This window comes from Ambystoma mexicanum, chromosome 14 (genome assembly GCF_040938575.1).
Source record: "Ambystoma mexicanum isolate Mex_15411 chromosome 14, UKY_AmexF1_1, whole genome shotgun sequence".
Classification (NCBI taxonomy): Eukaryota; Metazoa; Chordata; class Amphibia; order Caudata; family Ambystomatidae; genus Ambystoma; species Ambystoma mexicanum.
In genome coordinates this window covers 603347688-603491866 of record NC_090940.1, presented here as the reverse complement: position 1 = coordinate 603491866, position 144179 = coordinate 603347688, and the positions used below count along the sequence as shown (strand labels likewise).

The 144179-nt window shown below is 45.5% G+C and overlaps 1 protein-coding gene across 1 annotated transcript; it reads right to left on the bottom strand.

Annotated features, from left to right (window-relative positions):
• Positions 1-34819: 34819 nt before the first annotated feature.
• LOC138527005 (alpha-1-antitrypsin-like) lies at positions 34820-105225 on the bottom strand. The gene is made up of 7 exons (XM_069637986.1): positions 105176-105225; positions 102691-102759; positions 77939-78624; positions 68693-68963; positions 57114-57261; positions 37356-37580; positions 34820-35010 (listed from the first exon to the last, which is right to left on the bottom strand). The coding sequence occupies exons 3-6, from the start codon at positions 78600-78602 to the stop codon at positions 37392-37394; spliced, it is 1272 nt and encodes a 423-aa protein (XP_069494087.1). The 5' UTR covers positions 78603-78624; positions 102691-102759; positions 105176-105225; the 3' UTR covers positions 34820-35010; positions 37356-37391.
• Positions 105226-144179: the final 38954 nt, after the last annotated feature.

Sequence of the window (144179 nt, the reverse complement as noted above, 5' to 3'; positions counted from 1 at the left end):
CAGGCATCCAAGACCCCCTAAAATCCAGAAAATGTTGGTGGCCCAAAAACTGTGTCAGAGAGCTTTGAATGTCCCAAAAACATTTCCAACCTGAAAGCGGCATTAAACCGCATTCTAGACCACTGAAATTCCCAAAAATATTTTGGGCACGAAAAATGCATCCTACACCCCTGAAAGTTCAGCATATGTTAGCAGCCGAAAAAAGGCCTTAAAATGTATCTTAAGCCTGCAAAAATGTTGAAACCTTTGGAGGACCAAAAAAGGGGTTTACAGACATCCTAGACCCCTAAAGTCCAGAAAATGTTGGTGGCCCAAAAACTGAGCCATAGCGCTCTGAATGTCCCAAAAACATTTGCAGCCTGAAAGGGGCATTAACCCGCATTCTAGACCACAGAAATTCCCAAAAATATTTTGGGCACGAACAATGCACCCTACACCTCGGACAGTTTAGAATATGTTATCAGCCCAAAAAAGGCCTTAGAATGCATCTTAGGCCTGCAAAAATGTTGAAAACTTTGGAGGCCCAAAAAAGGGGTTTACAGGCATCGTAGACCTCCTAAAGTCCAGTAAATGTTGGTGGCCCAAAAACTGTGCCAGAGAGCTCTGAATGTCCCAAAAACATTTGCAGCCCGAAAGGGGCATTAACCCGCATCCTAGACCACTGAAATTCCCAAAAATATTTTGGGCACGAAAAATGCATCCTACACCCCTGAAAGTTCATAATATGTTAGCAGACCAAAAAAGGCCTTAAAATGCATGTTAGGCCTGCAAAAATGTTGAGAACTTTGGAGGCCAAAAAAGGGGTTTACAGGCATCCTAGACCCGCTAAAGTCCAGAAAACTTTGGTGGCCCAAAAACGGTGCCAGAGAGCTCTGAATGTCCCAAAAACATTTGCAACCAGAAAGGGGCATTAACCCGCATCCTATACCACTGAAATTCCCAAAAATATTTTGGGCATGAAAAATGCATCCTACACCCCTGAAAGTTCATAATATGTTAGCAGCCCAAAAAAGGCCTTAAAATGCATGTTAGGCCTGCAAAAATGTTGAAAACTTTGGAGGCCCAAAAAAGGGGTTTACAGGCATCCTAGACCCCCTAAAGTCCAGAAAATGTTGGTGGCCCAAAAACTGTGCCAGAGAGCTCTGAATGTCCCAAAAACATTTGCAGCCCGAAAGGGGCATTAACCCGCATCCTAGACCACTGAAATTCCCAAAAATATTTTGGGCACGAAAAATGCATCCTACACCCCTGAAAGTTCATAATATGTTAGCAGACCAAAAAAGGCCTTAAAATGCATGTTAGGCCTGCAAAAATGTTGAGAACTTTGGAGGCCAAAAAAGGGGGTTTACAGGCATCCTAGACCCCCTAAAGTCCAGAATATGTTGGTGGCCCAAAAACGGTGCCAGAGAGCTCTGAATGTCCCAAAAACATTTGCAACCAGAAAGGGGCATTAACCCGCATCCTATACCACTGAAATTCCCAAAAATATTTTGGGCATGAAAAATGCATCCTACACCCCTGAAAGTTCATAATATGTTAGCAGCCCAAAAAAGGCCTTAAAATGCATGTTAGGCCTGCAAAAATGTTGAACACTTTGGAGGCCCAAAAAAGGGGTTTACAGGCATCCTAGACCCCCTAAAGTCCAACAAATGTTGGTGGCCAAAAACTGTGCCAGAGAGCTCTGAATGTCCGAAAAACATTTGCAGCCCGAAAGGGGCATTAACCCGCATCATAGACCACTCAAATTCCCAAAAATATTTTGGGCACGAAAAAATGCATCCTACACCCCTGAAAGTTCAGAATATGTTGGCATCCCAAAAAAGGCCTTAAAATGCATTTTAGCCCTGCAAACATGTGGAGAACTTTGGAGGCCCAAAAAAGGGGTTTACAGGCATCCTAGACCCCCTAAAGTCCAGCAAATGTTGGTGGCCCCATTAACTGTGTCAGCGAGCTCTGAATGTCCCAAAAACATATGCAGCTTGAAAGGGGCATTAACCCGCATTCTAGACCACTGAAATTCCCAAAAATATTTTGGGCACGAAAAAAATGCATCCTACACCCCAGAAAGTTCAGAATATGTTGGCATCCCAAAAAAGTACTTAAAATGCCTCTTAGGCCTGCAAAAATGTTAAAAACTTTGGAGGACCAAAAAAGGGGTTTACAGGCATCCCAGACCACCTAAAGTCCAGCAAATGTTGGTGGCCAAAAACTGTGCCAGAGAGCTCTGAATGTCCGAAAAACATTTGCAGCCCGAAAGGGGCATTAACCCGCATCCTAGATCACTGAAATTCCCAAACATATTTTGGGCACGAAAAATGCATCCTACACCCCAGAAAGTTCAGAATATGTTAGCAGCCCAAAAAAGACCTTAAAATGCATCTTTGGCCTGTAAAAATATTGAAAACTTTAGAGACCCAAAACAAGTTTTTACAGGCATCCTAGACCCCCCTAAAGTCCAGAAAATGTTGGTGGCCCAAAAACTGAGCCACAGAGCTCTGAATGTCCCAAAAACATTTGCAGCCTGAAAGGGGAATTAATCCGCATTCTAGACCACTGAAATTCCCAAAAATATTTTGGGCACGAAAAATGCATCCTGCACCCCTGAAAGTTCAGAATATGTTAGCAGCCCAAAAAGACCTTAAAATGCATCTTAGCCCTGCAAAAATGTTGAAAACTTTGGATGCCCAAATAAGGGGTTTTCAGGCATCCTAGACCCCTAAAGTCCAGAGATTGTTGGTGGCCCAAAAACTGAGCCAGAGAGCTCTGAATGTCCCAAAAACATGTGCAGCCTGAAAGGGACATTAACCCGCATTCTAGACCACTGAAATTCCCAAAAATATTTTGGGCACGAAAAATGCATCCTACACACCTGAAAGTTCAGCATATGTTAGTAGCCGAAAAAAGGCCTTAAAATGCATCTTAAGCCTGCAAAAATGTTGAAAACTTTGGAGGCCCAAAAAAGGGGTTCACAGGCATCCTAGACCACCTAAAGTCTAGAAAATTTTGGTGGTCCAAAAACTGTGTCAGAGAGCTCTGAATGTCCCAAGAAACATGTGCAACCAGAAAGGGCATTAACCCGCATCCTAGACCACTGAAATTCCCAAAAATATTTTGGGCAAGAAAAATGCATCCTACACCCCTGAAAGTTCAGAATATGTTAGCAGCCCAAAAAAGGCCTTAAAATGCATCTTAGGCCTGCAAAAATGTTGAGAACTTTGGAGGCCCAAAAAAGGGGTTTACAGGCATCCTAGACCCCCTAAAGTCCAGAAAATGTTGATGGCCCAAAAACAGTGCCAGAGAGCTCTGAATGTCCCATACACATTTGCTTCCTGAAAGGGGCATTAACCCGCATCCTAGACCACTGAAATTCCAAAAAATATTTTGGGCACGAAAAATGCATTCTACACCCCTGAAAGTTCAGAATATGTTGGCATCCCAAAAAAAGGCCTTAAAATGCATCTTAAGCCTGCAAAAATGTTGAACACTTTGGAGGCCCAAAAAAGGGGTTTACAGGCATCCTAGACCCCCTAAAGTCCAGCAAATGTTGGTGGCCAAAAACTGTGCCAGAGAGCTCGGAATGGCCGAAAAACATTTGCAGCCCGAAAGGGGCATTAACCCGCATCATAGACCACTCAAATTCCCAAAAATATTTTGGGGCACGAAAAAATGCATCCTACACCCCTGAAAGTTCAGAATATGTTGGCATCCCAAAAAAGGCCTTAAAATGCATTTTAGCCCTGCAAAAATGTTGAGAACTTTGGAGGCCCAAAAAAGGGGTTTACAGGCATCCTAGACCCCCTAAAGTCCAGAAAATGTTGGTGGCCCAAAAACGGTGCCAGAGAGCTCTGAATGTCCCAAAAACATTTGCTTCCTGAAAGGGGCATTAACCCGCATCCCAGACCTCTGAAATTCCCAAAAATATTTTGGGCACGAAAAATGCATCCTACACCCCAGAAAGTTCAGAATATGTTAGCAGCCCAAAAAAGACCTTAAAATGCATCTTTGGCCTGCAATAATATTGAAAACTTTAGAGACCCAAAAAAAGGGTTTACAGGCATCCTAGACCCCCTAAAGTCCAGCAAATGTTGGTGGCCAAAAACTGTGCCAGAGAGCTCTGAATGTCCGAAAAACATTTGCAGCCCGAAAGGGGCATTAACCCACATCCTAGACCACTGAAATTCCTAAAAATATTTTGGGCACGAAAAATGCATCCTACACCCCAGAAAGTTCAGAATATGTTAGCAGCCCAAAAAAGACCTTAAAATGCATCTTTGGGCTGCAAAAATATTGAAAACTTTAGAGACCCAAAAAAAGGGTTTACAGGCATCCTAGACCCCCCTAAAGTCCAGAAAATGTTGGTGGCCCAGAAACTGAGCCACAGAGCTCTGAATGTCCCAAAAACATTTGCAGCCCGAAAGGGGCATTAACCCGCATCCTAGACCACTGAAATTCCCAAAAATATTTTGGGCACGAAAAATGCATCCTACACCCCAGAAAGTTCAGAATATGTTAGCAGCCCAAAAAAGACCTTAAAATGCATCTTTGGCCTGCAAAAATATTGAAAACTTTAGAGACCCAAAAAAAGGGTTTACAGGCATCCTAGACCCCCTAAAGTCCAGCAAATGTTGGTGGCCAAAAACTGTGCCAGAGAGCTCTGAATGTCCGAAAAACATTTGCAGCCCGAAAGGGGCATTAACCCGCATCCTAGACCACTGAAATTCCCAAAAATATTTTGGGCACGAAAAATGCATCCTACACCCCTGAAAGTTCAGAATATGTTAGCAGCCCAAAAAAGGCCTTAAAATGCATCTTAGGCCTGCAAACATGTTGAGAACTTTGGAGGCCCAAAAAAGGGGGTTACAGGCATCCTAGACCCCCTAAAGTCCAGAAAATGTTGGTGGCCCAAAAACGGTGCCAGAGAGCTCTGAATGTCCCAAAAACATTTGCTTCCTGAAAGGGGCATTAACCCGCATCCTAGACCACTGAAATTCCCAAAAATATTTTGGGCACGAAAAATGCATTCTACACCCCTGAAAGTTCAGAATATGTTGGCATCCCAAAAAAAGGCCTTAAAATGCATCTTAAGCCTGCAAAAATGTTGAACACTTTGGAGGCCCAAAAAAGGGGTTTACAGGCATCCTAGACCCCCTAAAGTCCAGCAAATTTTGGTGGCCAAAAACTGTGCCAGAGAGCTCGGAATGTCCGAAAAACATTTGCAGCCCGAAAGGGGCATTAACCCGCATCATAGACCACTCAAATTCCCAAAAATATTTTGGGGCACGAAAAAATGCATCCTACACCCCTGAAAGTTCAGAATATGTTGGCATCCCAAAAAAGGCCTTAAAATGCATTTTAGCCCTGCAAAAATGTTGAGAACTTTGGAGGCCCAAAAAAGGGGTTTACAGGCATCCTAGACCCCCTAAAGTCCAGAAAATGTTGGTGGCCCAAAAACGGTGCCAGAGAGCTCTGAATGTCCCAAAAACATTTGCTTCCTGAAAGGGGCATTAACCCGCATCCCAGACCTCTGAAATTCCCAAAAATATTTTGGGCACGAAAAATGCATCCTACACCCCAGAAAGTTCAGAATATGTTAGCAGCCCAAAAAAGACCTTAAAATGCATCTTTGGCCTGCAAAGATATTGAAAACTTTAGAGACCCAAAAAAAGGGTTTACAGGCATCCTAGACCCCCTAAAGTCCAGCAAATGTTGTTGGCCAAAAACTGTGCCAGAGAGCTCTGAATGTCCGAAAAACATTTGCAGCCCGAAAGGGGCATTAACCCGCATCCTAGACCACTGAAATTCCCAAAAATATTTTGGGCACGAAAAATGCATCCTACACCCCAGAAAATTCAGAATATGTTAGCAGCCCAAAAAAGACCTTAAAATGCATCTTTGGGCTGCAAAAATATTGAAAACTTTAGAGACCCAAAAAAAGGGTTTACAGGCATCCTAGACCCTCCTAAAGTCCAGAAAATGTTGGTGGCCCAAAAACTGTGCCAGAGAGCTCTGAATGTCCCAAAAACATTTGCAGCCTGAAAGGGGAATTAACCCGCATTCTAGACCACTGAAATTCCCAAAAATATTTTGGGCACGAAAAATGCATCCTGCACCCCTGACAGTTTAGAATATGTTATGAAATGGGAGAATGGGAGAAAAGACTCCCCCCAATCTCCTCGGGCCCCTGGCTTAGAGGATCGAGACCCAGACACCCGCCACGAGATGAATTTGCCTATCTATCAGATGACCAAATACCTTGGTACAGGAACATGCGGATGTGCCCACCAGCCTGCCCTGCTCAAGCCGACACCTGCGGCATGGATGAACTCGACTAAGCCCTTCAACAATAAGGAAACACATCATTAGAGATGCCATGACGACCTAGCCAACGGTCAAGACCACCCGTGCCACCATGCACACTGGACACCCCCACACCAATCCACACGAAGAACATACTCAGTGCTATGACGTAGGTGACGGACACACCCACTGACGCGCATCTTTGTTATTTTTTTTACATAGGTTCTCCGAAATGCAGAAACACAAGACACACAAAGCACTCGTTTACATGCTTGCTGGCGCTTCTCCCGACCCTTGCATTGTGATGAAAATACAACAAAGACATGATACTGCCTGTGAAGCAATGAAATGACCCAATGGACACCTACAGCGATGGGAATGGTCTGCTGTCAGTCATATGAGCAAATCCACGCATTGTCTGCACGAACACATAGTTACATATTGTTGCAAATGACAGGTACAACACGAGCTGGGAACAACGATGGTCCCAGGCTGGAGGGCTCGCGAGTGGACCAATCAGAACATGGGGCACTCATCACTGACGCCACTAACATTAGCCAATCATTAGGGGTCTTCGTGTAACCATTTTCAAGTATCTAATAGAAAGGACAACCCAAGTATACCACCTGACTGACCCTCAACCACTAACAGCGTTCTCTATATGTATGCTATACTAACCCTACCACTCGAGGAACCAATCCAGAGTGGCGATAGGTTTTTTGCTAACTTTCCCAGGTGACGCAAGTAGCGCGTCATACTGAGGCAAAAAGGGGCCTGTGAGCCCCACAAATTTCGAGAGTCTGGACGGACGCGTACGATCCTAGACCCATCCCTGCCGTTATTCAATAAACAGCAGAACCACCTTGCTTCTTTTGTGTGTCTCATCTAATTTTTGGGATACGCGGGAGGAGTTGGGGCCTCCCAGCCCGGAGGTCCGCGGAAGGCCCAGCCGACCCCGGGAGAAACTCCCCGACAAGTTGGAGGCACTGCTGAGATCTGTTTAAGATCTACTTTTTATTTTATTTTTCCGAGTGCTCTCGTTGCTAGGAGGCCCGGCGGCGCGGCCCCTTCTGCCGCTGCCCACTTTTTGAGGACTACAGGACCGTCGCGGAACTGCTAGAAAACCGGACAGCGCAATCCGGATATTGGCCCTCGGGAGCCAGTTGAGAAGTATCCCGCCCGCGGTTGGCAAGTGTCCAGACGTGGTCCAGACGAGGGGAGGTGGCGAGCTGCTTGGAGGGGTGCACGCGGTCGAGCGGCCCCGCATCAAGAGAACTTGGGGAGTATGCCACACCCAACAAGCAATGTGAAATTGTGAGGGAGGGGGGAGGAATGGAATAAGGGAGGTGGGAGGTGTTACCAAGGTGCGCGGCGATGATTTCATACATTAGTGTTGGCGGTGAAGTGAATGGTAGCTGGACAAGTGCAAGAGCAGTCCGCTACGCTATGAAGAAGAGTGGGCGTAGCACGAAAACATCACGTGCGGCCGCTCGTAGACACTGATTGGCCTAGGTCGCGACCACCTGTAAGGGTGTGTGTGTGTGTGTGTGCGGTTTCCTACGAATTGGCGATTATTGATCAATGAGTAGATGAGGATCCCTATTGATCGAGCAGAGAAACTCGATAGATAGATGACGTTTTCCTGTAGGCGGTAGCTAACTGGTTGCCTAATACAGAAGATAATTGGCTGGTTAAGCCCTCCTGTTGAGGGGCGTATCACATGCGAGGCGACGCAGCGCGCGCAGTCTGATTATATTATTGGTTACCTTGTTCCAGACGTGACAAGAGGACAGCTGTGGGGTTAACTGGGATAAATAGCAAAACTTATTTCGAGCTTTCTGAAATGTGAAAAAGAGCTTACCGGTAGTTTTGGAAGAGGTCGGTGACGTCACATGTAGGGCTTTCATAGGATACCTCGAGCACACAGCATTGTTGAAGAGTGGTGGGGAAGCGAATAGTGGTAAGGGAGTGGGCACGGAGGTCAACGGCAACGATTATATCGGGGCAAGGTGGAGAGGGGGACGTGACCGTGCACGGAGAACGCCGGCAAAGTCGAGTGGGGAAAGAGGAGGAGGGGTGAAGAAAAGTGGGACGGCTGTATAAGCACGTCACACAGGGCACGCAGCCGCAGGGGGCTACGTGTGCCTTGGCCGTAGGGGGCCGTAACGGTGTTAGGTGAGAGAGACAAGGACAGAAAAGAATACATAATTGCAATGTTATACTTGATTACTTTCTTTTAGCGGACGATCGCAAGTCCCCAAAACTACGGGGCCAGGTAAAACATCTGAAATTGTATAGAGTTCATTAGTAGCCAGGTAACCACTACTATATCAAGGGAGGCTAACAACACAGTGCTACCATGTCATACGGGATAGGATCGGGAGGGTGGGGGAACACCCTCACTACCCCGCTACAGCGTATATGTAAAACACTGTCACCCCATAGGGAGAAACTGATTAAATACAGCATAGAATGGACACAGGGGACGGACAACAAAATGACGACACCCTGGCCGGCTAACGGCAGTTTCGACCCATATGTCCAGCACTCACTACTGACCCATCTACATAACACATACAAGGGGAAGAAGTTGACGCACCATGTGGAGGTGTTTAACTTATGGAGGATGTTCCAGGGGTCTCGACCAGGACCGACCGGAATGTTCACTGTGGGGGAAACAAAGGAGGAGAAGAAGTTAAAGGAGGAAGAAGAGAATGGGGAAAAAGAGAGTGAAAGCACAAAGTGCACGGGGAAAGGACAAGAGGGAGGAGAAAAGCCTAGCAACGTAAATGAAACAGAAATAAAAAAATAACAGGCCGACGACATGCCCTTAGCGAAAGTAGTGAAAAAGGAGGAATGGGGGTTATATCCCATAACGGAACTATGAGAAGTAGTGAGACAACAATTAAGGGTGGCTGAGGGGTATTTGAACCCAGCATACAGCCCACCGCCATATACAGCTACAGGTGGCTACACGGGGGGGCGGCTACAAATACGGTAGGGTCAACTTATACAAAGATGCCAGCAGGGGAAGGGAAGACTAGCGAAGAACAAATTGCAGCCATAGGACACGACGAGTGGGTGGCTGCGCAGGTGTTATTAAAATTGCGAGGTTCATTAACAGGAGAAGAGAAGGAGGTAGTAAGAAAAATGAACGAGGACAATGAGAGTAAGAGCGAAATAAAAGGGGAAGGGGGAAAAGGAAGGAAGGGGAGCTGTTACGAGAAGAAGAGGAGATTTTGGAGGAACGATTAGCGGAGTTAAGGAATGAGCAAAACGCCCTGATCAAACAGCTTGAGAGGGAGGAAAGAGAGAGAAGAAGAGAAAGGAAAGAAAGTAAGAATGAGTTGGAAAAAATGAGGGAACGAACTGAAGAACGAAAGAGGGAAGCTGAAAGGGTGAAGGCAGCAGCAGAAAGGGTATCTCGAGCAGCACAGCGCGACAAGAAAAGGGAGGAAGAAGAGAAAGAAAAGGAAATGGAAATATGGAAGAGGAAAATACTATCAGAAACCACAAAGAAATACGAAGAAGGGAGGGTGATAGAAAGTATATTAGAACGGGAAAGAGAGAGATGGGAAAGGAGGAGAGAGGAAGAAAGGCTATTGGAAAAGAAGAGAAGTGAAGGAATGGAGGAATTAAAAAAGAAAAGAGAGGAAATAGGTGGAGAAATAGTAGAGAAAAAAGAAGGGGAAAGAGGAGATAGGAGAGGGGAGAGTGGAATAAGGAAATATGTACGCAGGGACACAGAAGTAGCAACAACATCAGCGCAAAGGGGAGCAATTGGTAAAGAAGAAATGGGAGGAACGGATTTAATAGATTTAAAAACAGTGATGATTCGGGGGAAAAAGACAGATTGGGGGTTGTCGCTCCTGGATGATTTTTGCAGCGAGGAAGAAGAAGGAATGGGGAGAGAAGAAAGAAACCGGGAAAGGGAAAGCTTAGATAAATTGTACATCACCCGGACCAACAGGGAATCACCATGGGCCTGCAGAAGGAAGGAAGAACTGGGGGAAAGTGAGGAAGAAGAGCAGGGAATGGCAGGAAGGCATACACGTGCAGCTACACCCTCATCATCCCGTCCAACATGTTCCACCACCCCGCACTCATCCCGTCCAATATGTCCACCTACACCAGCACCCGCCGCTCACGAACACACACCCTACGCTGGCAGGCTTAGAGATCTCCCTGGACGCTGGCAGGAAGAACAAACACACACGCCCACATCAAATAAAGGAAATGATAAAAGGAGGAGAAGAGATGGAGGGGAAACAGCTATGAGCGGGGGAAATATGGACATAGGAGACGATGTAGACGACACGGAAGAAGAGGAGGGGTATACGGACTCAACACCGCGACACCCGGGGGATCAGATAGGACACAACCTAATGCCACTTTTGGAGAAAGGAGGGGTTAGACCACAATACGTCCCTTGGAAGCATGCAGACAAGGAAAATATAAAGTGTAGGCTCCCATCACTAAGTGGAGGAGCGGGGAAATGGATATATGAGATGGAAAAACACACTGCAGGACAGAAACTGGCAGTAGGAGACGTGAAGGGCCTACTAATATCAATATTAGGGGATGCAGCAGATGACATCTGGAAGAGAGCGGGCTTCCCCGGGGTCACAATAACAAACACATCACACAACGGGGCACCATTTGCAAACTGCAGACATGCATTATGGCAAGCACTAAGGGTACAATACCCAGACACCTCAGACATAGGAGCAATTACATCGCGCAAGATGCGTGAGAACGAAGATCCTGTTGATTATATCCCGGAAATTCAAGAGAAGTGGCGTATGGAAACAAGAGAGCAGTGGGACAAGACACCAGCAATATTTTATGATATTCTAATACAAGGGCTCCCGGAGGCAGTGCAGAAACAATTGAAGAAAGTAGTGGGGATGGAAGCAAAGGCTTGGCCGGAAATACAACTGATGATAGTACATCATTGTAGGACGTGGCAAGAAAAGATGAAACAAAAGGAAGAAGTTAGGAAAGCGGAAGAGGCTAAATTAGTGCAGAAAAAACTGACTAAGTACACGATGGAAGGTGCACTAATAACTACACCTACAACAATGACACCAAACTCCACGCAAGTAGTGGCCGCACAAGATCCCTCCCAAATACAATCACCACAAATTATAGCACAACAGCTGCCACCACCACCACCATACATGGCTAATATGGGAGGAGGATACTCGACATCAGGAGCTGGATATTATAATTACAACAGGGGAAGGGGAGGAATGATGAGGGGGAGGGGATATGGCTATAACGCACAACAGCAAGGGGGAGGATTAAGAAGCTTCTACCCCACTGGGCAACCAGTATACCAGGACAATTCAGGAAGTTTCCCATGGCAGACCAGGGAACCACCTGTATGTTGGATTTGTGGATTGTTAGGACACATGTCACGCACATGTAGAATGAGACCCTCCACACCAGCGTGGGGGGAACAGGGACAACAAGGGCCTACAAGGGAACAGCAGGGTTACCAACAACAGCAGGGACTGCCACAGGGCAGCACGCAGCAACAGTTAGTAACACAACAACAGCCACAGACATATACACTACCGCAACAACAGGTAGCGATATCACAACAACACCAAGTGCAGCAAGTACAGCAGCCCACTCAAATACAGGACCATAAGGTAACCTCCACCAATACACAGCTACAGCAAACACAACTGGGAAGGGTGACTGTCCTGGGAAACAACCCTTACACAGGAAGTGGTCAATCATTATACCCACAATAGGACAGCCCACAGACGTCCTTGGTGTGTCCCATCCTGTCGGTAACACCTAATAGTGCGGAGGAACCACACATTGAGTTAACGATAGGTGACAAAAAATTATCATTCCTTGTTGATACTGGGGCAACCCGGTCTTGCATAAGGGAAGGTAAATTTAAGATGTCAGGTGAGGCCATGAACACCCAAGGATTCTCCCGGGCTAGGGGGTTGGTTCCCTTTACTGATAACATCTCCTTATCAATAGGGGATTATGACATGTCCGTCCCGCTCCTGTATTCAAGGGAGTCGCCAGTAAACATACTTGGGAGAGACATAATGAGCAGGTTGAATATGACAATCTCCTTCACAGAGGACGGCATAATTTATTCCACCCCAGGAATAAACATGCTCACTGCACGGCAAATTATGCAAGCATACTGTGGGCAGACAGTGACTCGGGCTCAGCCAGTAGATGGCAAACTTTTCCAGTACAGAACAGACATGGCATTCGCAAGGATGCCAGGAATAGAAGGGAAGATCTGGAGGAGGCCAGCAGCCTATTTGTTCAGACCTGAGACACCAGCCAATGAACCAGAAGGAAAGGTGATTTCAGTGAGCATCGAGAGCATTATAGCGACTGCTGATTATATCGCAGTACTTGCCCAAGACCGGGAAGGAAGAGCATGGAGGGCAGTGATAGCGCTGGCTGAGGGATGCAGGCTCACCCAGGTGTCCGATGAGGAGCTCTTTTCAGAAGACAAGGAAGAGGGTGAAATGGTATTTATGATGAGTGTAGATACATGGCTAAGAGTGACATTCAAGCAAGTGGCACAGAAAATTGCCATGGCACTTGAAGCACCCACATCTACCCCAGTTCCCTTTTACGAGGAAGATATGGCAAAAGTTCCAACATCACTGTGGACCACTAGTCCCTATGACGTGGGCTGCATAAAGAGTATCGGGGGAGTAAGAATAAAACTGAAAAAGGGTGCAATACTCCCTAGAGTGAAGCAATACCCACCATCAAAAGAGGCAGATGAGGGCATATATGAAACAATAACGGCCCTAATAAATAACAGCATACTGGTACCATCAGAATCACCATGTAACACAGCTGTGTACCCAGTGCGCAAAGCTAAAGGAGGGTCTTGGCGTTTCATCCAGGACCTCAGGCCCTTGAACAACATTGTGGAAGCAGAATACCCCATAGCAGCAAACCCGGCCACAATATTATGTGGAATTCCAGCAGAGGCCTCACGGTTTACAGTGATTGACCTCAAAAATGCCTTTTTCTCAATACCCCTGCACCCAGATTCACAAGACCTGACAAGCTTCACGTACAGAAACACAAAATGGAAACACACCAGGCTACCACAAGGGTACTGCGAGTCACCCTCAATTTTCAACAGAGTAATACAGATGGACTTGGGAAACGTTGAATTGGAAAGTACGGTGCTGCAATATGTTGACGACATAATAATTTGCAGCACAAGCGAGAAAAGGTGCAGGGAGGACTCATTGAAAATGCTGACAATATTGGCTGAAAAAGGTTACAAGGTAGACAAAGAAAAGTTACAGTACTGTCAGGAACAGGTATTATACATTGGTCAACTAATATCCCAACACAGAAGAAAGATTGCACCACAAAGAGCACAGGCTATATCAAACACGCCATTGCCACAAACAGTGAGGGAGCTGCAGCAGTTCCTGGGATTGTGCAACTACTGTAGAGCATGGGTTTTTGATTACAGCTCATACATAGGACCCCTACTTGAAGCATTGAGAGAAGCAAACAAAGGGGAGAAAAAATTGGGGTGGACAAGGGAAATGAAGGAAGCATTTGACGAGTTAAAAAACGCGATATCAACTGCTCCGGTACTGGCCACCCCAGATTATGAACGACAGTTCCTTATCTTTTCACATTGCGACTCAGCAGTAATGAAAGCAGTGTTGGCTCAGAAAACAAGCATGGGATACAAGCCAATAGCGTTATACAGTGGTCACTTGGACCCTGTTATGTTAGGTCATTTCCCTTGTGAACAAGGTCTTGCCGCAGCTGCCTTCGTGGTAGAGAAATCATCATCTATTACAATGGGGTGCCCAACCACACTATTCGTGGAGCATGCGCTATTTGCAATATTGAACAAGCCTAAGTCCACACTAACCACGCAGAGGGCGTCAGGTTATGAGATCATCTTATCTAGACCAGAACTATCTATTGTTAGATGCAGTACAGTTAACCCTGCAAGGTTTATAGCGGAAGTTATTGAGGAAGGTGATTAAGCTCACGACTGTACGCAGACTACTGAAATGTACTCATGTACTAGAAAAGTTGAAGAGGATGCGCTCAATGGAGGAGAGCTCTTGTTCATTGATGGGTAATCAACAATAGACCAGAGTGATGGATAAGGAGAACTGGGGCAGCAGTTGTAAAAATGACAGAAGGTTTGGTGTGTGTCCCGGTGAAATGTGTACAATTACCAGAGCATTATTCGGCTCAAGCAGCAGAATTGGTTGCACTGATCTTGGCGTTGAAGGAAAGCTTTGACAAAAGATTTTCTATATACTCTGGTAGCACATATGTCACATCAACTGTCCACTCAGGGTTGACAAAATGGCGGAGAAGGGGGTTTAGGAGAGCTGACGGCACCCCAGTGCAACATGCTCTCTTGTTAGCTGAATTAATTGAAGTAATCAGTAATCCCCAAGAACTAGCTTTGGTCAAATGTCCCGCACACACTAATGGAGAAGATCATATCTCAAAAGGGAATGAAGCAGCAGACGCACATGCCAAACATGCAACGTATTTTGGTGAAATATGGAACCCCCCAGAGTCAGAGAGAGGGAGAGGGAGGGGGATAGCTAAACAGATGTTGATGAAAGAAGGGTACACCCATCTCCCAGCCACACAGATAATGGAATTACAGGCGGCCACACCAATGGCAGAAAAGGAACTATGGGTAAAAAGAGGATGTACAATGTTGCCAACTGATGCACTATGGCGTCAGGGTAACACTGGAAAGATGGTCATGCCGTTGGCACTATTGAACACCGCCCTGGGCCAGCTCCATTACCCAGCTCATACAGGGAAGGAAGTTATTGCAGCACGAATCAGGGAAGTCTGGTTCTGCCCCGAGTTAAATTCTCATGTAACAAATTTTATCAGCAATTGCCTTACATGCCAACAGTTTACGGCCGGTCACACGCTGCAAGTGATAAAAGGTACTATACCCCAGCCAGAGGGACCCTTCCTGCACATTCATATTGATTATGTTGATATGATCAATGTATGTCAAGGAAATAGGTATATGATTGTAGTGGTATGCCCATTCTCCAGGTGGATTGAGGCAGGACCCTGCTCACATGCAGATGCTTTCAGAGCAGCTAAATTTCTAGTGAGGGAGGTTTTCCCCAGGTGGGGAGTGTGTGAAGTACTGCGGTCAGATAACGGCCCGCACTTCGCTAATGAAATGTTTCAGCACATCACGTCCTTACTGGGCATTAAGCATAAATTGGCGTGTGCATATCACCCGCAGGCCAACGGTATATGTGAACGCCTGAACGGCCTATTGAAGGAGGAAATAGCAAAGATACAGCAAACAACAAAGAAGAGTTGGTTGTATTGTCTTCCGCTAGCTCTATTTGAGCTAAGGAATAGGCCATCGTCTGACCACCACCTCACTCCTCATGAGGTGGTGACCGGACGTCAAATGCGCCTTCCTCTAACGCCTACATCAAGAGCATTCACAGATTATGAAAACACTGCAACTGTTCTTGGTGATGAAATGTACCAATATGTGTCTTCTTTGATTACTAGTGTAGGGTTTGTATCTCAACAGCTCGAGCGCACGCGGGGCGGGTCTAAGAGTTATCAACAAGAAGACGCCGATAAAGAATTGGAAAAGGAAGGACTCAGCAAAATTGCTAAAGGTGACCACGTGCTACTCCGCAACTTCAATAGAAAGTGGAACAGCCCACGCTTTACCGGTCCTCACTTTGTAGAGGAGGTATCTACGAGCGCGGTGAAGTTGCAGGATAAGCGTGCTTGGAATCACTTACACGACGTGAAGATCTACAAACTCCAGACCCGCCCTAGCGTTACCGACAGGGCCATTGGAAGAACAACGACAGCATCACCTACAGAGAAGGAGACGTCGACCACAGCTGACAACATTAGTGTCACTACACCCTATCACCCCCCAGAGTCCCCAGAGACAAGTACTGAAATAGACACTGGACACTTCCCCACAGCCCATCCCGTGGTTACGAGATCGAAAAGTAAACAGACTTCCGCCAGTTGAGCCCCAAATCCCCTGCCCACTAAGGTCACCCCCAGTTGAAGGACATTGTTCTGCGCACATACATATGTAAACACTTGTATGTTTTCTCTTTTTCTTCTCTCGCACATGCAGGTACCGTGTGTAATTGTACTGTTAAGAAAATAAGTAACTAACAGCGTACATTGCCCAGGAGTAGATGCTACCCGCAGACGATAACTACCCTGAAGCCCTATCACACCAATTTGTATATCATATAAGAAGGCCAAAGTACCTAAAAAGAAGGAGGGTACGTGTCTACTACACCGCATTTATTTTGGCCATAGAACAATCAATGCCCCATGTTCACCAGCACTTACCTGCTCTAAGAGATAGATCACTCAGGTTGGCGTGGGAGCAGCTCTTCGCCTGGGCACTGAACGACTACTTGATAGGGAGGGCTTGATAACGACAACTAACCATATTTACAAGCATATTGAGAATTTTCAGGCAGGCAACTTTAACGTCGCAAGAATAAGCTGCCGGACTGCAGCAAGGTAAGAACAAATGCCGGTGAGACTAGCTTTTGTAATAAAAATTATAGGAGTACTGGTCATTACTGGTCTATTGGCTGCCTCTGTATGGCAGAAAAGTTATGCTATCAATATTATGGCTGCACCCAAACCTAAGGTACCCCCTCCCACGGCTGCAACAGGAGTTACGTCAGGTGGTACTAGCAACCCTCCGCATAAGGGAAGTAGAGTTAAACGCAGCACATACTCAGATAATAAAGGTATTGATAATTACATAACAGATTCAGCACACGTATCGAACAACATGTGGTACCAACACATGACACAAATAGGTAAGCAGACAACAGAAGACAGCTGTTATGTCTGCTCATTGATCCTATACGCTATGTGTGCTTCCCGAACATTCGTCGCCACAGAAATAGAAGAGAAGACGGCACGATGTATAATATATTTGGCACTATTCCAAACGAGAGGGCGATTTCAAGGAACGGTGGTGAGAATGGTGTGGAAAACGCGAGACACATATCCATACGAAAACAATTTCCTCAAGTCATATTTGAGTTACCACAAGAGCAGTTTGCATGCTGAAGCGTTCAGGTACATGACAAGTGGCCCTGAAAAGGGAGAAACGAAGAAAGTAACACTGCAATACCTACCATGTGATTGGTACGCCACTGAAGTTCCTGATGCACAAGGCTGTTGGGAAAGACCACTGGTAACAATAACAGGGAAGGTATACATGAACAATGAATAGGACATAGGTGTAGTGGGTAGCAACATGGTAACAAGAGAAAATATTACCACCATAAAGGAACACAATGACATATGTTGGACGATATGGGGCAAGTACGTACCCATGCTGACATGGATGGAGAAGGATGAAGACCCAATGAGCATACTACCGCTGACCGCGCCCAAGTTATGCTACCAACACAGAGGAGATGTGGAGGTGGGATACAACACCAACTGTGCAAGCGTGTTAGAGTTACCAGAGGGGGGTGCAGGAACAGCAGTGTTAATGGATCACTACTGGGGCTGCGGAAATAAGGCATATCACACCCTGCTCCCGTTGTGGAATGGTATATGCACAATGGTACACATTAATGTACCATCACTAGTGGTGCCCCAAAAACATGTGAACATGGCCAACTTCCCCAAAATGGATGAAGGGAACAAAAGGAAGAAGAGATCAGTACAACAACAGAGGGGTTCGGACAACGACAACAACAACAATAATGTCCTGAATAGGAAAAAGAGACAAGGAGAACCTCTGACAGGAAACTACCTGTGGGGAAGGTCGGAAACAGCACTCACTTGTATCCCACCAGAACACAGATTATTTAGCAGAGCCGCAATGTTCTTCTCGTCAATAATACACCCTGGACTACAAGCTTATGGAAACGCTAAATGGCTCCAGATAACCCGATGGGAACTGATGATGACCATTAATTCAACAGTAAACGGATTCAACGCAATAAAAGAGGAACTACGAGCGGTGAGGATGGTAGCACTACAGAACAGATATGTATTGGATCTCCTTACAGTGATGGAGGGAGGAGTTTGCGCAAAGATAGGACAATCATGCTGCACATTTAACCCTGCTAACGATGCCGACAATGGTACACTCACCAAAGCAGTATCACAACTGGCCCAGATGCACTCCAAAATGATGGAAGAAAGTAAAGGAGTGAAGAAGGATGACAGCTGGTTTTCATTGTTATGGTCATGGATGCCAACATGGCTGTCGGACGGGCTGAAGATTATAGTTGGATGTATAATACCGGCTGGGGCTGCATTGATTATAATAAGGTTCTGGAAGGCCCGGAAGGCACGCACTACAGACAAAATGATCGAAATGGTTGGTATGCACCCCTTGATGCCAACTGATGATGACCAGCACACAGACACCATAATAAAGGAAAGAGAGAAACTGCGCAAACAGATCATCACCAACCACCTGGACCCACCATCCGTAAAGCTCGAAAACCCAAGAAACCCGCGGAGCTACATCGGGAGATGGGTATACTGCACACCGGGAGGAAGTTGTATATATATGTATTGGTCATTTGAGGACCATGTAAACCACTATGGACACCTGGGAGGAGTAACTAAAATATGGAGAGTAAGAGGAGATAAAGAAAAGGATATGTTTGTGGTCGACAAGTCGACCAGAGGGGGGACTGAAGTGGGAGAATGGGAGAAAAGACTCCCCCCAATCTCCTCGCGCCCCTGGCCTAGAGGATCGAGACCCAGACACCCGTCACGAGATGAATTTGCCTATCTACCAGACGACCAAATACCTTGGTACAGGAACATGCGGATGTGCCCACCAGCCTCCCCACCAGCCTGCCCTGCTCAAGCCGACACCTGCGGCATGGATGAACTCAACTAAGCCCTTCAACAATAAGGAAATACATCATTAGAGATGCCATGACGACCTAGCCAACTGTCAAGACCACCCGTGCCACCATGCACACTGGACACTCCCACACCAATCCACACGAAGAACATACTCAGTGCTATGACGTAGGTGAAGGACACACCCACTGACGTGCATCTTTGTTATTTTTTTTAACATAGGTTCTCTGAAATGCAGAAACGCAAGACGCACAAAGCACTCGTTTACATGCTTGCTGGCGCTTCTCTGACCCTTGCATTGTGATGAAAATACAACAAAGACATGATACTGCCTGTGAAGCAATGTGACACCGCAACTTAAGTGCTGTGCATTAAACATCCCCACCTATGCACCAGGCCCTAGTAGGCCGCAAGAAAGAGCCTCCATGAACACTGAGCAAGTAAGAGTACAATTGCTGACCCTGCAGAACGAGCCCAGCGAGAACTGATAGCCAAGGGAGCGATGTTGCAACTCGTATGCTACCATCCGACGCCAAGGTCACACCTGTAAGCAAAGCCAGACACGCAGAGGCAAATACAACGTTAAATGTGCAGAATTCTGCCTCAGCGACGGCCTCTCCTCACGTGACCAAGCCAAACCTGACAGGGTGCCAGACCCACGAGGGAGAAGTCGCCTGGGTCCCACGTCTGGGACACAGGCTGCAACAATGAAATGACCCAATGGACACCTACAGCGATGGGAATGGTCTGCTGTCAGTCATATGAGCAAATCCACGCATTGTCTGCACGAACACATAGTTACATATTGTTGCAAATGACAGGTACAACACGAGCTGGGAACAACGATGGTCCCAGGCTGGAGGGCTCGCGAGTGGACCAATCAGAACATGGGGCACTCATCACTGACGCCACTAACATTAGCCAATCATTAGGGGTCTTCGTGTAACAATTTTCAAGTATCTAATAGAAGGGACAACCCAAGTATACCACCTGACTGACCCTCAACCACTAACAGCGTTCTCTATACGTATGCTATACTAACCCTACCACTCGAGGAACCAATCCAGAGTGGCGATAGGTTTTTTGCTAACTTTCCCAGGTGACGCAAGTAGCGCGTCATACTGAGGCAAAAAGGGGCCTTTACACAATAATATACTTTTAAAAATAGGTGATTTTGCTCTTCATTCAGGAAAAAGCACATTTAACTTTTTCCTTTAAATTCGGTTTTCATCTGCAGCAAATACACATTTTAGTCTGCTCTAGTCCTTCCTTTGAGAGCTGGAATTGTTTGCAGCATCGATAAATGTATCAAGCATTTGTTTAGAGTCTTTCTCTGGACAGCTGATTCTTTAAATACTGTTGCAAAGAAATAGATGCCCCCCCCACCCCTCTCCCGCATGGAAAATGTAAAACAAAGTCCCTGGGTTGCTTTTTCAAAGATACCTTTGGTATGAGCTCTCATTCAAATGAGGCCCGCTCCCTCTGAGACTCAAGACTGATCCTGGGCATTGCAGGTCCTTTTTAATCACAGTGGTTCAGGAGGAATTGATGAAATTTGCACCAAACAGCACTTTGAAGGTTGAAAAGATGACATTTTAAAGCAGCATTTTAGGTTTACAGCAAGGTAATGCTGCTTCTTTCCTTTGCTCCATGTAAAATGTTGCAGAGCGCACTGGCACATTCCTGCAGTGAGTACTCTGTTTTACCCCACCTGACATGGGGTTGGTAGGGTAGTGTAGCCATTTTCTGGTTATTGCAAAACGCAGTTTAGGGATGTTGGTGCGCACAAGGGTCAGCATATCCATTTTGTGCTGTTTCCTGCACCAATGCAGTAAAGTGATGTAACACAGCTCAGCTGAGTGGGTCAGAATATCCCACAGTGGAAGGTTTTGAATTTGTACAGACGTCTGGAAAAAGTTAATTAAATATCTCCATTTGACAAGCCCTATGCATCACATAGACTAAACGATACAGCAAATTACACCAGCTCAATCCATCTCAACATTGTATCTCACCAAAGAATACTGACAGATTCCCTTGGCACAGGCAAACCAAGTGAAGACAGCCTTCTCTACACCTTTGTGACTTTAAACGTTTACTGTATTGCCACTCGGACTCCCTGGCACACCGGTCACCGTTCAATATATCATGGTGTCAATCTTGTAGCCTCAGTGCATGCTTGCAGGCGCATACCTGGAGAATTGTGTAATTTAAACTAAGACCTGGGGTACCCGCATGAGACATCTAAATGAAGTTTGTAAAATCCCACAGACTTCTAGTCTGAGAATGAATTACCGAAAAATAAATCCAGCTGTGTTCCTGGTGTAATATCAGCTTCCTTGGACTAGTGTCATGGTGCATGCTCCCAAAACCCTGAAACTGGTGAGCCCATCCCGAACTTTGGCTTCCTTGGGGTCTTCCCAGGCCCCAGCTGGGCTCACCTGGACTCAGTCATGGCGCCGCTGGCACCAGGCTCATGGTAGGTGCTAAATACATGGGCCATATACTTGGCTCTGAGAGGCTGAACCATTCAGTATAGGGTGTGGCTTGGGACTACTTTACCTGGAGGCAGGATACGGTTAAGGGGGACTATTTTCCTGGAACCACTTGCAAGGCTATTTAAACCGCACACTGCAAACTGAACACGCTTCGCGTTATTCTGCACTCCTGCAGCGGAACGCTCACCGTGTCAGCTCAGCTCTTGCTTCCCTTCTGCCGCGCCCATCCACAGTCTTCTTTCCATTGGCACCTGAGAAAAGAGAAGAACAGGAGTTAGAAACGCATTGAAGGCCTTACCTGCAGAACATCCTGATCTCGCCTTCTGCTTACCCATGGACCGCCACATCTGTAGAAGAGCAGAACTGAAGGGACCCTCTCGAGTAGTTACTCACCTGAATTCGGCCACCTCTAGGAACTCCATTGAGCAGTTCTTCATCATTCCAACATTGCACCGCATTTCAACCTGTCAAGCGGCTCTTCCATCTTCTTCCTGGAACTGCGCCACACCTGCCAGAACAGACAAAGCAGGTTAGTCGCACACAGCAAGGAAAGCTAAATACAGCGAACAATTAGCATGCCCCGCACAGTGCTATACTATTCCTGCTCATCATTGTCAGGCGAGTCATCCATTATCCGAAAGCCACTTAAAGCCACACCTAAAAGACAAGAACGAACATTAGATATCTCGAGCAGAAAGACTTAAGGCAGCTATTTCAAGGAGTTATTGGAATAGAGACTTACCTGCTTACTCCGGCCTTTCCACTTCAGCAATCTCCATCGGATCAGTGAAGTAACTAGATCCTGGAAAGACTGTGAAATCGCGCCCCTGCCAGAGTGTGCAGGACGGAGAGCTCACCCATTAAAAAACCAAGGTGAGCCAGAGGAAGAGAAGTGAAAATCGGAAGGAGGGGAAAACCAAAACCCGCTCCATTCAATTGGCTAATATCTTGTTTCGACTTGCAGACGAGCATCTCCTGAGGCAAGAACAAAGGGAAGACGCGAGCTAGCACCCTCAGTTAAGCAGAGCGAAACCAGTGCAGACATCATCCTTCGAACACGAGCACGCCCCCGTGGAGAGCAGGTGAGTGTAACAACTAGTTTGATAGCATAGACGGCGTATTGCCAACTTCTTCACACTACCATCCCCATTGACTTGCCAACTGGAGTCAAGAAGACTGAATCAACTTCAACGGACAACCAAAGAAGGAGATTGTAAGCCCTTGAACACAGTTCCCTTGCCACCCACCCCTCCTGATAAGGCCTGATTTTAAAAGCAATTATATTCTGCTTTCTGCCGCTAACCAGGTAGGTCATGGAGCATTCCTCTTCCAAGCTGAAAATGGGATTGAGCAGCTACTCTTCTTTAACTTGTTGGGGTTTAAACTGTATCCATCGGAACTCAACTAGGACACTATAGAGATAGACTGCTTAACCGCTCAGTGGCTGGTAGACAGCCCTAAATATTAACTCACAGGCAGGAGGTGTGTACGAGCGACTAACTACTCCCCTCTGGTTAGGCTGGCTAGAATTCAGAAAACAAAGGCTTGGTGTTATGACTGAACCTGAGTATGTTGACTTGACCTGAGTGTTTGCGGAGCTTGATTGATGTCAGTGGCTGAGTGACGTCATGGGTGGAATGTTGGATGAGTGAAATGTTGTCTGGTGTGAGTGTTCCACCCTAGGCAGTCGGAAACCCTGTAGCCATGGTGGTGGGTGCCAGTGGGCTTCCTCCCTGCTCCTGTCAACGGGCAACTGTTTTATGTAACTAAATAAAGTATGAAGTACTGTCTTACCTAAGCTACCTGAAGATCTTCCTATCATAACACTTGGCTTAGGTGTTTGTTTATGTGCCTCCCGTCGTACGCTCAGGAGGGTCAGTGACAAGCCAGAAGGATGCTTGAAGGAAATGGAGGAGGCATGCCACAAAGTTCCCTGCCAGACCTTCAGGGTCTGTGTGGAGGCTAATCGGAAGGCTTGGCCCGAGCATCCACTACGTGATTGGCTTTGGGGAGTGGTATGTGAAACATCCCTTGCCCCCCCCTCCCCTCCCACAGCACTCTGGGCTTGGTTAAGGGATGGTCACAATGGTTCTTCTCCTGGTATGAGCCCTTTAAAATGCACCTGAAGTATATTGTGAGAGTTTCCGTGGCTCACTTGTTGGCAGAGACACAGGAGGAAGAACGCAAGATTGCCAGACTATAGGGAAAGCATAACACCTCTTCCGGGGCCACAACGGCCTGCGGGTGTATCACAGTACCAGCGCCAGCCCGGCCATTGCTCCCGTTCAAGTTCTGTGAATGTATCTCAACATGCATAGGTGAAGAGAAAGGATCCAAGATGGCGAATGGCCTATCCAAAGCTCAGTCTGTGGGGCATGACAAGCAAGATTACCAGGGGAAACACCTGATGCCTCACCAGCTCACCAAATCTACGTGCACAGAAATCACCTGCCACAGCTGCAAACTATAGTATTGAGCTCAGCCCAGGGGGATGGTTCAAGTCCCTGTACAAATGTGGGGATGGTGAAGGCCCGCGTGGGTGATTGCAGTAGCAGAGTGGCAAGGTGGAGAAGGTGGAAGATGCAGGATAAAGAGGCGTGGGAGATCTCAGGGTGATATAATAGGATATTTATAATGCGCTTAATACCCAGATGTTTCTAAGCACGGACCGGAAGATCGGTCGTCTTGCTTCCAAGGCGAGCACGTTGCCCCTAAGCTATCCTCTTGAGAAAAGAGTCTCCCAAGGTGTAAGAGTTAGAACAGATGACGAGAGAAGAAAAGGAGCACGAGGTTGAGGGGAAAGATCTCAAGGTGCAGGAATTGGAGTAGGGGAAGAGAGAGATGTAGGTACAGGAGGAGGCGGGTCAGGGGTGATGGTTCAGGAGGAGGTGTGGAGAGACCTGTCGGTGGTGGAAATCTAGAACAAACGGGTATAGTCAGGGGAGGAGTAGAACATCTGGAGGCGACCAAAGAAGGCTGAAGAGAGTGAAGAAGAAGAGAGAACGTGGTGCCAGATCTGTTTTCCCTCATGGATGGCCTGTGAGTGTGTGGGATCACATGGGTGAGTGTGATAACATGTTAGCGTGTTTCCCCACCCCAACTTCTAGTAGTGCCAGTTGGGACTGGCCTGCCTGGGTGGTGGGCGCTAGCAGGGCTATCTACTAAAAGACTTACCTTGATTACTGTAACTAACACGGAATAAATAAGTAACTTCTGTGGAAACTTTCCTTGAGGAACACAAGTGTTCCTCAAGAAGCTGAATATTACACCGGCCATCAGTAGGTGGTGAGGTAATGTTTTGTTTTCCTGTCTAGAATTGTAGGTGCGTCAGCTGGTAAAGAGTGGCGGTGCACGTGCTCAGTTCCCAATTAAAAGAAATGTTAGGAGAATTTTAGATATAGAATTAACTGCCGGAATAATAGCTTTTGAAAGTAACCTCCCAGATGGGTTCCAGTGTTTGTCTCATCTCTTTTTTATTGATGATGAAAAGCTCTCTAAAATGCACTAACATTTATAAAAATTGAAAACCATATCTGCAGGTAACTTGTTCTCATTTTTATTTCCACCCTAGAGATGTCGTGATCACGCCTCCTAGCGTACCAGGAAGCGCGGAAGGTGGGTTGTACCTCATGGTATTGCCGGCCTTGCAAGCCTCCTGAGAAACAGAAGCCCGCCATATTTCCTCCGGTGCGTTTCACCTCAGGGATCCTTCACTGGACCCTTACTGGTGCCAGGGCCCACGTTAAGTCCCTCACTTCCCTCGTGCCTATAAGGTGGGCCCCGGGCCATTACCTGCCCGGTAAGTAATGGGTGCCATCAAGGGGGCTTGGTGCTTAAATAACTACTACCAGCAGACATCCCCTAGTTTGTGGGTGGCGTTGAACTTACATGGGTAGGGTATTTCTTTTTTAAAATAATGTGTATATGGTTTATTACAAACCTTTAAAAAGACTCCAAAAAAAAGATACACTTTAAACAACACATAAAACAACTTCACGTGATGGCCCTCCACAATCCTCAAAAGACAGACAGGCAAAATAAAAGATAATCTTTCGCAATAGTTCGCCGTCCGCCTTTACATTAGTGCGCCACCATAAGAGTCATTTTAGGTAAATGTCTAAACCACGGTTCCAGATGGACGGAACGATTGGAAGCTGTTAAATGTGTTTTTGCGGTTCCTGTACAATGTTCCTCGCTTGAGCTAGTGTTTTTACCATTGTGTCAAAAAAGAAGCTTAATGCAATGGTTAACCTTCTATCTGATTCGTCAAACATAGCTTTCCACCAATCTTGGGCGCTAAATGATTTTCTCAAAGCGACAAGACCTCCTAGATTAATAATTCTCTCTCCGCAGAGGGCTGTGCAAAAGAGGGTCAGATGCTTCAATGTTCCTTCTTGATGCTTACACAGCCTACAAGCAGACTTTACGCCAACAGCTTTGGACCATGTGCTTAGTCTCTCATGTGTATCAAACAAGTTCATTCCAAATTTTATGTACAAAATTCTTCGAAATTGATCCGGAAATGTTATGAGGTATCTTTGATATTGAGTGATTTCGCTTCACTTGGGACGTTCTTCATTATCCTGTGTTGTCGTCGCACAGTTTCTGTCATGCACCAATCCTGTTCCCATACTTTCTTTTTAACCAGATTGGTATTGGTCTGTAACATAAAAATGTCAGCATTTAAGTCCTTTAGAGTTTCATTGGCTCGATAGGCCCATAAGGACAATATGCCGTTTTTGTCTCGGCTTCCTGGATCATGTACCACTTGAAATTGTGGCAGAAAGGAATCTGCTGTCATTATGCGAAAAAAAAGTGCCAACATGTTCCAGCAAATACAAGCATTTATTGATATGAGGTTCAGTTCAAAGCGGATGCATGCAGTTGGAGTCCCCTTGGGTAGCCATAACATTTTTGACCAAAAGGTGTTCTCCAGGGTATCCCAAAGGGTGTGCGAGCATCCCAGGGCACACTCGGCACCGTAGATTATTGCAGGTACGGCCTTCTGTTTATAGAAATCAAGCACAGGTTTTAAGGAGTATTTACCATATTTTCTATTCAGAACTGATGCTTGAATTGCCAATTGCCTAAATCTACTTCTCACATTGTCCGCCCAGGGTGCGTCATTCAGATTTGCACTGATTATCATTCCCAAATATCTGGTGTGGAGTGAAATCATGAGTTCCTCATTTCCCAAATGCCATCTAAATGTTTTGATCGAACGTGCTCTACCCGTCCTCAAATTCTGTAATATGAGAATTTCCGATTTGTTGGTGTTAATGCATAGACCATTCTTGTTGACATATCCCTCAAGGGCATTCAATTTCAGTGGTTTTTCATTTAGCACAGGACAGTGTTCAGATATTTTCCTATGGAAGCGCCATGCCATAAAGACTGAGGGATTGATGCGCTAGAGATAGGCATTTATAGGTTATCAAAAATCATTTATGATGTATCCATGGCAACACTGGGCCAATAAGGTGGAATCAGATTCACTCGGAAGCTCCACCAATGAGATTCATGGAGCGAGCAACCATGATGAAATGCAAAGAAGTACATTGACATTTCAGAGATTAACTCTGTTCTTTTGGGACCAATCCAGGTCAATTCTCATATAATGAGCATGTTATAATGTCACGCGCGGGTACCCATCTCATGCCACTACTTAGGGTGTGGGCTTCAACTTGGTTTGGTCCAAAAGCTGCACTGAACTATTTGACATCTGGGTTTTCTGCATTGGTCCCATTTGCAAGGTATAGGTCCTACTGAATGTGTTTCCAAACTTGCCATGGCATCCCACATCGAAGGACCCTCTTTGTTCACTTACATTAAAGACAGCTGAAGAATCTAAGATATAGCTTCAATATCAGAGGTCTCTTACTCCGGTCCTTGAGAGGACCACCCACACCAGGTTTCCAATATGACCATTAACTATGTACATACATCTCATGATGATGCATTGTGCTTAAGGCATTTTTTGTGTGTGGCTATCCTGAATACCCAGAGGGAATCTGGCTCCTGCAGGCAGACTTGGAGTACTATGCTCTATTCATGGCCTGCAGATCAACACCCACTTCCCATACTAGGGTGTTTTCAATATCTGGAAAAGCTCTAAGTGCAGGGTTGTCCAATCCTGGGCCTCGAGGGCCGCAATCCTGACAGGTTTTTGGGCTATCCCTCATTAATATTCATGAGCAAACATGCGCATACATTTTGAATCATTGTATGCCAAATTGTCTCATGAATATTAATTAGGGATATCCTGAAAACCCGGCATGGATCCAGCCCTTGTGGCCTGAAGTTGGACAACCCTGCTCTAAGTAATCCAGTGATCTGCAAATAAATCCTTATTTACTGGGCAATTTGTTTCCTTGAAGAATTTGATTCGCCTCTTTTAATTGAAGAATATCTCTGTCATGATGCCTACCTCTAAGGAGCCAGGCCGGGCCCAGCAACCCCAGAGGCAGACATCATTCACTCCTGGGAAGTCTCAGCGGGCCCAAGTCGGGGCCCTTTGGACTCAGTCCTGGCGCCGCGCCAGGCTCATAGTGGACCCCAGTCCTGGCGCCTTAGGCGCCAGGCTCATAAAGGAGGATTTATGTGTAAGTGCTTGGGTGCACACTTACCTGATGCAGACCTTGCTGCTTCATCCAGGCCCTCTTGAGGCCTGGTTGGGACTACTTTACCTGTGGGACTACTTTCCACCCGGGTGTGGTCGGGGAAGGATACATACCAGATTGGTGGAAGGATACATACCAGGAACTTCTTCCAAAGCTATTTAAACCCCACCCGAACAGCCACACGTGCTTCGCATTGTTCTGCACCTAGCAGCTGGACGCTCACCGTGTCTGCTCCTGCATCCTGACTTCTGCCACGCCTGCCAGCACCCTGGATCACCTGCAAAGGGAGAAAGGAGGAGAATTGGAGAAGGAAAGACTTTACCTGCTAAATCTGCATCCCGGAATCATTTCACCGACGATCCTGAAAAGGAAGACATCATTTTAAAAGCATTTCACTACGATCGCTGCAGCGCTGCATTTTACTCACCTTTTCCAGGCGCCTCCATCTTCAGCGGCGATCATCCGGATTTCGCCACGTCCCGGCGCCTAGGGGAAAAAGACAAGAACAAAGGTGAGAGGGAGAAAAGGAATAAGGAAAGCTCAAGTTCCTGAAAACTTACCCGTTGGGTTTTTCCACTTCATTTCGGGTCCTGCCGCTTCCGGACCCCGGCCCCTAAGGGGAAAAAAGGCCAAGACATTGAATGAGCGAATGCAAAGACATTACCTGAGCGCTCATCCCGAACTTACCTGGCATTTACTGAAGCTGCACGTTTCACTTCGGGTCGGCGCCATATCTCCGGCATACCGAACCCCGGCCCCTATGGGGAAAAAGACATAAGAATTAAACGCTTGCTGCAACCAGACTACGAACATTATTAAGGCTTGAACTTTTGGACAGAACTTATACTGCGTCTTACCTGAACAGTCAAGCTTACCTGAACACTAATCCTCAATCCAGTGAAGTAACTGGGTTTCAACGCGCCCCTGCATCAGAAGCAGGATGGAGAGCTCTTCCTTCCAGATCCTAAGGTGAGGCTTCACAGGGGAACCGTGAAGTGGTATCGTGGAGGGTTGGAAGGGAGTGGGAGGCTTGAGCACCATTCCGTCAGTGGGTAACACTCCCTTTTCACGCACAGGAGGATATTCCTGCGAGCCTGAGAAGCTAGAGTTGATGGGCCCATCCTGTTCATCTTTGGAGTCCGGCGCCCCACCTTGAGGACCGAAGCCGCACCTCCATGGGAAACAGGTGAGCGTTACAATCTCCTTGTAATTGTACCTCTTCCTAACAACGAACAATTGGCCTAAAAGTAATCTAATCAAACACCTGCCAATATATCCTGTGCAAGCTTCTTAACTGGGCTGTGATTAGGGAATGTGGCGGGCGAATAGTAACCTAGCCCTTAACTTATCAACTAAACAAAAATAAAACATTGTTGGTGTAATCCTTTTAGAGTCCCTTACTATCCCAAATTCCCTTACTACCCCAAATTCCCTTACTAGCCCAAATTCCTTAATGTCAAACATTGACGTCATGAAAAGGATCATATGGACAACATTGCTCCCAACTCTCTGAGTCCCACATTCTCCAAAAAGTTATTGAGTGCAGTGAATGGCCATTACATTTGCAGACTCTGTCAGTGCTTGCAAAAGAAACTACAACCCAAAAGGCATTAGAGTGCAGGGAAGAAGAAACAGCATACATATATATGTACACCCTACTCTCTCCACTGACCTGGACTATGGTCCTGAGGGCGTTCAACCCACAGCTCTTTGAGATCATACCAATGGTATATAAGGCGCTATACAAATGCACTGTAACATAACATATGTAAACCACCGTCGAAAGCAATCCTGGGCATGCTTAAGTGTCCAAATATTGTGAAACAAGACAGTTTTTAGCTGTTTTTAAAACAAAATGGTTAATGTCTGATTTATCGCTTAGTGATTCAAGGGGCCAATTCGAGACGAAGGCACCTCGAACGGAAAGACTCTTTCCAGTAAGAGGTGATATAGTAAATCTAAGAGGTGGAATAAGGGTCACATTAGTTGACCTCAGAGATCTGTTCAGTTCCAGTTAAAATGATTTTAGCCCAATAGCAAGATGCTTGGGCGCAGTCTCAACGAGGCATTTGTCAGCCAAGGCGGCAATCTTACATGTCTTCGGTTTGAACGAGTAGGTAGTGCAGAATTGGAGGGGCATGAAGTGGATAAAGCTGGTATTTGTCCGCGTGGTCTCTGTATAAAAATATTGCCCCCATGTCGATGGCGTCGCATGACTGGAGATTGGCTCCAATGGTTGCCCGGTTATGTGGCTCGGGTGTGGATTGGTGAGTTAGACAGGGTGTGTTACAAACGGTGTATATAGTCACTTCCTCTTCTGACTACTGAGTATGTAAAGGTGATGCTGAGCGTTGTCACTTGGGAGCGGGACTGGTAGTGCCCTAGAATCCAGCATTAAGGAGCACGGCAAGCCTTAGCACTTCCTCTTCTGGGCATCTGGGCTGATTATCCTCCCCTCATTCATCTCAAAATTCAGCCTAAACCAATTCCTGTGCATCCAATATTTTACACTTGACAAAACCTTGTTTATAGGTCTGTTATTATTTGATATCATACACTGATTCCCCTGAGAACTTAATGGGGAGCGGGAGGGTAATATGCATAGCAGTGATATCTCAGAACAATGCCGTGCAGTAATCATGAGATGGTTATGTGAATAGATCAAAGAATAATGGAGACAGTGCTGAACCTTGGGGGACACCACAATGAAGTTGGATGGGACCTGAGGGCAAACCATCCAGGCTCATGCCGTTAAAGCAATTAACGAGAAAGGATTCAGACCACTTCTGGGCTTTACCAGACACCCCTGCCGCAGAACGAAATCTATGGCGAATGACCCACTGGCTGAGCGTGTCAAAGGAGGCGGAAAGATGCATCATGAGCAGGAGTAAGTCCGAGTGACTGCTCAAGGTCCATAGAAGTGCACCGCCACATGTATAGTTGCCATCTCAAGCTTCTGCTGATTGTCCCACGCTCCCAATTTGTCTCCAGAGGGGATAGGAGATTTGGAGTTTGTGGACCCAAACTATGGAATCTGCTCCCAATAGAGATCAGAGCTAGCCAGTCTTTGGCCCAGATTAGGAAGGCTTTAAAAACGCACTTGTTTAATTAGGCCTGTCCAGCTCTGGGATAGAATGTGTACATGATATGTGCAGTACCTCATTGAGGCTTTTTCTGATCCATCTGCGCCCGGATATAGTTAAGTCTGTCTTGGTGTGCGATATAAATAATCAAAATCAAATCTCAATGATCCCGTCAAGGTGTGAACCCTGGCTGCCGCGCACCCAGGAGACCGCGAGCCTCCACACATTGCATACTTCCAGCATCTTCCAGGATTGTAATTAGAAACAATGCATGGGCAATTGGCCTTTTAGTTGCAAGGTGGATCACCTAGGTCGAAGGTGTACTTTTTCATGTGGTGGCATAGTCCGGCACTGCTCTAGGAGTGATGGAGGGACACCTCATGTAACAGTAAGTCTTTGAAGCATTCCTTTATTATGTAGAAGGGGCAGGGTTTGGCCTTTTTATACAATCTCTCTAATTTCATCCTGAGTGACTGGGTGAAGGTGAAACGCTGAAGCATTATTACAGCCAGAGGCGTTGCTAGGGGGGCTCTGAGGGGGCTATAGGGCCGGGTCTTTTGGTTTCAGCCATGGATAGAAGCTCAGGGGTTACAACCAAAAGGGTTCGTTAGCCCCCAGTCCCGACAGTCCCATAATTAGCATAGCGCCAGATCGTTTCCAGACCTAGGAACACCCCTGATTACAACAAGATTGCTCTAATTCAGATGTGATTTTTGATTTATTTATTGACTTTTTTCTAGATCTATCCTTATTGTTATTGTTACTGTTATTTGGCATTTATATAGCGCTTTATATATCATTGGTATGATCTCAAAGCGCTTGTGGGTTGAACGCCCTCGGGGACCGTAGTCCAGGTTAGTGGAGAGAGTAGGGTATATAGGGTGCTTGAGTGCACTCAGTATGTGAGCAGCTAGTGTGAATTGCTTGATGGTAGCTGCAGCCTAGCATTAGGTGCGGTGGTAGTGAGAGATCAGTCGAATGTGTGCAGTCCGGTGGTTGGTCTCCGAGACTGCATTCTGGCGGCATAAGGCCAGTGTAGTGCGCATATGTGTGTAGCTAGGCCGATTTTGCGTGGGGTATAGCTGCGTTCATGCAGGATGTTGAGGTGCTCATGGAATATTGTTCGTATGTGAGCAACTAGGCCGATGATTTCACTTTCCTGGTGATTTTTACTTCAGAAAAGAGTGCATTTCCTGCAACCAATCAATCATAACAGGCTCACTTGGCATGGCCAACTTTTTCGACTAACTTCAATGTTTGAAAGAGATGTGTACTAGAATGTTCTGATCCCAATCTTTTTAGGTAATTTCAGTTTTTGTATTTTATCCAAAGCAGGAGCGCGGTTTGCTTCAACAGGGATGTATCCACGATAAAGGATTTGAAATCCTTTTTTTCTCTTTTAAATGGGGGGTGGGCACTTTTCTGTCCCCCTGTGAAAATGGGATGGAGGGGTCACAATCCGACTGCACAGTAAAGGGAGAGAGGGAATGGGTGTAGAAAAAGGGGCCGCTGAATAATGACCCACGTAATCAGTGTCGCAACCTGTTTACTTAAATGTCCTGCTGCCTAAATCTCTTTTTAATAAAGAAATGTTTCTTGGCCTGTGTAATTTCACCTTTGTTTTCTATCCTGAGCTCCTGTAAAAGTGATCTGTTAACCAGCCTTATGTCCTTGGCCATTTCTTTTCGGCCACTACCATTCCGCAAAGTGTTGGGTTGTACCATTGTTGGTGCAGTACCTCACCTATGGACTTGATCAATTATTTGGGGTGCAACCCTTATTCGTCATCCTTGATAACAGATGGTTACAGAGAGCAATTTGTCCATTAAGATCATGAACTTATCCGTAATCAGCTAGTCTAGTGAACGTCCATGAACGCGCGTAGGATCTAAATCCATGAAGGCAAACTCACTGGCTTCTGATTGGGTTTTGATCTCCTTAGCTTGAGTGTTCATTGGACAAGCGGCCCATAAATTAATGTCAACCAAAACCATACATTTGTTGACTGAAGCTGCCAATCTACCTATAATAAAAGGCCACATGTATGTTTGTCCGATGCATTGATGCGCACTAGAGACTGCCCAAACGCACATAGCTTCACCTGTTGTCACCGCTAGAGGTAGCTGGTGCCTTGGGATATATAGTGGTCCTATAATATTAAAGGCCAGATGTGCGTTTGTCCGATTCAGTCATGCACAGTAGAGACTGCCTGGACGCACGTAGCTTCACCTGTTGTCACCGCTAGAGGGAGCTGTTGCCTTAGAATATCTAGTGGTCCTATAATATTAAAGGTCAGATGTCTGTCTGCCCGATGCAGTCATGCGCAGTAGGGTCTGCCCGAAAGCACATAGCTTTGCCTGTTGTCACCACTAGGGGGAGCTGTTGTCTTGGGATGTGTAGTGGTCCTGCTGTGTCAATATTTTTTTCTATGAACATAAATTGCATGAAAATATATACCACATAAAATATTAACACTCTGAAATGTGCTTTCTTCGCACAGTTTGGCCCGTGTACACAGGCGTTCACACTAGTAGAAGATCATTTGTTTGCTTGGTGGATTCATTCTAGTTGGTATTTGGGGACTAGGGCCTCATTACGAGTTTGAATGTAAATCCGCCAATTTACTGCCATAATCGACTCCCGTTACCGTCACTCAGTCCTGTGGACTTACCATGGGATTACGAGTGGTGGCAGGGTGGTGCTAGTCGTCTTTTTGGAGTGGGGTATTTTTCTCAATTACTGGAGCAACCATTCCACTGCACTAATTTCACAGGCTAAACTCTTGTGGGGCAGTAATGTGACAGTAAAGGAATCACCTCCACTTTACCGCCACTTTACCGCCACACGGTCGTACTGGTGATGAGGCCCGTTCATGTGAATACAAAAGTGATAGCCTGTTAAAGCACAGTGTCTCACTGGTAGCAGTAGGGAAGGGTTTGGCTTAGCGAAGATTGCAGTAAAAATAGCAAAATGTGAAAAGTTGCAAAGTAGAATAAATATCTCAAAACATTAGTAAGCACTTTTTTTATGTTGGTGAAATGCCGCGGTGAGCGATCTCCTACTTCAGTTCTGCACTGGCCTGCGTGGAATTTCTGGAGCACCGCTATTGGTATTTGAACCATCCCTGATTTGGAAGGAGGCGAATTCAGCTGCATTTGGCAACTACGTCTGGATTTAGCACTAGCCCTTGGGTGGTAGCAGTGCGTGGTATAAATAAACAAAACATAACTAGCCTAACTCGAACTCACCCCGCACCCCCCCCAGGCAAAGACAAAAGCATGCAAGCATAGTGCTCAAAGTGCTGGTGCCTCCACTCAATCAAGCGCTTTGGAATCATACCAATTGTAAAAGGCACTATACAAATGCCCAATAACATAACATCAACATTTAGGACACAGAACATTCAGATTTTGTAAGGATGCAACAAGACATGGCCTTCAACACTGTGGCACTTCTTTTATTGCACTCATCAAATGGAAGAAAGCGCATGCGCGAGGTTGTGGGCAGTTTGAATGACTGTGGGGGCAGATGTCCTGCTTCAGTGAGAGCCCTGGCCTTCTCTCCCGAGTCCAGGGTCGATCCTGTGGGGTGTCCACATCCACTGGAGTACACAAGCACGGCCCCTTCCTGCAAACAGATATTAAAACGCGGTCAGATATGGACATATATTCGAACATTATGCCTCCCATGCCAGAGACACGAGCTCTGTATTCTGGGACTGGCAATCCGAGGTTTATAATGGGGAAATCCAGGACAACGAGTCCCTGGATGCAAAGTTAAAACCAGGACTGGACTACGTTCTCCCGAATGGAATGCGTGTATACATGAACCCTTGAAAAAGTGAGATTAAAAGAAGAGTACAAACTCAGGCTTAGGTTGTGAAGCAACAACGTGAATCTGTTGTAGAATCCATGAGTTAAAGCCACAGTCCTCCATGTCAGGAAAAGCATTCAGTCAACAATCACATAGGGCCTCTCTACGACTCCGGCAGTAGCCGTGCCGGTAAAAATAGCACGATGCCGTCGGAGTCGTGCTTTTCCATAGGACTCAATGGGAATGGGGAGGACGGATGCACCGGCGCTGTGTGCAACAGTGCCGGTGCGTCCGTTAAGGTCTGTGGGTGGGTGCAGTTCCGCCCGCCAGGTCAGACCTGGCGGCCGGGAGGGCATCTCGCCCGCAAACTTGTACTTTGCCATTCCGGGAAACAATGGTGCCAGTGAGCCTACCGACACCGTTATTACCGGACCGGCAATGTTATAATGAGGCCCATACACTTGAAAAGCGGCCATAGGCCATAGGTTTCTTTGTAATATTGTTTTGCGTCCAGGCACGTGGAGGCCATCATTACAGCTTCAGGTCTGGATGAGGGTGTAAAAAAAAGCATCCGAGCCTGCTTCCACCTTTTCCATGCGTTTTTACACCCTGTTTAAGCAATTGCCACTATCCCAGGCGTAGCCAGGATTGTCTAACAAGTGGGGCCTGAAGCTAATGTAGTTGGGCCCACAGCATTGACATTATCATCTGCTAATTCCCACACAGCACTGCTGAGTGGGGATTTACAGATTTTGGGTGGGTCTTGCCCACACAGGCCCTACCCTGTCTACGTCAGCGGGCCGCGGGCATCGAAGTGTTAGTGGGTATTGCACCCCTGCCAAAACGATTTAAAAAATGAAATCTGGGCTTATTTATCGGGAAGCATCATTACTTGGTGCAGGGGTCTGCAAACTTTAACTCTCCAGATGCTTTGCACTACAACTCCCATCAGCCCTAGGAAGCACAGTCAATGAGATCATGGAAGTCGTAGTCCAAAACCTCTGGATAACCAGTGGTTCCAGATCACTCCCTGGCATAGAGGGGGGTAGGGAAGGAGACGAGAGGATGAAAACTCTTAGGCAGGAGGCAAAAAATAAATGGCCAGTGCAGTCCAAGGCTTGGGGACATTTTTAGTGAAGAAACGGAAACAAGAGGTTGTAAAAGTCAGACATGGAACAGCCGGACAGACTGGAGTGACGGAACAGAGTTTACTAGTGCAGGCCAAGGAATCAAACAGTAATAATAATACTATTATGACATTACTGCGTGATATTTATTGATGCTAAAACCCTCTTGCAACTGCTACATATTCCTATGTTTATAAAAGATGGCTTGCATATTACACAAACCATAATAAGGTACGCAAACTAATATATAAATGTTTACATTCATTTGTATATTTCTTTGCGTACCTTATTATGGTTTGTGTACTTTTCAAGCTTTCTTTTTTAAACAGACATATGGAAAAGGTGTACTTTTCAGGCCACGCCCATCATGCAAGCCACGCCCCCAAATTAGGGCTCCCCATACAGTTCTCACCCCACTTAAAGCCCTGGCAACATGAATCAGGGATCTTGAATTGTGATCAGAATGTCAGTGTTGGCCATTACGAAGGAATTTTAAAGTATGCAAACATCAGTGGAGCTTCAAACATCAAAGAAGGTTTTTGAAATCCTGTTTTTTGGATGTTGGCCTTCAAGGTGCACTCCCACATGGCTCTGGTGAGTATGGCTCGACTGTTCTTAAGTTTTGGAGCTCAGGCCTGTACTAAAATATTGCTGATTAACAAAGAGAGTCCTGGGAGTCCCTCTGCCAGACATTAGTCTTGGTTACAAGAGACTTACCCAGAGTCTTTAGCTCACTATCTTTCACAGAGAAGAAATATCCTGGACATTGGGGCACGTGCTCGGTGTTGTGCTATGACTGCCTTGTGGCTGCCCTCTAGCCTTTGTGGGGGGGTCAGTGGGAAATGTAGCAAGGCCTGGGCCTTCCCTAATGGTTGGCTGTCTCTCTATGAATCATGGGACTGTGGAGGTGTAAATACATGTTGCATGTTCTAGAATGACAAAGATCAGAGTTAGGCGAAGAGTTGAGATCTGAGGAACTCGCATGGCGCAGTCCCAAATCACTTTCCCATCTCCTGTGATAACAATACTTACCAACAGTCATTGCTCATGACGCGGGTGCCCATGGCACTATTTTTCAAGTGGTTTGGTAACCTTCCCCACAAATAAAATGTAATTGTCATTTGTGGAAATGATTGTGAGGAACGGGTGGTTAGCCCTAAACTCCGGGAAAAGCGCCATCGGTACACCCTCAAAGAAAGTGGATGCGGCCGATTCCGTGCCTTCTTCGTTTACCTCGAGCACCGCCTTGTGGTCAGCCTGAGGGAACAGAAAGACAGCCTCGTTATACCAAAAAAAGAGGATTCTATGCTCCCCAATATGCGACGCAGTGCTACTGTCAACAAGCATGTCCACAGGCTGTCGCTAAGGCTTTTTCTCAAGTCAAGTGGCCTGATTACGTGTTTGGCGGTATTCCCCCTGAAAATACCATGGCATTCATTACGAGTTTGGTGGTGTGGGAAAAAAGTGGAGCTAATTCAGTTATCTCAATTTTTGGTACAAACCAAATTACAAGTGTTGGCCGAATTACCACTGGCGGAATTGCACCACCAAATTACACGTTTTGGCCGAATTACCACTGGTGGAATGAATGACTGAGTGGTAATTCCGCTGATTTTTTGAGGAAATGTGGAGGATGTACAATCCTCCACTTTTCCTCCAAGCATTGGTGGAATTACCACTTGTAATTCCACCCGTGGTAATTCCGCCATAAAGCCCCAATGGAGTCCTATGGACTCCAGAAAATTGGGATTTACACCACCTACCACCACTTGTAATCCCGTGGTAATTCCACAGGACCAAGTGGTAGTAACTGTAAATCCGTTTGGTGTTATCTCGGAGGATCTACCTCCGAAATACCACCAAACTCATAATGAGGCTCCATAACATGCAAAGACTGTTGCCGCATCAAGCAAGCATGTAGTAACATTAAGAGTCCACATGATTCTGAGTATTGCGGCTCCGTTAGATAGTCCCCATTTTTTCAGAGTCCACGGGGAAGCGAAATATAACCAATACCCTCATAACCAGTTACCTCCTCACAAAAGCAGGTGGAATTCAGGAGTTTCAGGTTTAAAACTCGGAATTTGGCACAGCCGTAAAACATGCAGTGTTTCCAAATACTGCATGTTTAACCATTACCGCCAAGCAGATAATCATGTGTGTGTGCGCACGTTAGTGGGTTGATGGATGAATGGGTCTGTGTGTGCATGTGTGTGAGGGGTTTATTGGTGGGTCAATGGTGTGTGTGCATGCTTGCCTGTATTTGTAGGTGAACAGAATGGGGGATGAGTCAAGTTTGTGTGAATGGGTTAATAAGTGGGTGGATGAATGGATGTGTGTGTGTGTGGATGAACAGGCGAGTGTGTAGTTTTAGGGCTGAATTGATGGATGGGTGACTGTGTTTGGATGCACGGATGGACAATACTCTTTTTAGCATCAACAGTTTAAAACCACATTAAAACACATTGGCAATTGCAATTCATACGTCTCATGGTTTCGGGAGGAGAGCTCAGGGGCAACATGCTCGCCTTGGAAGCAAAACGACACGGAGCAACACAGGTTTCGATCCCCGGGTCCGCGCTTAGAAACCGCTTGGTATTAAGCACGTGATAAATAACACATCATATCATGGACGCTGCAATCAGTGACATGGGTGTAGAGGAACTCAGTCATGGGAGCGACAGTGCTTGCACGTAGTGCCTTATAAAAGTCCAATAAACGTGCATGGAGCGGTTTCAGGAGAGCAGGGAGATGTGAGGTAAAAGGAACCGTGGGTAACGGGGTAACGGGCACAGTGACAATGGTTTGAGGCGCTGTACTACTTCCAGTGCCAGCCCAAGAGAGTGTGAAAGGCTCACCACGCTCTGCCATAGACCAAACAGAATGCAGGGTTCCCTGTGGAAGGTGTATTTCAGGGGTATCTCCGCTGCATGAGACGGCACCTGCACGGACGGTGAGAGTGGAGTCGACCCACTGTTTACACCCCCTTGGGCACACCCTCATCTACTAGGCATTCAGCAAACCCTGTACCAAGGACTCTGTTGAGGCACAGAGCTAGCCAACTAGCTTCAGAACAAGCAACCTCGAGGCCTACCGAACTGTGCTTTATCAGAGCATGTCTTCCGCTGTTTAAACAATCTGGGACAGTGTGGAATCCAGGCTCTAAGCATGAGTAGAAGCCTGCATTATATGTTCAGCTTTGCTCTTGTCTCAACTTCCAGCTGTCTAGCCTATCAACGAGCTTGGAGCAGCAGCTTTAAAAGTGCCTGTTAAGTCTGCATTCCATGCCTCCCATTGTGATGTGTACATGGGCACTGGTCAATGAGACATAACCAAGGTCTGTCATGGAAAGGACAAGGTACCCCCTACCCTTTGCAAGCTATAATAGTGTTATAGCCGTTAGCATTGGGCTCCAGTATGTGCTATGCTGCATTAAGCCTTGTTATAGGCCCTCGATTTCTGTCCAGGGCCACTAACTTGGTTGGAGGTCAGCTATCACACAGAAGAGCCCTCTAAATGCATCCGGCCGTAGCACATCAATAGAAATGCAACAGGGCCGTAGCGTAGCCGTTTATAAGGTTGGGTTTGGAGTGCACTTGCTAAAGACGTCACTGGGTCTGGGCATTGTCACAGAAAGTGCAGAATGTGTCCCTGGAAAAAATGATGGCTGCAAAGCCCTTGACGGTGGCAGAGGGCCAAAGCCTGGCATACACAACTGCTCTCTGTTAGACCCTGTAGTAATAATCTAAGGTTCTAAGCCAATCAGGATCTTGGGAGGTCCTAAAACCTCACGTAGATTAAATCTTTGGTGACACAAAGTTTGAAAGCATCAAAAACAGATTGGACACAGACTTGCTTGCATTCATGACATGACTTGGCCAATTTTGCCTCAAAGGTGAAGAGATTCCCTGGCCTGTGGTCTTCTGCGTGAGGGTATGGGTGGCGCAGCGTGATGACGTCGCAGGCGCGTAAAGAACGGCGGAAGCCGCATGCGCGGGACAACTCTCTGACATACGAAAGACGTTGGCGGTTTCTGAGGTGCCACATTCCTCTGTTCATTTTGAAGTGTTTGCGTGTGTACACAGTCGGGTTACGTTTTATTATTTTACAGAAATTAATTTGGTCACATTCTCCTAAACGGGAAGAGATGGTGGTGAAGGGGGCATACCTGCCTACATTTGAAAATAAAAAACCCTGAGATGTATGCCCCGCTGTGGGGACATCACACGATCGCGGGAGCGTGTTCTTGTGAGATCGCACATAACATGATCTCACGAGCCCACGCTCCGCGGGAAAACGTTCCCGCTTCAGAGCTGGCAGCCCGCCAGATGAAGCGGTCGCACCACAGCGCTTCTCCTGATGAGGAGCTGAGAAAGTGAGAACTTGTAGCAGCCGTACAGCACAGCTTCTAGGGTGTAACACCACAGCCACAGGAGGCTACATGGGGGCCCTAGAAGCTTACAGCGTGCCATCATAGTGCACACACTTCCCACAGTGATTCAACTGGGGAAGTCCTGAACTGAACTGAACTGAACTGTAAGTACGTGCTTGATTTGAGCTTGGACATTGAAGGGTCCACACCGGTTGTCATTCAATAAAGTCTGTTAGAACTCACTACAGCTTCCTGTCGTCCCTTAAGGCCACAACACCTGCCCAGACACAAAGGACTCCGCCCCTCTGCACACGGCCCCGCCCACCTGTCAAAAAGGTAAACTCGGTTGTTGTAGCCGTCATTACAAACACGTGTACAGTTTGCACTTTACAGTGTAATGCAATAAATGTGACTGTCCTAGGACATAACCACCAAAATTGCATAGGACGGACGAATGGCATTCGCCTTCCATAAAAGCAACACACGTAGAAAACCAAGAGAGGATATTTTCTTCAAATAGTGTTTTTAAAAACGTCAACATGTGTGCATGTTTTAAACTCCAAGAACCGTGCAAAGGTTTTCCCTGGAACTTACAGTACCGAAATGGGACATTTCCCCTTAGTTTGTTATTTTTCATGAGGATATATCGTGCAGTGGTGAGGTGTCCAGTCTGCATACCTGATGACTGGTTCAATCCCTGAGGTCGGCTTATTCATGAATTCAAAGAGGTCCTTCAATCTTTCTCATTTTAGCTGGGGGGGAGCCCACCCTCTGAAAAAAGTGGGTGGACTCCGTCTACCAACGTGTACCCTCAACTTGAGCCCTGGCAAACTGGCCAAAAAGAACGGAAGCTGAAAAAAATGGGTACTGCTTTCGATACGGTGACATTAATGATGACACCGGAATGAAAGGAGTATTCCCCGTTTTTTTGTTTTTTTGCTTCAGCTTTCATTCTTTTTGGCCAGTTTGCCTTATGTTTTAGTCGCCCTTCAATTTAGGGCGACTAAAACATAAGGCAAACTGGACAGAAAGAATGACAGTTTAAGCAATATAAACACGGTAATACTGCATTTGTGCCGTTTCCGGGTGCCATCTAATCCTCCATGCGATTGGCTGCAAAAGACCGATGCGGTAGCCAATCGGATGGAGGATTGGACGGGACCCGAAAACCTGGAGACTCCAGGGTTTTCCTGGAGAAATGGCGAAAAACCCGGAGTCTCCGGGGAAAACTCAGAGATTAGGCAGGTATGGAGGGAGGGTGTGGGGGTCGCAGGGATGGGGGGCATGTGGGATGGCTGGTGATGGTGTCCATGTTTAGTGACTGCAATTTAAGATTGGCACAATGTTTGTTTTGCAATATTACTTGCTTCCTGGAGAGTTTTAACAAATTCACATGGCCAATGATTTTGAAGCTCAGCTTCAGTGCTAATCTTCCTATCTATCCTTTCATGAAAATATTTTGTAACTTCTTTTTTCAACTCTCACCGTTTCAAACCTTGAAGCCTATAAGGCGCTTCGAGACACACTGGGTAGGGCCAGCGCTACACAACATCAAAATAAAATACAACAAATCAAGCCCTCCCCCTGTATCCTCTCCGTCATTCCCAAAGTTTCATGGCATTCGGATAATCTTTTCAAGAATGTCATGGGGTACTTTTAGCTGCGGCACATGCATGCCCTAATGCCATCCTACACAGTAATTCAATCTACCAGTTCATTTAATTTTGAGCTAGTTGAGTGAAGTGTATATTCAAGACAGGCTGAAAATGTGTTGGGGCCCATTTAAACATGATGGTGTGGGGCCCGCTTTCCTTAGAGCTGAAAAAAGTCATGGTAATTCAATCTACCAGTTCATTTAATTTTGAGCTAGTTGAGTGAAGTGTATATTCAGGACAGGCTGAAAATGTGTTGGGGCCCATTTAAACATGATGGTGTGGGGCCCGCTTTCCTTAGAGCTGAAAAAAGTCATGGGGTGCATACACTATAATGGAGCCAAAGAAATACAGCCAAGGGTTAATAGCCGCTGATTATCACGAGACGGCGAGCCAGCAGGGAGCTGAAACACTAAATGCCCACTGAAAAGCTATACAAACTTCTTGTCAGCAAGTGGCCGGTGTGGAGGAGTGATACGTATAACGAGAGGGAATCCCAAATAACACTATAGAGACTGTGAAATCCCTACCTTAAGTTTGGGAGTGGATAGAATATATATCAATAGATGGTAGAGAAATGTAACAACAGTTCATCTCGACTAATAATTAATAAGAAAATATCAATTTATTAAAAACAATATATTAAAAACAAAATTAAATTTTGACAAATACATATGCATTTCATGTGTTAAACAGAGTAAACGGTCCATTTTGGGACTACTAAACTTCTGAAGAACTAGTGAAGATCCTCGATTTTTTCTTAAAAGACTGCAGCCACTCTACAGATGAGGTAAAGCTTTTTTATCCCACCCTGGAAGCAGATATTATCGCTTATAGGTTACTCTCAATGCAGATAAAACTGAACTCATTTTCTTCCCTGCCAACACTCCCTCCTCCCTGCCCTCCTCCTTGCATTCTTTTTCCTCCTTCCCAACTCCCCTTCTCTCCTATGCTTGTAACCTGGGTCTGCACATTGACACCCACCTCTCTCTTTCTCATCACATTTCCCTCACTGCCAGATGTTGCCGTTTCCACCTCTACAACATCTGCAAAATTTGTCCTTTCCTAAACTTCCAATCTACTAAACTCCTCATCTCCCCCCTCCTCTTCTCCAGATTTTTCTACTGCTCTATTCTTCTCTTTGGACTCCCCTCTCTCCCCCCTCAAATCTGTCTACCACTCAGCCATTCGCTCCCTCTGCCTCCTCTCACCTCACAACTCCATCTCCTCTTCTCTTAACTCTCTAGGCTGGCTCCCATTCCACTCCCAACTCAAATTTAACTTCCTCTACCTAGTCCTCAAAGCCCTCTATGGTCTTACCCCTCTGTACCTCTCCTCCCTTCTCTCTTTCTATACTCCTTCTCGTTCTCTCCGTTCTGCAGATCTCTTCCTTCTTTCTACTCCATCCCCCGTTTCCGCTCCTTCCAACTTCTTGCTCCTTTCCACTGGAACCGCCTTCCTCTTCCCGTCCGCCCCATCACCTCCTATCCCTTATTTCGCACTTCTCTAAAATCCTATCTCTTCCACTCTCCCCCCTAGCACCATTTTTTTCCTCTCTCACCAACTAACCCACCTCCACCCTCTCCTCCTACCCTCTGTCCCTCTATTAGTACTTAGCCTCATCATAAATGGAAATTGTTCGTTGTACTGTTTTCTGGTTTAGATTCATTGTTAACTATTGCTTGTTGTATTAACTTGTTCCTCTTGTAAAGCTCTTTGGATTAAGGCGTTATATAAATTAAAATAAATACAAATACAAATACAAAAGCTCATACCTATTTTTATGGTTTGTCAACCGTCATCCTGATTTTGCGCAGTATTAATTACAAAGCAGGGAAGATCAACAAAGATCAGCCATAAAGTAACAGTGACCCTACATTTTTCTCCTGAAGATGGTTCCATACTACAGTAGTGAACTGAAACATGTCGAGAGCAAGATCTAGCTAATTGTTTTGGATTAGATCAGTATTTGTATCATATTTGGAATCAGCCACAGTTGAATAGTACATTCAAAACCTATCCTGAGGCTTTGATGATATATGCGTATAGCTGTAGACAACCTGCAACTCAACTACAGGAATCTTTGTCACTAGCACTTTATTTTTAGTGTTTTATGCTATGTTTAACACATGATATGCACATGTATTTGTCAAAATGTAATTTTGTTTTGAATGTATTGTTTTGAATAAATTGATATTTTCTTGATGAATTATTAGTCGAGATGAACTGTTGTCACATTTATCTACCTTCTATTGATATATATTGTGGAGGAGTGATAACAGTTCTGTATACCCGAAGGAAAGTGATGGCCGGAAGGGCTTCAGCAAACACAGCTTGTAAGGCGAGCCCTGCTAAGCACACATATTAAGCGCCTGAACGAAAATAATATATTGCTGTCTAACCAGATTGCTGACTGACAACATGGGGGCAGTAGCGGGGTGCCCCCTGAGGCTTGAGGTCCTTTTCAAGTGAAAGGCCCTAACGCAGCCTTTGAGTGTATCAGTGTCACTAAGATGAACAAGAGCTTAAGAACACCGGAATTAATAGTACATTTAGAGGGCATTATCATGAGTTAACGGCCAGAGCGAAGTGAGGGCATTTAAAGAGGGCCATAGGACATTACCACCTGTAATGGTCTGACAAAGGGGGCATTGTTGCTTTTAGGACATTTTAAACTATGAGGTTAAAATGTCCCTTTTGAAATTAGGAGAGAGACAAAGGACATCTAATGATTATGAAATGTTGGGATGAGTGACTTATTGCAGACATTATTGCCCAGTACCAGTCTTCAGTGGAACTGCCAACATTCCAGCGTTTGCATATTGTTCACAAACAACATGGACTACGTCAAAAGTAGCGAACCACCTTCTGCCTCACAGCACATTCACAGAGTGTCCCTTAATAAACCAATGCAGCGCTTCGCATCCTATAGCATATGCAGAGCAAACATTTTACAGTATTTGGAGAGCTGTAAAAAAGGCCTACTGATTCTGTCCATGTCTCAGTTGTGACAGTGACAATGGGGTTCAAATGGTGAGGGCAGCCGGGCCAGAGAACCCCTATTTGTTATGGTTCTTCATTACACGCCCTACCTTGCCCTCTGGTATTGGCAGCAATATCGTAGCACCGTTGATGGTCATCCACCATTGCTTCTGTCCCTCTCGAACAGTGGTCTCGCCACATGTTTCTGTCAACTCCAGAGGTTCCTCACTGATGACTAAGCTGGCTATGACTGATTGGAATTTTAGTCCAAAAAATCTGAGAGGCAGAGGTTGCAGACCACTTCTCTAGAGGTTTTTCCAACAGCCCTTCACCAGTTGTGTGTTTTCACAGCAACACAGCCCAGTCCTGACTGTTCAATTTCACAAGTGCCTTCAGGAATCCCAAGGTATCTTATTACTAGTGGTTTTCATAGACATTTGTAATATCGGTGGAAACACAATGCACCATTTCCTGTGATTCAACCTAACGAAAAAGTAGCAGGGCCTCCCCACTCTCTCCACTGTGTGGTGCTAGCTGAACCCGCACTGCCCATGCGCGAATGCATGCCCACGGCTGTCTATTTGGTGACGTATCAGGAAGTCTGTGCTTAATCTTCTGTGCGGAATTCACGACCACAGCATTTGCACTATAGTTTAAGGATTGGAGCACTCCTTTCTCAACATATATTATCACTACATGCTCTTTATGGAAAATATCAGCCATGCCCCCGCCTAACAATGTTGCTTTATATGTATATTACCCAGAAATGCTTCTTTAGATTCACCAGCGTGCAGACATTTATTTTGACTGTCATGGTAGTGGCATAGCTCTCAACCATTTGTGTTGCAATGGCGGGTGAAATCACCCGATTTTGTTTTTGGCGGGTGAGACGCCCATTGGAATGAATGGGCGTGCAGGAGGCTTGGCGGGTGAGTCAGCCTTTTACAAGGCGAGTGACACCCGCCAAAAGCGTGTGAGTTGAGAGCTATGGGTAGTGGCTCACATGTTATGCTTTTGCTATGTCATGTTATTTTGTGTGTTGTTATGTTATACTACGAAGCTGTTATACCATGCCCAGTGCTTTAACTTGGATTAGAAATTGAGGGGGGGGCTCTCGTTAGGGGGTGTGGCCTAAGTACTGGTGTGCTTAGGGCACACCCCCTATCGAGAGCCCCCCCTTCGCCTAAGGGGTGGGGGGGGCTAAAAGAAGCAGAGATGGGGCGCACTGGCATGATTACCTTTGAAGCTACCAGCCCCTCCTTTTAAGGGCGCACCAAATGTGTGACACCAGTGTGCTGCAGCTCACACCCAGCAGGCAGCCTTGTCATTCAAGGAGCCACGTGGTGAAATGCTTTACCACAGGCTCCTTGAATGAAAGTGCTGCCTGCTGCTGATGGCTCTGTACTCTGAAAGAGGAGGAGGGATGGACTGCTAAGCTCTCCTGTTGTTTGTTTCCGAGTAAATAGCCATCCGCAGCGTGAGGAGCCCAGGGGCTTCATGCTGGGCGATGGCTATTTACTCAGAAACAAAAGGAGGACTGGGCAGTCCAGCCCTCCTCCTGTTTCAGAGAACAGAGTGATCAGGCAGCCCGCACTGCAAAGTTGCACCTGCTGCTTGCAGGTGTCTGCACTTCGGTTTAGAAAAAAAGAAAAGGCCATACCTTTTCTTTTCATCTAATCCGAAGTGCTGACACCTGCAGGCGACTCGTGTGAAGCCGCTACACAGGCTGCCTCAGGTGTCAGCATGGCTGGGGCTTGTCGGGGGAGCGCTCCGGCAGAACCCTGGCTCGGGAGCCGAGCCCCGGCTAGCCCCAGCCCACTTAAAGCACTGGGTATACCATGTCTCATTCAATGGTGCAATTATATTCTCCCGGAGGCTGTCTCCGCCCATGTGATCCTCCCTCATATAGCCGCCCCCAGAGTCAGAATCGGGTAGTGGCTGCCCTCCCCTGGTCACAAGGGGAGAGGTCATCACTGGGAAAGGAGTGATGATACCATCAGATTCATCACAGTAGAAAAATGCTTAGGATAGGGAAAGTTAGGCATTTTCTTTATTGTTTTTGTAATAAAACATAAAAATGATGGAATTGAAACTTTAGAGAGTGCGGAATGGATGTCACTGGTAGTTTTGACAAAACAATCCGATGGGAGGGTAAGAATGTGAATAGATTTGAGGAATGGTAATGAATCTGTGGTGGCTGATTGTCCACCCTTACAGAATTTACAAGAAATGCTAGCATTATAAGGTGACGCCAAGGTATTCAGCACTTGAGATATGACGAGTGTGTATATCGAGTGAAGCTTCATCAGAATTTAAAACGACTGACAGCTTTCATAGCGCCTTATGACTTGTTTGAGTTTAAGCCAATGTCATTTAGTTTGGCAAGTGCCCCTTCAGTGTTTCAAAGAATTATCTATAATTTGTTCAGAGTGGTGGCATTCCAAAATTATATATTAATTTACGGGAAGAATGAGGAGCAGCGTGACAGGATTCTTAATGAAGTGTTGGCAATATTGGAAGATGGTGTAATGATTCTAACAGCAGAGAAATTTAAGTTTGGAGTGAAAGAGGTTGAGTACGTAGGACACAGTATTTCAGGAGAAGGTATGAAACCTAAACAAAATCATACCAATGTTATTCAAGGAGCACCTTCTCCTGTGAATGAGGAACAGCTGAGATAATTTCTCAGATTGACTGAATTTTATTTGAGATGTGTTTTCAGTTATTTGCACACAAAATAGAGCCCTTGAAAAAGTTATTAAGGAAGTGTTTTGTGTTTGAATGGTCAGAAGTAGAAGAAAAATGTTTCCAGGAAATAAAGGAGGATATAAAGTTGGCATTACCACTTAAGCGTTTTGAGAGTGGTAAAGGATGTGTGTTAGGAGTGGATGCAAGCAGTTATGGTTTGGGGGTAACCCTGTTGCAAAAGGATAAAGGTCAATTGCGAGTAGTTGCGCATGCATCAAGAACTTTAACAGGAAGTGAATGAAAGTATTCAGAAATAGAAAAAGAGGCTCTCGCCTGTACATGGGCAGTGCAGCATTTCAGAATGTTCTTGTGAGGAATGGAATTTATGATAAAAACAGACCACAAGCCCTTGATGCATGTCTTGACGCCAGATGGAGGCATGCATTTAGCAGCAAGATTGTGAAGACTGGTGACTAAACTACAAAGGTACAGGTTTAAGATAGAACACATACCAGGTAGGGACAATGTACTGGCGGATTGCCTGTCGGGCCTACTAAAGGGTGGAACAAATGATCTCAGTGAATCTGAAAGTGAGGCTGCTTGGATAGAAAGTGAGAAGCAAATAAGTACAGAAATCGGGTGACTATGAGAAAAAGTGATTTCAAGAGATGAGTGGCGTGAGGAAGGAAGGTTGAGGTTTTAAATCGAGGAGAATTGAGTTCTATGTGGAAGATTGTGGATTAAATTTGTGTTTAAGGTGAATGTGTACTGCAAGGGGAAGTGTTGATTCCTCCAAGGTCACGGAGGACAAGGCTAATTAGAGTCGCACATAAGGGGCATTTGGATATATCAACTACAAAGAGGAACATTTGAGCTGATTTTTGGTGGCCGAGTATGGATTCGGAAATAGAATATGTAGTGAAGTTGTGTGTGCTCTGATGAATCCTTTGGAGTCATCACTAATTCCCCGACAAGAGTCTCCACTCATGTGGCCACCTGATCCTGACCCTGGGGGTGGTATTATGAGGGAGGATCATGTGGGAGGAGACAACTGGGAAAGGTGGTGGCCCCATCAGGAGAGAAACGGTATTATTCACTTCATAATGAAGAAGACTTAATCATTCCTACATTTCTGAAGGCTTGTGGTTGCTATATAAGTCCATCCCAGTTTAAACCCCCAAAACCCCTTCGTTGAAATCACTCTAGGCAAAATATCATTCATACCTCATATACACATAACACTCCTTTAAAATCTCCTGTCTTTTATTATGTTTCCTTAAATAAAGGTCCTGAAAAATATCACATTGGAGGTTATAAAGATCCTGTAAACTCCAGCTCCCAGAAAGCCTCCAGTACTGAGATGAGGATGAGGAAGAAGGAGTTTATGCAGATCAAAAGAAACACACACATGCAGACTAGTTGTTTTTAGGAGGTCCGTTTGAGCTGGAAATTTAAAGATGGTGTCTGCTTTTCAAGAGAGGGGGCCGAGGAAGAAAGAAGCAGACCCGGAGACGAGAGAGGCAGAGCTGAAGAGGGACGCTGTGTGGAGAGGGACTGTGCTGGAGGAAGCAGACACCTCTATCCCGCCGCTCACAGGCATTACATACCTGTGTGGGACGAAAATGGTGGGGATGCTGCAGGCATGAAGAGAAAGCCGTCGGAAGACCGGCAGCGACAGGGAATTTACCGGGAGCACAGTGGTGCAGAAGGACAGCAGTCATGCATGCGGGTGAGCGTGGACTAGCCCGAGGAGCAGAAAGGAGGCCTGCTATGCAGGGGAGACTATCCCAAAGCGGGAACTTCACAGCAACGGTGAGCCACGGCCTGGGATCCCTTCAGTAAATTGGAGAGTCGGGCTATACCATTAGGCCTGGGAGCAATTAAGCAACTATTTTGAATACCAACCACGTGAAGTGAAAAGTCAGAATTTAAACAATTCCCCATACATGTAATGTCAAGGAGGGGAAAGTTGGAATAAGCATTACCCTAAGCAAATGAATAGTAAAGAAGATATAAAAAGGCAGCACTTGAACCAATCCCCATACATGTGATGCCAATGTGGGGAAGCTTGGAACAAGTAGTACCTCAAACCAATGAAGCAGAAACACAGTGAAGGAGTACAACTGTGTTGAATTAAAGAAAAGTGAACTCAAGAAGAAGTCCTGGTGAAAGGAACACACCAGATAGTGAACATTGAGATGCAGGATACCTGGCAGGAGAGTATACCAGGGTATCTGTATGATCCAGGGAGAAAAGATTCCTGGCAGGAGAGTATATCAGGAGATTCATTAAAGTTGTACAAAGAGTGGAAAGATTCCTGGCAGTTGAGTATACCAGGAGATCAATCAAAGCTATATGAAGAAACCTATTTTTTTGTTTTACAAAGTGTATGATAAAGAGGTACACTGCAGATACTGTTGCCATCTTAAAGGAATTATTGTTTGAAAGAGACACTTTGCCATGCTTCAGAAGCTATTATTTGAAAGAGACATTCTTTTTGCTATCCACAGAATTATTATTTAAAAGATACACTTTTGCTATCCTTAAGGATCTATTCTTTTGAAGTGACACCCTTACCATTCTTAAGGAACTGTTATTTGAAAGAGATACTTTTGCTGACCTTAAGGAGCTGTTTTTTGGAAGAGACACTATTGCTATCCTTAAAGAACTGTTATTTGAGTCACATTTGCCATCTTTAAAAGGCTATCGTTTACAAGAGACACTTTTTCCTATAATACTTAAATAATCCAGGGGAAAGGAGAGCACCCTCTGGATCCAAGGACTTCTCCTTGGAAAATACTATTTTTGTTAGATTTTTCTATTTGTCTTACTTTTTAAACACTTTTTTTGCCAAAAATAAGCCAGATACAATTCCTTGCACTTTTAGTGTGAGGGTCAGAGTAGTATGTTTTGGACAGAGGGACAGTTCATATGTTTGACGATGAGACACAGACTGATCTTTAGCTTTAGTTTTCTAGGTAGGTAAATTCTCTTTAAGGTAGGGACAGAAAGGCTTGTATCCAACCCTTTTCGTTTAATAAAGATGTCTGACATTGAAACCATTACAACTTTGTGTCCGCCTCTCATTTCTGACCCCTCACAGTGCTTTGTCAAAATAGTGACAAGGTGCTGGGAACAAGGTTGAGTCAGATGATTCCGGTTGATTTGCCAGCAGGCGGATGGAAGAAAATTGCCATAGACACAGCAGGATCATTTCAGGTGTTATCGGAAGATTGAAAATATCTGGTGAGTGTGATAGATTACTATTCTAAGTGACCAGCTGTTCAACCAATGAGAGAAGTGAATACCATGAATGTGATGAGTATTTGCTAATAAGGGAGCACCAGAGAAAATGGTGTCAGACAATGGAGTGCAATTTAAATCAAGAGAAATGGTGGAGTTTTTAAGAGAACATAACGTTGTACATATGTGTCCTTCTTTATGTCATTCGCAATCTAACGGAATGATTGAAAGATTTAACAGAAGATTAAAAGAACTGGTACAGATGTGCGTACAAAATAACTGGAACTTCAGGAGGGAGTCAGTGAGGTTTATTTGCTTCTTATCGTACTACGCTACACAGTGTAATTGATGTGACACCCTTCCGGCTAATGCGTGGAAGGTTGCTGTGCAACAGGTTGTGTCTGGGATGGGTTTGAGATGATGGAAGACAATACAAATGGAATGAGGAGATGCAGAGAGATTTTGCGAGTCAGAATGCAAGATAAACAGAGTGAATAGTAAAAGTATGCTGATGACAGACGAGGAGCAAGAAAGCTTGGCATACAATGAGGAAATCAGAGTGAAGTCCCACAAGGGTAAAGGAGTGCAGGGAAGCCTGTGTGCATTTGTAAAATGGGGATAGATGGAATAGCAACAGGATTACAATATGTTGCGGTGGAAGGCGTCTGAGTGAGGGTGGAATGAGTGGTTCATGGAAGGATCTGGTAGGAGACCAAAGAGTGAATGAACAGAGTAGTGTTCCGGTTAGCGATGAGAAACAAGTAGAATGACTCAGCACCAGGTAAGCACAAGATAAGGAGGAAATAGATGGGATCTCAAAGCAGAGAAAGAACAAGATCTGTGTTGAGGGGTCCGTCAATGAGGTACAAAGATTACGTACTGTATTAAAGAACTGTTTTCTTCAAAGTTGTAGTTAATGGAAAAAAAGAAGCTGTGTAACATCGATAGTTGACACAGGTCTTCCTGTGCACGAGACCTGCGTGAACATCAAACGTTCAGCGAATGACAGTTGGGGGAGCAGAGGGTCAACAGCCATTGTAAATGCCGGCCGCCTCTCTCCCCGTTCTTACTTTAAGTTTAAAAAAGTATGTGCCTAACTTTGATGTGTATTTTACTCACTGCCAGGGTGTCGCATTTCTTTCAGCTATCATTTTCATCTATCTTTTACGCTCTGTCACTTTCACACTTTCTTTTTTATTTTTCTTCCTTTTCCTTTCCCACCCATAAGCATCAAAGACTAGTTAGTTGGTTGTGTTTGTAAACAATACCTATTGCATCATCTTGTGAGCCTGAAAGTGTTTGTTCTTTTAGAGCGCCTGCACGTTTGAGTGGGGAGCAAGTCCTGGTGCCATATTCACAAGTCAACAGAGAGGGGTGAATTTGGAGGTTTTTTCTTAGCACATTTTCCATTGAGAGTAGAGGGTAATGTTTGCCAGGTAACTAATCCAACCACAAAAAAACTATACAGAACATACTCCCATCCACTAAACAAAAGAGGCGTACTAATGTTTCATTCCAGACCCTTATGCTATTGGATATTCACTCTAAGGGTAATACATTTAGCTTGGGTGGGATGCTGGGTGGAAAGAGTGATACGGCTTCAATAGCAGTCATAGGAACGTCTGATATGGTCATATTCAGGGGCTGGGGTACAGTTTATCTTCCTATGAGTTTGTTCAGTTTGTCCTATCTGCTAATTCATTAGCCACTAGATAATTGCATGGATGGCACATTCTGGTGGAAAATTGAACACAGTGCAACATGTCATTACTCAGTTAAATGAGGGAAAGCAAAGAGGGAAAAATTGAAGGAAAGAAAGTGGCAAAGGAGGCAGGGAGGTAGAAGAAATGGGAGAAGGAGTAAGAGGGTGGGGGGTAAGAGAGCAATAGAAAAGGAAAGAGAAAGATTAGTGGTACAAGAAGGAAAAAGAGGAGGCAAAGAAAGAAAGAAAAGTGGAAATAAGCAAAGCTAAAGAGAGTGAGATGTAAAGAAAAACGTAAATAAGAAGAGATCAAATCGAGAAAGAAAATATAATTAGAACGATATTCACAGAAAGAAAGCAGGCAAGAGAAATAAAGAAGGAAACAGAAAAAGAGAAGAATAAAAAGGTTTTGTATTTCTACTCCCGTTGCACCCACAAGATAGCCTTCTAATTCTACTCCTTCACTACTTATAACATCACCTGAGGTGTTTCTCAGTGATCAGCTCTGGCATCCATCCTCTTCAACGCTAAGATGGTCCCTTCCGCCAAGAGCCTCAACAGTGATGCCCTAGGTCAGGGGTCTGCAACCTGTGGCTCGCCTGATTTATTAACTAGAACTCTCATGACCCTGACTATTGACTATGCTTGCTAGGGCCGATGGGAGATGTAGCCCAAAACATCAGGCCTGCTAAAGGGTGCTTATCTCCGACCTATATGAAAACATTTGTGCCCACAATAACCATATTCGCCTCAAATCCAAGAGGCAACTGACACAATAGAGAAGGCCTCGCCGATGGTAGAGACCAGAGGTTGAGGTTCAGCTCACAGGACCGGACAACCCTGCTTCATTCAGTCATTCAGTTTAGTAGCCCATCCGAGTTTGGCCCAATCACACTTTCTTCCAAGAAGGTTCACGTTCTGTGAATCAAATACAATTTGGGACTTTTCTTGGAACTCTTATGTTCATTTTGTGACAGAAAGCTTCTTCTATAAAAGGAGTCAGCAATGTTTGGCTCTCCAGATGCTTTGGCCTATAACTCCAAATCAGCACTACCTAACAGTCAAAAGGCGAGGGGTCATGGGAGTCGTAGTCCAAACATTCTGAAGAGACACAGGTTGCAGAACCCTGTTCTGTTACCTGTTCCATCCTTGTCTGGCAATCTTCTCCTCCTGACTGCACCTTGCTGCCTATTGCTGTAGCCGTACTTCGCATACACCACTGCAATGGCATCTAGAGCACACTCCCAGGTAAGACTTGGGTACACAGCTAGGCAGGGGCGTTGCTAGGGGGGGGCTAAGGGGGCTATAGCCCCTGATCTTTTGGTTGTAGCCCCAGATAGAATCTCAGGAGCTACAGCCAAAATACTAGCTAGCCCCCAGTCCCAACAGTTCTGACATAAGGTTAGCCCCGGGTCTTTTCCAGACCTAGCAACTCCCTTGCAGCTAGGACAACCCCATTCAGGTTGCCCCACAATCACTCCTTCAGTTAACTTTTTGGGAGAGGATGTCAAGCCTGAAAATGTCACTGGACAATCACTCCTTGTTCTAGGAAAAAATAATTCCATACTGGCATTTGTGGGAAGAAACGACTTTGATAATAAAAAATATTTTTGCCCCTTGCCAGTTAGATTTATCTGGCCTTCTGCTTTGCTTTTTAACGCATAGAACAAAATGGAAGTAATCCCCGGGTCTGCAACCTTCCGCTCTCCAGATGTTTCAGACCACCACTCCCATCAGCTAGCAAAGTCAGTGGTGAGGAATCATGGGAGTTGTAGTCCAACACGGCTTGCTGTAGAACATGCATTTGTGCAGATCTCAGTCTGCCAACGGGATGAGAAGGGAGTAACTCTGGGAGATGTCCAAGAAAAAGAAAAATGCCATCAGCAGCTTCAAGAATTCCTCAGGGGGGCGACTACTGGAAGTCTTATATTAAAGCTTCTGCAATCAAGACCTTGACCTCCTGGCTCCTGTATTTTAGAAGTTGTGTGGCTTTTTCTGGACTTAAAAAAAGGGCTTAGCTGATACAATACTCACATTTGCGCTGATAAGATCGGGGCGTATCATCCCTGTGCTGGAATCCAGGCACTAGACTGCAATTAGAATCCGCATTAGCAAAGTCAGTGCTTTTGGTTTTTCTTTCGGCAGAAATATGGCCTCTTCTATATGATATGATATATGATATGGCATTTGTAACGCGCCTATAAACAAGCGTTTAAAGGCGCAACAAGGCAAGGAAGGGGGAACAGAGGGAGGACAGAGACAGCGATCTTACTAGGCCAAGTGACATAGAGATCGCGCAAGTGCAGGGGGGGGGGAGTGCCAGGGGGAAGGGCAGGGGGGCAGTGCTGTACATGGGATCAAAACAATAACAAGAAGTGTGGCCAGGAGGCGGCAAGTGCAAGGGTAAGTGCAGACAGAAGGGGTCCAAAAGTGCAATAGGGTGACTGTAGGGTTACAGGTACAGACCCAAGTGCAAGGGTTGCCGGGAGGCAGTGCAGGTGTGCAACTGGGCAGGTAGGGACCTGGGCCCGAAAATCAGAGGGTAGCCAGGTGACCAGTGCAGTATCAGATAGGAAATCAGCAGGGGAGAGGAAGAGAGAAGGCAGAAGGGAGGTCTTGAGGTGCTTCCGGAACCAGAGATGGTTCTCCTGGAGTTTCAGAGAGGCAGGGAGGCTGGTCCAGAGGGAGGCACCAGGCGAAGAAAGAGATCTACCACCAACTTGTTGCTTGGAGAAGCGACTGACCCTGAGGGAGTTGGTGTTGTAGGTGGTGCAAAGAGATTGAGTAGGAAGGTATTTACGAAGAGAGAGTTGGAGGTATTGAGGACCCAGGCCCCAGAAGGACTTGTGGACAATGCAGAGGGTCTTGAACTCAATCCTTGCAGCCACATGGAGACAATGCAGAGATTTCAGTGCTGGAGAGATACGATCCCTGGCCTTGAGGCCAAGGACAAGTCTTGCAGTCATGTTCTGGATGAGTTGCAGAGGGCAGAGAGTAGAAGCAGGCAGATTTAGAAAGAGGTTGTTGCAGTAGTCCATCATAGAGAGAACCAGAGCTCTAGAGACGGTGAGCTTCTGGGGGAAGGAGAGGAAAGGAAGAATACCTCTAACAAGGTGCAGTTGGTAGTTTGACTTCTTAGAGACATCAGAGATGTGAGGAGAAAAGGAGAGTGTGGAGTCGAAGATGACCCCATGGTTCTTAGCCTCACAGGTGGGAGCAGGAAGAGGGCCAAGAGAGGCCAGCCAGAGAGTGACAGGAAAGGAGGGTGCATGTGTGCAGATAAGGAGAATCTATGTCTTACTGGCATTAAGGCAGAGATCGTTGGCGGCACAACACTCCTGGGTAGTAGACAGACAACCAGAGATGAGAGAAGGAGAAGAGGTGGCAGAGAGGAGCCTAAAAACGAGCTGACTGTCATCCGCATAGCACTGAAAGTTGGAGCAGAGAGCGGCAATGCGGTGGGCGAGAGGTGCCAGGTATTGGTTGGACAGCCAGGGAGAAAGGTTAGACCCCTGGGAAACACCACACGTAGAGAGTGAGATAGAAGAAAGGAAGGACCCAAGTTGTACCCGGGAGGGTCGATCAGAGAGGAATGAGGTCCGCCAGGCCAAGACCTGATCAGTGATACCCAGGTCATCACGGAGACGATTGAGCAGGATGGCATGGTTGACCGTGTCAAAGGCAGAAGAGAGGAAGTGTAAGATGAGGACAGAGGGGAGATTAGAATCAGAGATTCTAATCAGAGAGTAGAATCTGTATGCTTACACGTTGTAAATACAACTAATACAATGTTTGTGTTGGTCTTTCATGATTTTTACAAAACAAAAGAATACCAGTATTTACTTACAGTCTTAAGCTTTTTTCAAAGCAAAGAGGGGGGGGCGGATAAGCCCCCCTACATACTTTGCTGCAGGGGTATGGGCTTGGCCGCTGCATTGCTTAGAAATCAAGCAGACGACTCTATGGTTCTGTGGGACGTTTTTGATTAAACCGGTAGCTACTTAATAGATGTAATTAACCTGTTCCCTTCCTGAGAAATGATTTATGATTTAGCAGGTGGAATTGTCTGTTCAAAATCACAGTAAAAGTATTTTGACAGCACCCCAATCCCCATGTGCTTTGTTGCTTTCCATGCCCTACTTTCATATTACCTTGTCCAGCTTGAGAGGTGGTCCTGCAGCAATGCCGGAGAGATTGGCACGGTGATCAAACACATCTGTGATACCCAATGCAATCATTGCCTCTTTCAGGTTCATGGAAGGTGAGATGGAAAACTTTGGAAGCCATAGTTCTACAAAGCTGTGGCAAAAGAAGAAAGCATACGTTTGAGTCAATATCTTTTTTTTCCCTTGGTAAACTCCCATTGGAAAATATGCAGAGATGTCTGGTATTCGGAGTACAGGTCTAAAACAGGGGTTTGCAGACTTTTAACTCGCCAGATATTTTGGACTACAACGTATAGCCCTTGCCAGCATACTCAATAGTGAGGGATCCTGGGAGTTGTAATGTGAAAAATGTGGGAAGCCGCAGGTTGCAGACCCCTGCTCCTTGATGTAAATTCCAGGATATGCTACAAGGCTGCACCTCCACCAGTGCCGGTGTGTAATTTCCTGTTGTATCAGGATGGATGCAATGATTTTTTGTTTTTTAGATTTAAAACATGTTTTAATATGATGACATGTTTATGCTCATTTTTTTTTAAACGTGTGCGCTATATTGCATGTCTGTGAGCTAGGTGATGCTGTGAGAATGTTGGGTGGAATGTAGCAACTGTGTTGATGGAGATTCCATGAGTGAATGTTGGCCAGGACTTTGTGAACTGGAAACATGCATACTCCCTGTGTTCCTATCTAGGCCTCAATCTGTAACTGAAGAATAATGTACATTTCCTGCTGTGTACTTACCGTCTCATGTCTGGTTCCTGAGTCCTTGCCCCCATGCTGATTACTTCCAAGGGTAATTAACCAGGATGTGCCTGCTATTGGCACAAGGGGGAGAGGCACTGCACAAACCCATTGGTTGGATCGCAGACTTGATTCACCAGTAAAAGCCCACTTTCCATTGTGTGCTGCCAGTGCCTTTCACCACTCTGACCATTTTTCGCTCATCTGCTTTCCTTCACCCACCTCACTCATCCCTACCTTGGCCACCCACACCCTACAGCCCACCGCACACACTTGCCACCCCCTTCTCCCTCATTCCACCTTTCTGTTGGCCACTGCTTAGTCCCTCTGCATCCCCTCCCTTCTCGCAAGATGGGTATCAGTAACATAGAAAATAGACTTGCTTCCTTTTCTTGGTTACACGGTGGCCATCTTTTCTATTTTTAAGGGAAAGCAGGCTTGCACTGTTGACACAGACTGTTTTTCCTTAAAAAATAAACTGGCACCTTGGAGGGATCCCAGGAGTGCTTGTTGCCTTAGGTATCTCACAGGTGGGTGGTCATGGTCGATATTGGCCATGTGCCCTTGCCAAGGCCTTAGTTCACTCAGACCCACAAGGGCCCGGCCTGGGCGGCAATTTCAGACAAGTCCACCCACAGACCATTTAATGATACATTAGATACCTGAAAGTACTACTCAGCCAATCAAGTGGTACAGAATGCGATCATTACCTGCAAGTGTGGACCCACATTATGAAGCATCTAGTGCTCGCTACACCTGTGGCCTCCACCCTTTCACTCACTGTGCCTCCTCAGTCCTTCCTCTCTGTCACCTTGCAGTCTCCATCTTTCCTTCTCCCTTGCCCGCATGCTCCAACTCCTCGCTCTCCTTACCTTGCTTGTCTGCTCCTTTCTGGCTCTGAGCCTCTTTTCGTTGATGCAGTAAATGTGGGCTTGTTTTCATGCAAATGCTGGTGTGACAGATTATTCCCTGCCCAACCATTGACATCCGCGCTCTGCCTGTGGCGTGTGTGAGAAACCTGAGGGTATCCTCACATCTGCTCCCCCGGGATCCTCTGGTCAGATGGCCAGGGACAGGCCATCACTCTTGGATCCCGACCTGGGGGCCGACAAGCGAGGGAGGATCACCTGACTGGAGGGTCCTTGGGAAGTGGAAAGAGGGTACCTGATGGCGAGACATGGGATCACCCCTTTCCTGACAGTAACCTACCCTCCCCTCCCTTAGCGTTTATCGGCTATTTTTATTCTTATTTCCTTGAGTCTTACAAAAACCACCTTAGTACTAAAAAGAAGAAATGGCCACTAGGAGTAATGCAGATTACCCACTGCAAAACCCACTTTGGTACTGTGATGAAGAAGCGAGGATCAGAGGCCTCATCAGAGTCAGGCAGGGCACTTTAATAGGTACAGGCAATGTCAGGTAATTAAGGGTAATTCGAATCACTTGCAGCCCATTTCTAATCAGGGAGTGTTTAAAATGTGGGAGCAGAAGAGAACGAGGAAGCAAGGGCAGGAGTATAAAATGTGGGAGCAGAAGAGAACGAGGAAGCAAGGGCAGGAGTAGGACTGTGAGCCGCAGGAGACTCGTAAGGAGAGGCAGCCGTGGTGGTCTAGGTGAAGCCAAGACGTGGGACCCAGAGGAGCTTGGCGCTGCATGTTCCCCGAGCCTGGGAACCTCTCAGGTGTGGAACTAGCAGCAGGAGCTGCTGGTGAATGCTGAGCCCATGTGTGAGAATGCCAGCGACGTAGGTGATGGTGAAAGCAAGAGCGAGAACGAGACAGAGAAGCTGCACACCAAGCAAGTGAGTCTCGCCTTTGTGAGCGTCCCTGCTTCCCAAGAGAGAGGAGGAAGCCGTGGGAGCCACAGAAATCTGCAACAAGGTAAGGGGAGTGTCAGAGAAACACTCCGAAGGACTGGAAGCAGCTGATGAACTCCAGTGACTAATGAGCTGTAGTGCACTACCGAAAAAGCATATATCAAAAGCTGAAGTGAATGGAAACAATCTGTTGAACGAACTAACAATGAATGAACATTTATTTAATACCGAACTAAGCCGAAGTAATACATAGAAAGCAATACAGCAACCTTTAAATAATGAGCCACCATTTACAAACCTGAGTGATGAATGTCAGAAGGGATCTGAGGCTTTGACCTTGAGGTTGAATGTGGCGAACAGGGCTAGTGAGTCCATGCTGTGACTCTTTACTGACTTTGACAAGAAGGGCTGAAGTAGCCCACGCAATTGAAATTGAATTGTGCTACTTTCTTGCCAAAGGATCACCTCAAGAAACATTTGCACTAGTAAACCATTGAACATCAGCTGGTGGAAGCCTATGGTTGCGTGACCTGTGATGGGTGGACCTTGTGGTCTGACAATTGCGCCTAGACCATTGGGTTTCCATGTGTCAACTTTGTTAACATCAAGATTCAAGTTGCAATCAAGGCAATTGGCTTCTGGTTGTGTGGCCTGTGATGGGTGGACGTGCAGTACGACAACTGTGTCTATGCCAGAAGCCACAAAAGGGTTTACAAGTGACGAGAGGTGTGAGGTTTTGGTGATACTAACCAAAGGAGGGGTCAAACAGACCCTTTGTTTTCTGAGAACTTGTGACACAACTATTGTGAGAGTGACTCTTGGCGAAGGGAACCCTGAGAGGTAATGTCTGGAGAATCTTTGTCTTGGGGAAGGGAGATATGAGACAACAGCGTTGTATGTACTTTGCTATTGCATTTGAACTTAGGGAAGGGAGACCCCTAAATCTTTGTTTTGATGTGAACTGTGATATTTAGGAATCTACGAAAAGGTAACTTCAATGCTGGTGTAGTCCTTGTTGAAAAGAAGCCATATTGGAACTGTGTTAAACTTCAATTGGAGAACTTTTAAATTCATGGAAATCTGAATTGACATTCTTTGAACATTTTGGTTTTGGAACACTGATTTTGGTTGAGAGCATTTCCCCATTAGTTTTGTTATAGTTGTGAGGACAGCATAGGGTTTTGACACAGAGTTTTGCTTTTGGTCTTGCTGACATAGGGCCTCATTACAATCCTGGCATTGGACTATGGTGCTATTAGCACCATGGTCCATGCTGGATTCCGCCATGGTGGATGGCGGATTTACCGCCCCATTCCAAGGTTGGCAGGGCGGTAAATCCCCATTCACCATGGCCCCTTCCCCATTCCCATTTTTGGCCCATAGGGCTCAATGGGAATGGGGAAGACGCTAATTACGGCACTGTAAATTACGGTGCCGTAATTAGCACCAAGGTCCCTTAGCATGTTGGACTTTAACGCCTGCAAAAAGCAGGCGTTAAAGTGTGAATCGGCCGTTAAGGGTTTAATGGCGCCGCAGCCTTTTACGGCGCCGTTAACCCCTTAACACCAGGGTTGTAATGAGGCCCATAGACTTTCCTTAGTTCATTTAGGCTGGGAAATCCTGCCATAGTATAGAGTTAGTTAGGCGTTACACCGCCCTGAATTTTAATGAAGTTGTTGAAACTACAGTTACGTTGTGTGTGTCATCTCTCTTGGTACCATGGCTGTCTGACACGCGCCGACCACCTAGTACCTGGTTTTACCACCCCCTTCCACCCAAAATCTAAACCTGTCTTTGCCTTTAGCGAGTGCCAATATCTATAATGCCTTCTCTGGTGGAACATTACCAGAGGGTAAGTCTTTCTGCAGACGTTATTATCCCATATTGGTGTTTTTGCTCTCATTGCCTAGTTTTCTGGAGCTCTGTGAGTATTGCAGTCAGGGTCTATGCCTGAATTTAGAAACGATATCAAACACTGCTCAACATGGCCAAATTAAAGTGAACTTGAGCCATCAAAGCACAAGTAAGGCCAGTTAAGCACAATGTGTGCTTTCTAACAATTCTAAAATTGATTCTGGACATGGTGACAATAGGCCAAGCTACCAACGTTGGGACTGAAGTGCTAATGGGTCTGATTATGAATCATCGTAGTCTTTGGACCTTTGACCTCTGAAGAATAAAAGGCTTAGACATCACTCTGAGAAGGCCCCATTTTGGGACCTGTGTTGTGGTAGATAGATTTGTTTCCAAATAGGAGAGAAATACTTACAATATGTGCAACATATTAACATCACAACTGGATGCAATATTGTTACAATGTTGCAGTTTGCACATATTGAGAATATTTAATAGAGGGTTGTTAAATATTATTGTTAATGTTACTTTGTGTCTAACATGATACATTTTAAATCTGCATACATGTAGCAACATCAAATTGTATGAATATAATATGAGAACACAGTATGCAACTTAGTACAATGAAATTTAAAGCACAGACGTTTCATATATAGAAAGACTTTTGAATGGGAAATCCTTTTCGCTAGGTTTTAGCACACTACATGAAAATAATACGTGCACACATTTTTGTTTGAGCTGGTTGGCCGAGGGAGGGGTATTGGTTGGCAAGGAGACAGCTGAAACTGCACGGGGGTGTCTATTTTGGCCATAAATAGAATGACAAGCACAGGTCCAGGGTTTTTTCCGCCTGGAAAAATTGTTAAGCAGTGGCAGAGAAGCGTCGGCCACCTGGTACTGTCAATCTGGGGGAAGTGGCAAAATTTGTAACCGGATGTCTGGAAGCGAAGAACGGCCGCTGGCCTGTAATAAGGTTAAATGGAGTGGCAAGGAAAAAATTATAAAAGGAACAGAGGCCACATGAAGTGAATTGATAGTTGCATGCAATGCAAAGGTGAGAGAAATAAATGCCAAAAAGAAATATCTAGCGTGTCGGAGTGCATGGAGAAATTATTTCAGTGCCTGATCAAAGGAGTTTCTTTATGAGCTCTCCAGAGCCTCGTACAAAAGCGTCCATACGTAAACCATGCATGCCAGATTTAGCATTGCAGGTCTATGATCAAGTAGAAAGCTGTACTAAATATGTATGTCTTGGGGGAAGAAACCCTAGAAGAGGGTTGGGCTTGAATCTGCAATGTCATGAAAATTGTATATTCAAGTGAGTTGTGCTGTAGTGAAAGGCAGCCAATGGAATTGTGGGGATTAGATTTCCTTGTATAGGGCCACACCATTTGTGTTTTGGGTAATGACATGTAAGGGAACACAAGGGACCTGCGGGAGTGGGAAATGTGTATATATATATATATATATATATATATATATATATATATATATATATATGTGGTGAAAAAAAGAGGAGAGGGGCGCACTCCAGTTCCCTGCACAGTAAACCTTCTCAGCCACAGGTGTTCTCCTCCGACCGGTTTCTGTGCCAATACACGTCATCAGGGAGGCTGTCTTAACTTGCAGCTCACAGCAAGTGCAGGTGTTACCACTTAGTGAGGATTCTGCTGCAAGGACTTCTGGTAGCTGTAGTCATCAGGTTTGCAAGGAAAAGACTCACACCCAATCCCACAGTGGGGAAAGGGGGGGAGTAGCCTACAGTGAGGCACTCCAAAGTTGGGCATAAATTACCCCGGTGCAGCACCCTATTAGATTTCTGAAGATTCCACCCTTCAGAAAACTTACAAATGTGGTGAAAAAAAGAGGAGAGGGGCGCACTCCAGTTCCCTGCACAGTAAACCTTCTCAGCCACAGGTGTTCTCCTCCGACCGGTTTCTGTGCCAATACACGTCATCAGGGAGGCTGTCTTAACTTGCAGCTCACAGCAAGTGCAGGTGTTACCACTTAGTGAGGATTCTGCTGCAAGGACTTCTGGTAGCTGTAGTCATCAGGTTTGCAAGGAAAAGACTCACACCCAATCCCACAGTGGGGAAAGGGGGGGAGTAGCCTACAGTGAGGCACTCCAAAGTTGGGCATAAATTACCCCGGTGCAGCACCCTATTAGATTTCTGAAGATTCCACCCTTCAGAAAACTTACAAATGTGGTGAAAAAAAGAGGAGAGGGGCGCACTCCAGTTCCCTGCACAGTAAACCTTCTCAGCCACAGGTGTTCTCCTCCGACCGGTTTCTGTGCCAATACACGTCATCAGGGAGGCCTCTCCTCTTTTTTTCACCACATTTGTAAGTTTTCTGAAGGGTGGAATCTTCAGAAATCTAATAGGGTGCTGCACCGGGGTAATTTATGCCCAACTTTGGAGTGCCTCACTGTAGGCTACTCCCCCCCTTTCCCCACTGTGGGATTGGGTGTGAGTCTTTTCCTTGCAAACCTGATGACTACAGCTACCAGAAGTCCTTGCAGCAGAATCCTCACTAAGTGGTAACACCTGCACTTGCTGTGAGCTGCAAGTTAAGACAGCCTCCCTGATGACGTGTATTGGCACAGAAACCGGTCGGAGGAGAACACCTGTGGCTGAGAAGGTTTACTGTGCAGGGAACTGGAGTGCGCCCCTCTCCTCTTTTTTTCACCACATTTGTAAGTTTTCTGAAGGGTGGAATCTTCAGAAATCTAATAGGGTGCTGCACCGGGGTAATTTATGCCCAACTTTGGAGTGCCTCACTGTAGGCTACTCCCCCCCTTTCCCCACTGTGGGATTGGGTGTGAGTCTTTTCCTTGCAAACCTGATGACTACAGCTACCAGAAGTCCTTGCAGCAGAATCCTCACTAAGTGGTAACACCTGCACTTGCTGTGAGCTGCAAGTTAAGACAGCCTCCCTGATGACGTGTATTGGCACAGAAACCGGTCGGAGGAGAACACCTGTGGCTGAGAAGGTTTACTGTGCAGGGAACTGGAGTGCGCCCCTCTCCTCTTTTTTTCACCACATTTGTAAGTTTTCTGAAGGGTGGAATCTTCAGAAATCTAATAGGGTGCTGCACCGGGGTAATTTATGCCCAACTTTGGAGTGCCTCACTGTAGGCTACTCCCCCCCTTTCCCCACTGTGGGATTGGGTGTGTCTTTTCCTTGCAAACCTGATGACTACAGCTACCAGAAGTCCTTGCAGCAGAATCCTCACTAAGTGGTAACACCTGCACTTGCTGTGAGCTGCAAGTTAAGACAGCCTCCCTGATGACGTGTATTGGCACAGAAACCGGTCGGAGGAGAACACCTGTGGCTGAGAAGGTTTACTGTGCAGGGAACTGGAGTGCGCCCCTCTCCTCTTTTTTTCACCACATTTGTAAGTTTTCTGAAGGGTGGAATCTTCAGAAATCTAATAGGGTGCTGCACCGGGGTAATTTATGCCCAACTTTGGAGTGCCTCACTGTAGGCTACTCCCCCCCCTTTCCCCACTGTGGGATTGGGTGTGAGTCTTTTCCTTGCAAACCTGATGACTACAGCTACCAGAAGTCCTTGCAGCAGAATCCTCACTAAGTGGTAACACCTGCACTTGCTGTGAGCTGCAAGTTAAGACAGCCTCCCTGATGACGTGTATTGGCACAGAAACCGGTCGGAGGAGAACACCTGTGGCTGAGAAGGTTTACTGTGCAGGGAACTGGAGTGCGCCCCTCTCCTCTTTTTTTCACCACATTTGTAAGTTTTCTGAAGGGTGGAATCTTCAGAAATCTAATAGGGTGCTGCACCGGGGTAATTTATGCCCAACTTTGGAGTGCCTCACTGTAGGCTACTCCCCCCCTTTCCCCACTGTGGGATTGGGTGTGAGTCTTTTCCTTGCAAACCTGATGACTACAGCTACCAGAAGTCCTTGCAGCAGAATCCTCACTAAGTGGTAACACCTGCACTTGCTGTGAGCTGCAAGTTAAGACAGCCTCCCTGATGACGTGTATTGGCACAGAAACCGGTCGGAGGAGAACACCTGTGGCTGAGAAGGTTTACTGTGCAGGGAACTGGAGTGCGCCCCTCTCCTCTTTTTTTCACCACATTTGTAAGTTTTCTGAAGGGTGGAATCTTCAGAAATCTAATAGGGTGCTGCACCGGGGTAATTTATGCCCAACTTTGGAGTGCCTCACTGTAGGCTACTCCCCCCCTTTCCCCACTGTGGGATTGGGTGTGAGTCTTTTCCTTGCAAACCTGATGACTACAGCTACCAGAAGTCCTTGCAGCAGAATCCTCACTAAGTGGTAACACCTGCACTTGCTGTGAGCTGCAAGTTAAGACAGCCTCCCTGATGACGTGTATTGGCACAGAAACCGGTCGGAGGAGAACACCTGTGGCTGAGAAGGTTTACTGTGCAGGGAACTGGAGTGCGCCCCTCTCCTCTTTTTTTCACCACATTTGTAAGTTTTCTGAAGGGTGGAATCTTCAGAAATCTAATAGGGTGCTGCACCGGGGTAATTTATGCCCAACTTTGGAGTGCCTCACTGTAGGCTACTCCCCCCCTTTCCCCACTGTGGGATTGGGTGTGAGTCTTTTCCTTGCAAACCTGATGACTACAGCTACCAGAAGTCCTTGCAGCAGAATCCTCACTAAGTGGTAACACCTGCACTTGCTGTGAGCTGCAAGTTAAGACAGCCTCCCTGATGACGTGTATTGGCACAGAAACCGGTCGGAGGAGAACACCTGTGGCTGAGAAGGTTTACTGTGCAGGGAACTGGAGTGCGCCCCTCTCCTCTTTTTTTCACCACATTTGTAAGTTTTCTGAAGGGTGGAATCTTCAGAAATCTAATAGGGTGCTGCACCGGGGTAATTTATGCCCAACTTTGGAGTGCCTCACTGTAGGCTACTCCCCCCCTTTCCCCACTGTGGGATTGGGTGTGAGTCTTTTCCTTGCAAACCTGATGACTACAGCTACCAGAAGTCCTTGCAGCAGAATCCTCACTAAGTGGTAACACCTGCACTTGCTGTGAGCTGCAAGTTAAGACAGCCTCCCTGATGACGTGTATTGGCACAGAAACCGGTCGGAGGAGAACACCTGTGGCTGAGAAGGTTTACTGTGCAGGGAACTGGAGTGCGCCCCTCTCCTCTTTTTTTCACCACATTTGTAAGTTTTCTGAAGGGTGGAATCTTCAGAAATCTAATAGGGTGCTGCACCGGGGTAATTTATGCCCAACTTTGGAGTGCCTCACTGTAGGCTACTCCCCCCCTTTCCCCACTGTGGGATTGGGTGTGAGTCTTTTCCTTGCAAACCTGATGACTACAGCTACCAGAAGTCCTTGCAGCAGAATCCTCACTAAGTGGTAACACCTGCACTTGCTGTGAGCTGCAAGTTAAGACAGCCTCCCTGATGACGTGTATTGGCACAGAAACCGGTCGGAGGAGAACACCTGTGGCTGAGAAGGTTTACTGTGCAGGGAACTGGAGTGCGCCCCTCTCCTCTTTTTTTCACTATATATATATATATATATATATAATACTGTATCTGTTCTGTGGTTGGAGAGAGACTCTGGTTAGTTCCACTTCAAGGAGTTGTGTAGCCTCTCTCCCAGCAGCCGTTGTGAAAATAAACTTGGTTTAATGACAACGTGCATCGCGCTTTATTTTAAGAAGTAGGATGTTTTGGAGTGCAGAGATATGAGGTCAACCCTTAAACCTGTCACCCGCAGATCACACGCACATTTCTGAAAAGGGTTATCAGCCCTCAAAGCTAACCTACCAACATTCACAATGTATACCAGTCTCTTATTTGGGATCTTGAAGAATACGTACAAATTTCTGATGGGCACCTATGGGCAAGAGCCCCTCCATGATCCTCGAGAATGAAACTGAAAGCGCATTATGGGTCGGCGGGTCAACCAAGATGTTGTCTGTCTGTACCTTCTTTCCATTGAAAGTTGTATATCACCTTCTTGAGACTCCTTCTATTTGAAAATGTAAGGCTAGTCTGGGAACGTAGCGTGGGAACGGGCGCCTAACCTTCCCAAGGGAAAAACTCAACTCAAGGTGTACTCAGTCACATTCCACATCATATTCCAGAAAGTCATTATTCATAATAAATCTACGGTTTCTCAAGTCATGGATTTGGGGCCAATGGCGAGTGGTCTTTAATTCCATCCAGGTCCTCCTTTCATTTATCTTAAGGGATTCCTGCATGCAGTAATCATCATAACTGCATGCATGAATCTCAGGGTCCTGGCATAAGAAAGGGTTTAGCACCCTCAGAGTGCATGCAATATTTCCAAAGAGTTAAACATTTATGGGTTGACCATTTATTTTAAACAAAATTAATTTCCATCCATTTTTGAGGATATAAATGTTTTGGGTAGGGTCTTGGCTGACACCATGATTTTACCATGTGAAATAATGAACAGAAGGGGCAGCAGCAACCTTTTTTTGTATTGAAAAGAGAGTGACAGACAAGATGGGAAGCTGAGGTGGCACCTTTTTCACCAGTGGTGGGCAGTCTCCGGTGGAATTGTGTTCCTTAAATTGAAGGGAAGCATCAGCACATGACTTCACTTTCCAAATATGAAGGAAGATCTTTAGGCTACATTATGAAAAGTGTGCGGATCCACACAGTGATTATACATGTTTAAATGTTTTGCTTATTATAGCATACATGTACCATGTGATCGTATTGTGAATAACGTCAATCCACTGAATTATTGTCAGCATTCTTAAGTCCCAGTACCGCAAAATGCATCATACCAAGATATGCTTCCTTCATTTTTAAGTCCACTTGTGTGTCTTTCAGTAAATTCTCAGTTTAGCACATGTTGGTAATTAGACTCCCTTGCTCCCTGTTAGCTTGCAGATGACATGAAGACATATTTTCAGACTGTGGACAATCACCTACACAGTAAACCCTTACATCCATGAAAGGGATGCATGACTTAATTTGAGTTTATCTACATGTCATTAGTATCATTTACACAGCATTTATCCTGAGGATAATGTTGATGCGATCTCTTGGGTTCTGGACTGATTCTGCCATCGGGAAAGAAAATAAAGGGTGCCTGGCAAGGTCCTGATATGCCCAGGTGGGTACATATATTGATAACACAAATAATCAGGATGCGAGATCCTCTGCCATCGACATTACCTCTCTTTTGATTGTTTCTTCCATCTTGTGAAGGTTTCCTCTGACAATGCATCCTCCACCACTTTCATTTTGCCAGGTTGGGGCAAAACAATCATCATGGACGCATCTCCCATGTACGGCAGTTGGATCACACTGCATGGCAGCACCGTATCAAATAATACTTGGTGCACTTTAGTTTGGGTCATCATGGGAACCCTGACCGTGGTGCCATCATCCTGAGTGAAATTCTGGGTTGTGGTGGACCTTGATTGGAAGGGACGCTGCCATTTCCCTAAAAAGACAAAAGTTAAATATGACGGGAGATTTGTAAATTCAATGGTATACCTGTTCTGATATAGAAGCCATATATTTTATTGGTCTCCACCTGGATCATCAGGATCTTTGTGCCAGAGCTTCTTTGGCCCATCACAGACATGATAGACATTAGTCATTTCTGATGATGGCTATGTCCTCTGACACAGTTGGGTTATCTGGATAGCATTGCTAAATGAGACATGAATTGTTTTGGACTGCTATCACATGAAAAATGAATTGAGTCTCAAAGGTATAAGCATCTATTAGTTTCCAGTATGAATCCCTTTTCGTGGGGCAGGCAAAGCCATGGACTGCTGCAATGGAATTCAATATGTATGTGCAACCTAGCAGTGTGTTATCAAAGTGCTATTTTTATGGCACATGGGCTTATAAGGACTGCTATGATGGGTGTAAGGGTGCAGAAGTAAGACTCTGACAGAGAGGGGTCATAGTGTTTGCTATAATCGTTTATTCAAAGGTAAAAAGGAAAGGAACACCCTATCTCATCCTAACTCTAAGAGAGGGTTCCCTGCCTCAACTGAAATAACTAGCGTCAGAATGTCCAAAGCAAAAGTCTCAATGTCCAGTGTCAAAATCCTAACTCTGTCCCTTACACAGTAAAGTAACTAAATAAAGGAGATGTCTTCTTGGGCCAGAGGAATGACTCCCTTCCCGTAGACAAAAAGGCAGTTCTTGTCTTGGAAAGACTTTCTCAATGTGGTTTCAGCCAGTCATTAGCTTTGGGGGAAGTGTCTCGCTTTCCCCAGCCTTCCTTAGGCTTACAACATAGTTCCTTGGGGTCCCAGATCGTGTTTGGCAGCTTTGGCTTCCTCTCACCAGACACTGCACTGAAGAAGAACGGCCTGGATGCTCTCTCAAAGCTGTAGTGGGTCCCTAACCCTGGTGTGCAGTTCTGGTTAACCTCTACCAGATATTGCGACATAGACGTGTTGCCTGGATGCACTTTCCAAGCTGTAGTGGGTCACTGACCCTGGTGTGCAGACCTGGTTGCCTGTCACCAGGTACTGCGACGAAGAAGAATTGCTCAGATGCACTTCCCTAAGATGTAGTAGGTCCTTGAGCCTTTTGTGCAGACCTGGTTACCTCTCACCAGATACTGCAGTGAAAAAGATGAGTTTGGATGCCTCTCCAAACTATTGTGGGTCCCCGGATCTGGTTGGCAGACCTGGTTCACTAACCTGCCAGATCTTTCCTTCTTTTATGTTAGACAGTCTTGCCTTTCATGTAGTCTTTCTCTTGGGTCCCAGACCCTTGTTAAATTATTGCCTTCACTTTTCTTTGATTCAAGCAGTCTCGGTTCCCAGACATGGTAGGTACAGCCAGACCCAGCCTTTTCTGGGTCTGCTCTCTTGGACCTCCCAGCAAGCGCCTGCCATCCCAAACCTCTCTCTGGGGCTCACCAGCATTTTCTTGGCAGCGTCTGATCTCCTTTTCTCTTGGTTGGGTGCTGCTACTGTTCTCGTGGCTCGGCTCAGCATGATACTCGGGCAGCAGCCCTCTGGCGTTCCCGCTTCCCTCACCAGTGGGAAGTGCTCCATCCATCTTCTCGTCTCGGAGTCCCCACCACGGAGCTCTCACAAACACATTTACCAGTGAGTTACCGTCCTGTCCTTCTCTGCTTCTCCTGTTTTGGTCCGCCTGGAGATTGCTGAAGCTCCAGGTCTTCACTAATCCCATAGGGGGTTTCCCTCCCTATGAGATCCACGTGCTCAGTGCCACCCCCACGGCCAAACCTTTCAAGATCTGCAAGGAGCTGGCCAATCCTGCTCCAGTCTCCACCTCTCCTGTTCCCTCCCAGACACTTTGTACAGCTCTGGCATCTCATTTCACCACCAGAACTCAGGACATCCTGTTCACTCTCTCCTCTTTCTCTACCTGCTCTCCCTCTCCCTCTATCATTCCAGGCCCCTCTCTGTCCGTATCTCCTCTTGCTTTCTCCTGCTTCTCACTGTTCACTCCCGCTGAGGTTTCTAGATAAATCCAGTCTATGAAAGTCTTGTCAAAGCAGGTGCTCCCATGCTCTTGCAGAACCATCAAGGACCACATTGACACCCTTGCTCCAGCCTGGCTGATTTCTGCGATCACTCTTTTGCCACGGGAACCTTCCCATCCCCCCCCTTAAGCACTCCCTTGTGCACCCCCTCCTTAAGGAGCACTCTGCCGATCCTTCCTCTCCAGCAAACTATCGCCCGATCTCCATCACTCCTTTCCTGTGCAAACTCCTGGAAAAGCTGGCCATCTCCCAGCTTAATCTACATACTGAATCTGTTGGTTGTCTCCATGACCACCAGTCTGGCTTCAGAGCTGCCAGAAGCAAGGAAACTGCTCTCCTGAACACCCGTGAAGCTCTCTAATCTAGACTCTAACCTTCCTTCTGTCCTCATTCTCCTCTCTGCTTTGGACACGGTCAACCACGCCATCCTGTTCAATCATCTCCATGACAACTTGGGTATCTCTGGTCAGACCCTTGCCTAGTTAACCTCCTTTCTCTCAGATCGACCCTTGCAGGTCCAACTTGGGTCTTTCCTCACTTCTATCTCTCTCTCTCTCTCTCTCTACATGTGGTGTCCCTCAAGGGTCTAACCTCTCTCCCTGGCTCTTTAACCTCTACCTGGCACCTCTGGCCCACCACATCTCTACCTTCTGTTCTAACTTTCAGTGTTATGCAAATGACACCCAGCTCCCCTTCAGGCTCCCCTTAGCCTCCTCTGCTCCTCCTCTCATACCTGACTGTCTGTCCGCAATTCAGAAATGGTGTGCTTCCAGTGATGTCTGCCTTAATGCCAGTAAGACCAAGATCCTACTCATTGGGACACCTCTCCCGCCTTCCCTCTCTCACTCTGGCCGCCCACCCTGGGCCCTCTACCTGCACCTTCCTATGAGGCTAAGAACGTTGGTGTCATCTTCGACTCCACCCTCTCCTTCTCTCCCCACTTCTCTGACATCTCTAAGAAGTCACACTATTAGCTGCACCTCCTCAGAGGTATTCTTCCTTTTCTCACTTTCCCCCAGTAGCGCACCGACTCCAGAGCCTTGGTGCTCTCTAGGCTGGACTACTGCAACAGCCTCTTTCTAAATCCGCCTGCCTCTAGTCTTTGCCCTTTACAACTAATCCAGAACAGGACTGCAAGACTTATCCTTGGCCTCAAGCCCCGTGATCGTATCACTCCAGCTCTGAAATCTCTTCACTGACTCCCTGTGGCTGCAAGGATCAAGTTCAAGACCCTCTGCATCGTCCACAATGCTTTCTTGGGCAGGGTACCACACTACATCCATCTTTCTCTTCCTAAGCATCTACCTTCTCGAGCCCTATGGTCATCCACCTGCAACTCTCTGAGGGTCAGATGCTTCTCCAGGAAGAGAGTGGGGGGTAGATCTCTGTCCTCGGCTGGGTTCTCCCTCTGGAACAGCCTCCCTGCTTCTTTCAAACTTGAGCAGGACCACCTAAGTTTCAGGAATCATCTCAAGACCTTCCTTTTCGCTTCTGTTTTCTCTCTCCCACTCCATTGCTGATGACCCTGTCAGCTGCACTTACTGGTTACCTGACCACCCACTGAACTTATGGGACCAGTTGACCTTGCACTGCCTCCGGGCCTCCCAACCACTGTATCTTCAACCCTACAGTCCCCTGACTGCCTGCACTTATCAGCCACCTCCCTGGCAGCACTAATGAGTTCCTTTGCACTCTCCCCTCTCCCTCCTCCGCCCCGGCACTTGCACCATCTGAATGACACAAGGCCTAGTAAGATTGTTGTTTTGTACCCCTTCTCTTCCCTTCCTTGTCTTGTCGCTCCTAGAAACACTTGTGTACAGGCGTGTTATAAATGACTTATCATATCATATAACCTTGGGTAGCGGCTTCACCTCCCTGGCCTCATCGAAAGGGCATCCACCCCCCACCCCAGGGAAAAAGTGACGACATCTATAGATTTATGGAATTTAATCTTGAATTCATTAGCAGTGTAATAGGGTGCTTTATCGATGTGCTATCAATGAGTTTCATGGGATGTGGACTACTATGAACTGCTAGATGGAACTGAGTCTTGAATTCATGAGCAGACTTGTAGAGTGCCATCAATTGGTTTTCATGGGGTTGTTGGAATATTACAAGCACAGGGGTGAAGGCGTGTTCCCAAAGTTACATAGTATTGAAGGTTTTTTTTACAAAGAAAAGGTAACAATTAAGAGTAACTTGAAACATAGTAAAGTTCATATAGTTATTAAATCAGGCAAATGGTCATCAACCTTTGCCCCTCTAGAAGTTTTGGGCTGCAACTCCGAGAAGCTTTAGCCAGCAAATTTAAAGATATGTAATCTTGGGAGTTGTTGCAAAGATCTAAAGAGCCAAAGGTTGCAGAAACCTAGATTAGGGTTACGTTGAGGTAAGTGCCACATCAGAGCTCCCAAAGCAGGATGGTGCGATGGGTAGTGTTGTCAAGCTCTGATCTGGTACAGGCGAGCTGAATTGGTGGCACCTTGTTGTGATCATCAGTCTGAGTGAACTGGGACTCTTTCCATGTTGCAGTACCAAGCTTTGCTGTTGCCAAGAAACCTGTTTGGATTCATGATTTCTCCCTGGCTACGTGTGTTATGATATGATATGATAGGTTATTTATAACGCGCTTAATACCCAGAGGTTTCTAAGTGCGGACCCGGGGATCGAAACTGTGGAGCTTTGTGTCGTCTTGCTTTCAAGGTGAGCACGTTGCCCCTGAGCTATCCTCCAGAGACTGTTGCCAATTCTCTCTCAAAACAAAACACCAGTCACTAGTAGTGTGCTACCTTTTGTTTTCTACCCACTTTTGCAAAGGACACCACACTCGTATCCCCCTTTTTAATATGGCCACAAATATTTACCGTCCTTTTTTGTTACTACTGGTGTATTTATTGAGCATAGAATTTAGCTCCAGGAAGCAGCAGTGCTTTACAATCATAGGGGGAAGAACACGGTGTGGGAAGCAGAGAAACCCGGAAGTGGGGAGCTAACAACAGGGGGGTTTCCCCATGTAATATATTCTTTCTGGACAGTTTTCCTATCAATGACTCATTGGGCTACACCATTAGTCTTTTTGACATACACGGTAAAAGTTTGAAGCAGGTTTTTGCATCAGCTTTTCCATACCAAAGGATTTTATAGTTTTTGGCAGGTGGAGCTGGGAAATAGAAATGGTTACCTTTCTGCCTGACTACCCACTCTGCCTGCCGAAAAGTAATGCATAAACCGCAGCATCTGATTTAGGTGTAGGCTGTAAGGCATATTATTCCTACCAAATCCACCAGCTTTCTAGGGCCTCATCCTCATGAATGCTATTACTGCCGTATTTACCACTCCGCGCAATCTCGAGATGGGCAGAAAGTGGGAGCTTTACCTCCAGCTTTTTGCTGGAGGTAAAAAACACCCCTTTCCCCCCGTTTTCAGCGCTATTAGCGCAGCGCTAATTGCACCAAGCAACCACCATTGGGTGGTGCCAATGGGAATGGAGATTTACCTCCCCACCGCAACTCATCCAGCACGCATTGCGCCGGACCGAGTTGTTGTAGCGCTAATAACGTTGGGCGGTATCCCAGCGCAATTACTGGCCAACTCAGGATGAGGCCGTAGTAACTTATTTCCATAGAAAACCATTGTAAACGTTTCCCACCTTGTGGACGTGGTGGGGGGGCATTTACATTTATTCACAACATGCTGGGCAAAGAATGTGGGTGCACACTCGTCCACGTGTCTGGGGATGCTGTTGGTACTCTTGTTCAGAGGAGAATTGCCTAGCATTTCGGTGCTGGACTGCCCCAGGGCAGGACAAATACTGATATATTTGGAATATTTCTTCTCTGTGAGAGATAGTGAGCTAAAGACTCTGGGTAAGTCTCTTCTAACCAGGACTAATGTCTTCCAGGGACTTCCAGGACCCCCTTGTTAATTTGTATATTCAAGTAACTTTGGGTCTCACCCTAAGTTACTAGGGGAATCCAGACGTGGACCCCTTGCTCACTACTCTGAGAGAGGCAAAGCTGCTCCCTACTAATGAGGTCCTACCAGACCAAAACACGTGTCTGGGGATGCTGTTGGTACGCTTGTTCAGAGGAGAATTGCTTAGCATTTCAGTGCTGGAATGCCCCAAGGCAGGACAAAGACTGATATGTTTGGGATATTTCTTCTCTGTGAGAGATAGTGAGCTAAAGACTCTGGATAAGTCTCATGTAAATGCAAGTAACTTTCGGTCTCACTCTAAGTTACTAGGGGAATCCAGACGTGGACCCCTTGCTCACTACTCTTAGAGAGGCACAGCTCCTCCCTACTGATGAGGTCCAACCAGACCGAAACACATGTCTGGGGATGCTGTTGGTACTCTTGTTCAGAGGAGAATTGCCTAGCATTTCGGTGCTGGACTGCCTCAGGGCAGGACAAAGACTGATATGTTTGGAATATTTCTTCTCTGTGAGAGATAGTGAGCTAAAGACTCTGGGTAAGTCTCTCGTAACCAGGACTGATGTCTGGCAGAGGGACACCCAGAACCCCCCCTTGTTAATTTGCACACTCGTCCCTCCAGATCCTCATGCATCTTTTGCACGTCATAGTGCAAACTACAGCGCGTACATGTGCACAGATTAGCATGTCCCTGTCTGCAATGAGCGCCTTTATCAAAATGGCCTCTGTAGTGTCTTCACTGACGTTTAAATTGTTACATTCTGTGTGATGTAATGTAATAAGCAATGTGTATTCTTTCATTCTGGAGCATGCCCTGTTCTATACGCTGTGGACCGTGCACCTTGCTTTTGATGTCCTAGGCTCGCCCTCTCTATTGTTCAGCTTTAAAAAATATATATTTTTACTCGTCAAAAGTAAGTCGCAGGAGACTCATCAAATGGTACATATCAACATGAACTTCTGAACAATTAATGCATTTTAGCAAATGAATAATCTGATTTATCAGGTCACCAAGATCTCACCAATAATAAACATAAAAGAAAGGAAAAATAGAGGAAAAAAGGAGACATGGAGAAAAAAAACATATTACATGTACCGCACAGTTATCAACATTGGTTACATAGAGAAAACATTAACCATATGTTTCAAGAAATGATCCCCAAATATCTGTACATTTCTTGGTGTTCCCAGGCTGCTTGTAAATTGCCCTCTCATAGGTGGATATGGTTAAAAATGCATCCACCCAGTCATCAATACAAAATGAGGTCACTGACTTCCATGCCCTTAGGATAATTTTCTTTGCCACCATACAAGGACGTCGGCACCCATGTTCTCTTGGCACCTGCTGTAATAGCGGGCAAAGCCCATGGCAGTGATGTAAAGCCACGACTAAAAAGTACAATTAATAATAATAATTTAATTCCAAGAAAAATGTAGTTTAAGATTTTTAAAAAAAAGAGAAAAACGAAGTTGTGATTCTTATTCATCAAGTATATTCATATATGGTTTAAAAGGCGGGACGATTAGTTGACTTGGTTTCAACATAACTTGGAATTGAAACATCTTGGGCCTCATTACGACCCTGGCGGTAGGGGGTTAACGGGGCCGGAAGAGCTGCCGGCTCCTTTAACCCGCTACCGCCTCATTACGAGGTCTGCTCTTGGGACCCGCTACGGATGCCTGGTAAAAACAGGCAACCTTAGCGGGTCCCGCGAGCAGTCCAGGATGCTAAAAACGGGCTGGTCATTAACATCATTCCCATTCCCATTGAGCCCTATGGGGGCTGAAATGGAAATGGGGATAGTACCGGGTCCGGGTTCCTTGAATGGGGAAATACCGGGCCCTCCAAGGTCGGAATGGCCGGGTATTTCCCCATTCAGGGAACCCGGACCCAGGACCCGGAATGGGGGTAGCCATGCCGCAAAAAGCGGCATGGGTACCTCCAGGGTCGTAATGAGGCCCCTTGTGTTGTTCTTTAGTATTAAGACTCGTGTTCTCTGAGTGAAGTAGCTCTCCTGAAGAATAACCTCCCATAGAACCCAATCGAGGCCAATGAGCGTAAATCTTACCTTTTCCTGCAAATGGAAGGACTAGGTAGGATAGCAGGGAAAGGCACTTTTCTACTTTGTGCTACTATAATGCTCATGTGATGCCAATTAAAGTTCCCTAGAGGCACTACTGCGCTGAGCGGGTAATACTGGCAAAATCCCCCCGCGGAGTCCTGTGGGACTCTATGGAATGGGGATTTACCGCCGGCGCTTGCCCTCTTAATATGCCAGTAATACTGGCATGTCAGGCGCCGGTAACGTTATTACCGTTTGCCGGTATCCTGGTGGTAACACTGCCAGGATACTGGCAAACTCGGAATGACCCCCTATGTCTCTAAATTGGGGCATTGCTTAATCCGTGCAACGAAATGTACAGAACTGACAAACAGAATACCGGCAAACAATAGTAACGTTACCGGCCGTAAATCTCCATTCCATAGAGCCCCATTGGACTGCATGGGGGTATTTTGCAGGTATTACCGGGAACTGTATTACCATGCCGGTAATACCGGCTTTTTTTGCCAGTAGGCGTTGAATTTACCTCCAGCTCTTTGCTGGAGGTAAATACTCCAGATCTACTAGCAAACTTTGCCAGTCCGGTAAAAGTGCCGGTAAACGTTATTACCAGCACTTTATTACCAGACCGGCAAATTTGTAATGACCCCAAATATCTTACAGAAGTGGCGTAAATGCCCGGACTATGCGCGCAAATGCTTCAGCTCTCTCTGACACCGCCCCATATGAGTGATATTGCTAGTGTATACATTTGCTATCCTGATAAATGTACACGTTGTACTCATTTACTTTTAACGTGATTGGTCCACCATAGGGGTTGCCGGCTCATTTTATAAATCTGTCCAGTTCACAAAAGCCACATTTCAATGCACAGTTCACCGGTAGACCTTAAAACAATAGAACCAGCGCGTGTGTTCCAATAAAACATCTTTTTATACCTACCCTTGAACAAGATGTAGTTAACAAGGCCAATTTGTGTGTCCTTATTCAAGTCCTTGATCAAGTCCACAATCTTCCCTTCTGTCTTTTTCTCCACGTAGTCGTTGATCTGCTTTTTGGCTTCCTCAGGGCTACTGAAGTTGGAAGCGCATACCTCGGCATGGTAATGCTTTATGGCCTCGTCTTTGAATTGTTGATGCACTTGGAGGTGTTTGTCCAGGAAGATGGCATTGCCTATGTTCACCGTCAGTTCACTCTTCTTCTTGGCCAGAGTATCGAGCAGGTTTTCAAAGCCTTTGTGTACCTCCTCTTCCTTGTCATCCGTGAGGTTGAAGGACAGCCCTTTCATGATCTGCTGGCGGGTGGTTGTCTTGGCTCCCAGGGCCAACATGGCAAAGGAATGGCCGATACTGGCCGGAGAGAAGTAGATGTTCTTGGAAGGGCTTTCTGAAGCACAATGCCGGTAAAGGTTGAAGGCAAAATTCATGTTTGCCGATACAATATGGGGGCATGTCATGTTGCCAGCATGGTCCTCTTTATGTGCTGGCTCCGGCTTATGCACATGATGCTCGACATGATGCTCGACATGGTGGTCGACATGGTGGTCGACATGATCGCCACATGCCACTGCTATTAAGGCACACGCAAAGAAGAGGAGGGCACCCATGTCTTCTCTGCTACAGAAAAACCTGCAAAATATTAAAGACTTCAGGGAACATTTCTCACTGTGCATTTTCTTAAACAAATAATCTGCTCTGTAAGCATTAATAATACCAACAGCTTGTGTGTTGAAAATGGAACATCCTGATGTAAGCAGTTTGCACATTGGGGACATTACTACTGTTGTGAGTACTGTTCTAGGTTTGGCCTGGCTAGTGATCTTTCTTGTTTCTAGCTCTGATTGTGACCTTTTCACAATTGACCTAATTTAATTTAATTATAATCCAAAACCAACCCAATACATATGTAAAATAACTAAAATAATATAAAGGTCAATTGTGCAGAAGCTCAATTAGGACCACTATAATTAGGTCAATTAGGACAAAAGGTCAATTTTGGGTAATACCCTTATTTTACCAGGGGACATATCATAATATATAATAGACATTTTGGTTCCATATCTTAAAATTGCTGCAAAAATGGCTGTGTTTACAAAGTATTGCAGCAAAAATACTGTGGTTTTGCCGCCACAATCATGTAAAGGATGCGCGGGACACCCCCGCAACCCCTGGACCCATTATACCATTTAAGAGGTGCGCGGGACACCCCCGCAACCCCTGGACTCATTATACCATTTAAGAGGTGCGCGAGACACCCCCGCAACCCCTGGACCCATTATACCATTTAAGAGGTGCGGGGGACACCCTCGCAACCCCTGCTCCCCTTAAATGGTATAATGGGGTACACCTTTACCGGGTCAAACCACGGCATTTTTGCCCCAATTTGTTTTACCAGCAACATTTTTGCCGCGATTTTATTACCTGATACCGACTTTTTAACATATAGTCACAAGTATTATAAAGGGCACCCATAGTAAACATAATCACATCATCCCCCCTGCCCTATTTATACTATAAAAAAACAAAAATGGTTGTTATTGTGTCATAATATATAATACTGGGGAAGCGGGGGAGGGGAGGGGGTCCCAGGGGTGACAGTGTTACAATGGAAGTTCAGGCCAATGTTATTTAAACTTGAGGCTGTTTTACAGAAGGATACGTCTTCATTCCTTGGGTTCCAGTAAGTAGTTACTTAAGCTACGTGTAAACACAGAGACCCCGCTGGACCTTCCACTCCTGAGATCAGCAGCTTCCATTTCACACTCAACATTCCTGTGTCCTGCCCATGGAGGCACAGCATGCCGTCACCAGTCCACTTATGTGCCTCCATGGCTTCTCCTTATGTGGCTCTCCAAATGTTCTGGACTTCAATTCCCACAAGCCTGTCTTGGAAACAGTGAAGGGAGTTGTAGTCCAAAACATCTGGGATCCCATGCTCTAAGCCTAAGGCAACAATACACAACACAGAGCCCATTCAGGGACTTGGGGTTGCCATGGTTCTGCAGACACTACCGCTGTCAATGCCCCTGTTGCCCCTCACGCTGCATCTGCAACTCCTGGTCACAGAGGCAGTATCAGTGGGCACTGGCCCCTTCACTTACAGTTCATACCCCATGCCTTTACGTAACCCCATACACGCCTCCTCCCTTTTTCTCCTTGTCAATTGTAAAGCTACACTTTTTTATCAGCATAGTGGTGGTTTCACCAGTAATAACCAAGCTGGTCCAAATGTCTAGCAAAGCGAGATCAGCAAGAATAATCTTAACATGGACTAGCCAAGGAAGACTTTCCCCACCTTCAGATGTTAAAATATCCACCTTAGAATCCCTGTATGTTCCCAGGTCCAGCAGTTCCCCATAGCCTGGCCAGTACAAGACTGGTCTTAAGTTAATCTCATCTTCAATAGGTTGCAAATCAACCTCAAGCCTTAACTGGGCATTAGGGGGGCCCCGTGGTAATGCAAGTAGGTTTTTCAAAAATGTATTTTGAACAAGTTGATTCATTTGGGTGTTTGTGTATCCCTCGATATATCTGCACCATAAAGGGCGGTAACTCTGGCCTGCAACTCACATATTTCAAAGGCTGGGGATACTGTTCCTTTGCCATGTTTTACAAAGAAACTTCTTGTGCCACCACTACATTTAACCACATTGGTGCAAGATTTTTCAATCTAGGATGTCCAGATTTTTCAATCTGGCATGTCCAGACACCAATTTCAGTAAACCGTCTGCCAAGTTAATTATACATATCTACTTGCTGGAATCTATTTTTATTAAACTAATTTTATTCGAAATTTCCAACAAGGAAATGAGAATACAATAATTTAACTCATCAATCAAAACATAACACTTCTAAATTTAACAACGATTATACCCCAAACTTCCCTCCACCCCCCCCAATTAAACCATCCACAGAAAAGCCCAAATTTATCATCAAAATAAAGTAGGGAGGAGAAGGGACTAGAGGAGAAAAAAAGAAAAAGAACTCAACCTTTATATAAGTATAATGCATCAAAATTAGGTATAATCAAATTCAGCAAACATATATACATACATAATTATAATCATGAATATACTAAGAATTGAAAATGTACTTATCTTCCAGCATCTTCTCTTTAAGCTAACTCAATCCAGCTCCAAATGTAAAAAATCACTCCAAATTTTCCGAACAACTGCTTCCTTGAACATTGTAAAACTGGTGTTAAAGATACAGGAAAAGGAAGCAGTTTTACTTGCTCGAATCTAGAGTCGCCTGCCATAATATGCAGCTATCTCCTCTATGAAAGTCCAGGGCATAAGGCTAATATCTTCATCTTTCCAGCAGTAAGTCTAAGTCCTAACTCATTGCATTTAGACAAAAAACACCTTAGAGTCTGACTGGGGTAGTAGAGAGGAGAAATGTGCCACTTGCATAAAAGAGAGCAGGGGAAATGTTTGCCCCCATTTTTGGGGACCCAAACAAGGAATCAGCAGGTCCTCCATCACTACGTTTATATAAATACAAAACAGAAGCGGAGCGAGGACATAGCTTTGTCTAACACCCCTATCAACCCCAAATGGTGAAGTGACTTTCCCCGCCAGTCCAAAGCAGACAACCGCCTGATTGTTGTGATATAAAGACTGGACCGCTTGAACCCGGTGTCTAGACATATTGCTGCTTTGTAAAACCTTCCAGAGAGATTCCCGAGGCACACCATCGAACGTTGTCTTTAAGTCCACAAAGATAGCGTAAAGTTTCATTTTCTTGAGGATGGTGCGTTTCTCTGCCAGGAGGAATACACAAAACTCCTTGGTCTACAGTGCTCTTCCCAGCCTGTATCCCTAATATAACCTTTGCAAAAATGTTGCCAGAGCTGCCAAGAAGCGAAATTGGCCTGTAATTCCCAGGATTGCCTCTTTCTCCCTACTTATACATGGGGACAATCTCAGCTTTACACCGTGAAGCGTGGACTGCATTCTCTTTATTCGTTCTTGATTAGCTGTGGGTTTATTTGCAAATGGGGTTCAATGTATGTGTATAGTTACAGCCCTGATTTGAGAAAGGCTCAGCCAATCCGAAACACGTGTAATCATGAAGAGGGCGTCTTAAATCTGATTGAGCATAAATGAAAGCACAATAATACTTAATGGCGCAGAGTCCGGGAGTCTTTTTCTTCAATGTTAAGCATCATATGACGGTTTAGGCTTCATACTGTCACATTCCAGTGAACTGCGACACTGTATTTATTTGGCGTTTCAAATAACCCAATGCAAAGGAGTTAACTAAGGATTGAAAGGAGTCTCCTGGCGGATCAACTTTCTATAAAGCCATATCTCGGACTGCATTCTCTTTAATGTCTGCTTTGAGGAGACGGAGAAGCACCGGAGACCAGACATTCAATTCCTCTTTAAAGAGTTCAATAGCCATTCGGTCCAGGCCCAGGGCATTCCTGCTCTTCTGTGATTTAATGGTCTTTTGCACTTCTGAGAGATTTAAGGAGAAAATAACTTCTTCTTCTGAGGGCGACCCAGGCCCAAACGGGCAGGTTGGAAGCAGACTAGATCGGTGCTCGGAAGAAGAACTGTAGCGTTCAGCAAAATGCCTGATACCAAGTATCAGAGTTAATACTGCATTGCATAGCATTGTTGCCACTACACTCCTTGCCAGCCACGAACTTCCAACACTTGACGGAATCACGACTAGCTGTCCCCTCTTTTAGCTTGTTCCATTTCAGAATTAGGAGGGAATCCTTCTTGTTTTTTATGAAAGCTTTGTATCGTTTCCTCTCAAGTTGGAGTATGTTCCTATACACCGTAGTTCAGTTTGCAGACAGAATTTCACCCTCGATTTAGTGGCTCTGCACTCGCTATCATACCACCCTTCCCTGGTCATTGCTCTCTTTTTAACCACCTTCATTGAACAGGTAACGTATGGCTGTATAGAGGCCAATAACATTTTGAATTCATTGAGGGCCACAGAATGAACACAGTCTTGGTATGCGCTCCATGTGTTTGAGGGCCGTTTCATATAGCCCGGCCTTTGTGATGGGATCCTGCAATTTCTTCCTCTTAATACGTTTGCAAGCATGCCAAACTTGGACAATTCGGATCACAGATTGTTCACTCAACGGGTGACTTTGAGTGATAGATTTAAGATTGAGAGTAAGACTCAAAGGTTTGTGTTCGCTCTCACATCGATTTCCACCTCAAACTGCTCAACTTGGCCCCAATCTCTAGCCTGAGACAGGATATAATCAATACGAGAGGCACAATTTACTCCAGTAAAGGACTTACTAGCTGGTTGATCACCTGGAAGCAATTCAAGATCATAGAGTAATCGGATAGTCTCCAGGGCGGATGAGTTATTTTGGGTGGGTCAGTGAAGAGTGTTAGAATCTGCCAGGCCTCATCCTGATCCTGCCATAAACCAGTCATATCTCTAAGTGGTTTGTGCTGGAGATTAAAATCCCCTGCGTCCGCAATATGCACTTTCTTCTTGGCTAGACATTCCCTTTCCTTAATTAGCTGTTTAATTTTCACAATTAGCAGAGGCTATTGTAAACAATGAACACAAGATAAATGTGTTAAAAAGTGTAAATCACACAACCCTGTCGTGTACAGAGATGTTCTAGTTTAACAACACATCGACCCATTTAATTAAACTTCCAAATGGTCGACCACGGGGGCCTTTGATTGCAGAAATAGTGAAAGACTGGTAACCTTGAATTTCAATCTTCTCCTGGGCCCTTGTTTCTTGAAAAAATATTAGATTATGGCCCTGTATGACTTTTCACCAATTAGGATCAATCAGGTGTCATGGGACCGCTTTCACCATTAACGGCCAGTCAATCCACCCCCTCAAGCCATTACACAAATTGACCGAATTTCAACCTGGCAATCATGGGAATAGGGTATGTGGACTGTTATATTGTGCACCTGTGACAGATCTTAAAAAACACAGGATTCATCCCTCGGTCTTTGGGGGGTGTTTGGGTCTGTTTCTTTTTAACCATAGCTGACCGGGCTCTAATAATGATCGTTGAGACAGCTGGTGGATAGGTACGATAGTCATTCGCCAGTAGGCCCTCAGCCAAGTGCTTACTATTAAAATAAACTGGAATACAATCATCAGGGCCGCCAGGCATTTCCCTTTTTGTACATCGAACTATGGAAGCCAGCGGTGGAAAAGGGTGCGGGTTTTGGCGTCCCACAGGGGTGTTCGCGGACAGTAGGAGCCCTCCAAAGCTGTTGGGCGTGCCTTGCCCTGAACACGAAGTCCGAATTCCGAGGGCGCTAAGCTGGATTGAATGGCATTGTAACCGCTTTGTGAGTATCTAAGTGCCCATGTACATTTATTTGAGGATATTCTGGGCATTCTCCTGACCTATTGCTTTAATGACTCACGGAACACTGGCAATCTACCATTCTGGAAAACTGTGATTGAGAAGGCGGCTGTATTTAGGTTGGGGACCTGGTCGAAGACCCAAGACATTAACCTAAAAGTTTTACCTTGGGGAACACAACTTTTAAACATTTTTAAAGGAAACATTTCTTTAATGCGTTCTATCGGTGTTCCCAGATTTGAACCTTTGTTTTTTGCTCAAACTGCTGTACTTAATTGACCTGGGCTCGGCTCCCATTCACCTTGTGATTGCTATGGACTATTACACTTCGAAAGCACTTTATATCAGTTTCATTTGAACCTGTTTTTTGTGATACTTGCACTACCGGTAAGCATTTTGTTAAATCAGTATACATAGTTAATGGCCCTCATCAGAAGGTTGGCGGAATGGGTTTACCGGCAAAGGTGCCGGTGCCGGTAAACCCCTCCTGCCCTACCACAAGGTCTCCTCGCAGGACCCGCAATGGGCGCCTGGAAAAACCAGGTGTCCATACCGGGTCCCGCGAGGACACCAGGGAGCCAACAGCGGGCCCGTCATTAACGGGCCCGTTGTTAGCTCCATCCCCATTCCCATTGAGCCCTATGGGGGCTCGAATGGGAATGGGGATGGACCGGGTCCAGGTTCCTCGGACGGGGAATTACCGGGTCCACCAATGTTGCGATGGCCTGTGAATTCCTCATTCGAGGAACCCAGGCCCGGATTGCGGTAAGGAGGCAACCATGCCGCTAAAAGCAGCACGGTTACCTCCAACCTCCTGATGAGGGCCAATGTGTCTTAAGTAATTATATATAGTCTTGCTCTTCGTTTTTAACATGTCTAAGCGGAAGGCTGCTAGCCCACCGCTTAACCATGCAGCAGGCAAAAGAGCCTTGAAGTTTGTGGATCGAACTGACGAGGAAAATGTGACGATTAATGAAATTGCTCCGTTATTGCAGGCTATTAATTCCAAGGGGCATCGTTTTAATGGTAAGGCGATCACTAACCTTAGAAAGGGGAGGGCGGGGGGAGTCGCAAGACGAACCAAACCGGCCCTAATTGTAGCGTGGTTGTTGGTGACAAACTGGCTTCCCTGCCACAAAAGGAAGTGGGTGCCCCTTCAGGCGCAAGATTGACAAATCCTCCTCTTCGTAAATTTAGTATAGAGGAGCGGCGTAACAAAGCCAAGACCAATTTAGGAACACCTACAATTAGTATGCTTGTTCTTTTGGAAGAAGGGAATATCCTACCTGTTTATGAGGTCCACAATCATCCTATTCAGCAAGATGAGAAACCCTTCAATGTCCCTTTCGAAGATAACTATTTATTAAGAACTGTTTCATCACAGGGAGGTGAGGATGGAGCGAAGATGGGGAGGGGAGTGTGCTCGAGCTTGCTACCACTCCAAGCATAACTTATCCCCCTGACCTCCCCTCCAGTAATAGGATTGATATCTTTTTTACATTTTTTTGTATTTACATTTTTATTCTAAGAAAAACATCAAATTATTAACCAACACAGTACAGAAAAATATCCAACCCACCCGCTTCTTCACAAGATTAGTGTACAAACAAAACTCAATAATATCTTAATTGGTGACAATTTAAATTTGAGCATAACTTCCATTTATAACTCCAAAAATCTCTCCAAAATATCATCATACAGGTTGCCTTTCTTATTCCTGTACATTATCACCCTCTCCATTACAGACATTTGCCTTAAGTCCTCCAGCCATATTAGAGGAAGAATAGGTCTGATTTCTTGAGAGATCAAGGGACTGCACATAAGGAGATCCCTGTACCATGGCCGTACGATCCTCAATCACATTAGACCGCAGACTTGATTGCATCGATAAAAGGGTGGACAGCTGTGGGGGCTGCAAATTGATTTCTTTGATGGCGGCATCATTGCAGAAAGAAAATGAGGAATTGAGAATTGAACTGAGAAGGCATACTAAGGTAGTGGTGGGGTTGGTCCCACAAGAGCAGATTGTCCAGGAACAAGTTGTGAAAAAGGTAGCGATATGTCAAGACTTGTGGATCGCGTAGTGTAAGTATACCTCCGTCCCTAAGCATCCAACAGCGAGATACAAAAAACTTGCTGTTCGATCATTTGTTTGATTATTAGGGCCACAGGTGGCAGAACAGGAACACCGGGTCCTCTGAGTGGCTGCAAAGGAATGGGCAGGTTAGGTGATGTATTCAACAAACCACGTGTAGTGAAATGACAACAGATGACAATAAGGGTACCTACCAGGAGGTGGAACGAGGACCGCAGCCTGGGAGGAAGAATCAACAGAAGCAGGGAAGCACAGGGTGGTGTCCCTATTCCCTAAGTGAGCTATGCTGCAGCAGCAGGAGTAACCCTGGAGACAAGGGCAGACGAGCTGAAGCTCATCGGAAGCACCTGCAGGACAGGAGGGGTCAATGAGACTTGAAAGGGCGGAAAACTGAGTCGAAGGATGGTCTTCACAGTTTCCAAGAACAAGAATCAGAAGTGGTAAATCCTGGTCAAAAGTACAATAACGGGTAATCCGGAGGCAGTCAGTTATCCAAGTCCGAGGTCAAAGTTTGTAGAAATCAGGAGTTGTAGCAACACAGCAGAAAAAGGGCAAGGCAGAAGGCAATCTGGGAAAACGTTGTCTGAGGTCAAGAAGCAGAATCACAATATCCAGTATCCAAACACGAAACGCCAAACGCTGAGTGGAACTACAGCTCAGAAGCAAAGGTACAGCGCGAATAGCCGTGGTTTTATGGTGTTACTATGGATACCGGATCACGTGAACTTGACGCCTGTATCACGTCACAGGCCTCACACTTCGTCATCATCGAGGCGTGACTAGGAGACGGGCGTTAGGAAGTCCGGGATGTCGTGTCATGAGATCTTCACCTTTGTACCACCAGCCTCATTCCGCGTTGTGTTGCCATAGAGATGCGTGTTGTTGGTGGTCGTGTGGTTAAGCGCCATGGTAGCTGCCAAGGGTGAAGTGGGCGATAATGTCCCGCCCGACGTTTTGGATGCATAGCTTTTCGTGAGCAGTAACCCTTTCTCTGCAATGTCGGTTGGGTAGACCCCTGATGCTGCAGCAAGCTATCGTGGGGCTTAAGCATGGGAGATGCCAAGCGCCTGGAGTGAAAACCTGAGGGATCCTGGGACTGTGAGTGCAGGGACTGTGAATGCATGACACGATACCTGAGAATGGTCCTGAGTTTGGTAGGGGGGGCCAGGGGACGTCGACTAAGAGTTATCGCAGTAACAAGATGGGGCCCAACCATGGGGTCATTGAAGTTCAAACAATCCATTTTTCATGATCTCTTGGGCGGGGCTATGAAACAAAATCGACTACAGATAGGCCCTTGGACATTCGCCCAAGCCAAGTCATATCATTAGTGGCAGTGTAATGCCTGATTGCTTCTTTTTGATTAATGTACCTAAACCCCAGGACTTAAACCATGGGAATGGGGATAGCTTAATTAATAAAGTTAACCATTGGTTGAGGCTAAATAGGGGATGCTTATCAGTCATTCGAAATGATATTGCATCCTGCGTGAGAATGGCAGGTCCACAAGGTGAGAACTTAATTAAAGTCCGAATGAAAGATTCCATGGTAGTCCATGATGTATTGGCAATGGAACAGCAGTCCCTTCCATCATGTGGTTTAACCACCAGAATCAAAATGTTGCCACCTTGGGGGCTCCACAAGGCTATGGGGGGAGTTTGGACGATACCACCTGGATGGGAGACAGTGGTTCATTTTACCAAATCTCCGCCTGCTGTCACTTGGGCCCGTTGAGTGGGAGGTATCTACCTCAGCATGTCCCGGTCAAACCAATAGAACAGGCTGTTACTTGAGCATGTGTCTTTGGTTATGAAAGCTCGAAACCCCCCTTGGAGGGGCAATCTAGGCCCCAGAGCAGTCTTCCAGGAATTCTGCCGACTGATGGGTCGGGCACCCCGACCTGGGCATGCTCCCGGCACCGTTAGCAAGGGTACTCGAGACTACAGGTTTAGGTGTGGGGGAAAATGGTAAGCACCTATGTATGTCCTGGAAGCCCTGACCATCAAAGGCCTGGCGTATGTATTGTATCCTGGAATATTGCTGGTGTGAATAAGTATATGACTACTAATGATTGATTGACCTTTATTCTGGGACTTGGGATCATCAGCTTGCAGGACACTTGGGCAATTTAGGGACTCTCTTGCAAGGGTACGCTGCCTTTGTAATTCCTGCGCAGAAAGGGAATAAAGGCCATCTAAGTGGAGGGCTGCTGACTTGGGTGGACGTGGCATTGCCCACATCGATACAGGTGATGGAGAATGACTCCCCAGATATATTGGAACTGCACTGGAAACTTGGGGACGATTCAAAGATCGTCGTCGTAAACCTTTATAACAGGGGCTTTCCTGGAGCAGGGACTGAGCTCATGTCTAAAGTCACTAAGCGCATTCACTTGTGGTGAATCTGCTCATTTGGCTCCCTGAGGATTTTAGTCATGGGCGACTTGAACGTCCCGAATGAGCCCCTGGAGTGTATGAGTGACATCCTCAATGAGGTAGAAAGTCACTGTGATATAGGCAGTCTTAATTCCACGAAATCAAAGAAGCAGTACAGGAATGCCAAGGGTGTGGCTACCCTCTTGTTTTCAGCCAATCTTAGGGCTTGCAATGGGCGGTTCCCTGGGGATAACCCAGCGATGCACACCTTCGAAAATGAGCAGGCCCAAAGCAGAATAGAGTATATTCTGATACATTTTGAGGAATCGCACCTTGCAAAAACTTCAGTGCTCAGCACAGAGTGGAAAGCGATCTCCATCCCTTGGTTCTAGAAGTAAAGGGATCCCTTATGGGCAAGCTAGATGCTGGAGAAACTTCGAATAGGGAGGCAGGCGCCCCACTGGTGTTTAGTGGCCATGCTAGATGTAACATTAAATGGGGAAACCTTGATTTGTCCAATACTTTGCCCCTGGCATATCAGGAAGTTGTTCCATTGTTAGAGGAGTTTGCCCTTAGGAATTTACAGAATCCTGCTTCCGTAATTAACTTACACAAAAGGTTGACCGGTGGGCTGAGCTGAATGCTGTATTGATACACAACACAGTACCAGAATCATGGACCCAGGCCCAGATAGTGCCAATTCACAAAAACAGGGCAAGAGAATTCCCTACCAACTACTGACCATTATCACTGTTCGATGCGTAGGCGGGAGGGGCAAAATATACGCAAGAGCCATACTGTAACACCTCAAAGCCTGGATTGCAGATAATATTATTAATCATCGTCAAGCAGGATTCTGTGGTGGGTTGAGCACCGTCAACCAGAGTTTACGCTTAAGACTGGTCTGCAACAAGTATGGTGTCCTCAGGAAAATGAGGGTCTATTGACCTCCGTAGACCTGTACAGTGCCTAGATCATGCCTTTGAGAGGTCCTTATAGGGCTACGAATTCTAACACAGCTTCTGGATGCTATCCAGAACCTGTACTTGGACAATAAAGCAGTGGTCTGTTGGGGCATAAATGGCAGCACCTCAAGAATCTTTAACATTGAGAAAGGGGTACGCCGGGGGTGTGTACTAGCCCCCAAGCTATTCCATACCTTTATTAACGGAGTATTTAATGAGCTCCTGGCCTACCAGACTGATGCCCCACTCTAGCAGGTGACAGGATTTCAGCCCTATTGTTTGCAGACAACGCAAAATTATTATCTTTAATCCCTACTGGAACAGGCAAATAATTGGGGATATGTATGGAATTCTGTAGGGAAAATGGTTTGGGACTTAATGCACAAAGGCCGCAGGGCGGCATTAGATGAGGGCCCAATTGAACAGGTTGATTCTTATGATTATGTAGGTGTGAGGGTAATGTCATCCCTCATTTGGAAAAGACACTTGGCTAAAGCAAGGATAACATTGGCCAGGTGTAGTGGTGCGCTCCCGCAATATACGGCGAACATGGAAATGGCGCAGTGCGTGTTACACTTGAAGCCTACAAAGCCCAGGCAAGACAGGCTGCTATATATGGTGCAGAGCTATGGGGGTTATGCAAGTGTTAGTTCACTTGCCACTGTAGAAAACGAAAACCTCAAAAATATCTTGGGGTTGCCATCTTCCACACAAAATTTGCTTGTGTTCCTAGAAAAAGCCATGCAGCGGATAGAATTTATTTGTCAACTGCAACCAATTTAATACTGGGCTCGATTGTGGTCAAATTGTCAGCTACTTACATATGAAGATACCTTGATGTACACTGTGAACCAAGCGGGGGTTTGTCCCTGCGGTGGGTTGTGCATGTCAAGGATGTGCTGGGTGACCTGGGTCTGGGAGAGTATTGGGCCAGTCCCAGCAGCATGACCAGATCCAGCAAGGCAGTGATAAGGGCTGCTGCAGTGGCAAAATTCAGGCGTGATTTGCATGCCTTGGCGGCAGCATCCTATGCAGACATACTATTCTAGCATAAAGGAGGCAGAGGGCTGTGAAATCTACTTAATTTTTATCCGAATTCAGAAAGGGTATCCCTACATATTATCTGCACCAAAAATATCGCCGTACATATGATCTTTTGTCTCGCCATAGGCAATATTTTTTGGGGGGATAATATGTGGGAGCGGAGGAAGTGGGGGTGTCCCCCGCACATTTAAAAATAATGCAGGAGTTGCAGGGGTATCCCCCACAGGGTCCATGGCTCAATATCGCTGCAAAAATATGGCGATATTTTTGTATTGTGATATTTTTGCGGGGATATTAACACATGGAACCTTCAGAAAGACTATTGTACACAAAGCTGCAGATGGGAATATTACCAATCGCAGGTCTTAGATGGAATGAAAACATATCTGCTTCATGCCCAATGTGTGGAAATGTGAATGAGAACATGGTCCATTTTCAGTTGATATGCCCACTAACTCCCATTGAGAGTACAAGACTTAAAGCCATCGTTTCTGGCCGAGGCTGTCGGACAACCAATGAGGCTATTTTAACTTGTCTTACTTCTGCTGATGTGATTGCGGTTTATGCTAGTTGTAAATATCTTTTATGGTCATGGAGAGTGAGGCCAAAGAAGACATAGATCATCCGCTACTTATGAATTATGATTGTCTCGGGAGGATAGCTTAGGGGCAACGTGCTCGCGACAGGGAGCAACACAGGTTCGATCCCCGGGTCCGTGCTTAGAAACCTCTGGGTATTAAGCGCGTTATAAATAACCAATCATATCATTGACATTTGTGATCCCCAATTTAATTTTTTGATGTATTGCTTTTATGGATGGTAATCTTGAGATTTTCCTTTTTTTATGATATTATGTAATATTGAAATTGAATTGTTGGATGTTGCCTTTTATGTCTGTACTGTCGAAATAAAGCATTATGAAAAAAATAAATGAAAAACTACCGGAGCCGGTAATACCAGCAACGGAATTTCAGACTGGACCATAAACAAGTGCCGGTAGACCCGTATTACCGGCATAGTACGAGCTTGGATTTGCCAGTAATGTCTGCTAATTTAGCCGGAAATACTGGCAAAACCAAGGCAGAGATACCTACACCACATAGCAGCTGGTAAATGCACAGAGGTGATGGAAATGAGGCCACAGGTGCACCCAATCCACCCAGATGCACCCAATGCACACAGGAAGAGTACAAAAGGGCCACCCCTTCCCAAAGATACCTTCCCACACAACCATGCTGCCACTCATCACAGTGTACCTGCACATGGAGCTGCTCCAGGCCAACCTAGAGCTGCAGGTGCTGGAGGACCACCAGAGGTAACAGGAGGCATTCCAGTGGAGGAGGAGGATGCAGGTGATGAGGAGACGTAACGCAAGGCGTGCAGCCATACCCGGTGAAAAGGCCACACCATAGACACACACACATACTCACCCCGTAGTGCCTCAACAGGGAGACAATCACAGAACTCTTCACCCACATCCAGGAGGACATAGCAAGCAGGATCGGCATCAGGACATCCATAACAACCCCTGGTTAAGCTGGTCTTGGTCCTGCACTTTTTGGCCACAGGCACATAGCAGCACTCTGTGACTTGTGATGCGCCAGTAATTCCAGCTGTCGCCCGGCTAGAAGCGGTAACACACAGGCGAGCCGGTATTACCAGCGTTCTAACGGCAAACTTGTAATGAGCCTCACAGCATTCAACTGAGTGTATTGTATCCAGTGCATACATTTGTTTGTTAGCGATTCCTGGGATTCATACACATTTGGTAGCAGCCTAGGTACATTATACATTATTTTGGTGGCTTCATCCCTACATCTGCTCCCCTGGGCTGCAAGGTGCTTAGAGAGAAGTGTACTATCCCGGCTGGTTCTGCCGCTAGAGCAGAGGCAGATAAAGAGCATGGGGGTTTGAGGGTTGATAACATGCTCATTAATAGTGGTAACCAATGTCTTATCCAATCTGCCCCTTGAGAACCTCGCTGGACCATTATAGCCTTCGGTTTCGGTTTGGTGGGTGCAGACTTGCTCGCACCTTAGGTTATTTTAACACTGGCTGGTTTGTCGAACTTGGAGTCTTTCTGATCGATAATCTCATCTAATGCCGGTTTACACCCAGGCAAACTATTTCTCTCTATAACCTTTGGAGTTGTTGGGGCATTCAGGTGCAGAAGGTCCCCTTTAGAGAGATCAATGTCGACAATATTTCCTTAAATGTTCTAATTTCTGAACATAGACTTTCAAGCAATTCATCATTCTCACTTATATGACCATACAAGTTTTTTTATCCCTCATGCCTCCCCGCCCCCTTTTGATCTTCCTGGAGGTACCGAGAGGCTTACCGAATAACCTTAAAGCAGGTAGGGTTCGATTTTGGCCCCCCTATTCGTGGTAAGTTTAAGGCTTTCCCTTGGCTCAGCTTGCGGTGGATCACAGAGATCTTCCAAAGGGAGGAATTTATTGGATAAAGGTATGCTGGCATCAATTACCACAGTGTTCCCTCCCTTGTCCGCTCTAGGCAGGGGATCATCCTCGCAGGTTATCAAATCCAGGACGTCATCCATGTTACGGGCCACTATATGGTCTAGTGAACTATCACTAACGGGGGGATATGAAGTTCAGTGACATTAGCAACAGCTACAGCCTTAGCACCTGGTGCAGAGGAGGGTAGTTGGTCGTTTTTCCCCCCTTCGGGATGTTGGTCATTCGGCTTTAAAGGACTTTGTGACTTCACTTAGTCCTATGGGGTCAGACTCAAACCCTTACTATGTAAAGGAGTTTCAACTCTATATATGCTGTTGTATTGGCAGCAAATTAAGGTTCTTTAGATCTTTTGTCACATATAGTCCTGTTTTCTGAGACTGAGTACCAATTGTCCTGCCTTGAATAGATCGCACAGACTGCGCAACATTCTGTTTTTGGAAGACCCAACAGAAGACTGTTACAGTTGTCTGATCTGGACAAGACCATTGTGATGTTATGATATATTATATTTGTATACAGCCTCCTGCCATATATAGTGCATTGAAGTGCTGTAGGAACCAGAGCCCTTCGGTAGACCCTGGTCTGTGAAGATGAGAGCAAGGAGCGACTCAGTGCATACAACACAAACTGTAGTTTAGGCCCATCCCCTTCATACCCACTGCTCTATGTTGCCCTCTCCGTATCCTGGGGCCTTCTCAATCCCTGCCTCTCCTTTCTCCTGCATTGGCAGGCTCCTTGCAACGTTCTTTGCATGTGAGCATGGTCTCCCGCTTCTCTCCACCTGCTGCTCTTCCTTGGCGGCCATTTTTAAGTTTCCAGGTGAATGTGCTTTGTGATCCTTGAAAATGTTTGCTCTTCAAATGTATTGCATTTGAAGTGCATACAGGTTTCCTGGAAAATAATCTTACCCCCTAAACAGTTGACCCAGGTGCTTATAGACACAGTTGGCGGCGGTGCACACCCCAGTTTCGTAAACCATATGGCTTTGCTTAACCCGTTGACTTAATACATAAGTGTCCATGTTTGCAGTAGAGATGTTTTAACAAAGACTAGCCTCAAGCCCACTAGATGAGTGGGCTTGAACGCAGTTTTGGAAAGCAGGTCACGCCATGAGTGATCACCCAACCCCCTCCATATGCCTGCACGCCCTCTATCAGTTGTGCCTTTGCTTTGTGCACTCTGGCCTCTCTAACACTCATACCTAAGGTCTCTGCTCCCATCTGTCATGAAAAAAGTGAGGGGAAAAAAGTGAAGCATTAGGATTAGTGCTGATAGGTCACTTGTGCTGGGAATAAAACGGGGAACTTTCTCGAGGTGATGAGGTGACTACAGGGGCCAGCATAGCAAGCAAACCTCCATCCGCATCTCACCGGGAACTTTAGATAGATGCAGTAGGTGTGTTTACCCATTGGTTTGTCTCCTCCCCTCCCTCTTCCTCTAAAACCAGAAGACTGAGTAAGTATTAATCCTTACTTCAGGCCATTAGATCCATCTTTTACCCAAATTCAGAGAATTCTTAGTTTCACAAAATGATGCAAATCCTATGGAGGTGGGAAGCATCTAACAGCTGAGCAGAGAAGTTGAGTCTTTGGCTTCGCCATGGATGTGGGCAGGACAGGCCTCTGTCATCTGCCACTGTGGTTTGTTGTTGCTGCCCCTTAATAATTGTTTCCAAGTCAACACTCAGGCCTCAGAGGTGAGAGGTTGGACAGGCTCTTGGTGTGTGCCTCTTTCCCATCAGCGCCCAGGGCTGAGTATCATTGCAGTGCCTTCTGCCTGCCTCTTCCTGAGTATGGGATGACCCCTAAACCCTCCCCGTGAGTGGCTTGATTCGCCACAGAATAGAGGGGACACATGTTCACCAACCCAGACAGATATCCATCTTCCCAGTTGGCAGCATTGGCAGGATTGTCCTATTTCTCTTCCCACCTGAATGTGCAGGAGAACCAAAAGCCCTTCTCTAGAGGCTTATTTAAGGGTTACACGAAGCCGCCCAACAAGTAGTCTTGGAAATACAGGTTACATATAAGTCGGCACATCAGTTAGCAAGGAGAGCAAGCAGGTTACTTATGATGCACACAGAGAGCCTGCGGGTTTACACGAAAGGCTTGGTTTTGATGGCCTTACGAAAGGCACCATGGGATTCAATTGGCCTAAGGTGTGGTGGGAAGGCGTCCAGTGGGTGGCAGCCATGGTGGGGAAGCTGGTACCTCCAGCACGAGCTTTGTTCGTTTTGGGAACAGTAATCATGTTAGCATATGCTGTTCTGGCTGGCCTGACCCAGTATCATTGTTCTACGTGTCTCCATGGCTGCGGAGCTCTCAGCTTCCAGGGGCCATGCACGAGAAGGCCACCCAGGTCTGTTTTTACTTTGAATTCTTGGACTTGTAATTTCCCTAAAATAAAGAGCCCGAAATTTCAGAAACTAATGTGAAAAATCCAGGGCTGGATGGCCTTCCGACGCATGGCCACAGGAATCGTTAGAGCTCTGTGGCTAGTGGGCATTTTCCTCCTCTCTTGGTGTCCTGTTTGCCCCAACGCTGTGTTCTGCACCGGGATCCTGTGCAAGCGCCAAGGTGATTGCTTTGTTCCCATGGGAAGTACCCACATAAAAATCTGGGAACAGCCACTTTAGAATATGCTATGGCTGATTTTGGGACTGCAGATTCACTACCGCAGTAAGTGTCGTGTAGCGAGTTGTGGTCTCTTCTGCACTGCATAACATAGAATCTTGGTGCCTTCAAAATGCCGGGAAGGACGCATATGTCGCCACCCAAGGCCAATCTGGAGGTCTCTGAGCCTCCAGATTGGCCCTTTGCAACCAGGGCTTTAGCAGTCCCAGCTAGAGTCAGCAAGAGTGTCTTCTAGGAGCACATGTAAGGAGCCAACACTTCTATTGGCGTGTCCTTCCTGAATCTCTAAAAATGCAATAATGGGAAGAGTGTTCTTTTGTCCAAAACATCTGGAGAACCACAGGTTGCAGATCCCTATTTTGGATAGAATCCCCTGTACCAATGAGAAGAAAGAGGATGCGAGGGTGATGACGGAGATGCTGGGGAGTTCTGTATTGTAGTCAGCATGCTTGTCAAAAATGAAAGCCGACTTATGAGCCTGAGTGCAGGTAGAATACTCCACCAGTTGATGGTGCATCAGGAAGCCTGGACACACGGTCAAGTTTCCTTTTAGATTGCCCAAAAGGGTTCAGCCCTTTGATTCATTGAAGAAAGCTTTGTGTGTCTAAAGAAGGGGTAGCCCACCTATCAGCCTACAGATGTTTTGAGCTATAACTATCATCGACCCCTGTCTGTGAAGTCAGTGGTGAGAGATCATGGGAGTTGTAGGCCAAAACATTTGGAGGGTAGCATATTAGATATCCCTTTGTGATGGAAATGATAACAAGCCTAACAGGACATCAGTGCTTTTTGCATGCTTGCCTGTAAGTAACAGCTGTAATGTTTATTTTCTAGGCTCACGCGGTCAGTATATTTAAGAGGTTTTCAGACCCTGGACTCAAGCCTGAAGTCTTGTTGATGGACAGATGTCAGAAAACCACAACGGTCGCATCAATCCATCCTTCTGTCCAGTAGCACCTACAATAACTAAGAACAAAGTAGGGTGACTTGGGACAAGACCATTGACAATTGAGTATAGCTCGAACTTCATCAGGGGACAGGGAACTCAATACAGCAGTGGTTACACACTTTCTATCATATTTTAGGAAATTGATAACACTTCTTTACAAGCACAGCGTGACGCCGATTGAGCCACAATTAAATGACTCATGAGTCTGTCACATTTACCCATGGTGCAAACGCTCCGGCAAGAAGAATACACGCCGGAGCTGGGCAGGTGGTCTGCAGTGTCGTTCATGGCTCACCCATCTCAAGCAAAGCCTTCAACCCATTAAGTACATGCAAATCTGCTTACTCCCAGCCTCGATTTCTTTTGTGAACAAAAATCTGATATAGCGGGAAAAGTCAAGTTATTTTGCCCAGTATTGACTCCAATCATATCCACGGGTCTCAAATTGAATCAATTGCAACATGGGAGAGTGACTCCTGTGATTGATCCCAAAGGTGCCTACTGATGGGATCTTGCATTTGGGCTTCCAACAAAGAGGATCATTTGCTTCAAGTTAGTTCCCAGAATGCAACAGACCATCTGTGTTTGACTAGAGGTCTAGAGATGAAGTGCACCACGGTGGCTGTAAGCCAGGTATCTGGAAAGTCTTCAGTGAAAGGGTGAGTAAACTCGATTGATGCAGAGTATCAGAGCACAGCTAATGCCCAAGGATCAATGTGATCACTACGCATTTTGTACTGCTCATCCCAAAATGTAGATTTTATTTTGTTTTTGTTCTACCCCATTTCATTGTATACATATATGCAGGGGGGAGACCCCCCACAGCCACCCCATAACCCCCCCACATTTATTAATAACTTAACCTATCCCCCTCATTTAGAGAGCAGTGAAATCGGGATTTAAAAATTCGATATTTTAGTGTGCGCAGTGATGGCCTGCGCAGTAACGCGATTTGGGTTCCTAGGCATTGCATCGAATTCCTACCATCGACATACCATCATTCCATCTAAAAAAAATGCATCGAAATAAATTGCATTGAATGCATAATTTTTTTCTTTCTTTTTTTTTTTAATTGGGGGGGGGGGCCAAACCTACCTTTAAACCCCATTATAATTAAACCCTTTACCTTTAAAAAAAAAAATGCATTTTATGCTTTTTTCGATGCAATTTTTTCATTGGTAAGGCATTCGATGGTATTGCATTCGATGCAATGACCAGATACCTGTGATTTGCAATTGTTGGCGTGCACCTTAGTTGCAACCTTCAATACTCAAGAGCCATGCAATTTGTTTTGCTCTCCAAATGGACGTGTATGGCCCTACCACGGAACTCAGTAAAGGGGCAAAGAGTCTGCATTTCATGAGCGGTCTAAAATGTGTCATTTTTAAATCCGCCACAACATCAAGGGAACATTTCCCAAAGACTATCAAGTGAAATAGACAGATGTTCTCTTGCCTACAGCATTTTATCTCTGTACTCCTACCCCAGTCTATTGCTGTAACCCCTTGCTGCACAGCGCTCTGATGCTTCCCAGTATTTCCTAATGCATGCATAGATAGGCCCTCATTACAGTTTCATACCCGCCAAACTGCCTTACCGTTTCCACCGCCAAACATCCTGGTACAGGCGGCGGAGATGACTGTAAGTAGCCAGTCTTATGGGACTCCATGGATGGGATTGCCGGAATTGCCGGCACCTGTTGTACCAGTGCCGGTGATTCTGGCATTTATTTGCCAACAGGTTAGGCCTGCCAGTAGATCACTTCTCTCACCGCCAAACTTGTGTTTCCCTGGTCCGGAAAAAATGCTGGTGCCGGAATGACCGGCATTTCTGCCGGACCGGGGAACTCATAATGAACCCCATACTTTCCTTGTATTGCAATCTTCTCTCAAGTCAAATGCAGAAATTGGATAGAAGTCAGACAAAGCAGCAGTGAAATAAATGCAGGTGGGCCAGTGCAATAGCCTCTGATAGTACGCTCAACAGAAGTGCCGCCCCAAATGGCTGCACCACTTTTGGGGTGAGCATCCTTCCCCGTTCACTCTTGCACATCTCAGCCTTCCTTCCTTGGAAGGTAGTTTTAAATTCTCTATGCAAATGTGTATGTATGCGCCATCTATGCATTAAGTGCCACCTTCATAGATGTGTGCGCCCCAAAACCTCTGCGTGCCAATATGTACACGGAGAGGATATGCCATTTCTTCCCGCCACATGCACAGCACAGAGATGATCTCCCAAAGCGAACACATGCCCGAATGAAGATAAGTATGGATTGATACCTGTCTCTGGGTCGCCTCCGAGTGCACAGGAGCCCAGCTGCTGATTGCAAGAGTTTAAATACTGCCCCGAGGTGTGTCATCACAATTTCAAACGATATAGAAATTAAGCTGCGGGGAGGAGTAAACAGTGTTGTAATATTGAACCCCATGGAGTAACTTTCATTTTGGACTGCTGACTGGCTAAAAAGCATTTACCTAGAAAGTTACACAATTTTAGGAGAACAAGCCACCCACCTTAAGTGAACATTAGCCGGCGGGATTTGCTCTCTGAAGTCCCAATTCCATTGACCCCCGTGGAATACAAGTTGTGCAAATATCAGATGCACTTTGCGATAGAATCACACTAGTACGCGCTGGCTCCACACAGAGTTGCATAACACTGATGAGGCGTCCATGGGCAGACAAGCGGTTTATGAACCTGCTCGCATGAGACCCGGTGTGCTCACCACAGGCTAGAAACAGTGGGGGATTCAGCTGGCCACACCAGCAATAGCATACTTTCACCGAGGAGCAATCCACACTGGAGATGCCGCAGGACTGCAGGCCCCCCCCCCTACCAAAAAAATCTGGATTGAAAGTGGATTGCTACTGGATTTTCCCAAACATTTAAATCCTCTTTGAATCCAGAAACTCCCATTGTACTCAGTGGATTGCTTTTGGCTTCCTTTTGGCTTCATGCACCCTGAAATATGTTAATTAGCAATCCTCAGTGGAATGCAATCCCAAAACAATCCAAGCAATCCAATCCCCAAACAATCCACTAAAAATCCAAAAGCAATCTAATCCCCAAACAATCCATTAAAAATCCAAAAACAATCCAATCCCCAAACAATCCACTAAAAATCCAAAAGCAATCCAATCCCCAAACAATCCACAAGCAATCCAATCCACTAAAAATCCAATCCTCAAACAATCCAACAAAAATCCCAAAACAATGCAATCCCCAAATAGTCCTATAAAAATCCAAAAGCAACGGATTACATCTGGCTTCCGTTTGGCTTAATGCACCCGAATCCCTCCTCGTAGAGATCCAAAAGCAATGCAACGCAATCCCCAAATAAACCTTTCGAAATCCAAAAGCAATTAATGTAGTCACCAAATAATACTTTACACATCAAAAAAACAAAGCAATCCCCAAAATATATAGGCATGGTTTTGGTTTATGAGCTGGAAATAAATTTAGGAGTTAACAAAAATAAGGTTTACTATAATCCTGAAAAGAAATGCTTAGAAAACACATTTCGTGCACCTTGTTGAATTGGGCTTTAAAAGCATCACTGTGGCTTAATTGCTGCCCATTTCAGAGAGTTACATTTTGAATAGCTTTTAGAACAATAGTGATGACTTATTAGGTCAGTCATTTAGGTAAAATGGCCATGTAATGGCATATTAACTATATTTAAAAAGAAGCAACACATTTTTTCCCCCACTATATTTATTAAAAAGAGGCAGAAGTTCAGTTGGACACTGTGTACATAGCACAAAAACACAACTGTAGCAATCCCAAACACGGGTGCTTTACAATTTAAAAATAAAGGGTGAGAGGGGCCCCAGAACCAGTCTGGTGGGGTCCAGCCCAGGGAGCAAGGGTGAGAGGGGACACGGAACCAGTCCAGGGCGCTTGGGGGGGGGGGGTCACACGAGTATACAGGCCCAGCCCAGGGAGCAAGCAAGTCCGGTGGGGTCCAGCCCAGGAAGCAAGGGTGAAGGGACCCAGAACCAGTCCAGAAAGTCACACAAGTATCCAGGCAGTAAGCAAATCCGGTGGGGTCCAGCCCAGGGCGCAAGGGTTGGAGCGGTCCCAGAACCAGTCCAGGGAATCACACGAGTATCTAGGCCCAGCCCAGGGAGCAAGCAAGTCCGGTGGGGTCCAGCCCAGGGAGCAAGGGTGAGAGGGGACACAGAACCAGTCCAGACAAGTATCCAGGGCGAAGCCAAAGAGCAGGGAATGCAGAACTACACTTGTGTAGAAAAGACGAGGTTTGGCTCCTTCATCCGGTAGTTCCCAATTTTATTTTGGGGGGCTTTTCTGTACTCTGATGCAGAGAGTACTGGAATGCCAATTTCCCTGGCTTTAACATGGATAAATTCTGAAATGCAAAAAAGATGTATAAAAAGTTTGAAAAGAGCAATCAAAGTACTTTTTGTTTGTTTATTTATAAAGTGCACCAGACCCAAAGGTATTAGGGCACACAAAGCAAAAGAGGGCTGTTCAGCTTAGGTTACATTGCTGTGTGTTACAGTACAATACATGATAAACAGTGCTGGCAGATATCATACAAGTAAGCAAATGGTGGCAGGAGGCATCAGACAATTTTATACAGTAGTAGTAGTGGTAGGAAGTCATGTTCCTTAATCCAAGACATGTCTTGGTGGGAGAGAATTCCAATTTTGGGCTGCTTTGACCAGGAAGCTATTACCACCTGTCTTCATACGTTTGAATCTGGGCACTCGAAGTAGGTTGGCAGTGGCTGTTCTGGAGGGGTGGTTGGTAGATTGTCCCAGGAATCTAGTGGTGAGGTACTGCGGGGTGGCCATGTGTAAACATTTATGAGCCAGGGAAGCTGATTTGAGGAAGATTTTATCTTTAGTGGAGAGCCAGTTATTGGATCTTCTGAGGTCAGATATGTGGGCTTTTTTAGGAATGCTCTCTCAAAGCATTATTTTGTAGATCTGAATTTTATTGGTGATATATTTGTTAAACCCTACATATAGGGCAATACAATAGTCCAATTTGGATATTACCAGGGCTCTTGCTAGTATGATGCAGTTATTGGGTGTAAGGAAAGGCCTAGCTGCTCTAATTAACTTGCAGGTGTAAGTAGTAGCGGAGGCCATGGAGTTTACTTGTTTTTTGAGTTTTACCTTCCTTGGCTACTGTAATGTTATTGTTGTCTATGATGAAGTTAGAATAGGATGAAGTTAGAATAGAGAAACATTTATTTCATAGGGGCACAAATCAACTTTTGTTTAACTCTAATGGCACTTACTTACCTCTGATGCTTTTGATGGACCAGGGTTGGGATTTGGATTGGGTAAAACTTTCTGTGGCTCCCGCCTCCGCCTCTTTATCCACTGATGGGCCAGTTCCAAGCAGTGCACAAATGCTACCTGCTGACGGGAATCCACTGTGTCCCAGTATGCTGAAATAATAGCACAAATAATATTACACATTTTAATACAATGCAGTTTTTCAAAACACATACCGGTTAAGCTTTCCACCATATTGTCATCTTTGTCTATCGGGGGCCAATCAACCTTCTGTTGTCCCTGGTCCATAATCTCCAAATGACGATTCCATGCTCCCCCCTCAAGACACTGCTCATGTCTTCTTCACAATGGGCTATGTCCTGGGGCACGTGAGCACCGGGGGACTGTAATAATGATGGTGGTGGTGGTGGTGGTGGTGGTGCGCTACACAAATCAACTCATCATAAACATTCCTATATGATTCTTAACAAATACCCCTTGCATTATTGAAATACACCTTGAGAAGCTACGAGAGATTCAGATGGCCGCATAGTATCAACTAGTGACTCACAACAACTTACCACCCGACAATACAATTGTTCCAGAGTAATCCTTTTTCATAATCGCATCTTTTCCGTCGTGGTCCAGTTCTACAGTATCAAAAAAGGCACGAATCATTGCCACGCAAGTTGTCAGTAATAAACTGCAAATCCTCTCTTCCCAAGCACTGAATGGTATCGGTGGTCTGAAAGACACCCAAATGTTAAATACCCAATGCAAGGCACAAAATAGTTTTCTAAATTTGAAAACAGATATTTAATTCCAACTATTCGCTAATATAAACTTTATGAAAAATAGCAACTAGTAATGCATGCTATTTGAGAAGGGGGGAACAAAAACAACAATCTTACTAGGCCCAGTGACATTGAGAACGCGCAAGTGCATGGGAGAGGGAAAGGGGAAAAGTGCATTGAGGGGGCGGGAAGTGTGGAGCAGAGTAGAAACAGATACATTATAGAAAATAAATAATAAAAAGGCAACAAACAGTGGCAGTGCAGCCAGCAAGTGGCAAGTGCTGGGTTAAGGCAAGTGCTGGGTTAGGGGAGCAGACTGGTTATGCCTGATAAGTGCATGAAGAAAAAGAGGGGGGGGCAACTGTATGGTACCCCAGTGCAAGGGGTGGCCCGCAGGCAGTTTTGGGTGGGTGACAGGTACCAGGACTTGTCTAGAGACCTCATCAGGTGTGACGGGGGAGAGGGAGGAGAGGAGAGAAGAGGGGGGCCCAAAGAGATCAATTACAAAACAATGTGTGCACCAGCAAGATCAGTGTCTAGTATTGCATATGAGAAAACAGTCACAAAATGGCTTTCTACCCACATCTCGCACACACTCCAAACTCACTTCGCACTACCATGGAACTTCAGAGAGATTGCAATGTGTATGATTTACATATTTGTCCAGCTCTCTTTTGTGGCATATTTGAGTTAAGGATGCAATGTTTATAATACTGCTTAACTCTATATAACACCTGATTATTATCATAATAACATTTCTACCAACAATGCTGTACACTGTTGTGTCACGGGAAGCGATGAAACGCAACCTTTCACCTCTTGACAAAACAGAAGTGGCATCACATAGCATTGTTCCTAAATACAATACGAAAAATATGGTTACACTATCACCATAATATGATATACATTTCATACAAGAATGGATAACCATATGTATCATTAATATCAGTGTGTATAGGCCCATATTGCCAAATCGCTGTGAATTCAAGTAGATGTCCAAGGCCAAATGATAATGATGTGTTAAGCACTTATCCTTAAGCGCATTATATAGAATGAATATACATACAATATCACAGACATCGCTACAGCCAGTGCTTAACCCACTGAGCTATCTTACCGGCTATAGCAAAATTAGTAATTATATGTCTGAATGTTCTCAAAGTGAGAAAGCAAATTGCACTCTGTAGTGGATACCATTCAACTGATAACTGATTAAACAGCTAAACAGCAGGCCATTTCATCTACAGGTGTGGTGCAAAGCTGGCCACATGTCAAGCCTGCGTGGAGCTACTTTTCAGGCTTCAGTGGTTGGCAAAATAGGGAAAGCAGTGCACTCACATGACATCCCGTAATCTGGGCACTCGTTACCTCATACATGCAAACATCCTGAACCATTTAGTGCTGCCTGTTACTTTGCAATCCAATCACTCAACTGGTATTACATGAAGATAAAACGTGATTAAAAGATTTAAAAAACACATAGCTGGTGAAATATGCAAAATAATGATGATATGATGCATCTGAGTCAAGTTACACGAAGACGTGTACAGAATCACTGTGGCAGATAGCCACCTCACACACCGTAATGATAGTTTAAAAAAAAATGGTACACAAGATGGAATGTCGTGTGATGAGACAGATGGCGGAAAATACATTATACATACAACTTACGAAAAGTTAAATGAGACAGCAGGCATCACTCACAGGGTAAGCTACCAGGAGAGGTAGAGCAATACAGAAGAGACAGGAAGACAGAGAGAGTAGAAGAGATAGCAGGAGCCACCAGGAGAGACGGGGCAAGACAGCAGGTCACAGGAGGTATCAGAGAAAGAGTAGAAGAGACAGCAGGAGTCACAGAAGGAGCCTCCAGGAGAGAGAGCAAGACCGCAGAAGAGATAGCAGGTCACATGGAGGGAGAGCAGAAGACACCGAGAGGGGGCAAGAAGACAGAAGAGACAGCAGAAGTCACTCACAGGGGAAGTTACTAGGAGAGACGAGCGCAATACAGCAGGTGACAGAGAGAGAGCAGAAGAGACAGCAGGCCATAGAGGGATAGATACTGAGGGAGAGAGTGGCTGCACGAGAAACCTTGTAGAGACAGCAGAAAGAGAAAGAAGGAGAAAGAGAGAGAGACCGACAATTGCCAGAAAGAGAGCCAGCAGGGAGACAGCTGGAGGCAGAGAGAGCTAATATGGGAGAAAAGAGAGAGTGTGAGATACACAACCGGAAGAAAAAGCAAGAGGCCGGTGTGTCTGAAGAAGCAGTAACTCACCTGACAGTGCTGACAGTGACACCCGGAGCAAGGTGATCCTCATGAGAAGAGAGGCTGCAGCGGCGTGCCAGAGGGAGCAAGATGGACAGGCAGCAGGGCAATATACAGAAACAGATCAGAGAGACAGGCGAGAGGGAGCGCAGGATACACGGCAAGGCTAGCAGGAGGGAGGCTCGAGGCACTCCAGAAGCAGGGACAGAGTGACAAGCTTAGAGGAAGTCTGAGGATAGGATACACTGCAAGAGAGGGATTACGAAAATGGAGAAAAGGTGCGCGCAATAGCCAATGGGGCACAGTGTGAGTATGAAAGGGGAACATCAATAGGAGAGTGAGAGACTGCTGTGTAGAAACGGCAAGATAGTGAAACAAAGTGGTTAATGGAAGCAAATAAAAGACACACACAAAGGACAAAGGACAAGTATTGTTAGAAACACAGGATTCGAATTTCCAAAGGCACATGTGAACACAACGCATACTGTGGGTGTACATTTGTAAGACACCTGCCAGACTCCGAAATGAACGAAAACGTGAAGATATTAATTAAGCGAGGAACTCTGCGAGAGACAACGAGGGGTCAAGAGGCCGAAATAAAACCCAGTTGCCCACATCTTAAAAAAATACAGATCTTTATTAGGCTGTCTGTATGCTCTGCTGGTAAACATGTGTTTAGGGTTTCCGCATAATGCTTTGTAGGCATGATAAGCATTTGAGAATGAGCAACTGGGCTAAGGCAACTTTCTGGGCTTTGGCTATACATATAGTGGATGTTTTGAATGTCTACACGAGCCAGGGGTCAAGTCCTAAAAATGTAAGTAGGGGGACTCATCAACAAACGCAATGGGATGTGACGCCACCAGAAATTATCATATCAAGGTGAAATATGCACATTTCATTAAATTGATTTTGTATAACCACCCAAATTGAACAGGACAAATGGCATTTGCCTTTCATAAAATCAACACACACACAAAACCAAGACAGGATATTTTCTTCTAATAGTGTTTTTGAAAACATTAAAAGGTGTGCATGTTTTAAACTCCAAGAACCAATACAAATGTTATCTCTAGGACTTGCAGTACCGAAATGGGACATTTCATCTTTAGTTGTTTATATCAGGTTATATAGTGCAGTGCTGAAGTGTCCAGCCTACAAACCTGGCAACTGCGGTTGACAGGCACCCAAACTGAACAATTAGGCGGGGAGTGAGCTGTATTAGAACAAAGGGTTTGTGCCAATTATGTTGCCTTGCAAGAATCAATCTCACCTCTAAGGGGGGACCTTGCTTTTGTTGCCAAACAATTAAAATGAATAAACCGAAATTTTGTACAAGTATTTAGTTCAATCCAGGGAAGGATTAATGATAGGGAGGTACAAAATAAAGTGCCAGCAAATTGCACATGTCTGGTTGATCTCGGCAAAAGATATAAGCCTGTCGTACAACTGCCAAAATGTCTAGTCAGCAGGTCAATCACTCATCTCTTACAGTTTCTAACGAGGTGCCCACGGGAAAATATACCAAGCAGGGGTGGATAGTGGCACTGGTGTTGCAGTAGTTGTTTCAAGGGTACATGAACCAGACATCTAGAGAGCCTGTATTCAAACAAAACAAGCCCCCACCAAAATAATTGGATTATCAATAAATTCCTTATTGAGAAGAACTGTTTAAATGACCTATTTGCCCAAACTTAATTCGTGAACTAGGGAGGAGGCTAACTCGCTTAAAAATACATGTGTGCTTTGGTGGAGACACAGGAAAGGGTGCTTATCATTTATTTGGTCGGATATCGTTGATGTAAAAAGATTACCTGATGTAACCAATCACAACTGAGACATCATAAACATAATTTTGACCCATGATTATCTAGCAGAAGGGTTGCTTGCTATAGAGTTCAGAACTGCCACCATTAGGTTCGGCAATACAGCACGAGCGTTTGAATGTGTTGCGGGCAGCTAACACAATTACCTTCTGCGAATTCCAGGACGCTTTGTTTGCTTTGATTTCCAGTTTTGCTTTTTACATCTGGAGATGGGTATAGCTTGTAAAAAGCAAAACAGAAATCCACAAGCAACTCTTCAGCTCCACGCTTCGTTACCTACCCGCCCCATGAGCAGGAAAGCCCAGCCATTCCACGGCGCCTGCCGGGAGCAAGAGCACACAAAGTGAAGCTTGGGAGCTGGCACACGAGCTGCGCAGCTCGTGCACGTGCCAGGCCAGCTCATAAATCAAGCTAGCCTCGTGTGCTGAGAGACGTGCACTATGAAATAAACGAGCCTAGAAAGGTGCTCAACACCGATCCTTACCTTAAGGCTTGTGATGTTCAGCCGCTGGCCCACGCTCGATTCCTCATCATTCGCCATTGCTACAATTGTTGCCAGGCCGGAAGTCGGAATGGAAAAACAAGCCGCATGTCCTTCCGAAAAAAGCCCAAAACAAACTAACTCCCATCCAAAAAAGCAGAAAAAGAAAGCACCAGAAACGCTTTGGATGGGTTTCAAAAGTAAGCAACATAGCACAATGTTTCATAAACATATAGAAAACATAGACATACCATATTACAATAAAAAATGACTTAATAAAATGCATTTTATTTTTCTGACACTTGGTATAATCATATCATTTCACCATTCACCAAAAGAGCTTGCGCTTTTGCGGTCCGTTGACGTCTTGTCTTGTGTTGTGCCACATTGCCTAACAATGTGCAACTATTTCATCCAATATAGTGTAAGTAAACGGAAATATGATATTAATGTGAGACAATTATCTATATAATGCCTATAAAAAAGCCAAAAACTCTTGTCTTTGTCAATACGCGTTTTAACAGGACTTCAGCGCAAGTACATGCAAGCTTCTTATAAATCAAGTGGCTGAAGGCACACTTGGCTAAGACATTTTTGTTACACCAGATTAGCTTTTACAACTCTGATTAAGGCATTACATCTCAGAAGACTGTTTAGAAATTGCACTGGCAGGCGTTTACAGTGTGAAGTTTGATGCTATTGCTTGATAGAGCCGTCACAAAGAAATCCCTGGAGGATGTAATGCAGGATATATATATATGCAGGCTTTAGATTCGAGTACAAATGGACAGAGAGGGGCAATTAGAGAGGTCAAGAGGACGAAGATGAAGTGGGAGATTGGAAGAGTAATAAGGGTTTTGATGGTCAAAAGAGGTAGGGTCTGGGAGTAAGTTAGCAGTTAGAGCGTTAGTATGTGCTCGCAGATGCGCCCTGGGTGCTCACAGAGGCAGCGCCATTACATGCAGATCAGGACGTGTGCCCACAGATAATGATAATGATGTGTTATTTATACGCAGATACGTCCTCAGTGCTCAGAGGATGTGCTGGTGCATGCAGAGTAACTCCCTCCAGGAGCCCATTAATGTGTCCTAGCTGCCAAAGGCAGTGCATGGGCATCCCAAGTGGCAAATGTGCCAGCAGATGTGCCACAGGTGCTCGCAGAGCTAATGTAGGTGTATGCAAAGTGAGAAAAGGGGTCGCAGAAGTTGCTGAGAGTTACACAGAGCAGTGTCAATGCACACAAAGTGGGTACAGGTACCCACTGATGTGGGCTAGGTGTGTACAGGGGCAAAACCTTTGCACAACTAGTGAGTGCAGGTGCCCATAGAAGTGCCCACAGATGTGTTCTCTCGGTTCACAGTGCCAGTAGCGGAGAATGTACAACTTTGGTCTCAGACTGCTCTGCGTCAAACGTAACATAAGCAGCACACCTAGTCTTGCTGTTTTCTTCAAATTCTGATGTTTTAGTCCCTATTTTAAAGGCAGGACTACAAGTACCAGAATGCAATGAAAACCTGAACTGTATGTAGCACTTACAACTGACCTGGGGCAACTTAAAATCTCTCGCTCAGTGATTACCGGTAGTCACAAAAGTGCCTCTGTTGCCCAAAGCTCAGTGAAGGAGCTCTGAGTGAATACAGGGCATTGCAGCCAGCACCGTGGACAAGAGCAATAGGTGGAGGGGGTAAGGTCTCTGCCCCTATTATTTAGGGAATATTCAATTTGCTGCCCCCTCACTCCCGCCAACCATTTGAATTTTAGCCTATGGCAAGGAGAAGCCTGGACACTGTGTTCAGTAACCAAGTGCTGCTGCTTAGAAACCTTTCTGTTGTAAACTGCTTAATCACAAATAAATGTTTCTGTTGTGCTGAGAGCAGTTATTACGAAATTAAACTGTGGGTTCATGGGTGCCAACTTTTGATTTCCACTACAGGGGCAGAAGTACTTCCACCTCCGCCCTGAATATAAGCAAGCGACCAGCAGCCTAACCCAAACAAATTTTTATAAATATAGCACTTGTTTTTTATAATGAATTGCAGAAGGTCATACAATTAACAACTCGTTTTTAATAAATAATGCCTCAACAACACTCTGCACAGCAAGGAAATGCAGGCTAATAAGGTGGGTCCCGTGTTATTGTTATTTTGACTTTGTATTCAGCCCGGAAATGCTGTCAACTTGACAGTTTTCCAGCTGAATACAAACTCAAAACGAACAATAGAACATGTATTTGGTGCCAATAACGAGGCAAGGCCTGTGTTCCGCACTAAAATATTTCCAATATTTTAGTGCGGAAGACATGCCTACGTTATTGGTTCCAAATGGGAAGATTATGGCTATGCCTGCCTCTGCAGAGCAATGAGGCAGGCTGAAGGTGACAGTCCCGTCTCACCTGAAATAGGAATATAGTCGGGAGAGAGGGGCTGTTCACCAGGTACAGTGGACCTCACTGACAGTGTTCAATGAAGTCCACTGAACCGTCCCTCTCTCCCGACCCAGTAGTACACTGGCCTCTGCCTCCTCCACCATTCCCTACCAGCAATGCAACTCCGACCTCGACTGTCGGGGCTCAGCTGGCGGCTCCGCGGCTGCATCAAGTGAGGTATTGCCAGCAACAGTGTTTAGGCTTGACCGCTGCCTTGGCCCACGCTTGCGCATAGTGTGGGCATGTGAGGAAATTACACAATGTCACTGCTCAATGCGCAGGCGTGGGCCAAGGCTATGCAAGTGTGATCCAGTCTGCTGCAGCCTGTATCTCTCATTCAGAGAGTGCCGTGCTGCTGATTGACTTCTCGTCCTAAAACCCTATACTTTTATTTTAAAAAGAACCGCACCGGAGCGGTTTCTTTTTAAAATAAAAATATAGGAATGGTAACAGTGGAAAAAAAAAGGTAGAGGAGCACCGTTAACACCCGCTCTCCCTCACTTTGATCACTGGTATACAGAGGGGCACAGAGGAGGGGCACAGCTGTACCAGGTGGCAGGCAGGAGACAGGTGGCCACCGTCTAGCTAGTCAGGTGGCGCGATGGGAGAAGAGATGGCCGAAGTGTTAGCCATTTCTTCTACCCATTGCTGCAAATTCGTATGCCCAGAATGTTAGCGACTAGGCATTATTTACTGGAGAATAAGTCAAGTGCAGTTGGACAAATAAAATGCAAAATAATCGAACCTAAACTCTGTGGAATGTTTAGCCAGTTTAAAATGCTAAATAACTGCAACCAACATTGAAACTAGTTTGACATTATTTTACCAACATATAAATGCAGTAAAAATGTGTGACTATGTTGCTGGATTGGTTTTATTGAGAAACAAGTCGGAAAAAATCCAAAAGAAATCCTCCACTTAAGACCAAACAATCATTGCTTGTCAAAAAATCCAAAATAAATCCTGTAAAAATGCGTGCCTGCCAATTAGTGTTAGTGGATTGTTTTTACTGAGAAACAAGTCAGTAAAAATCCAAAATAAATCCTGTAAAAATGCGTGCCTGCCAATTAGTGTTAGTGGATTGTTTTCACTGAGAAACAAGTCAGTAAAAATCCAAAATTAATCCTGTAAAAATGCATGCCTGCCAATTAGTGTTAGTGGATTGTTTTTACTGAGAAACAAGTCAGTAAAAATCCAAAATAAATCCTGTAAAAATGCGTGCCTGCCAATTAGTGTCAGTGGATTGTTTTTACTGAAAAATAAGTCAGTAAAAATCCAAAATAAATCCTCTAACCCAAGTCAAATAAATCCTTGCTTGGAAAAATCCCCAAACAATCCAAAATAAATGCAAAAAAAATCCTCAGCTTGAAAACAAGCCAGAAGCAATCCCCAAACAATCCAAAAAGTGGATTTCTTTCCTGGTGACACCTGACTTTAAAATGGCGGCATCGGATCTGTGCCTCCTGCTAGCAATCCCCTTAGCAATCACGCAATTAGGAAACAGGTGGGTGTAGGAACAGCACAACCAATGAGCACAATGCTTAGGATGGGTGAAATACATCTGGAGGAGGTAGAGTCGCAGGTCCATGACCAGTCCAACACCCTGGGCCTAAAGAGGAAAGGACCTACTAATCCTACACCTAATTGGGCAGTCAAGAGCACCGAGACAGTATAGAGGCATTCTTGCCAACCCTACAGATTTAGGCAGCAGGCTACTGTTTTTTAAGCAGTCCTACCGCCTACAGATTTGGGGGACAGATAGTGCTTTTTACAGTCGTAGGTAATTAATGCCAGGACACACCATAGGTGAACCACCAGTGAAGGCAAGTGGCAGAGCGTAACACCATCACACAGCATCGGCCTATCAGACTGAGGAGGGTATCAGTCTCCATGTCATTCAGTGTTCAACTTGCACTGCAGGAATACATATGTACTGCCCAGGCTGCTGCTACAGAGCAGTGGCAAACGTTGCCTACCAGCTCTGCGTGATCACCTTCTGTGTAATTGAATTTGATGTTAATTTACCATTCAGAATTATACATTTTTAACATTTGAACATCTTTCCATGTTGTGCTGTTTGATGGGTTGTGTATTTTAGAATGCTTCAATGGTGCCAACAATGTATGTTTTGTATTTTCGTGTGATGTCATTGTTATGCAAATTATTATTTTTGAAACTTGAAAAATCCTACATCTTTTTGGTCACAGAATGTTGGTAGGTATGTAGAGGGTGGAAAAGAGTGTGTGAGTTAGGACGGATCCAGTTAGGCGGTGAAACAGGGGCACAGATACTGAAAAGTAGCAAAGAGGCAGTGTAGCGCAGTCCCTGTCAAGGCCTAGACAGGAAGGAAAGCACATTGCCAGAAGCTTGCTGGGAGCTCGTGCCAGATTTTGGAAAGACATAAACAAAGAGGTAATGGCTGGAAGGTTTAGAATTAATCTTAACCGCTGGAATTACTCTGGGCAACCCTCCAGACCATCGTTCTTCGCCTGCCAAGCCATTACAGAAGGGAAAAGACCATAAGCAAATCAGACTTGGTCCCACCCCAAAAGGGGCAGTCCAGCCCGAACTGCTAGGTCACATCCTTTCTGCACGAGACCACAAGCATCCACAAACATGTTTCGGCCTTGTTAGGGTCACAGATTTTGGAAAGAGACAGAAAAAGATGTAAGAGAATTAAGCGATTTGCAACCCTCCTGGGGTTCTAATGCACATTTTTTGCAAAAGCCAGAGAAAGCTAGAGGGGAAAGGCTACTCGTGGCCTTTGCCCAAGACACGGCTGAATCCAGAGGGCCATCAGGAGAAAGAGCACATGCAGAGACCCCTCTGGGCTGCAGACCAGGAGGGCAGTGGCAGAGCCCTGGTGGGGGCAGGGGGGCGACCACCCTCTCTGGTTCCTGCATGGTACGTAGTTCATGCCCACTGCCCCCCCTCATCCTCCTGCTGGTGCCCTAGTATCCGCGGCCCGCCTGGCACCAAAAGCTGCCTCTGATACTGCAAGAGGGTGACCTTTAGCTGGAGGGCAAGAATGTATTCATTGTGAAAAGCAACCCACACAGGAGGGGAGCAGAAATGCCTGCTGGTAATCATTTTGGGTATCCCCCGAAAATCATAGGAGGGCACCATAGCTATTTTCTGGCAGGTGTGCACTGTATCCACATCTGAGGTGCCTATCAGGGTGACTTTGGCCAGAGGGTCACAACATCTGAGTGAAGGAGCACCCTAAGGCGAAGTTAAGAGACTGTATGGGGCTCTCCAAACACCCCGTCAATGTGGGCGATGTGGACATAGCCAGCAGGATGTTAGATCCATTGGGACTGCGTTTTCATGGACATGAGCTATGACACCAGGTCTTCTTAGATTAGGCCCTCACGCCTCTTTCTGTTGTACCGCCATTATGACACTCTCAGGCCAGGTGACCTTCTGACATTCTAGTGTTCTTGCCATAAAAGCTGTAGGGGTACACCCAATCTGGTCCTAAAGGTATTTAGCCCCAATGAATAAACCTATGAAAGGGAGGGTTAGGTCCAGTGTTTTGCTACATTTGCTGATGTTCACGGTTTGTCTAGCCATGCCAAGTAGGCTGCCTCTTTTATTTTGTTTCTCTCCGCTTAACCCGTCAAACAATCCTCTGTGCTTATTGTCCCTGACCTATCCGGCGCCTTTGTTACTGTTAATCATTCTCTCCTCCTATCTTCAATTTCCTCTCTCTGCTTTTCTGGTTCGTTCCTCAAGTGGTTTCCGTCCTGCTTGTCAGAACGTACCGACTCCATCTCATGGGCTGGTGGTACCTCTTCGCCCCATCCTCTACTTCACAGAGTTCCATGGCTCAGTTCTTAGCTCTCTACTGTTTTCTTTCTAGATGTTTCCTTTATCCGGACTCATTTGTTCTTACAAATTGTCATGTTACATCTATGTGGACAGAACTGAAATATGTTTCTGAATCTCTCCCTTAACTCTCTCCACAATACTGTTTCCAACGTCCTTTCTGCCGGCCATTCTTGGATAGCCTACTACTTTCATCAAGCTCCATGAAAAAGGACAACAAGAATATGGAGCTGGAATGGAGGAAAGAATACAACCCTGATAAAAAAATACTGCTCCAGAAACAAATCCGAGCTTACAAGAAGGAAATACAAAAAACAAAGATGAGGCATTATGATGACAGAATCACCAATGCAACAAGCACACAAAAAGAAATGTACAACATTATCAAAGAGATGAGAAACCCACCAGGCTGCGACAACACCCCAAACCCCCCAGAGAAAGTTTGCAACAACCTCGCAGACCACTTCCAGAACAAAATCAACGACATCCAACAAATCATACAAAACAGACCAACCAACCATAACATTCAACCAATCGGACCTAACACAAAACCACAACACAAACTCCAAAACTTTCCCAAAATATCAGCAGAGGCTTTCGTCTTGCTGGTAAAACACAGCAAGAAAGCAGGGTCACCCATGGATCCCTGCCCACCAGACATCTACAAATTGTTAAGACAGATTTCTGAACTCTGTCCTGGCGGCGCAGAAGTTCAGAAGGCCAACCCAATTACTTGGAACATGGTAACCTCTGGACAAGCCAGACCAATCAGGGTAGCGATCGCGGCGGTCAAGACTAGGTCTCAAGAGGGGTGAGGGTGACTGAAAGCCCGCAATGAGCACACAAAGCAAGGACACTTAAAAACTACTCCAAACAGGTGTTATATAAAAAATATATACACATTTATTCCAAGGCCTTTAAAACAATGACCATAGCGAGAAATCACAATACAACTCTAGTAAACCAACACATACCATACCAATACAATATATATACAAATACAACAAGTCTCAAGCGTTAGATGCACGAAATGTGTAGTCCACCTAAAAAGGAAGGAAAACAGGCAGTGCGAAATAATGCTTAGACCCAGTCCGCCTTCAGAGGCACCTAACTAAAAGGAAGTCCGAGCCCTACGAAGAGTGGAGCCTTGTGCTGAAAAGTACCTGCACATGCTGGTGCCAACGGGCAAAAGGGGAGTCTCTTCGAGGGAAATCAGGCAGTTCAGTTTAGTGCACAAATGAAGAAGAACAGTGTTCCGCGACTCAAGCGCAGCCTCCACTGTGGGCAGAAGCAGAGCGCGAGTACGGAAAGGCGTGCTGTTTTGACACAGCGGGGAAAAACTATGGGCTCCTGCAGGAGGGCGACCAGTTCCTAGCTATGCTACTCACCGGTCCCCGATGCAAGCAGACCCAGGCTTCTCCGCGTCAGTTTCAGTCGCTGGCAGGTTCAGAAGAGCAGGGGACGTCTCGTCGTCGTGTTGAGTCTGCAGCAGCAGAGTTGAGTAAAAGACGTCCCAAACGAAGGAACCCGCACAGTTTGTTACCACAGCAGGGCAACGGAGCGGCCGTGTGTATCTGAGCCAAATGTACACTACTCACTTCAGACCTGGGAACGCCAAGTGTACGAATCGTGTGAGAGTGACAAGGACTCAAAATACTACACAACCTGGCCGCGGTTACAGAGCAAGACTCCTGTGTAGGCTGGTCAGTCTGCTGGATAGCCCAGAGACGCTTCCGAAGGCTTACTAGCAGGATATGGTGAAGATGCCGAGAATAGCTGTCCCCGCTATTCCAAGGGTCGAAGTACCAGTACAGGCCTTCTGGTTCGATCAAAGTTGAAAAGGGTTTCACAAGGCGACAGCAGTGCAGAGGAGCAGTCCTTCAGTGGGTCACCAGCGATTCCTCGGTTCAGCCTCTTGGTTGCAGAATACTTGGCTCCTGTATTCCTTCGTTCGTGAGAACTCAGGAGATCGACCTGGTAGTGGTGTTTCCAGCCCCCTCTTATCCACGGTTCCCTTCGCTCCAAAACAGAGGGGACCCAATGGGAGATCCGCTCATCAACACTCACACCATACGTGGACCTATCACGGACCACGGTGGTCCCAGGCATTCACACCACCCTAGACTCTCTGGCACCCAGGATGTGTATTGGAACCAGACATCCCAGCCCACATCCTGGAGGCACACACCAGGCATCTAGGAGCCCGCGAAAGCATCAGTGTTTCGCGGGAAAGTACATGCCCAAATAAGGAAGGCCCTGGGTCGGCTCGACCTGGGGAAGGTGAAGGGAGCAAGACGGTCAGCGGACAGGACAAAGGAGCCTCGTGGTCTGGCCATTTTGGGTGCGAGGCCACCATTTTGGGTTAAGCGCGAGAAACGCGCTTAAAACGCCAAAAGGAGCTCAAAACACAAGAAACAATCGCTGCCACCATTCCCGTCCGTGAATCACTTGCACGGATCAGTTACAATCCTAAACGAGTATCTAGGGCCCGTAGAAGGCTAGAGACCCAAGAGAGCAGTAACTTAGCTTACCGTGCCCTCTTGTGTCATGTTGCACGAAAGCCGCAACATGATAAAAGAAACTACGGAAAACAGCGTTTCCCGGTACTGACTGTCTTAAGGGCATGTCAGTTTCCCCGTAAGAAAGGAGTGAAAGCCCAGAGGAGTGCGGCAGAAGGCTGCACTTCTCTGGCAAAGTCGAGAACAAGGTGCAAAACAACGGCAAAAAGTTTAGGGGTTGCCACATGGAAGGAAAATTACCTACAATTACGAAATCTTTCCTAACACTCGCCCCTGGGGGAACTAATCCACCCCTGGATGAGTCTCTTGTTCAGGTCGGTTAAACATTCTGGACAACCCATCAGCATTGTTATGTTGGACACCTGGCCTATGCTCAATAGTGAAGTCGAAGCCTTGTAGACTTATGGACCACCTAAGCAACTTTGGATTCTCCCCCTTCATGTTCATTAGCCACTTTAAGGGCTTATGGTCAGTTTGCACAATGAAGTGGGTCCCATAGAGGTAGGGCCTCAGCTTCCTTAGGGCCCACACAACAGAGAAACATTATTTCTCCACTGTGGACCATCTGAGCTCTCTGTCCTTAAGCTGGCGTCTAATAAAACCAAAAGGGTGTTCCTTACCCTTCTCATCTACTGGTGATTGTACAGCTCCTATCCCAGTGTCAGAGGCATCCGTCTGCACGATAAAAGGTCTTTGATAATCAGGGGCCCTGAGGACAGGGGCCTGGCACAAGGAGTCTTTTAAGCCATTGAAGGCCTTCTCACACTAGTCGGTCCAAGTTACCTTCTTGGGTTTCTTCGGAGTGGTGAGGGCAGTCAGAGGGGCAGCTATGGTGCCATAGTCTGCCACGAATTTTCGGTAATACCCAGTGAGTCCTAAGAAGGCTCTCACTTGGGTTTGTGTCGTGGGGGTAGGCCAGTCTTGTACTGCTTGTACTTTACTGGGAAGAGGCTGTATCCTCCCTCCACCTACTTCATGTCCAAGGTAAACCACTGAGCCTTGTCCAATCTGGCATTTACTAGCTTTTATGGTCAAGTGTGCTTTCTGAAGAGCCTGGAGCACAATCCCGAGGTGTTTCACATGGTCTTCCCAGGTGGCACTGAAAACTGCTATATCGTCCAGATATGCAAGACAGAATTCGTCCAACCCATTCAAAACATGATTCACAAGCCTCTGGAAAGTGGCAGGTGCATTCTTCAACCCGAACGGCATTACCCGGGATTGGTAAAGGCTGTCTGGAGTAGAAAACGCCTTGGCATGTTCTGCCAAAGCTATTTGCCAATAGCCAGCAGTGAGGTCAAACGTGCTGAGGTACTTGGAGGCACCCAAAGTATCCACCAGCTCATCTGTTCGAGGCAAGGGGTGTGCATCTGTCTTGGTGACAGCATTCAGAGACCTGTAGTCCACGCAGAACCTCAATTCAGAAGTGCCTGCCTTTGGAACCAAAACCACAGGGCTGGACCAAGGACTACTAGAGGGTTCAATCACCCCAAGGTCTAACATCTTGTTGACCTCGGTCTTAATATAAGACCGTACTTTGTCTGACATCCTGTATCTCCTACTTTTGGTAGGTACACTGTCTCCTGTGTCTATGTTATGTTTGCACCAAGGTGTCAAACCAGGCGACTGTGAAAACAGGGGGGAAAATGCCTAAGCAAACTTTTCACCTCAACCTGCTGATCAGAAGTCAGCTGAGGGGCCACTCGGACACCCTCAAAGGAGCTATCTGAAGGACCGCTTTGGAACAGGTCGGGGAGAGGTTCAGACTCCTCTTCCTCAACATCTGAAGCCAGTAGCAGTGCTGCGATTTCGACTCTTGGGACGAAAGCCTTCAGCCTATTCACGTGAAACACTTTTGGAGCCTGTCCAGGCCTTCCAAGGTCCACTAAATAGTTAACCTCACCCAGGGGCTCCACCACTGTGTAAGGGCCTGACCATTTGTCCTGTAAAGCTCGAGGCCTTATGGGATTCATGATCAGGACTTGCTGACCAGGTGTAGAGTTGATGAGGGAAGCTTTCTGGTCGTACCAATGTTTCACCAGCGCTTGTCCTGCCTTCAATTTATCACTAGCCATGCCCATCAGAAGTACCATCCGTTTTCTGAGCCCCAGCACATAATCAACTACGTTGGTAGTAACAGGGGGAGTGGGCATCTCCCATCCCTCTTTGACTATGGCTAAGGGTCCCCTTACAGGATGACCGAACAGAAGTTCGAAGGGGCTGAAGCCAACACCCTCCTGTGGTACCTCTCGGTAGGCAAACAGTAAGCATGGTAAAAGAAGATCCCATTTTCTTCTCTGAGGTTCTTCCAGAGCCCCAATCATGCTCTTTAACGTTCTGCTGAAACGTTCCACCAGACCATTGGTCTGGGGGTGGTATGCAGAAGAGAACTTGTAGGTGACCCCACATTCTTTCCACATAGCCTGCATATACTTCGACATAAAGTTGCTGCCACGATCCGACACAACTTCTTTAGGGAAGCCAATCCTAGTAAATATGCCAAGTAAAGCTTTTGCAACTGACTTGGCAGTTACAGTTTTCAATGGGATGGCCTCAGGATATCTGGTTGCGTGGTCGACCAGCACCAGGATAAACCTATTGCCCGAGGATGTTTGCGGGTCAAGGGGACCAACGATGTCAATCCCTACCCTTTCAAATGGTACCCCCACAACTGGGAGTGGTACCAATGGAGCTTGGATTGTCGAGCCAACCTTACCAGATAACTGGCAGGAGGCACAACTCCTGCAGTGACTTTCTACTTGCACCCCCATCTTGGGCCAGTAGAAGTGCATGGAGAACCTTTTTCTTGGTCCTCTTCATACCAAGGTGACTAGCAAGGGGCACTTCATGCGCCAACTGCAGGAGGAAGGGCCTAACAGCAAGGGGAACCACCAACCTCCTATGGTCTCCTTCTGTAGACTCTGTGGGCTCACTATACAGGAGTCCACCTTCCCAATAAATCCTATGCGTCCCAGGAGGTTCACCCTCAAGCTGGGAGCAGGCCTGTCTCCTTAGGCCTTCCAGAGATGGGCACTCACGTTGGCCTTTACTGAATTCGTCCCTATCAGGACCACCTTCTACTAACAAGTCTTTTAGTTCAGGATGGTCGTTGGGGTCAAATACTTCAGGCATCGCCACCTCCTCGTCAGGCCCGGGCGATTGACCAACTTCCTCCACCGCAGTGGTAGGCGAGCTCGGGGGAATATTCTCTTTCCCTCGTCTTGACTTGTTTACTCCTTTCGCCTTGGGTTTCCCCTTCGGCTGGGGCAGCGTATTGGTCTTGGCCAATGCTGCCCGTGCTTGAGACCGTGTGTAGGGTCTTTCGGCAGTCTCTCCTACAAGCCCTAAAGCTCTGAGATCATTACCTAACAAGACCTTTCCTGGGACGTTTCTCTGAATGCTCACTGGAATCCTGACTGCTGTACCATTTAAAGTAAGATTTACAGGTATTACTGGGAACATACGGAGTGGGCCGTCAGCCAATTTAGTGGGCATCAGAGTAGCTCTGGCAACTTCCTCTGAGTCTACCAAGGTAGAATCCACTACAGTTCGACTGCACCCACTATCCCTAAGAGCTGGAGTATCTACTCCATTGATCAGCTCACTGTCTTTAAAGTGGTGCTTGGTATTATCTGGAATCCTAGCATAAGCCTCTGCGACTTTAGGCTCCCAGGAACCCAGGGAAACTAAAACTACCTCAGCTTCTATCCCGCTGGGAAATGAGTCTGAGGAGAAGGATGCTCCTGTAATCTCTTCTCCCTCGTAGGAGGAGAAGGCCAGATTAGCGGAGTGGACCCCCAAAGGTCTAACCTTACACCGGGGATCCCCCTTCACGTGGTCAGTTGCTCCACAAGCAAAACAAGATCCATTGGGTCTGTTTACATAGGGAGGCTTATTGTAACCAGAGTTCTGTTTCGGAGGCTGACCTCCACTACCCTGTGAGTTCTCTTGTGTCTTACCCTTATTTTTCTTTTTGTGGCCCTTTTGAGAAGAAGATTTATCAGATTCTCCACCCTCCTTATCTTTGGACTTTTTCCCTTCCTCCTGCTTACCAGGATGAGTTTTGTCCTTATGGGACACTCGATGTGACACCCATAAGTCTGCTGCAATGGCTAGCTTCTTAGGATCTATCTCCTTCGAATCGGCCAAATGTTGCTTAAGCTCCGGGGAAGAAGATGCAAAAATGTATTCCAGCATGACAAGATTTATCATGCCTTCGAAGGTAGAAACCTTATAACCTTCGACCCAGCCAGTTAAGTTTTTCAAGGATTCAGTGACATAAGATACCCAAGTACCACCTTCCTTTTTCTTATACTCTCTGAATGGTTTCAAATATCAGGCCGGAGTCTTCCCAAACTTTAAAATGAGAGTTTGCTTTAACATTGCGAAATCAGCTCGCTCAGCCTTCAACATTTCCATAATGGCACTACAGCCAGAATGGGGCAGTCTGCTGAGTAACCAGGCAATCTTATCAGCATTGTCAACTTGTTGAAGTTCGCATGCATACTCAAACGCATTCAGCCAGTCCATAATGTCATTCCTTTCCTCATACACACTGAGCAGATCTTTTGGAAACCGTGGATGAGAGGAGGCCCCAGACCCATGTCCAGGACCCCTGGACCCATTGTGCAACCTGAAGCTTGGCCAGTTCCAACTGGTGATCCCTGTCTTTCTGTTCTTCTGCCTGTTCGATTTTTAGTTTGGCTATGCTGAATTCAAGCTCCTTCTGCCTAAACCGCAGCTCTTGCTTCTTGAATTCAAGCATAGCCTCCCCATCAGCACTGGCAGAGGAAACATTAGACATTTCATCCTCCCTGTCCTCGTGGTCGCGGTGGATCAGTGCAGCGGCAGAACCGTCGGTTCTACCAGTGAGAGCAGCCCCACCTCCTTCCGCACTGTCCTCAGAAGTTATAGCGTCAAGCTGCGCTTCTTGCCACGCCACGATTCTTTGGATCATATCCAATTTCGTGCCTTGAGAGGAAACACCTCTCTCCGCACACATCTTTTTCAATGTTTCTGATTTGGAAGCATTTAAAGTTAACAAGGTATTTGTTTCCATACTGTTAGATTGGACTATGGCCTTTTTAAAGTTATACTACAACAATTCACTACGTGTCCTGGTAGGAATAACTTGAAATGCCTTAGTTCGTGCGCAACACTGGATACCTTCAGTCGTATCCCACCGCTGTACACCAATTTGTTAAGACGGATTTCTGAACTCTGTCTTGGCGGCGCAGAAGTTCAGAAGGCCAACCCAATTACTTGGAACAGAGTAACCTATGGACAAGCCAGACCAATCAGGGTAGTGATCGCGGCGGTCAAGACTAGGTCTCAAGAGGGGTGAGGGTGACTGAAAGCCCGCAATGAGCACACAAAGCAAGGACACTTACAAACTACTCCAAACAGGTGTTATATTAAAAATATATACACATTTATTCCAAGGCCTTTAAAACAATGACCGTAGCGAGAAATCACAATACAACTCTAGTAAACCAACACATACCATACCAATACAATATATATACAAATACAACAAGTCTCAAGCGTTAGATGCACGAAATGTGTAGTCCACCTAAAAGGGAAGGAAAACAGGCAGTGCGAAATAATGCTTAGACCCAGTCCGCCTTCAGAGGCACCTAACTAAAAGGAAGTCCGAGCCCTACGAAGAGTGGAGCCTTGTGCTCAAAAGTACCTGCACACGCTGGTGCCAACGGGCAAAAGGGGAGTCTCTTCGAGAGAAATCAGGCAGTTCAGTTTAGTGCACAAATGAAGAAGAACAGTGTTCCGTGACTCAAGCGCAGCCTCCACTGTGGGCAGAAGCAGAGCGCGAGTACGGAAAGGCGTGCTGTTTTGACACAGCGGGGAAAAGCTATGGGCTCCTGCAGGAGGGCGACCAGTTCCTAGCTATGCTACTCACCAGTCCCCGATGCAAGCAGACCCAGGCTTCTCCGCGTCAGTTTCAGTCGCTGGCAGGTTCAGAGCAGGGGACGTCTCGTCGTCGTGTTGAGTCTGCAGCAGCAGAGTTGAGTAAAAGACGTCCCAAACGTAGGAACCCGCACAGTTTGTTACCACAGCAGGGCAACGGAGCGGCCGTGTGTATTTGAGCCAAATGTACACTACTCTCTTCAGACCTGGGAACGCCAAGTGTACGAATCGTGTGACAGTGACAAGGACTCGAAATACTACACAACCTGGCGGTGGTTACAGAGCAAGACTCCTGTGTAGGCTGGTCAGTCTGCTGGATGGCCCAGAGACGCTTCCGAAGGCTTACTAGCAGGAGATGGTGAAGATGCCGAGAATAGCTGTCCCCGCTATTCCAAGGGTCGAAGTACCAGTACAGGCCTTCTGGTTCGATCAAAGGTGAAAAGGTTTCACAAGGCGACAGCAGTGCAGAGGAGCAGTCCTTCAGCGGGTTACCAGCGATTCCTCGGTTCAGCCTCTTGGTTGCAGGATACTTGGCTCCTGTATTCCTTCATTCGTGAGAACTCAGGAGATCGACCTGGTAGTGGTGTTTCCAGCCCCCTCTTATCCACGGTTCCCTTCGCGCCAAAACGGAGGGGATCCAATGGGAGATCCGCTCATCAACACTCACACCATACGTGGACCTATCACGGACCACGGTGGTCCCAGGCATTCACACCACCCTAGAATCTCTGGCACCCAGGATGTGTATTGGGACCAGACATCCCAGCCCACATCCTGGAGGCACACACCAGGCATGTAGAAGCCCGCGAAAGCATCCGTCTTTCACGGGAAAGTACATGCCCAAATAAGGAAGGCCCCGGGTCCGCTCGACCTGGGGAAGGTGAAGGGAGCAAGACGGTCAGCGGATAGGATAAAGGAGCCTTGTGGTCTGGCCATTTTGGGAGCCAGGCCACCATTTTGGGTTAAGCGCGGGAAACGCGCTTAAAACGCCAAAAGGAGCTCAAAACACAAGAAACGATCGCTGCCACCATTCCCGTCCGTGAATCACTTGCACCGATCAGTTACAATCCTAAACGAGTATCTAGGGCCCGTAGAAGGCTAGAGACCCAAGAGAGCAGTAACCTAGCTTACAGTGCCCTCTTGTGTCATGTTGCACGAAAGCCGCAACATGATAAAAGAAACTACGGAAAACACCGTTTCCCTGTACTGACTGTCTTAAGGGCATGTCAGTTTCCCCGTAAGAAAGGAGCGAAAGCCCAGAGGAGTGCGGCAGAAGGCTGCACTTCTCTGGAAAAGTCGAGAACAAGGTGAAAAACAACAGCAAAAAGTTTAGGGGTTGCCACATGGAAGGAAAATTACCTACAATTACGAAATCTTTCCTAACAAAAATCAATCCTCGCACAAGGAACGCCATCAATATATTACAGAAACCTCCTAAATCTCTCACTAGCAACAGGAACTGTACCAAGAACCTTCAAATCAGCTTATATCAAACCACTTTTAAAAAACACAAGTGGCGACGTAGAAGACCTCTCCAACTACAGGCCAATCTCAAACATTCCCTACCCAGCGAAACTCCTGGAAACCTATGCATACAAATTAACCCAAGAACACGTAGAAAAACATCAGCTGCTAGACCAAGCACAATTCGGTTTCAGACCCGCAAGAGGAACAGAAACAGCACTACTGTCCATCTGGGACGTCCTAAAAACAAACACGGACTCCGACACAACCTCAGGCCTGATTCTGCTCAACCTCCCTGCAGCCTTCGACACAGTTAGCCATGACACCCTAACCAAAAGACTAGAATACATATGCATAACAGACATGGCACTACTATGGATTAAATCATTCCTAGCAGACAGAACAGAAACCGTATGGATAAAGCCCTTCAAATCCACTCCACGAGTTAACACTGTGGAGTACCACAAGAGTCCTCACTATCACCACTGTATTTCAACATCTACCAAACTCCAGTAATCAGAATCTTCAAAAATACAAAATTACATGCTACAACCACACAGATGACACTCAAATCATGTACAAAATCGAAGACAGTCAAGCCGATCACTCAAACCTAATCGAGTATCTAAAAGAAGTCTTTAACTGGATGAACACCAACAACCTGAAATTCTACCCAGGAAAGACAGAAATCATGATAATATCCAAAAACCAAGAGAACAACACCTATATTCCATGGCCAACGGAAATGGGAACCGCAGCAACACCATGTAAGGTAATAAAAATCTGGGAGTCCTGATGGACAACACCCTAACCTTAGAACCACAAATAAATGCAATAATCATTATCTTTCCTCTCCTTCACTCACAAAACACTCACAATCATCACCCTCATCATGTCAAGAATCGACTATGCAAACAGCCTCTATCTCGGAATACCAGAATACCTCCTGAAGAAACTACAACGGATCCAAAATACAGCATCAAGACTACTCCTCAAACTATCCAGAAGAGACCACATCACCCCAGCCCTAAAGAAACACTGCATTGGCTTGCGGTCAAACATTGCATCACCTTCAAAACAATTTGCATATCACACAGGGCAATCAGCGGACAATGAGCTGAATTCCTACAAAAGAAATTAACAATCTACAAGTCAACGAGACTCCTCTGATCAAGCAACGAAATCTGTCTGGGACAAAAACCATACCTTAAGAAAAAACTTGGAGGCTCCTCCTTCTCCCACTTAGCCGCAAAAACCTGGAACAACATCCCAAAAGAAATAAGAAACACCAAAGACCACCTACAATTCAGACAATAACTAAAAACCTGGCTCTTGAACATCAGCATCCCTAGCCAACTTCCAGTAAACGGCCATACCCGCTCGATAATTACTACTAGAGATCATAACTTTATAAAGGTGCATTAATGTCAGCACTTGCCACACTCAAACTAAGTTGTGGATATTGGCAGGGGCATTGACCGAAGATAGTTGCGAATGAGCTGGCACGCAAGCAACCGGTGCCAAAACTTGGGCATGGTTACGAATGTGAGTGGATGACATATGGGAAAGGAAATGTGAGTGTTGGACAGCCCCAGATGTCGACGGAGATGCGCAGATGCTCACGCACCCCACCAAAAGAGAATATGGAAGTTTTAGCACCTTGCTTGCAGTCTAATCAAACTCTAACCAAACACAACCACAAACCTACAACACAACAATCCGCACAAACTTCACTACACTGCAATAACAAACCACACATAGACCCGCACAACAGCACACGACGGATACCGACCATAAAACACCCCAAGCCCAGCCAACAGACTTCCGGGCCGAGGCCACCAACAGCGCATCACCACTCTCTTGCACTTTTCCAGCTTAGTCCCACTAACTCACACCCCACGCCTCCCTTTTCAGAGCCACCCCTCCCCCTCTCCCAGCACTCTGTCTTTCATTCCCCCCTTTTCGGAACCTTGGTGTTATCCATGATTCCTCTTTATCTTTCCCTTCACATATATCTGACAGTGCTCGCGTCTGCCGTTTTTTTAAATCTCTTTAACATATGTCGTGCCTGCTCATGCTTATCTTTCCAGGCCACCAAACTTCTCATGTAATATTATGTTCTCATCTTATCTCGTATTGACTGTACCTCTGCTCTCCTGCTTGGTATCCCTGTTTCTTATCTCACCCCTCTATATGCATAGCTCTTCTCTTCACATATATATGACACTGCTCGCGTCTGCCGTTTACATCTCTTTAACATATGTTGTGCCTGCTCCTGCTTATCTTTCCAGGCCACCAAACTTCTCTTATAATATTATGTTCTCATCTTCTCTCGTATTGACTGTACCTCTGCTCTACTGCTTGGTATCCCTGTTTCTTATCTCAACCCTATATATGCATAGCTCTTCCCTTCATATATATGACACTACTCGCGTCTGCCGTTTTCATCTCTTTAACATATATCTTGCCTGCTCATGGTTATCTTTCCAGGCCACCAAACCTCTCATAAAATATTATGTTCTCATCTTTTCTCGTATTGACTGTACCTCTGCTCTACTGCTTGGTATCCCTGTTTCTCATCTCACCCTTCAAAACAAGGTGCATAACACACAGGGCAATCAGTGGACAAGGAGCTGAATTCCTACAAAAGAAATTAAGAATCTACAAGTCAACAAGACTCCTCAGATCAAGCAACGAAATCCGTCTGGGACAAAAGCCATACCTTAAGAAAAAGCTTGGAGTGTTCTCCTTCTCCCACTTAGCCGCAAAAACCTAGAACAACATCCCGAAAGAAATAAGAAACACCAAAGACCACCTACAATACATAAAATTACTAAAAACCTGGCTCTTGAACATCACAGATGCAAGCTGAAAAACTAAACTACCGAACGGTAACACTAAGAAAAGGATGACAAATCTTGGGCTACAGTGACAACACCTAGAACCGAATGAAGAAACTCTTACTTCAACAAGAGAGACAACACTAAGTCGAATAGGACCCAAGCGACACCCATAAAGACAGAATCCGCATCCCTAGCCAACTTCCAGTAAACAACCACACCCGCTCGATAATGACTACTAGAGATCATAACTTTATATAGGTGCATGAGTGTCAGCACTTGCCACCCCCGAACTAAGTTGTGGAAATTGGCAGGGGCATTGACCGAAGATAGTTGCGAAGGAACTGCCACGTGCCACGCAAGCAACCGGTGCCAAAACTTGGGTATGGTTACAAATGTGAGTGGATGCCATGTGGGAAAGGAAATGTGAGTGCTGGACAGCCCCAGATCTCGACAGAGACGCGCAGATGCTCACGCACCCCACCAAAAGAGAATATGGAAGTTTTAGCGCCTTGCTTCCAGTCTAATTAACTAACTCACTAACAATTTCACCCCTCTGCACACTCCTCTCAAACTCTAACCAAACACAACCACAAACCTACAACACAACAATCCGCACAAACTTCACTACACTGCATCAACAAACAAACCACACATAGACCCACACAACAGCACCCGACAGATACCGACTTCCGGGCCGAGACCACCAACAGCACATCACCACTCTCTTGCACTTTTCCAGCTTAGTCCCACTAACTCACACCCCACCCCTCCCTTTTCAGAGCCGCCAGAGGCACCAGGGGACCACTACGGTGGAGATAGTGCGCGGTACAAATATCCATTAACATTAACATCTTAACCCTGCTAAAACTGAATTACTCTTCTTTCTTGCCAATACCCACTCCTCCCCCTCTCCCAGCACTCTCTCTTTCATCCCCCCCTTTCCGGAACCTTGGTGTTATCCATGATTCCTCTTTATCTTTCCCTTCCCATATATATGACACTGCTCGCGTCTGCCGTTTTCATCTCTTTAACATATGTCGTGCCTGCTCATGCTTATCTTTCCAGGCCACCAAACTTTTCATATATTATGTTCTCATCTTCTCTAGTATTGACTGTACCTCGGCTCTCCTGCTTATTATCACTGTTTCTTATCTCACCCTTCTATATGCATAGCACTTCATTTCACATATATAGGGTTACCTCCGGACTCGTAAGGAGGCCAAAGACAGTGTACACCATTTTCAAATCTAACAAAAAGTTATGAATCCAACAAAAGTCTCAACTGGTCAGTATTCACATTTCCAGGGAACAACTCCCATTCCCAGGTTTCGCTCTACCAAAACAAAAGTAAACAAAAAAATAATCAACTTATTGGTAGACCAAGAGGGTAGCTCCTTCCTCTTGTTGTCACAGTCCACTCCTCTCCCCAAGTGTCTTCCCACCTTCAATGTCATTCATAATTCTAAGGGCATATGTGTACCTTGGGATTCTCTCTTCCCAATACCAAAACTTAGGTGCGTGTCCCAGACTCACACAATACCTGGTATACTCTCTTCCCAGGTTCTCTTCCACATTCAAAGGGCCTCATCTCGAGTTTGCGCGGTATCCCGGCTGTAATACTGTCGGGATACCACTAGGGCTATTAGCGTTACCGCCAACCCCTCCGGTGCTATCAGCGCTAGATCACGGGTTTGGCAGAACGGTAAGTCCCCATTGGGCCCATTCGGGAATTCCCCATTCCCCATTGGGCCCAATGGGGAATTTTTGGCGCTACTACCATAATTTTTAAACCCTGCCTTCTAGGCCCTGGGAGGGAGCTTCCATTGTTCCTGCATTAATCCTATTAAATGCAGAGGAGGCAGGGCAAAATCCATGCCATCCGGGGGAAGGTATGGATGATGGGTGTCAGCTTCTACGGAAGGCTCTTTAAAGAGGTGTTGTCAAAGGTAGATCTCCCCAATCTTTTTATTTTTTATTTTGATATAGCTGATTACATCAACTTTTCAAAATCAACAGTTATTATATATCGTCACAAAGTCATACATAAATTCAAGGAGAATAAACAAGGAGAAGAATTGCAACTTTAAACATATAGATCAAAATGATAAAAGTGACATAAGGAGCAGTGAGGTGTCTGCTTACATTAAAACCAGTGTGAGTAGTTAAAATTGCCAGTATTTACAAGAGACGAACAGTTGTTGCTTACACAATTCTAGATTTGGAGACATTTGTCTTATTACAGTATCCTTTTAACATGCTTATAACAATATCTCATCAGGTAGAATATTTTCTAGAAAATGAACAATGGCCTTCATAACTGAAAATCTAGTGCTCTTAAATAAAATACTCCAAATCTCATTTTCATCCTTCTCCATGTACAAACTCAATAGGTTTTTGCAATGTTTCTCACGAGTAGTATTCAGGTGTGGACATGACACAATTAAGTGTTGAAGGGTTTCTTTTTTGCGTCGATTTTTACAAAAACGACAAAAGTTAAGATTTGGACGAATAATTTTGCGCCTGGCCAAGACCTCCCTCGTCAACCACAGGTTCAACCTCATTCGCAATAGTTTATTACGGATGTTTGGCGATGGGCATTTCAGGAGGTAGCCAGCCGCTTGTCCTAGGCGTTTAGACCCAAATAGATTAGAATCGAAGTCTTTGTATTTTGTGCACAACTCATAATTTATGATCCAATCCCAATATAGCAATTTTTTCTTTGCACAAATCGGGTTATCAATGAGGAATTGTAGGGAGATATTGGCTCCGACTAATGTATTTAATACAAATTTTCGCCATTTCATAGGAAAAGGCGCCGAAGACCCAGATAGTTGTCGCGCTACTGTACTCAAGATGTTATTATTGGTAATTCCCAGCAGGCTTTTCCGAAAGAAGGCGCACATTCTCCATTTCACTCTGCTATGTAGAGAGTTCAAACCCAGTTCAAATCTTAATATTGGCAGGGGTACACAGTTTGGGAGTCGCAACACCCTCTTCCAGAAAGCAGCCTCAAGTCTGTCCCATGAATTATTGTTAGCGTATAATTTTGATTCAGCGCCATAGAGCAGAATTGGAACCACCTTTTGTTCATAAAACATGATAATTTGTTTCAACGTGAATTTCCCGTATTTATATACAAGAATTTTGGCTTGCGATATCAGGCTCAACAATTTTGAGTCCAGGATGTGTGTAGATGCATCATCTGTGGCAGTGTTTTTAATAACTACACCCAAATACTTATATTCTGCAACAATTTCCATGGTTTGATGTTGCAAGGACCACGCCCCCTTATATATTTTGGATCTTCCATGAGGCCTGCAGACCATAATTTGAGATTTGGCCAAGTTGATTGTAAGATGGTTTGACTCTGCATAGTGTGAAAGGGCAGTAAGCAAATTTTGCAAACCCTTCGGAGTCTGGGAGACCAGAACCAGATCGTCTACATATAGCATCCATGGGATGCGTTGGCCACCCAACTCCGGGGCGTCGGCGAGGATGTCAAGAAAGGATAGGCCCAAATCAGAGATGAAGAGATTAAACAACGTGGATGCCAATATGCATCCCTGCTTAAGCCCTACAGACGTTGGGAAGGGTGCAGATAACAAGCCTTCACGTGTAAGTCGGACTCGCAGTTGTATAATTAGGGTCACAAGAGAACTGGGGCAGCCAAAAGCTTTTAATTTATTAAAGAGAAGATTCCGATCTATGGAGTCAAAAGCTGACCGGAAATCAATGAATGCAAAATATAGATTTTGTTTCCTGTTTACATATTGGGATTTCAGCATATTGATGGTAATGATATTGGGGATTGTCCCCAAACCACTGATAAAGCCCGATTGAAGAGGGTCCCGTCTAAAATGATTCTCTGTCCACTCATTTAGTTCTCGTAAGATGAGTCGACAAAAAATCTTTCCTGAGACATCCAATAATGAGATGGGTCTGTAGCTTGCTGGACATGTACGATCACCCTTTTTATAGATTGGGATGAGAATTGATTGTCTCCAGGACATGGGAATTTTTTGGGAGTTATTAACCGCTTCAAACATAAGAAATAATATATCAGCCCAGATATCCGGGAATTGTTTTAGATGCATATTAGTTAGGCCATCCGGGCCAGGAGCCCTGGAATTACTGGCTCGTTTAATTAAATGCACAATGTCTTCTTTGGTAAAGCATAAATTGAATGCAATATCAAACTTTGTTAATGAAGCAGATAAGACTCCTTGAGAGCTAGCAAATAAGTCAGAATAATAACATACCCACGCATCCTCTGAGACATCGTTTGTCTGAATGGCAACCTGGTGGCCAGATGTTATTTGATTTATGATCTGCCACGATCGAGACAGATTTTTAGATGCCATGGAAGATACCATATTTTCCCCATCAATTTGATACAGTTTGGCCTTCATACCTCTTGTCCAATTTCTATAGGACGTTTGTATCCGCGTGAGAGCAGCCTGACGTAATTCGGGAGACAGTTTGTTAGCCTTCCTTTTCTCAGCCCGAACTATAGATTTTTTTAGTCTAATTTCATGATTGGGAATGTGCAAGTGTGGTGTTTGTTTTTGTTTATGCATGATAGAACATGGTTGGAAGCGCTGCATTAAATCGTAATAGACACCATCAGCCAAATAGTCGCTCACAACACTACTTGTTAGTTGGGCTTGATAACACGATTTGAAAGCTTTTAGGGTGTGTTCCGTCCACATTAGACGATTTCTTGCCGGATTCACATCATAGGTCCCTTTAAGATAGATCGATTGTGACTTAGTGACTGTTTTATTAGTGCAACAAGTTGTGTGCAGAATATTGTGATCACTTGAGTTTGCTTCAATTACACGAAAGTCTCGGACCATGTTTAACATTTGCGCGTTGACATAGGTAAAATCGATAATCCCTGAACTGCATGCCCGATGCCATGTAGGTCTTGGTGGGATATCTTGAGAAAAGGCCCCGTTTAGCATGTAAAGGTTATGTGATTTAGTAAACATTAACCACATGTCAAGGCGTTTTTGTTCGTATTTAGGGGAAGGCCCCAGACAATGTAGATTTAGATCACCTGCTAAGTAGATCATGTCAACAAGCCCATCCAACATGATTAAATCGAACGCCTGTGTCAATGAGTCAATGAAACTTTCATCAGAAATGCCCGCAGGATTCCAATATATGTTAATAACAGCGTATGCTAAGCCGTCTCCCTTGATTCTGGACATTTGTATAAATTCATTCGGACAAAACCACGGGATTAATTTCAGACCAGAGGATTGTTTGACAGCAGTTAGCAAACCAGAAGTTGGGCGACCCACCCGATGTTTTACTGCAGGCGCTAGACAGACGTCATAATTGTTCCAGGACGGGAAGCTGGTCAACCAAGATTCCTGGAGCAAAATCACGTCGTAATTCAGCACATGATGCGTGTGATTATTAATTAGATGTCGATTCCCTCTCGAATTCCAACTGATAAAGGAAAGATTAGGTGGCGCGAGAGTTGAATGTTAACTTTGATTTATCTGACATTGACAGCTACATGATTGTACTGACCGATCTTGTGATCTACTTTTTTGGTGGTTTGGAGGTGGCTCAACACGCGTAGTAGAACTCTGCAGTCCGTCTGGGGTTGGCAGCAAATTGAAGCCAAGATCATTAATTTGGGATTTCGCAGCCCAAATAGTATTGACCACCACCCTTGAGTTAATCCACAGATTTACCGTAGATTGATTGGAGGGGTCTGTAAATTCAACAAGTTCGATATCTATGGTTCCTATGTCATCAAGGTCTGGGATTTCACGAAAGATCGAGAGTACAGATGCCCGATTTAAGTTATACTGTTTGGCAGGTAGAGGCTGACAGCTAAGAGTCAAGGCATGGATCGCTGGACGTTTAAAACGGGCAGCAGATGGTTTTTGTTTGGTCGATGGTGGAGGTTGATTAGACCTTTTACACGCTCCGTTGTCTGGGTTTGAACCAGAGACCATTTGGGGGCTAATGGAGGCCTCCAAGAACTTAGTGAAGGTTGCCTGTAAAAGGCGTTCCATTTCACCAGAGAGAACTGGATTAGACCCAGACAACTCTGTGCTAGCCGTCTTTGTGGGATTTGCCTTTCCTAGGGTTTGCAGAGAATTAGTGGCGAATGGCCTCCGAGACTGTAGGCAAACTTGTTTTTTTTAATATCGAGACTACTGCTGGCACGGACACCTGTTCGACTACAGGTGCAGCCTGCGGAAAAATTAGATTTTTTGTAACAGATTTCGAAGCCAAATATTCGTCAACTGCCCTACGTATTTCTTTACGACGCTGTTTGTCGACCCCTAAGTTCTGAGTCACGGGGAGTTTAGAGGTAGAGCCAATTGCTATTGGGCTAGACCCGCCAAAATCATCACTAGTCAACGTGCTCATACTTCGCTTGGTAGATGTGTTTTGCGAGAGCTGATCTGCCGCAATAATCAGTTCATTTAGGGGACTATATGCCGGGGCTGGATCAGAAGAAGCTGGCTGTATTTTTGCTTTTTTCATCTGATTTTGTGCAGCATATTTTCTTACAATAGCCTTGGATGCCGATATTGTGGGCGTGGCTGGAACTGAAATCTTGCTAATGAAGGTTTTGACTTGTGAGGATTGGCGGGAGCCCGCTTTGATATTTTTCGTTTTCTTTGTCTGGTTTTGCGAGGATAGATTTTTAGAGTTAGGATTCCTCCCAAATAAAGCATACGTGGGAATCTTCTGTGGATCAATTTTTGGGTCATGTTCAATTTCTACAGTGTCCACTATAGGCTCAAGTATAAAAGGTATGGGTTGAAACTCCTGAGCAGTCGGTTCAAATAGCAAAGACGTTTGTGTGCATACAGAATATTTAACAATTGATGGGTCATTTGGCTTACTCAAGTTTTCCAACCTATTGGAAATTACATGCTGGTTCGCAATTACTTGGTCAAACTGATTCGAATGAGCCTCAGCCTTTAGAACCAGGACTTCGAATAGTTTTGCTAGGGCTAAAATAGCATTGTTCATAGATGTAAGTGCAATGCTTGTATTTACAGTTCCAGAGTCATTGTCACCCCTGTCAGGTGGGGCTTTTCCAACTACCTTTCTAGGAGTGGGAATAGTAAAAGACGGATTTGCAACTGATTCGGCAGCACTCACGTTTGTGAAAAGTGCAGGCGATTTGGACAGATTTTTTGAATTTGAGTGAGGAAATAAAACAGAGGAGTTAGTTACCAAGTCAATAACAGGAATATCCTGAGACACAGAATTCAGAGAAGCAATAGAAATTGATGTATCGCTTATAGCTATACCAGACGCATTACAAGCCTCAAGCGGCGGCGCCACCACACCCGTTAATACATTTGTAAGTATAACACTATCAGTAAGCGAAACATTTTCTTTGGCAAAAGTAACAGATGGACCAGACAATGCCATTGATTTGCAGGTCTCGTCAGTTCGACCTTCCCCCACATGATCCACAGACATTTCTTTGTCAGTTAGTTTCTTTTCACAAGTCTTGGTACTCACAAGGAGGCCGTGCAATACGCTTTTTGGATCCATATGCTCTATAACAGGCTGTTGCAACGGAATTTCTACAGGCTTTCCAAATGGTAGAGTTGTATGCCCAATACGACTTGTGTCCTTGCAAAAAGGGCGAATGTCCATTCCAAGAGGAAACGCAGCACCACTCTGTATCGCGCCTCTGGCGCTTGTCCGCGGAGTGGAGCTGAGACGAGGCCTTTTTGTGTTGGTAAGAGAAGGAGATTTTGAACAACTGGGGCCATTAGAACTATGGAGTGCAGTTACTATTGGCATACCAGTCTTTAAGGAGTTTAGGTTTCGTTTCATGGTTGGAAAATGTGAGTTTAAAAAGTAAATGATACAAAACGAAGGGAAAGGTAGAAAAGACAATGATTCTTGTTAAATAGGTCCGCCTACCAAGGTAAGCAAAGCAGTGCCTACAAAGAAAACGACGTGTTAGATAAAAGTCCAGCAAATCCAGCAATAAGTCCAGCAAAGAGTATACCACTGTATATGGTCACCTTCTGGTTGTTGTAGTGCGGAATCCACATACAGCTCCGCGCACAGAAGCAATAGCGATAGCAGCGGTTGCAGCGGTTGCAGCAGATCTCCCCAATCATCCCCACCTCATCACATTTGCAGTTTGTAATGTCCCAGAGTGCATTTGTGCTGGCCTACTGGAGTGTGTGGGTAGAATGTGAGCCAAAGGCAGGTGGCAGGATGCCAGGTGCACATGCATAAAGCAGAATTGCGACTTGCTCTTCTTCAACTGGCTCCTGGGAAATAGGAAGGCAGTATTTTTTAATCAATCCTCCCATGTAGAGACTAAGCTTCACCATACAAAGTTGCATGGAAGCAGCAGCTTTGGCACTGTGCTGCCAGGAAACCCCCCTCCAAGCATCCTGAAAACATCTGTCTGCTGCCACCACATATGCAGCAAGGCACTGAGCATAATTCTACATGGGGTGGATTAACTATTCAATGCATCTGGCACAGTATTATGCCCGTCAGAGTTTTACTGTAGGGCATAGTACCGATATTCATACCCTCTGGACAGGAGATACCAATGGTACCTTCAAACACACGCCTACTATTTCTTCTCTGTTGCAATGGGTTTTAACGGGCCATGTTATTGTATCCCACCAGCCTCGGGTTGACCTCTTGGTGCATGGTTTCCTTTGGCCTCTCCTGGTATCAGGGTTCCTAACATGATATAAGATACAGCACTCATTGGAGGTTCAGGTATCCCCATCTGTGGTTCTGTTCTCTGCCAGTTTCTCTAATATTGACTTCAGCAGACTTTTAGCTTTCGCTGCTCCTCTGTGTCTGGTCCTCTGCATCATTAATTATGGACAGCGCTTCACATGATTAATCAGATGATAAAAAAATAAGAGATGATCATTCAAATACTGAAAAGAACAGTTTTTTTCTTGCGATTCGGTTTTAATTTAACCTCACACAAATGTAGAAAAAAAAAACAAGATAACATTTTTCAGAATTCAAAATAGCCAAGCATAAAAAGACCGGTTCACATAAAACTACATACAAAAATACTATTGATATAAGGATTGGATTACCAGATGATGAGCGCTCTGGATGAAAGTATATTAGAAAGGGGGAGTGATCCAAATAGAGTTGATTAGGATGTGAAGGCTGCTGCACTCCTAAATCGCAGTAGGTTCATCCCACACCTACACAAAAACACAGAAAACAGGAAGTGGGAATAGGTGGTGTGCTGCCCACCTGAAACAAAAATTCAACAGGTACGGTCCTACTTAAATAGTGAAATATGCAATTGGTATATGTCACGTCTGGATACATTCAACCACATGGATTCATGAAAAGAATGAAAAACCAGCACATTTCCTATTCTGAGCTGTGAATTTAATTACAGATCAAAAAGTGGCTAAGGATAAGGCCCGAGTGATTTGCCAACACGTGTTTCGACCGCTGGTCTTTTTCAAGGCAGGGCCTAATGTTACATTTACATAACATTAGGGCGTAACCTAGAAACACCTGTGTTTCTAGGTTACGCCCGGACATCCAATGTAAGACTCTTGTACTTAAAGTATCTGTAAACATATCACATGTTATTAGGTAATACGTCTCCTTAACACAGTAGGAACCTTGTGGTCTTATATTCTCGTAAGCAAAACAAGGGGGGAGTGTTTGGTTATAGCAAACAATGATATATGGTATCTGGATTCGATAATTCAATGGAACCTTATACTTGGCATGGCAAGAAGTAATAGGCTCAAATGCCTTTCTCGCATTCGGAAATACCCGGACGCATACAAAAAGTCAATGTAAACTAGAAAAGAAAAATAAACTCTAAAAATGTATAATTAGTACATCAAAAAGTTAATCACCTAAGTGGACCAAAACATTAGTCAAAAATTGGCAGAATGAAAGCAACAGTGAAACATTTTCCCCCCACATAAGACTAGACCAGAATAGTTCCTTTGAAACAATAGAATCCGTGCATACCCTATATTTAAAGTATCTTTCTCTCTTGGATGTAAGAGCCTGGCAATCTAATACCCAGTGATTAAGGGTTTTGATAGAATCTGTCCGAAGGCAAAAACGACATTCTGCCATTGTTACAGAGGCTGCAGATTGTCCTGTCCAGTGGATGGTTTGTTCCTTAGTGGGAAGTTGATCTAAATTAAAGCGCATGTAAAGGGAGCGCATTTTCGGACAGGGGAAACAAGACAAGCACATTGAGAAATTTGGAATTTTCCACATATGCGTGATAGGATGGAATAGAATCGAGAGTACACACATCCATTCATACTTGAAGAGTTTTGTTTTCGTTCCCCCCAGACAATTGAGTAGTTCTTCCTCATTCGATCCTATAGCATTGAGCAAGTCTATCATCATACTCACAAACTTATTGATAGAAAGAATCTGCTTCTCCTTCATAAGTGTGTTTAACGCAACATATAGTGAATTTTGTATGGGTTTGAGAAATTTTGAATAGCCGAGGAGATGTTTCTGCCTTTAAGAGGGGTAAGAGCCAGCTCATGTCGTATTCCAGAGTTCGGAATTGACATTGCAAGAGACAGCACCCCTTTCCAAAGTTGGGCCTTTAGCTTATTCGAAAAGTCCCCCAGATCCAGAAGGGAAAGGTCCAGACCATACAGAAGCACAGGTTCTATGTTCATTAAGTAATAACGGAGTGCAGGAAGGATCGAGAATCTACAAACTTTGTGAAGTAGTCGTTTCATATGAAGAACAAGTGGAAGAACCTTGTCTCTCAGTGAGTGTTGCCACGTAGTAAGAGAAGCCAAATTGACAAGATTGTAACCAAGATATCTAACCGACAAAACTAATTCAATCGTTTCGCCTCCCAAAGTCCAGGACATCGTTTTAGGCTGCTTTTGTTTAGAAAAAACAATGATCTTTGATTTTGAACCATTGGCCATAAGATTGTGTTTAACTGCAAATGGCATAAAGATGTCCAATTGACGCTGGTGGCCAGATGGCGTGCAATCAAAAAGAATGAGATCATCTGCACATGCTAGCCAATGTACTCTAAGAGTACCCATTCTAGCAGGATACATGTCATTCCTGCACCACAAACTCCTAATATCGCTCAGAAATATATTAAAGAACGTGGGAGCAAGAGTACACCCTTGTTTAACTCCCACTAGGGTTGGAATGGGTTTAGAAAGGGCACCTTCACTGGTTAAGCAGATTCTGATCGTAGTATCTTTGTGAAGTAGGGCAATAAGATGAACCATATTCGCAGGAACTCCAAATTTCCTGCACGACACAGTCAAAAGCTGCTGACATGTCCAAAGATGCCATCTAGACAGGCCCTGTGTCATAATTGTTCACATTATGCAAGAGATGCACCATGACTCTAGTGTTAAGGGCGGTGCCCATACTTTGCCTGAATCCTACTTGATACTTAGACAGGATACCAACAAGGAGAATGGAGAAAACCTTACTACTATAGTCCGTGAGCGCAATTGGCCTATATTTATCTGGAACGGTAGGGTTGTCCTTTTTATAAACTCGAATGACTATGGATTGGGAACATCAGTGCCTTGGTGTAAGGCGCTCTATAAATAAACACATCAATCAATCAATCAATGACTGAGGAATGATGTGAGTAGAAAAGATATGATCAAACAAAGCCTTCAAATAAGGAACCCAAAGTTGAAAAGCCTCTTTAATAACACAAGGTGGAATCCCACTGGGGCCAGGGGCCCTGGATGGCTTCAGTCTGATGATTGCCCATTCAATATTCTCGATATCCCAGGGGCATTGACCCATCATGGGCCATCCCAGAGTTGAATCAGGAAAATCAAACTTAGGACCCTGAATGGAAAACTTAGCTATACAGAAATCCACCCACCCATCCTCAGCAATTGAACATTCCCTCTCAAAGCCATTAACTCCTATGAAGTTATTATTGATACCCCAGAACTGTCTAGTGTTTGCATAAGTTATGTGATATAGCATGGTCTGGTTATCTTTGATATGCAGTTCGAATGTGCTTGATTTAACCAGGTTTGTATGGCCTTGACAGTATAGTTCTTTTGGCATTATTTTTTATTTTTTTATTTTTTTTTTATTTATAATGTTTACACATTCCTTTACAATCTTTTTTAGAATTTCTGTCCAGATTTCCAGTCTACCTCCTCATGATCCGATGGGTTTTAAGAAGTGATATGAAGCAGACGACATAGGAATTCCACATAGTTCCACTTGTCACAAGTTCTATGGACAGATTTGATCATGTTACATGGTCATGGTGCGTCAAACTTGTCCACCAAGCAGGGATCGAAGTCCAGCAGGAAATAAAGGAAGGGGAGCACCCTACCTGACATTCAAAGGCTTTCACAAAGGATTCGTCCACTTGTAACCCTACAGGGCTCAAGTGTGGGTCTGCTTCTATGATTTTGTGAAGTCAATGTGATGTAGAAATTGAATTACTGCAATGGTTTCACTGGTGTTGTCACCCTCCATTAGGCGATACCACCAGCTCTCTTTTTCATAGTGGTAGAGGTATTTGAATATGTGGATCATGTGGATGGTTCTTTCTTTCGTAAAACCAGTACAGTTCAATAGGAGATGTCTCAAGGATTCCTTAAGGTCGACTCTCCCACAGAATCGACATCCACATCTTTGTTCGATGTAACTCTAATTGCCCTTATTTCATTTGTTGTCAGAATGTTAAGGTGGGCTCTCATGAAAGTTTGACGATATTGCTTATTTGGGGAAATCTGTAGGTATTTCCTTATATAGTTTATTTTTCTGCTGATTGAGGTTATGTGAGCAGCCAATTTATATGCTCCTGCTAGGTCTTGAGTCTTTATCCAATCCCAAGTTTCCAACATTGTCGCCACTTTTGTTGGATTATGCACTAGTTTGTCTTCTGAGGATCCTATTTCTTGCAGAGTCAAACTGGAGCTCTCTCCCCAGGACTTTATTGCTTTTGAGTTTGCCTCAAAAATGTCCTTATGAATTATATTAAAGATAGGTGGGCAATCTGGCATGATCATCTTTCTGAAGAGCATCAATTTGTTCCTCTCAACAACAGCTTGCAAAGATCCAATACATAATTCCCTTCTTATTACAGGCATAGGATATGAAGGCGGTAGAGTTAGTAGCTCTCTCCAGAAATAGCTTTCTAATTTCAGCCAAACTGTTTCTGGTAGGTTTAGATATGCCTCCTCTCCATAGTTAATGATGGAATCACCTTAGCTCGGTAATATTGGAGAATTGGCCTCATAGAGAACCGACAGAATTTTCTTTCAATTACCTTGGCTTGCGACGTCAGTTTTTTTACTTTGTGCCAGAGGTGTTCTTGCATCTTATGTTCCGTTGGATCGTTACTCAAGATCACTCCTAAATATTTAAATTCAGGAACAGTCTGAATTTCCACACCTTCCAAATGCCAGGTAAAGTTGATGTTCAGTCTATTTGCTTTTTGGATGGACATTATCTTTGTTTGGTGGTATTGATTTCCAAATTAATCTTTCCAATGTACCTGCTCAGGTTATCCAACTGTCTTTGCAGACCTATGGGTGTTTGGTCTAATAGGATTAAATCATCTGCATATAGCAGGCAAGAAATCACTTCTTCTGCCATTTTAAGTGGATAAGATCTAACTAGGTTCTCTGAATCCTTAAAGTCCCATATGTATGCATTGAACAGCGTAGGCGCCAAAGGGCACCCCTGTTTAACTCCTCTTGATGTTTGTATGGCCTTGGATAGGGTGCCCAGCTGGTTGAGGCGGACTGACACTGACCTCTCCATATGCAAGGCTTGTATTTTTTCTAGTGTAGTTCTTGGGCATTCTTTGGCTTCCAATTTCTCCCAAAGGAGCTCCCGATTGACCTGGTCAAAAGCTTGGACCAGGTCAATGAAAGCCACGTACAAACCCGGTCTTCCTTCCTTGGTCCTTACTTTTAAGATGTTAGTTAAAAAGATATTTGCCACCGTTCCCACTTTTTTTATGAAGCCAGATTGGAACGGGTCTCTTAGATTATTTTCTGTCACCCACATTGAAAACATATCCAGCAAAGTAGAGCCATACACTTTTCCAATAACATCTAAAAGAGCTATTGGCCTATAGTTCTTTGGATGGTCTCTGGGTCCGTGTTTGTAGGAACTATGATGGCATTTTTCCAAGAAAGTGGGATCGTTTTGGTTTCCGTGATGATGGCAAACACTTGAGTGATGAAAGTAGCTGTTCGTCAAGCCATCTGGCCCAGGGGCTCTTGAGCTGTTCAATTTCTTAATTTTCATCACAATTGATGTTGTATCAGTTAGCAAAATCCATTGAGACTTACATTGGGAGATCTTAAGTTCTCTGAATTTGGGTTTTTTAAAGAGCTTTGTGAAGTGGTCATTCCACTTATCCTCTCCCACATAGTTGTGGATTGTGTTTGCGGGGCTGCTTGCTAGTGATTTAATCACCAACCAAAATTCCCTTGAATTTCGCCCCTTTAGTAGTCTCCGCATGGTTTCTGAGTCTTCCTGGTTAATGGAGGCCTTGTGCGATCTTAACCAGTTTTTGTACACCTTTTTAATCCAGTGTACTTCTTCCCAATCCTTTTTACCACATGATTTTTTTGCTACTCGCACTGCCCTTCTCACTTTCTTCCTTTCTTCAACTAGAGTTTTGTCGAAAGTGTGTTTGTTTCCATTTGGGTTCCTCACTGGGATGGAGGACTTGTGTCTATAAACATTTAGACACTGGTCGAAGTCCACCTTCCTCTCACAATTACTTGAAGCTCTCTTAGTGTACGCCAAAGTTAGGCTTTTCACCTCCTCTATGTTGACTCTAAGTCTTATTCTTCCACCTGTTTCTTCGATGTCCGTTCTCATCGTTTTGCGTATTTCATGGTGGGTTTTCCAGTCGAATTCAAGGAGATTATGGTTGCTGTTCTCAGTGCGTACAACCTGAAAATTAGTGATGTACATTAAAAGTTCACGTGATACAAAGATGTGATTGGGATTTGCTGAGAGTGAATTCTTTTCCCAAGTTGGAATATGGTTAACAACGTCTTCAATCAGGAGGTGGAGATTGTGTAGATCCCTTGTTTTCATCACTTTTACCCATACTATCCCTCTTTTCATCTTTTGAGGTCATTGTTGAGGGATCCTTGATATTTCGTTGTACTTTTGGGTATTCCAAGTTGAGATCTCCCCAGACAATCAGATGACAAGGATGGTACTCAGACTCAATTTTGTTCATGTTTTTGTTGGTATGTGTTAGGAATTGTTCATCACTTTGCATTAAAGGATTCCAGTAAGCGTTTATTATTATCAGATCTTCTGCTTTTATTGATGTTTTAACTTGCTGGGGTCCTTCCCACTTTAGATGTAATACTTGAAGGTATAATGAGGACTCTATTTCCTTGATTACTATCGAAGTTCTTTGTTTGATCAAACCAAAATCAGAAGGCCTGAAAAGGGTCGGCCAAAGACACCTTTAGCTGCAGAAGCAAGGTAGGTTTCGTACCCATTCATACCCGGTTGTTCTCTCAACCAAGTCTCCTGTAGACAGAGAATGTCAAAGTCACCTAGACACACATCTCTAGGTTTTAGGAAATGATCAAAGCATCTTGTGTTCCAAGATCCAAATTTCAGGGAGGTTATGTATCCTGTTGACTCTTTGAAGGAGTCATCCTTCACTTCCTCATTCCCGGTTTTCTAACTTCAATTGATCTGATTCAGAGCTCTTGAGATCCATCTCCATTTTTGTCCCTCTTGTGATGGTGTTGTTTCTGTGTCGACCTCTACAGATTTAAGGCCGTCCCGCTCACATTCTTCCAGAGTGAATGTGATCTTTAATTTGGATAGCGGACCTGAAAGGGGCCCCTAGGGGTCCCTCACGTCTATGGAAACAAGGCAAGTCACCACACACGATAGATACGCCAGACACAAGGTCGTGTTCCCAAAGCTAGGGTTTATTGCAAAGAAAATAGTCTCAGTTGGCCAACTCGGTCTCACGCCCCGTGACGTGTATCTCTAGACCTTGAGGGACGCAAGAGAGTGAGTTACGTACATCAGTTACATATATACAAAATGCATATCATACAATCAGCTGTGACATGTTTAACACCCCCTTTATTGGGTTTCTTTGAACTCGGTGTGATGATGAACACTTTCGATGAATGTGACACCTTCAAATATCTACTCTAGTAACAATATGCAATTTTGCAAGTGCAGAGACATCTTTTACTTGTTGAACAGAAAACAGTGCTTCTGTTCTTGGAAGCAAGCTGCATACGGGGGAAGAGTCACATTCCAGACCTTGCTATCTATGAGGTGCTATTCGTGTCCTGGGAGCCGCCAACACGCTCTACAGGGCTCGGTAAAGGGGGGCCGTAAGAACAGCATAATTCAAGCCTTTAGCTGCTTTATTCTAACATATTCTACCATATAACGAGACTGGCTGGCAGCTGTGAAATGATTTAATGCCCTGCGGCTCTGCTTCAAGGCTACATTCGGGAGGGAGCCGGGCATTCCTTCCCGGCGCTGCCTATGTTGTGTTTCAACGAACTCTTATTAGCCTCGCGGCCCTGCGGCCTTGTCCTTTCACGTTCAGACAACAATATTAACAGTCTAGCAGTGTTAGCAGAAAATGTGCTGCGAAGCAATTTGAACAGAAAGCAATGAGCAATTGTTAGAAAACAAAATGGCGATCATTGTTACATCAAAAGGGCCGTTCATTGGTAAACCCGGAAACCTGTATTTCTATCGTATCATGCATGAGACGCTTGGCCCATGACCACCAAAATACGTTTGCCGTCAATCATGAGAGGCGTCCGTTTTTCTAGACTGACAGACCCACCCCCAATGGATCTTTAGATGTTGATGTTCCTTCGTTCTGTCCCGCTGAAGGCGTGAGGATTTCTTTTTTTTTGTTTTGATTTTCCTTTATTGGAGATGCTCGGCCTCCCCTCCTAGGCTTGCTAGTGATACTTAATTTCACAGGCTTTTCCTTTTGGCAAGGTTCACGATGATCGTCCCTTTTCTGATCTTGATGTCTTTCTCCTGTTTGGGTTTTTGTTTGTTGATTCTGTAACAATTCACCAGTTTTTCACTCTTTTGATCTGTCACTATGTTTTTTCTCTTGCTTCCCTTTAGATCCTCGATGGGTGGATAATTCATATCCCAACATTAGGAAATTATCTGCTGCTTGTAATATCATCGCCCTAACCACCGGTGATGGAATGTGGAGATAAACGCTGTCAAGTTTCCCACTGACTCCAAATTCAACGATTTTACTATCGTCCTTTGAGATTGATCTTAGAGTGGGTATTCATTGGGATATGGTCAAAACATTTTTCCTGTTAAGGATTGTTACATCAGCATTTCCTATTGTTTCCAGTTGAAAGTTTCTGTCACTCTTGATCTTATTCTCATTCATCCCTATTCTTTTTAGAGGTCTCTTCAGATGTTCTCGATGTTTGAGCCTTTCTCTGATTTTCCTTCTCCTTCTGTAGCTTATTGTCCCATGTTACTCGTCCACCTCTCTTTTCTCTAGAGTCAGCCCTTCTAATTTTATCAACCTGCTTTATTGGATGTCTACTGGGAGAACTCTGATATCTTGTGTCTCCCTTTGTTGATTTTCCTTGTTGTTTCTTCAAGTCACCACGTCCCCTTCTTTTTATTTCGATTTTCTCTCGTCTGTCAGCCAATGAGAGAAAGGGGGGCAAGGTGATTTTAGGGCT

Coding starts and splice junctions, on each gene's coding strand:
- LOC138527005 (XM_069637986.1), bottom strand. CDS start 78,602: ATGGGTGCCCTCCTCTTCTTTGCGTGTGCCTTAATAGCAGTGGCATGT. Junction 68,964..77,938: donor TAACTACATCTTGTTCAAGG/GTAGGTATAAAA, acceptor TTGTCTTTTTAG/GGAAATGGCAGCGTCCCTTC. Junction 57,262..68,692: donor AAGAAACAATCAAAAGAGAG/GTAATGTCGATG, acceptor CTTTTGCCACAG/CTTTGTAGAACTATGGCTTC.